Here is a 144,179-nt window from a genome sequence, read left to right as displayed (position 1 = left end):
ATTTTTTTAGACCCCCCCCCTTTACCTTCCAGTGAACAGGAGGTAAAAGTAAGGAGAGACTGCATTGAAAAATCAGTGGAGTCATAAATAATGAAAGTGATCTCAGAAGTTTCAACACATGCTGATCCTCTTTCCTGCTTGATGCAAGGAAGTTAATTTAAATCTTGCTTGGAAACTTTATACCCTTACTGTTCTTTACTTTTGTAATAAAATTATGGTTATTGAATTGTAAAATGCTGCACTGCAGATATGGGAACTATTAATCTAATTTTATTGTTAGAAACCTGCTATTTGGTTTTTCCATTACCCTATATCTTGTAGATTTCTATAGTTATGCAAACCTTTCAGACAGCCAAAAATTTTCTATTGATTTTGCAATAGCTTCTCTTTGGAGAAGAATCCATCAAGCAAACAAATAAGTAAAGTAGTTCAGTTGTGAAAGTACAGAAACACTGAAGCAAGTAGAAAAAGACTTTTGTTCTGAAGTATAAAATAAGCAGTCACTTCTCAAAATTTGGCCTTCTTTGCTCTTTTGTTCATGTTCTAATACTTCTCTTTTCCATTTTTTTTTTACAAAAAAATAACTAAAATGGGACAAGTGTTTGCATATAGGGCCAATCTTTTATTTCCATCCAGAGTGCCATTTTCTCTCTTTCTATGCTTGCTTGGATCTCAGCCACAGGAGGAAAATCCAGTGAGGGTATAGGAAGAGTTTTCAGGAAATATTTGATTTCAAGGATAGACCCTTGAGTTGGTTTTGGTTTCACTTTCATTGAAAGGTACCTGTTTTCAGTCATTCTCATGCACAGAACCCAAAAAGCACCACGAGGCTTTTTTGGAGAGTCCAAATCTTTGTCTGACTCTGTGGAGAGCATTTCCATCACCCATTCTCCTTATCGTAATCTGCTTATCAGGTTCAATGCCAGTTTTTCCTTCAGAATTTGGACTCGTGATTGCAAACACCCAAACATAGTTAGTGCCTCAGGTTATGGTCAGCAATCTCAATAATCAATAATGTGTAGCTCTCCCAGGGGATTCTGTGTGTTCTTCCCACTGTTTGAAGGCCAAGTTTCCAAAAACTGAGATTTACAGGGGGGTGAAAAAAAAAAAAAGAAGCAATAGATGAGGATAATGAAAAACATGGCATAAATGCATGGATAAAACTAAAATATAGACTGATTTTCTTGATTCAGTGATTCAATCAATATGGATTTTAATTATTAGGAGTATGTAAGGGAAGCTAAATTGGCATGGAAAGAGAGGTTGCAGTCACAAATTTGTTTGCACTGCTCTCAGCATGCTGGGCACATTTACCCAGCACTGGGACTAGTGACAAAATCCAGACAGTGATCCTTGCTCTTGAAAATCCTGGCACCTTTCCCTTAAATCTAAACGGGCTGGAAATAAACAATATTAGGGATTATAATGCCTAAGAAAAAACTGTTCCTAACGTTAGGGTTGTATGTCACTTTGAAGCAAGTTCTCACTCTTTAAATATGTGTTTTTATTTTTCACTCCCTGTGAGTGTGAATCTTCTTATTTGTATTTTGTAATTAAATGTCAGACTCTCAAGCTCTATTTGCCTGTTTACACAGGTGGAGCACTGCGTGTTAATAGGAAATCTCTTCAGGGATTTCTGCTCTTCTTCTGTAAATACAGGGCACAAAATTTATTAATCTCCCTGCTTATAAATGACCCCTTATTTACTCAGCAGATTAACTAATGACAGTTTGAAACAAAAGGGCATTTCTGATAATGTTCTGCTCTCCTATGCATTGTGTGCTGTGCTCTCACATCTTGCTGCTTTTTCCATAATTTTCTAATGTTGCCAAAAACTTCTATGCAACCCTTATCAGTTTGATCTCCAATATTTCTGTACAAGAAGAAACATTTGTTCATAATACATATACAAACCCTTGGTATTTTCAAAATCAGAGTGAATGAAGGAGATTAACATTTTTCATTCCAGTGGAACAAATTACAACTTAAATTCCTGAATGGCAAGGTAATATAAAGTCAAACAAATTGATTTTGAGGTCAGTTTCTGAATTACTAAAGACATTAACTCTCAATTAATCTCAGCATTTTTCCTATTAATAAGCAGAATTTATTCCATATTTCTTTTTACCAGATAACAGTTTATAAATAAGATATTTTATAAAAAATAAGCTTTTGAAATATCTTGATGCTCCAAGGTTCTTTACAAGGCATAATCATTGCAAATGTGCTTTCAAGTCAAAATACCTATAATAAGCTAATAAAAGCCTATTGGTGTTATATAAGTTTTGAATCAATTTTTTCATCCTATCGATGCTTCAGAAGAGTTCTCCAAGTAGCAGGACACTAAAATTCTGTAAGTCTGGATACGGAAAACTGTTCACAGGCTCTAATTTTTCTTACCTGTTAAATTACAGTGAAACCTATAACCAACTGCAATGTCAAAATTATGTGACATTTTAAGAAAAGCAAAACCAAGCCATAACCTATCAACATCTTTCTAAAATTTAGTAGCAATATCTAGAGCTCTACCTGTAATTCCGAGGAAAAGCTGCAGTATTGCTCAGGACTACAGACCAAATATTTGGGACATTTCCTTCTATGATGCGTCAAATTGTGTTGGGATTTTTTTCCTTAGTTTTGAGACTTTTTTGTGTTTCGCTGCTGAGTTTCCATTACACAGGCATATAGAACAGCTCTGGATATGCAGTTTAAGTTTTCTGGAATTTCAAAGTGAAATTGATATTTTTTTCTTTCATCTTCATATAAATTTAAATTCCTTCAATCTTTTGGAAAGACATGTGAAAATAGAAGTGATTTAAGACAGTTTAAGTTTTACACTAAACCAATGTCATGGGTTAGCAAGCACAGTCCCAGAAGGGCTGTCCTTGCTAAGGGGTGCTTACAGCTTCCTCTGGGACCTGACAGAACCTATCAGTGGCCAGTTTGAATGTGGACAATTCTTTGAGTCACTTAAAGTTGTGACCGCCTCTGTGATCCACACTTAAGAACAGACAAACTCCCCCCCAAGCTCTCTCTCGTTTCCGGTGCTGGCACAGGTGGCTGCAGGCCCCGTGCGGGGGCCAGTGGGCCTGGCCAGGCCCTGCTTGGGCCAGGCTGGGCCAGGCCACGGCCATCCTGGATCCGTGGGCCCTGTTCCACCATGGAACCCCCCCCCAGCCCTGCTGTGGGCAGCCAGAGCGGCTCGGCTCTCCCCCCTCTCCACTGCAGCCAAGATTCAGCTGAAGCTGCACCGCTGTCCAGCAAAGATCATGTGACCAACAGCAATAAGCGAAATTCCAGCTGCAAGGCCAGGGTGAGATTAACCCTTTTATTGCTGTGAAGAGCTGAAAACCTGAGGGAGAAGAAAGAGGAGAGGCTTAAAGCTGAAATTCTGTTGGAAAGCTATGATGTATCAGAGTACCCATTGTAATTTCATGAAGATCTGGGGGGTGGAGTGTTCAACTCGTAAGCAAAAGCACCTGCGCTGAGATAGGCAGAGTCTGACGCAGCTGTAATTTCATGAGAAGTTTGGACAGGGAGAGATGGAAGCAATGAGGACTTTTGCTCCAAATGGAAAAGGAGAAAACCTCAGCTCCTAGAGATGCTCCCAGAGACAGTCCTAGAGATGAAGATGATGAGGACCCTTTTTCTCCCAGGGAAGGAGAAGGGCCTCTGTTCTTAGAGATGAAAATGCTCCCAGAGATGGGTGAAGAGAACTTTTGTTTCTGAACAGCTCAACCTTAAAATTGTACCCCAGTAATGTTACAGCGGGGATACTGTAACACGCCTATATCAAACCAGGAGTCCCGTGTAAAGGAAATATATATGTGGACAGATTCTTGGTAGATGTTTCAGAGATGTTTATTTCCCCAGCCGCATGGCCGGGGCTCTGCCGAGCAAATCTCACAGTCTGGACTGCGAGTCCTTGCCCACACAGGGAAACACAAACCAACCAATGGGGAACAAGGCTGACCAGGGGCTCGGGAAACCCCGTGTGTCTGTGCCCTCAGGGCCCCTCTTCCAGGGCTAGATGGCGGGGGGAGGAGACCCCGACACAGTAATTCAAGGACCCTTGAAAGCAGTTGTGGGAAAAGCTGCAAGTTGGGGGAAGGGACTCACATGCGAGCAGAGAACCAACCCGGGCGGCTGTCTCGTTGTGATAATGTTTTCATAGCATGGGCAAGAGAGACTCCTCTTCCTAAATGGACTGAACAAGGTTCTTATGGAAGTGGTGAACAGACTGAACATCTTAAGGGTTGTCTTTTTACATTGTCAGTGGGAGAAGGGAGAAAGGTGGGGTTAGGGGAAGGAGAAGTGTTCTGAAAATGTGGTATGATTTTTTTTTCTTCTTTTAGGTCTGTTAATAAACTTCTTTATATTCTTTCAAGTTTGGTGCCTGCTTTGCGTTTCTCCTAACTCTTACCTCACAGAATAAGTAAGTAATGAGTATTTTGGACCAAACCATTACACTAAATTGTTGTTTCCGCCCAGTTACAAACCGAACCCGCTACAATCAGATATTCACTTTTTCTTTATTCAAACATCCTTCGCCAGAATTCTTGTTGTGGCCGATGGTAAATACACAAAATACCATTATCAACAGCAACTGTGATAATGGCAGCCTTGTGGATCCTCTGCCTGAGTTAGCAAATGACAGAATTTTTTATTAAAACTTTCTGTACTATAAGAACTTTAACATTACAGGTCACAGATGAAGAGAAACCAAAGTTATATGTAATTCCATTCACCTCAGCTTGGTTGCCCAAACTGAATCAAACTAAAAGGCCCTCAGTATTAAAAAAACCTTTGAAAAATCCCATTAACTATGGAATCCTGAGTGTTTTCATGCCTCTTAGGTGCCAGACAAAATAATTTTTGAGACACCACATAAAATGATCTATCACTCAAAGGATAAAACAGAAAACTGAAATTCTGGTCCCCTTGGACTCAATTTGAGCTTTACCATGGATTTCCAGTGTGTCCAAATTCAGTGCTGATTATCACAGACTTGTTTGGAAAAAGGTGACCCTGAAAGTTTGTGTCCAATCACCTTTTACCCTGTAACGAGTAGGTAAGAAACATCAGATTCTGGCCCTGAAAAAACTGTGAAGGGTTTTGCCCAATTTCTGCTGAAAAGCCCTCATCTGGTTTCAGGTGAAATGATGCATGGCAGAGATAAAATTAATGCGCTCCAAGTCCTGTCCAACCTGGCCTTGGACACTTCCAGGGATCCAGGGGCAGCCACAGCTTCTCTGGGCAACCTGGGAAGCCCCAACATGAAGGTGCCATCCCCAGGAAATGTCAAAATACTGATTTTGCACACAAAATTTGCCACTTTAACAGTTACAGCTTCAGATGAGCTGGAAGATGTTGTCAAACATCAAGCTTCGCGTAGCCTGTGAGGTAAGGCTTCTGAAATACCAATTAGCTCAGTTTGTCCATCTCATTTAAAGTCCTGATCTTGGCTTGGAATGGCTGATGTGAGTCAATACTTTGACAACGAGATGGCATTTGTTCAATTCGAATGACACCCATCACACTGACTTTTGTTCTAAAGCTCCGAGAGGTTAATTGAACGGATATGAAGGATAAGCCAGTCTAAAATTGCCTCTGCTCTGCTTCAGAAGTACTAAGCCTTTGGACTTAATTTAAGACTCCTCTCTTTTGTGCATCAGACTGAATCATGTAGGAAGTTTAAAGGAGAAAATGTTAATAAAAGACAACTTAATTTAAAAAATTTGCATATGGTGGGGAGTTTCAGCACAGCAGGGTTCAATGGTATTTGCAACTATAAATGAGACTCAGGTATTTCCCAACTAATATAACAATTCTTGCTACTCTGGAGAGTTGAGTGGAGAGAAACCCAGGGAGGTTCTTCCCACAAGGGCAGGAGCAGGTGCTGCCCCTGGGCACGAACAAGCCCAGGGCCAGCACAGGCTGGGGGGCCCTGCTGGGGCACTCTGCAGGAAGGACCTGGGGGTGCTGGTGGGGCACAAGGTGCCCCTGAGCTGACAGAGTGTCCTGGGGCCAGGAGGGCCAGGGGCACCCTGGGGGCAGCGGGTGGAGTGTGGGCAGCAGGTCAGCGAGGGGATCCTGCCCCTCTGCCCTGCCCAGCTGAGGCACCTCTGCAGTGCTGGGGCCAGTCCTGGGCTCCTCAGGACAGCAGAGACCAGCAGCTGCTGGACAGGGTCCAGGCGAGGCCACAGAGAGGATTTGGGCTCTGGAGCAGCTCTGGGATGAGCAGAGACTGCGGGAGCTGGGCCTGGCCAGGCCGGAGAAGGGAAGGCTGAGAGGGGATCCCATCAATCCATACAAACACCTCCAGGGCTGCCAGAGGATGGTGCCAGGCTCTGTTCCTGCTGCCAGGGACAGCATGGGGAGCAGTGGCCATAAAATAAACCCCACCCAGTTCCAGCCCGACAGGAGGAAGAGCTTGTGTCCATGGAGGGGCAGAGGCCTGGAACAGCTGCCCAGGGAGGGCCTGGAGTGTCCCTCTCTGGAGACATCCCCAGCCCAGCTGGACACGTTCCTGTGCCACTGCTCCAGGGGATCCTGTCTGGGCAGGGCATTGGGCTGGGTGAGCTCCAGAGGTCCCTTCCAGCCCCAGTTATTCTGTCATTCTGTCATACATATGGGAAAGTGTGATATGATCTCATTATTTCTTTTTTTTTTCTACTATGGACCTCAAAACCGAAATCACAGATAATTTAATATCAATTAGAGGGGATCCACAATGACCTTCATCTTTATTTCAATAACAGCAACATGCAGACTTTTGTTTTAGATGCAAATTAATTAAGGTATAGTGTGTCTATGCTTCATTCAGTAGGTAATTATGAGACATTTTGGAAGATGTTTGTAAAGCATTGTGCTCAGTTTTGTAAAATAGCAGCCTGTGTTGGAAAAAATGAGCAAAGTTAAATCTGTTATGATTTTTTTCCTCTCTGCATTACCAAATAAGGTTAGTTTTATCTCTAGATTGTAGCAGACTTGTGATTAAGACAATATAAGAAGACAGTGTAAAGCGCCTTGTCAAAGAAAAATAGGGTCTTAGTGGGAAAATATGCTAAGATGATTTTGCAGGGAGCATGGCTGCAATCCTACCCAAGATTGCTTCATGTTTACTGTGAGAACCTTTCTGATTGATTGCATTTCAGCACTTTTCAGCTTTTGGAAATTTCACGTTGCTCTTGCTTCTAAAATGACAGGAAATACACCTTTCTACAGCGTTTATTATAGGCTGCAAAAGTGTTTTTCTTTTTTTTTTTTTTTTCTTTCTATTTGACACCAAAAATATTGTGAAGAGCTCGTGGGTTTCACAACAATAAAAAAAATCAAAATCAAAAAAAAAAATCAAAAATTCTGTTTACAAGACTCTCTTTAGTTTGCTTTGTCTATGGAAGTTCTCTGATCTAAAGAAAATCATCATACAACCTTATTAATTAAATAAATCTTATTTTTCATAATCTTCAGTGAGCAGTCCTGAATATTTCTGTTACACTGGAAATAAAACTAAAGGTCTTTCTGGACATATGTAAATCTGAAGTCAGCATTCAAGTCACTAGTCAAATGTATTTATATGTGTTAATACTCATTGTGCTGAGATGAATTGCAATTTTATTTGCCTGCCTTTAAATGGTATCACTTCTTCCAAATTTTACATCTTCCAAATTGGCAAAATGAGAGCAAAATTAGAAAAATGCAGTGAAGAGCTTTTCTTTCTTTGGTTTGTTTATTTTTGGGTTTGTTTGTTTGTTTGTTTTTTATTTTGTTGTGAATGGTAGAACCACCATCCAACTGAGTTTTTCTGGCCTGGTTTGGCAAGAAGAATGAATCAACCAAACAGGTGAAAATTATTACTAATCCTAGTATTTGCTGAGGTATTCCATCAGTTTTGTCCCATTTCTAATAATGAGTCATTTACGCCCCGAAACCTCAACAAAACATCAACAACAAATGGAAATCCTCTTGCCATGTTCAGTGGCTTCCAGGAAATATTTCATATATATTTAAATATTTACATTTTTAGCTGCAAATGCCATAGTCTTAAAGGAGAACTAGTATCCTTTAAATCTACTTAGGAATAGCAGCATACAAAATACATGGGATATACAAATTAAAGTATCTAAACTAGGTATTCAGTTATTTTTGTCATGCAGTCTCTTTGGTTATATCCAGTTCCACTGGAAATCAAAATTTCTTAATCTCTCAACAACCTTTGGAAGTCTGCTCTGGAATTTTAGTTTCTGGGTATTTATTTTTTTTTAATTGATACTAACCCTGTTTTATATTGTGTTTTAAAATGTTTCTGAAGGATGTTTATTAAACAGTGCCGCCTGAATTTGTTTCAGTTGCTTTGATTTCTTGTCTATTGAGAACAACATCAATGGTGATGACCTGTAAAATAAAAGCAGTGAAGTTTTTAAACTTTTTTTATAACATTAAGCTTTTGGCATATGGCATTTCTACAGAACCTAATTACTATTTACACCTTAAAAAGATAAAAAGAAAGGACACAGAGATAAGGATAATGAAAATGCATATGTAATATTTTTGTATTTGTTACTAATATTATTTCTTAAAATAATGATTACAAGGAGACCAATAGTTAAATACAATTATGCTTCTTAGTAAGTGGGAAATGGGAATAGAGAAATTTTATTATGTTATTTGCAACCAAAAGAACAACAACAACCAAAAAAGGACTATATCAGTCTTTCAAGTCTCTGCAGTAACACAGAATATCCACAAAAACCTGTTTTTCACAGAGGAATTTTCAAGTTATTGCCTATGCCTGATGATTTTATGGTGGTGTCTTATGGTGTTAGAACACTGCATTGCTGAAAGCAAACCAAAAAAAGATAAAAACATTGATACCCTCTTTAAAAATATGTAAGAAATTAGCAACCTCAGGTGTTGAGGAATGAGCAGCAGATAGATAACTTTGCTGTCTTCACTGTAATTGGTCAAATTATCTTAATTTAGCATTTGGAAACACCTGTTTTTCCAGGCTCTACTGTATCCACATTTTTTCATGCTTTTAAAATAGTAGCTTGGATGTTAAAAATAAATTTTAAAAAGAAGAATCCTTTCTCTCATTACTTTCTAGGTTACCAAGGGATGTCCTTGTTTTATTATTTTTCTGCAACAGCATGTTTAAAATTTACTGTTCTTAGGCAACATGTTTATATCTTACAATTTTATCGTCCAGCAAGAGCAAAATTCCCAAATAAATAAATTTATTTCATTTTGGTGATAGCTTTTTCCACTGTGCCACTTTTATGCTGATAATAAAGTTCATTTCAATCAAACTTTTCTATCCTGTATTTGACCATTAGTTCTATTCATGGCTTAAAAAACCTGCCTTAAGCCTTTCTATATAAAATTTTTCAGGGTATGGGATGAGGAGAGTTTAATAGCTCCTTTTATTCCCCTTTTCCTTTTTTTTTTTTTTTTTTTTAATTCTATGAGGCCTTATAAAAGCCTAGTCAGGAGCAAGGAGAAAGAAAAACTCTTTGGATTAATGATGTCTCTGATCTTTCTTGATGCTCTAAGTTGTTGAACTAGTATTATGGGAAAAGGTGCTCAAGGCAGTGAAAGAAGCGAATATTCTGCCCAAATCCCAAAAGATGCTGAACAAATTTTGGAAAAGAAATACACCTGAAATGGCAATTTCTATCTGATTCTGTATAAGAGAACTGTGATGGGCAAGGCTGAACAATTATTTTTAACATAAGGGTTGTGAGATAGGCTGCTTTACTTTTTCCCAAAAGACAAATCCCACTTACTGCTGTTCATGATATTATCTTTCTATCTCACGTAAGTCTTCTGTTTAATGTAAATGTGGCAGATTCTGTTTCCCAGTTTTTGATAAAAACGTATTTCCACTGGGTAGATTAAAGAGTTCTGCTCTCATGTTTCAATATTACTTTCAGAGGCAAGGGACTGTGTTGGTCCTATCTGTAACCTGTTCTTTATTTAAAGAGAAATTCTGGCTGTCTGAAATCATGTTTCAGATCTGCTATAGCACTGCAGCAACATTGATTTGCACTTCTGGGTGAGAAATGAAAGACAACCTTATACAGCATAATTATGCTGATGCCTCAGCACATCTCCTGCGGGGGTTCGAGCATCAGAAATCTGAACAAAGCTGGGTTGAAAAATAGTGTGGCTGGTCCCTTTCATTATGAGCTCAATTCCTGATCCTTGCCTTCTGAATGCACCGAATCCAATTCAGTCTTCTGTTGACACGAGTGGTAATTGCTTACAGCGGCTGGGGATCGTGGAACCGCAGGAGTGCAACCGTGGCAGGAGAGGAAATGTTAATCCTTAAGTGCTTCCTGAGCATTCCTGTCAGTGGATGGAGGGGCTGTGGCGTAGAAAAGGGCATTCACCCTACTGAGCAACAAAGATCTGTTGGATCCTTCACTCAGGAAAATTAAAAAAAAAAAAAAAAAAAAAAATTGAGATCATTCCAGAAAAATGTGAAGACTGATTTTCTATGATATTATTTCTCTTCAGCTTTATAAATGTGGCTAAAAGTTAAGCAATGTTGCTTTTCATCCACTGCAGGAGTGAAACAGATTCTGCCCCTTAGGACTTTAAAAGATCATGAAATATCACAGTATGCCTGACTTCCCTCACCATAATCAAAAGACCACGCTGCATCAATATGTTCCTTCCAGTAGTGAGGTGCACAGAATTTATTTTCTCTCTGAGACCATTCATGAAACGCCAGTACCCCTCCATGCAATTCAGTGCATACATGGACAAGACCACGGTAAAAATATAGAGGAAAAATTGTGCATTTATTATTTAAACTAATTCCCGATGTATCAGTTAAAAGATACTCGAAAAAATTCAGTTTGCTTCTCTTCTACGAGAACTTGTCAGAACCTCAAGTGACAAATGCAGTCTTATTCTACGCTGAAGTAGATAAAAACTTACCCTTGACTCAAAAGATGATGAAAAATGCTTTCAATTTCTTTCTGTTTGGCAGTAGAGTTCAGTAAGTTACTGGGAACTCCCACTAGGCATGTCTTTTCTTGGTGTGAAAGTCGCTCAAACTTTCATCAAGTCCCAGTCTTGCTGTTTTTAAAAAGTAATGCATATTTTCACAGAAGAATGTGAGGAATATCCAGGGCTCCTGGCTTTGTTGATAGTTGGAGAATGACTGAACAGAATCCAAGTTGTAAATATTTTAATTTCCAATTTTTCATAGTGTTTTGTTAACAAATGACCAAAGAAACATTTCATGTTCAGCCCTCAGTATTGCTTGAACTCCCCCAAATCCTGAAAACATTTGTTTTAATTAACTGTTCAGTTGGCATACCTTTGTTTCTATTTTAATTCTGTCACTAAACTAAAAAAAAAGTCAGAGTAATTATAATCACAGTCTCATTTTGAGACAAGAAATGCTGGAAACAATTGAGAGTATGTGAAGACAATTCCTTTCTGCTGAAGGAAAAGTTTGAAATAATCAGAAAATTCAATGTGAAATTGTCAGATTCAGAGCTTCTGGATGTGCCAGAGAATATGGAGGTCACTAAAGCTTTCTGAGCAGGATTTGTGGACTTAACAGTTAAAGTTTTTAGTATTTCCACATTAGCAGGATTGTGGCAAAGGACAGGTAAATATTGAGAGTTTATTTGTTTCACCTGGTGCTATCAGAACTCTTCATCTTTATTTGAGAGGATACATGAAATAAAAGCCAAGATAAATGAACTAAGTGAGCGATTAAATGAAAATTCAAGTTATATATGTAAAAATGTCCGTGTTGGTGGACTGAATTTTCCTCTCAGCCTGTCCCAAATAAAGGCGCAATACAACTATCATAAATATACTTTGTCAAAATACATTAGAAAAATTGCTTTCACCACCTCTGAGATGCTGAGCTTTCTGTTTATCTACTCCAAAGATCAGACACTAATTGGAAATACTTTTTTTATACAATTACACTTATATTAAAGGCTCTATCTATAAAATATTGAAGAAAAATTCTTACACTTTTCTATTTCATACTGATGAATCAGGATTTAGGAAAGAGGCCAGAGTTTATCCACTTTACATTTCAGAAAGATCTATAAACATTTATTAATTTTAATGGGGTTTAAATGTTGCATTTGTTTTGAATACCTTATAAGGGAAAAAAAAAAAAAAAAGAATGCACATTTTATGATCTGCCAACAGCATAATGGAATATATTATTTATCAGGCCCAAAACAGAGTAGAAGAATGTTTAGTAAAGGAAAATATGTTAAAAATTGTGACTGTGCTTCATCAACTACTGTAAATACTTATTTGACAACAATAAGGACAGGAATATTGTCTGTGGACCCTGAATTCATGTGAGAAATAAGAAAATCAGGGAATTCTCAAAATAATTTGAAGGTCATTAGTCTGAATGAGAACACAGCTTTGAAATGATCAGAGTATACAGCAACAAAAATCACCAGGCTGTGTGTTAGCACCTGGTGAGAAATTGATGAAGTAATTCTGTGCAAAAAAGAAAAAAAAAAAAAAAGTGTCATTATTAGGAAGTGATTTTTATACATCTGGTTTCCAGTATGTGTTAGTGGATTTATTTACAAATCCAGTTGAAAATCTTGTTCCAGGCCAGGAATCTGTCGACAAAAGAGCTGGACATGGAGAGAAGGAGTAGAAAATGGTTTGAGATTGCCCTTATTAAGCACGTCTCTCTCAAGAAGGGCTCAAACTTTTAAGAAAGCCTTGTTGCAGTCCTGTTTCCACAAAGATCTTCGCCTCTGCCTGGAGAAGCTGACAAAACAAATTTGGCAGGACAATATATACATTTTGACATTTCTTTTCATCAGCTGGAGCTCCCACTTTGCTCTTGCCCTGAGGTTGTAAAACGCCCACTGATGCAAAACCGCGCTACATCTTCATCACCAGCATTAACACCCAGGGATCCTCTGCCCAAATCTGCTGCCCTTTTGCAAAGGTCACTGTATCAAAGCCCTTCCTGCCCTTGCTAGGAAGCAATCTGCTTTTCTGACAGTCTAATATCGAGAACTGAGGACCTGGTGGAGTGGGGGAAAAGAAAACGTGTGAGGGGAAGGGAAATGTGAACCCTCATCATGAAAACAGGATGCGGAGTTGGAATATGAAATGCCATTACAGGTAAAGTCATATTTTAGTGTCTCTGTCAGGGAAAAAGTGAGAGACCACTCTTGGAAAAACACAGTTCTTATTAAGAGAGGAACTGACAAACTGAAAACCAGTAAAACATCGCAGAGATCTCACGGTGACATGAGTGGGAAAGGGTGTAAATTTACGACACAGCACCTGCTTCCACCTTCCCTAGATCACACCAGAGATGCATTCACACTGTCACTCACACAGAGGGTGAATTCCTGAGTCTCCCAGAGCTGCCAAGAGAGCTTTTTTACCACCATTATGCCCACTGTACTTCAAAATAAAGCTATTTTCAGAAAACACCCATGACAGGCGACATGTGCAACTTGAAAGGAAAAGAATGCAACTCCCATTCCAACTCTGCTGGTTGTTGTGCTTATTGGCTGTGATACTGAAGGGATGAATGTATGTTTAATCACAGCTCTACAACATCTTAAATATGAGATATCATGTTTTTTGCCTTGCATTTTACCCATTAAGTTTTCTTGCACCAGCAATTAAACAAAAATTTCTGAATATGAGTGGTTTTGAACTCAGATTATCACCAAAAGGCATGGCAAAACCCTAGTTGCTTCATTTAACTATTTGCATGCATACATATGCTTTTTATTCATATAATAAATAACTCCTTGATAGTAATTTTGGGGCTTTTTTATTTCCATGTTATACTTTCAGTGATTTAATCATTCCTTATAGCTCTAAAACAGGATGGCCACATCTCAAGGCAAGGAGATCTAGGTTTATGGCATGCTAAAGGTCACTGAACAATTATTGGGGTTACTAATTGACTTTAATTTTTTATAGTTCTGTCAAAAAGTTGTATTGCACATGTGGCATGCATGCTGTATAAAAATGATTTAGCTATTGGATCACTTTCAAAGGCCTTAAAAGAAAACACTGTCTAGACAAAGAGAGGACTATAAAATGGTCCTGCAAGATTATGGTTAACTTTAAGGTTTAATGGCATGCTTTCTACACAGTAGAAAACCAAAAAAAAAAAAGCAGTAAATTAATGGCATTAAGGTTGCTGTCACCTGTAGTGGGAGAAGAGCTTTTACATTTCACACTTTGTTCGCTGTTTCATTTGAGTAATATCTCTTGAAGTAAATCAGAACTGAGCCAGGAACATTTGACATTGTAACTACAGTGTGCTAGCAATAATACTACATATATAAAATGCAAAATAAAAATGGAAAAACGTATTCTTTTAATCTTGGAACTGCTTTTGTAATTGCTTGTTTGTTTCCCATTCTTGATTTTGTTTAGGTTTCTACTACAGCAGATAATAAGATGAAATAAAAATAGTCCAGATTGCAATACTGTTACTCAAATAAAATAATACTTTACTTTAAAATTTGTTCAGGTTCCTTTAGCTGGATCATTCATACATTACAGTGCTTGTTAAATGGAATTGCTGCTTCTCAGCTCTCCTCAGGTCCATGTCCTCACTTACAGACACCTATAACTCCTAATTTTGGTGGGATTCATGGTTTTAGATATCATTAGATACCGAAAATGCCTAGATCTGTGCCTAAAATCGTGTTTTTTCACAGTCTCATTTCAAGATCTGAAATGTGGCTCTGCCTGGACTCTGCATCAGAAGGAGAAATGCATCAAATCTTGTTTTCTATGTCCTGCAAACCTGAAAACATGGTTTGGAAAGAAAACATGGCAGGGTTAGAGGGCAGGGGGTGCAGAAGGATTGTGTCCACCCAGACTGAACAAGCCCAACGCCGTCTGACATCAGCCCAACTTGAAACCAGCCAATTCATTAGTCTGTCTGGCTTTGCCTGTACAACCCAAGCTTTACAAAAAGTTTTAAAGGTCTTTTTCTTGCCCTCAGGTGGTAGGAAATGCCAAGAGCTCGACTTCTTGCGTCTACAGAACCACATAGCTGTTTTGTGTAAAGTTTTATGGTTTCGTAGATAATAACTTGAGAACAAGCTTGTCTGAGTTGCATGACTGAGCATTCCAGAAAAACAGAGGCAAGAAGGAACTGAGCATAAGAAGGATTGAAAATGGAAAACTTTAGACTAGTTTCAGCTTGATCTGCCAAAAAAACCCCAACAAAACCAAACCAAACCAAAAAAATCCAAACCAAACCAAACAACCAAACCAATCTAATAAAATCCCCCCAAAAAGGGCACACTACTAAATTCATATATACAGTTGCAAATAACACTATCCCCCAAAAATGTGTTTCACAGTGTATGACACATGAAATAAAACTTTTTACCACTGTGGATTTCAATTTTGCAGACACAATATTTTCAATCAATAAAACTTTGATCGAAAATCCAACCCTCCTCCAATCTGCAAGTGAAAGTTTAAGTCAGAGGACTCAGGATAGAATCAAAAACCAAAATGGGTTCTGAAAATGAGTCAAGCCAAGGTCCTTGATGCATGTATAGAAGGGATTAAACATTCTGCACTTTAAATTATACTGGCTAGTAAATTCAGCCTTTCTGATCTGACAAACACTTCTGGACTGTGGCTGTTACTGGAAGTTTTAGTCATGGAACACCACGAGGAGTGTTTGAAGAGCTGCCTGCATCAGGAGAGGTGAGGATGGATTGCCAGCAGCCAATGAGTGATGATGCCTTGGAGGAAGAAGTTTGAAGAAATGGAAAGGGAAAACCCATGGACGTCTACATTGTGAAGAATCGTGCCACTTGGCAGGCAAAACATGTGATTTTCAGGAAAGCAGATATAAATATATAGACTTGAGTAACTTTTGATGGAGCTGGAGTCATCAGCAATAAGACCTGCATTCCCAGCATAAATGTGAATGGCTTCTCATTAAGCCTAGTCCATTAGCAGTAGTACGACAATTTTTAAAATCAAATTCACATTAATCATATAGCATATCACATTGTGATATGTTTGATATGCTTTTCATTTTTTAATTTAGATTTTCAATCCATTTATCAAGGAAGACCTCATTTAGAAGTGAGCATTTCTTTCCTGAAGTAGAAGAAACTTTTTCTGAAGCAGAAGTAGGCCCTTAGAGTTTTTTTGGACCCTTGCTTTGAAATTTCTTCTAGAATATTTCTTCAATCATAAAAACAGAGTAATTGACAATTATCAAAATCAGACTGGAAATATAAAGCACAAATGAATCAAAAATACAGGCACCAAAGTAATTCATGAATAATTAATATTTAATGGTAGCTCTTTGGGTATTGGTTTCTTGATATAGGTCTGCTTTTAAGGATATGCTGCTATTTTCAGTTCTCAAAATCTGCTGGTTAATATTTCTTGCTTGATTGAGCAATGGTCAAAAATGTAAGCTAATAGGATCGCAAGCTCTTAGATTCATTTTAAATGATGATTAATAGAAGTTATATATATGCACAAGAGAATCAATTTGTGAACTCTTAATGGATCATATCCATTTAGTCCTAACTTTGTTTTTCTCCTTCAAGGAGAAAATATATTAAAGCCACTTAAGGCCAGTTCTGAATGTGTAAGTGTGTTTCCAAAGTAGATAAAATGTCACTTTCCTTTTGAAGGATTTGAGGTGAATTGCTGTGGAGTCAGATCAAGCACATAGGTAAGCTCTACTCAGAGAATTTTTGTCCTCAGAGCATCCAACACCCTGTCTGCTTTCCTATTCACCTGGAGAAAGGGGATTTGCTCTTCACCACTCAAGGACAGGTCCTCCCTGCTCAGTGAACCTTCCAGTGGGGTGAAGATCTAGACCTGTCATGGCTCAGTCTTCAGGTAGGACTGACTGTTGAAGCTCAGTCTAAAGGATTAAAAGGGTTGGCTCTTCCCCAAAGGCTGGGAAGAGAGGGTTTCTCTGTTCTTTTTTGGCCAGCAGGACCAGAGAAGGGATTGTCCCTCTGTAGTGGGCACTGCTGAGGGACCTCGAGTGCTGTGTCCGGTTCTGGGCCCTTCACAACAAGGAATTGAGGGGCTGGATTGTCCAGGGAAGGGAATGGAGCTGGGGAAGGGTCTGGAGCCCCAGGAGTGGCTGAGGGAGCTGGGAAAGGGGCTCAGCCTGGAGCAAAGGAGGCTCAGGGGGGACCTTGTGGCTCTGCACAAGTCCCTGAACAGGAGGGGGCAGCCGGGGGGGTCGGGCTCTGCTGCCAGGGAACAGGGACAGGAGGAGAGGGAACGGCCTCAGGCTGGGCCAGGGGAGGCTCAGGGTGCACAGCAGCAGGAATTTCCCCATGGAAAGGGTGCTCAGGCCTTGGCAGGGGCTGCCCAGGGAGGTTTGGAGTGCCCATCCCTGGAGGTGTCCCAGGAAGGGCTGGAGGTGGCACTCAGGGCTCTGGGCTGGGGACAAGGTGGGGATGGTGCACAGGCTGGGCTCAATGGCCTTGGGGGGCCTTTCCAGCCTTACTGATAACATGGTTCCGTGATTCTACTTTGTTCACAGAATCACAGAATCATTAAGATTGGAAAAGTGCTGTTCTCACCTTTTCTCTGTAAGAATCCTTTACTCAGTCCTGCCAAGGACACAGTGAAAGATAAATCTTTCACGGAATCACACAGAATCACAGAATCACAGAATCACAGAATGAACTAGGTTGGAAAAAACCTTTAAGATCATCTAGTCCAACCTATGCCCTAACATCTCCTCATCAATTAAACGGTGACTCCACCACCTTCCTGGGCAGATGATTCCAGCGCGCAATCACTCTTGCTGTGAAGAATTTTTTTCTAAAGTCTAACCTAAACTTCCCTTGGTGCAGGGAAGCCTGTGTCCTCTTGTTCTGTCAATTGTTGCCTGGGAGAAGAGACCGATCCCCACCTGACTGCAACTGCCTTTCCTGTAGTTGCAGAGAGTGATAAGGTCACCCCTGAGTCTCCTTTTTTCCAGGCTAAACAACCCCAGCTCCCTCAGCCACTCTTCACACGAGCCCTTCACCAGCCTTGTTGCCCTCCTCTGGACACATTCAAGCATCTCAGCATCCTTCCTAAACTGGGGGGCCCAGAACTGGACACAGCACTCGAGGTGTGGCCTCACCAGTGCCCAGTACAGGGGAACAATGACCTCCCTGCTCCTGCTGGCCACGCCATTCCTGATACAGGCCAGGATGCCACTGGCCTTCTTGGCCACCAAGGCACACTGCTGGCTCATGTTCAGTTGGTTGTTGACCAGTGCCCCCAGGTCCCTCTTTACTTTGACTCCCTACAGCAAATATTCCAGCTATGCTGTAGGTCTCTTCCCTACAGGTTTTCCATTACAGTTAAAATGTAATAAGCCAACAAATATCTAGTTTTGTTATGATGACAGCAAGAAAGAATAAACATATGATAAGCCATACCTCAGTCTCTTCAAGATTGTTATCTTTTGTTTGAATTCACAGTTTGTTCTTGCAATCTGACATCAGACATTTAAAAAGTCCAGAGCTGAGTCTGATAAATGAAAAAATCAATAACAGGTTTCCTGCTTTTACCCATACGAGACATTTAATTCATCTTTTTAATTCAGTTTAATTTATAGCATTAATGAGGCAGTTTCTAAATGACTACAGGAAAAGGGGATGATTTGCATTTTTATTTACTTGACAAGTTATAGTCTTTATCCTCTTCAAATACATTTCCCACTTGAGAATATCAGCCCTTAATTACACATCTAGCTAATAAAGAAGATAAAATCACGTGTAGAGGACTCACGTCTTATGGAAATGCATGGAGCTTACCACCACTGCCACTAGGTAGTAGTTATTTGGCAGTCTGTTTATTAAAACTTACTAAATCATTCTATAAAACTTCTTTTCAAAAAACAGAGGTCAGTTGAAGACGTTACTAGGGCAGCTCAAAATTATTTTGCTACTCCTTGATCCTCTTATCCAAATTTAATAACTTTGAGTAAATTAATCACTGTTACTATTGATGATCTAGGAACTTAGGCACACTTAAATACCTTTAGACACACCTTATCTTTAGAAGTAGTGCCATATTTCTTAATTTCTCTGATATTTTCTGCTAGTTGCTGCAAAATATTTAATATTTTGTCTTAAAAATTGAAAAGAAAATATTCTGGCCTCATTAGATTTTAAATCAGAAATTAATTTTAAAAATTTCTATAAAGAATCCATTATATAAATATTTTTATAGTGGGGTAAACTATGATTGCTAAGATAGCACTTTGAAGATAATTAGTTGCTTAAATTGAACTTTTTAAATGTGAATTGAAAAGTGAAAGTGGCAAAAATTCCATTCATGAGTACACTGCAGTTTCTCATGTTGATTCCTAAGACAAAAATATTTTTACAGTTCCAGAATAAAGAAATTGTATCTTTTACTACTCTTGTAAAGTTAAAGAGACTTTTGGTTTCAATCTTAAATTGATCTGGTCTTTTATTTGAAGTGTAAATGAATTAGATATTTACTTAAGGAACCTAAGCAAATACTAGCTGTGGTACGTGGCAATTTGTAGTCTGCTTTCATTAGGAATATCTCATCTGCAGTGAGTTATTATTATATTTGTGTCATTTTTTCCTTTATTTTAATAGAAAAATTTTCTTCAGACCCCAGAACATAAGGTTAAACTCTGGATTCAGTCACAGAGGCAGCAATAATGTAAACAGTGATAATTGTCTTGCCAAAAATGGTCATCAAAAGTAAATGAAGACATTTTGCCAAAAACTGGGTTTACAAATCTAACTTCCTGTCAGCTGAATATCGTGGTGTTTCAGTTCAATGTGAAATAGAGATACTTATCTTTAGCCCCTTATTTTTAATTAGATTAAGTCAAGCACAGTTACAATGCCAAGGATATATCACATGTTCAGGTACATAAATTATGCAGGTTGATTTTAAAAAGCACATAAAAAAAATCTCAGGATATGTCATGTTTAGGTTTAGGGGTTTTTCTCATTTTAATTTAACAAGTATTAATTTCTGAGATCAATATTTGCTTTTATTTTCATATTCTATTGTAATAGTTTTCCACTCAAATGAAGCAGGAAGAGATCATTGATTTTTTCCAATACAAATTTTTTCCAGTATTATAACTTTGAAGCATTGATTTATTTCCAATAATTTTTAAAGTTAAATTAGAGATTTTTCAAGGTTTTGATAAAGAGAGAAGCATGAAGTGTATCTGAAAATAAGCAAACAAACAATACAACCCAAATCCCAAGTGATATATCAGGTGTTATATTGTTATCAACTCTAAATAAGGCAATGGATTTTGAAATTTCACAGTCTAATGACTTCATTGGGAAAAAAAAGCCTCAGGATTTTGTGACTGGTTGGTTCACAAGGCTTTTGTTTTTGAGACTGAAATTTTCTGAAGAGCATTAAACTCTCTACTGCTCTTTACTTGGTCTTAAATTTGACATATGTGGTATGTATTACCGTGTGATTTCTCCCTATTTATAATTTGCTCACGTGACTGCCATTTGATTTCTGAACTGAGTCCAGATCCACTGTAAATGAGTCTATTTATAAAAAGATAAGTTTAGCCCTCAAAATCTGTGTAGCAGGATGTGACTGAAAAATTACTTCCTTGGAGTCATTAGCGGTAACATTTATGATAATCTGTTGCGACTTAATATTTTCTTGGCCAATGATATGCTAAATAAAGCAGTATAAACTCATTAATAGCAAAATAATATCTGGATTTCGTGTCATTTCTACAAGTTGAAAAAATACCCCACTGATATCTCATTCAAAAGCCAAATTTTAGCTCCTAAATTTGGGTGGAAGATAGAATAACTTAAATTTTTCCAAGAGAAACAATTTTTCCAAGACAAAGGCTTTTCACTTTTTTTTTTGTTTTCCTCCAGTAAAGAAGTCTTATAGGAAAAGGATATTGTTTTTTGAAGTTTTATTTAGTCCATTAATCTTGAATTTGGGTAAAAACAAAACCTACATGATTATCTTTCAAATTTTGAAGATTTAGTGATATTAAGAATGACTGCCAGAACATTTATTCTGTTTGTTTTATCACATAAAATTCAGACTTTATTTTTAATGAGTGACCAATAGATACATGTGTGATCACTTCCTGGGGTTTCGCTGATTTTTTCTTGCATACATGAAGAAGAATGATGAAACTGAGATTAACCTCAAAAAGGACATCTGAATACTTATCTGAAATGTGGGGATGAATTTTGATTGCCTTCTGAAGAGCATGGATTTGGATTATCATCTCGTGCTCAAAATACAGTATCTTGCTATTTGGATAAGAAAACTGTTCCTCTGGTTTTCATGATAAAAATGAGAAAGGCTAGGTGTGCAGGTGTCATAGGGAGCACGCCTTATTATCTCTCCTGACAGATGTAAAAGCATTTCACTGTTGTCTCTAGGAGATAAGTTCTAATTTGAAATTGCCTGGTTGCCACTTAATTCCTCTCTGGTCCCAAGGGTCACTTATTACTACAGGGAATACCAGTATGACCTCATGGCACACATTTCTTATTCTATTATACAATTATTCTATTTTTTTAAAATATGTTGAGCCACTACTGAACATCAGTTTTCTCTTGAGTCCCAAATACATCTTGTTTTGAAGAAGAAAGTATTGGGTTTTAAGGTTGTGAATGCACCCTTATGTCTAAACTGTCCTTGACCTTCTGGTACTTTCTCATAGGAGAGATTTTTTTTTTTTCTCTCTCTGAATTATTAAGCTGTTGATTGTATTTTTACCTTTGCTGAAAAGTGCCAAATGTGAGAATGATATCTCTTCATCGAATTTTTTTTGCTTGTCACTTTTTTTTTTTATGCTTATCACATAAAAATCTACCTCTTAAAAGTTTGTAAGGAAAAACAATTATTTAAGATATTTCAAACCAAACTGTCAAAAAGACCAATTCTCTAAGGCCTTAGCTGGCATCCTAGGAGTTGTAAGAAGGCAAAAATAGTAAAAATTGCATTCTAGACCTCTTAATGTTTTACATAACAAAAAAGTTATATATTTTCAAACATAGATAGACATATTTGTATGGATAGATAAATCTTGCAATGCCTTTGGAACAGGACCACTAAAGTAGGGCTTAGAGGCATATTGTTACACCACCTAACATTGCATTTTTAAGTCTGAATGTGACAATGGCACATAGTGACATAACTAGATATCATCTGTGAAATTGTTCACTCCTCTATCATGAAAAAAAAGATAATTTCAGAGCATAAAGTGAGAAAAGCTCTTCTTGGGGAAAAAAAAAAGAAAATTTCAGACTTCTTTAAGGATAATTCAAATAACTAACTGATAACTGAAATGAATGATGCTTTAAAATTATGGTTAATCATTCTGAAAATAAAATGATCTGGAGAAATTTAAGGCTGGATAAAAGATTAAAGCTCTTCCTCTTCCATGCTAGAAAGTCAATGTGCAGTATAATTTAGAGAATAGGTGTAAGACTGGAAATGGTTTTTTTTCAGAGAATATTGTTTTCCCATAGAAAACAGAATTTTCTTTTTTATTTGAAAACACAGCAGCACTGTCCTTTCCTGAAACAAAAAAGTAATGATGTCTGGGCACAGACATTGCTACACATTAGCAGGAGGTTGTGACACAGGAGGCATTACACAACTACCCTGAGTGAATAAGGAGAAGACACTTTTTTAGTTTCAAATCCCTTTCTCAAGATGTTTCTGCGAAAAATAGAACTCAGAGCAGGGTAAAAAGGCTGATTTAGCTGTTTGGATTTGGAGACAATAACTAGAAAAGTTGACTAGGGTTTGGTAAATTATCTAGCTCGTGTTCGTAATGCAAAATTTGGGTTGAGAATAATTCCTGGTAAAGAGTGGTTTTGCTTTTTTACATTTCCCCAGAGGAACAGTTCTTATAACTCTTAGTAATTGCATTAAAAATAAAAACAACAACCAAAAACCCTCACAAAACAAAACCAAAAACAACAAAAAACCCTCACAAAACAAAACCAAAATCAACAAAACCACCAATTCAAAACCAAAACAAACAAACATACAAAACCCCAACAACAAACAAATCATTTTCATTCAACTGAACTTCTTTTCCCTGGGGAAATATTGTTTTGAACTTGTATCCCACGTCTGTAGGCTTTCACACAAGACCCTCTGAAAATGATTATTGACTTTGGGTATGAACATAAGAGTTATGACCATTTCTCATCATTGATCACTTGAGATTTTATGCCTATTGCAAAAAAGGTCTTGAGATGGGCCATCCATGTAGAAGTATATTTTATAGCTTAAAAAAATAACTAGTTTCACTATATTGAGGGATAATATTAATACTTTTTATGACCTTTGAAAATGTGATGGTTTCCAAGCCTCAGTTAGATACATGACTAATGGTCCAAAGGACGTCATGATCTGGATCACTGTTTGCCATGGCTGAACAACGACAAAAATATCTGAAATACATGAGGAAAGCACTGTTGTGACACTAAAACCACTTTTTTTAACTGAAGAAATAAAACAATAATTATCTAAAAGAATAGGACAGGATATACTTATGTATGTGAGCACAGAGAAAATGTGTAAAGAACAGTGGAAAAAAAAAATTGATTCATCATCAGTGTGTATGTATGGAACAGTAAAAAGCTACTGAGTTGTAATAAAACATTTTTATCTTTATTTAACCATAAGATCTGTTACCACAAACAGCTGGGAAAAAGTTTCTTGACAGCAGTGTACAGATAGTTGTAAAGGAAATTCTGTTTAACTAATAATCTACACAGATTATCAAAGTGTGCTAGCATGGATTTTGTCTCCTAGATAGAAGATATGTTGCTTTTTCCAGATAGGAATACCTTGATTTATTTTAGCATTTTGCTTAAAATCCTAAAATACTGTTAAATTCATATTTCAAAATAAAATAATGCCACCTCTAACAGCAATTACACCGATTTTAATTTCAAAAATATTAAACCAAACAGTTTTGAAATTCCAAGTCCTTTCGCTGAAAAAATTCATAGGTTTGTTGTTTTTTTTTTTTTTTTCCTAACATAGATTTTAATTATGGTGCAGCAAAACAATTTGTCAAAAAAAAAAAAAAAAGAAAAAAAAGGCTTCAGGGCTTCAGATATTTCTTTCTGGCCAATTTTTACCAATAGAAAATCTACTTCCTGTCATTTCTGAGGTGCAAGGAGGACCTGGGTAGTGAAGTGTGTTATAATTAACAAGTGTGTTAAGTGTGTGAAAGGGTTGATGGCAGCAGCACAGATGTGGTGCCCGTGTTTCAGTGCTGCTGGTTTTCTCCATGACCATCACCTCTCTCTTCCTCATGCAGATGCCAAGGATTGTGCCCTGATGCCTACAGCTGGTACTGCAGTTTTAAGAGGATGGCAACTTCTCCTCTTTATTGAATCACAGAATCACAGAATGGTTTGGGTTGAAAAGGACCTTAAAGCCCATCCAGTATCACCCCTGCCATGCACAGGGACACCTCCCACTGTCCCAGGCTGCTCCCAGCCCCAATGTCCAGCCTGGCCTTGGGCACTGCCAGGGATCCAGGGGCAGCCCCAGCTGCTCTGGGCACCCTGTGCCAGGGCCTGCCCACCCTGCCAGGGAACAATTCCTGCCCAATCTCCCATCCAGCCCTGCCCTCTGGCACTGGGAAGCCATTCCCTGGCTCCTGGCCCTCCAGCCCTTGGCAATTGTCTCTCTCCAGGTTTCCTGCAGCTCCTTCAGGCCCTGCAAGGCCCCAGTGAGGTCACCCCAGAGCTTCTCCTCTGCAGGCTGAACAAGCCCAGCTCTGGCAGCCTTTCCTCCCAGCAGAGCTGCTCCATCCCTCTGCTCATCCTGGTGCCTCCCCTGGCCTGGCTGCAGCAGCTCCAGCTCCTTCCTGAGCTGGGCCCAGGGCTGGGACCCCTTAATCCTTTCTCCCAGAGTGAGTTTAGCAGAAGCATTGCCTCTTCTGCAGCCTTGGGTGAGTGTCACAGCAAGTATTTGCCACACTTTCTTCTAAATGACTAGATTTGTATGAAAAATTTCCTCAACCCAGTAACACCAGAGAATGGGGTAAAGAAGGAGTCAAAGAGGGCCAGGCCACTCAATCATCTAAACATATGCACAGTAAGACTTCTGTTTGCTGAAGGGAACAATTCAGCCTGGTTTCCAAGACACAGAAAGCTGCCTGACAACTTTAATTGTGCTGCCTGAGGTGAGAGCAATAAAGAATAAGTGCTAAAGCCAAAGTTTTCAACATTATTTCTTGAGTAAAAGTTTATAATATCAGGTTTTTTTCTTTTTTCTTTTTCTTTTTCTTTCTTTTTTTCTTTAATTTCTTTTCACCAAAAAGAAATAAATGCCTCAGTTTAAACAGAGAATATTATCTGGAGACTGCAGTGTTTTCCTGCTGTTAAAATACTGAGCTGCTTTTCAAATTCGTCATAGAAGCTTTCTGCAGTTACAATTGTGAAATAATAAACTAATGTTTTCTGTGCTGAATCCCTTTAACTAAATTGTTTTAAGCATCAAACCATGCTATTTTATATTTGCATGCCCACATTTTTCACTCACACCACCAAATTAAAATCTGAATTCAAACTCTGTACCTTAATAAAACAAAGTTGATAAAGACATTAATTTCAAGATAATACGTTAATTAACTAAGAATAGTAAATGTAATAAAGTAACCATTCCATCAAGGTTAATTAGACCAGGTTAATTGATTGTAAGGCCATTTACTCTTACTGCAGGGTGTCTGCTATGATTCACTTAAAAAAATCCAACAGCAGCTTGACTTTCAGTAGTAGAAAATGTCCTTTCAGTCTTTGGGTTCTGCTTTATCTATTTGTAAGCAAAAACTTTTCTAATTTTGCTTAATGCCTCACCTTCAATCCCAACAGATTCTGTGATATGATTAATTTCAAACTTCAGACAATTCACTTCTTTCTCTCCTTCTGTCTCCAAGGAACTGAATACTCATTTCTCTAAAAAGAAAAATTGACAAAATATAATATTAAGTCTTTTCCCATCAATATCCTCAGCCACCTCCTCATGTCTTGCTTTTCTTGAGCTGTTATTGCATTTCTCTTTCAACACCAATGCAGTACTTGTCATTTATACCTTTTTAAGTCTTTTCACTTACACAAATGTCTTTTTGGATATTTTTATCAGTGATTTGGCTGAATATCACAAAGTTACATCCTTTCTGCTTTTAGGTACAGAAGAAAAATATCAACCTCTTTACACTTTCTATACACCTGAAAACCTACAAAGTCTGACCCACAAGCAGAACAGAAATAAAATGTCTTTATGGTCCTCACGTCCAAGACAAGTCTGCTTTGATATAACAAAAGCTTCTCTGTAGTCCCCATTATTTCTTGCTGCTGGGTAATTAACAACATCATTTAATGGGTAATGGTTTTAAACTTAAAAAAGGGTAGGTTTAAGTTAGATATTGGTACGGAATTCTTTGGAAGTTGGACAGGCCTTGGAGCAGCCTGGTCTAGCGGGAGATGTCCCAGTCAATGGCAGGGGGTACAACAAGATCAGTTTTGAGGTCCTTTCCAACCCAAACTGCTCTGTGATTCTGTGATTTTACAGTTTAAAAGTACAAGTGCCTGTTCATGCACTTCTTTTGCTGACTGCCCTGCAGCTGAACACCTCTTTCATTTTCTGAAGCACTACAGAGTCTTGGAGTTACAAAAGCATCTACAAAAGTTAGATGGATCCCAGAGTAGTCCTTGTGTATTTTTCAACTGAGGAGCATCCTGAACATCCATCAGTATTTAGTGAGGCAGATTGATGATATTATTATTCAGTTACCTCAGATTCTTTTCCAGCTCTCTTGAGATTAATGTTGCTTCTACAGTTCATCTGCTCTTTCTCTGATTGCCATGTCTCTGCATGTTTAAGGGAGAAACATTCTACTCTATTTTACTCTATATTTCTCTATTTTGACCACTCTTCCTCAGCTTTTCACAGAATCATTATGATTGGAACGGACTTCTGGAGCTCATCCAGTCCAACCCCCTGCCTGGGCAGGGTCCCCTGGAGCAGTGGCACAGGAACGTGTCCAGCTGGGCTGGGGATGTCTCCAGAGAGGGACACTCCAGGCCCTCCCTGGGCAGCTGTTCCAGGCCTCTGCCCCTCCATGGACACAAGCTCTTCCTCCTGCCGGGCTGGAACTGGGTGGGGTTTATTTTATGGCCACTGCTCCCCATGCTGTCCCTGGCAGCAGGAACAGAGCCTGGCACCATCCTCTGGCAGCCCTGGAGGTGTTTGTATGGATTGATGGGATCCCCTCTCAGCCTTCCCTTCTCCGGCCTGGCCAGGCCCAGCTCCCGCAGTCTCTGCTCATCCCAGAGCTGCTCCAGAGCCCAAATCCTCGCTGTGGCCTCGCCTGGACCCTGTCCAGCAGCTCCTGGTCTTTGTTGAAGTGTGGAGCTCAGAAGTGAGCTCAAATACAACAGGAACATTAACAAGATATAGTCTAGGTTTATCTTAAGTTTCAGTTTGATTTTTCTACCCCCAAATCCTTCTAAACCCCTAGGAAACCTCTTTGCTGCCTGTTTTCACCAATAACCATGTATTGAATTTTCTAACCTTACAAAAAATAGATCTTCTGGTATAAGTAAAGAGCTTTCTACAATTACACTACCATTCTCTGAAAATATCCTTCCATCACATTTTAATTCCAAAAATCCATACTCATCAAACACTAGAAGATCCAGGGAGAAGAAAATATATCTAGTTCAAAGGAAAGAATCAAGGTGCTTTGACACATTTTTGTGCTTTTAATTTTAAACAAATATTTCCCTATGATTACTTAGTCTGAAATGTTTTACTTTTTGCTACCTTCACCTCATCACTCTTAAATTCTTTGTCTGGTGTCCAAAATACTGGTTAGATATTTTAGAGGAATATCTCGTCTGTACATGAGGACCTGCCCTTGAGAAAATCCATGGAAATAAACGGATTTTCAGTGGCAAGGGTTCAATCAATCCACATGCAGCTGGCATATCCTTTTTCCACAGATAGGTGTGTGCGTGTATAGATATGGATGTGTAACCTTGTGCATAAACACTACACTTACCACTAATTTGCTCCCAAAAATACTAAAATAATTTCTCGTAATACTCCAGAATAGAAACTTTAAAGTTTCAGTTTAAACATTTAGTACTTTACAAAGTCATAAACTCCTTCTGAAATTCTGCTGTAGCTCCAGTTACTCGTTAAATGTAGCGAGCATTCCACAAATCACAGATTATGCCTTTTTTATTTTTTTTTTTGTAGGGTAGATCCATTCCATTTTGCCACACCTGTGCTCCACAGGTGCTCCAGTTTTTGGCTCTCTCAGACAAGCAGGTGACAGGTCACAAAGTGACACAGTTTGGAGCTGTAGTCACCAGGGTATTCCTGAAGGATTAACAGAAGTTTACACTTTGCTTAATGGATTCTGTTCAGTTTTTAAAATTTTCCCAACCTCCCCTATCTATGGTACGATGGAAGCTACCCTAAGGTGGACTTGTAGCCTGCAAACTTTAGGTCTTCCTGCTCTAGAAGGAAAGAAAAATCCATTCTTAAGGTTGCAGTAAAGGCCACTTTACCTTTACAAAGCCATCTGTCTTTTCCACTGTGAATCCCAACCACAAAATTACACACTGATACGATAAAAGGAGCATTTCTTGAGCATTTTAAGACCTGACATGGCATCTTCTCAATGGTCAAAACAAAATGCTTATGCTTCTCTCATTGTGCCTCATTCACAGGCTCATACCTCACAGCTATAGGGATATATGTAAGGAACAAAAGACAGAAACAGTACAACCCAGGGGCATCCTGTAGCAGGATAACTCTGATCCCACCTAAAATCCAGCCTTATAAACAGAGAGATAATGTGCTTTTCCTACTGTTGTGAAGGGAAGTTCCTCTTGGTCTTGTACTTAACGTGATAATTAAGTGAAAATTTAAACTAGTTAAATTTGAGACCTTTTTTTTCTCGTGTAGTTTAATAAATATGAAGAAAGACTCTTAAACAAAAATATTCACTTGATGGGGCAGTTTGAAGTGAGGGGACTTAAAAATTAACTTTTCTTCTGCACCTTGATCTTGTCCTCTTTTGTCACTGTAATTTGGGTCACTAACCTTCAGCAGTTTCTGGAACTGCAATATGTTGTGACCACAGCTCATTCAGATATTTCTTAGTCTAGATTGTGAAGCTGTGTCTTGCTGCCAGCATTGTCTGCTTTTACTGTTATATGCATGAACATTAAACCCAAAGGAAAGAAAGATCTGCTCTAAGGGTCGTAATGTCTGTTCCTCTGTAAGCAAGAGTCATGCAACTTGTTTTTTGCAGATAAACAAAACTGGGTGTTTATTTGATGTACCTTGATGTGATTGGTTTGAACTCACTAGGTGCAATTGGAAAACAATCTCTGTCTTAGTAATGATTGTGCTTATCAGAACCATTGTCTCTGCCTAGCACAGACATCAAAAGGCAAGATTATACTCTTTTTCCTTTGCTTTCCTTTGTGAAATTTGTTTTGCTCTCATTCAGAAGATTCAGTGGCTCTGGTGAAGTGTAAAGGTTGTGTGTTTTATAATTTTAGGACTTCAGAAGCTCCCCAGGTGTTAATTTATCTCTGACTTCCAAGCCTCTGAGCATTCTTGTCTTGCTTATGAAATAACAGAGATACCGCTTCCCCTGATTAATATTTTTCCTGCATCATATTTTCCTGCATCATTTTCCTTTATCATATTTCTCATTTGTTTCATATTCACATAAGCAGGACCCTTATGAATCTACCTTAAATGTTATTTTCAAGAAGATTTATACTCCTCATTTGTATTTCCATATCACTGCTGAGAAGAGGTAATTTGCCAGAGGTAAACAAAAAGGGTATGTAATAGATTGTTCCTAATTATTACAGACAAACAAAGTGCATAAAAAGAACACAGAATAAATGAAAATGAAGAAAGAAAGCTGGCAGAATTTATTGAAACCTACTGATTTCTTTTGTCTCAACAATAACACTACTGTTCCATTATGAAAAGTGTAGGTGTGGGTAGATGTATACACAATAATTTTCCTATTACCTTTCTCATTATTTCAGCACAAAGTTGTCCCATTGCAATATGATGAACATTTTTATCTCTGTCTCTTCATCATCTTTTAAGGATAACCTATAGGCTAAAAAGAAAACTGTTTAGAATCTTTGTAATATTCTAGGGCTTCCTAGACTATTCAGGATTACTCTGAAATCAGGGACTACTGCAAAATCACATACCCCAGGCTCATGTCTGATTTTCTGGTTGTGTATGACATGCTCTGGAATATTTGATCTGGTTTACACAATTGTAGTGGTACAAAAGGCATTATTTTAATGTACTCTGAGTTGAGCCTGGGAAGACGAGAGGCATGGGAGGCAAGGTATTTTAGGATTTGTGTTGTTACTTCTCATTGCCCTACTTAGATGCGATTGATAATTAATTAATTTCCCCAAGTGGATTTATTTTCTTTTATTTTTGCTTGTGATGATAACTGCACAGAGAGTGACTTCTCCCTGCTGTTACCTCAACCCACCAGCCTTTTGTTCTATTTTCTGTTGAAAAACTGAAGAGGGGAGAGAGACAGCCAGGGTCAACACACCACAGCGTGGGATACTCTTGGAACAAACTTAGTGCCATGCTTATTCCTAATTATGAAGTTCACTAATGTTAGTAAAATAAATACGTGCTGTTCCATTCATGTCTAGCCCCAAAACAACTCTTTTTAGTAAGTTACATATGTGAAATAGAACAGCAAACTGGAAGAGTAGGGAAGTTGCATACTCCTATATTACTTCAAAATAAAGCTTGAATTTTTTGTGCTGACATGACATTTTGAAATATGCTATCTAAGGTATTATTTGATGTGTAGTGATATTTTCTCCTTTCAGAGGAAGAATTCCAGTACAACCCTGAAGAACTAGGTGTTATCAGCCTAGAATAGCACTACAGTTAGAGAAGAGTTGGTGCCCAAATCTGAAAATTAAAAATTCATTGTTTATGACACAAAGTTTTACCTTGCTTTCTTTGAAAGCTTCTGTTTTATTAGAGCAGAAGTGGAGGATTCCAAGAGCTAGTTACATCTTTCATGCACTAAAATGGGTCTGTCCCAATATTCAATATGTCAATTATTTAAAATACAATCAAAGTGAATCCAAATTATATAATTATTACAAGATACTCCCTATAATAATATGGCTAAATTTATTGTAAGCCGATTTCTCAGTTTCTACCTCAGGTTTCTTTGTGTGGTGCTTGATTTTCTGGCATTGCTTGGGGCTCTTGGGATAAAGAGTTTTGGCCTTCCTCAAAAAGAGTGAAAGTGGAGAAGTCATAGTGGGTTACTGAGGTCTTTTAACAGCAAGAGCATGCACAGTGCCCAAGTTAATACAAGTGTCAAAAAATTTCCTTGTAATTGAGTGAAACCACTGGATAAAGCAGCTCGGGTAAAGGCAGGTCTTGAGACCCCAAAGTATGTTTTCTGCAATGGTATAAAATCTTAATGTAGTCTGAATAACTTAGTTTGCTTATTTGACTGACAATCTCTCACACTTCCATTGATTAAATCATGGAAATGCGTTGATCCTTTAAAAGATACCAGTTCATCAGGTGCCCAGTAGTTTAAAACCTCTGTGCCATTTTATTTCCTCTCCCCAAATTCTTAAGGCCTGTGTTATCTCCTGAGTGTTCCAGTTTTCAGTGTCTTAAGGGCACAATTATTAAACAAGCAGAATTTCTACATTGGAAGAGGACACTGCAGTGTATTTCGCTCAGACTGACCTAGCAGACCCCTTGAAAGGGATTCCCACCTGCCTCTTATTACACTGCTCATGAAATGGGCAAAAATAATCAGGCATGACAATTGTAAAAGTTGCTGAAATTCATAAAATTCTTTATCATAATGTTTCTCAAACACTTACAACACTATTTCTGACTATAAACACAAGCCAAAAACTTGAAGGAAAAATAAAATTCCGCAGTGATGTACACTTGAAGCAGTGTCATGTAACTTGGGCTGCAGAAGTGCAGTTTTCCTAATAACCACTTGCAATATTTAACTAAAATTTATCTGGATGCAGTGGCATACATCTTGGCAGGAGGCATCTCACTGCTGTGTTAAGCCTTGGAGTGACACATTTAATAACATTCTTGCATAAATTGGGAACAAAGCTGCTCTGGAGATGGCTCCAAAGTAGCCCTGCCAGGCTGTAATGCTTCAGGATTAAGGACACTGATGCTTGGCACAAAGCAAACTGAATAAAAGAAATGTTAAGCTAGGGAAAGTTTATTATATTGATGTGTTGTGAGAGAAGCATAAAGGTAAATCTTAATTTATTCTTTATTGATCTCTTCAGAAACTTACAGAAAGCACTGTTTTTCCTGATGTATATTTACCTCACTAGTCACAAGTTTCTGAGGCAGTATACTGATTTTCTGTGGAGGTCTCTGGTAACTTGTCACTTGTCCTACACTTAAGGAGGCAAAAATGGAAGGAAGAATTCTGACCATCTGTAAAGGCAGCTGGGATTCATCAAACTCAGATCAGTGTGAAAGTTCAGGCATGAATATAGCACTAAATATAATTTTAAAAATCCCCAGCCAAAACCCCACAGATTTCCACCATGAATTTTCTCTTTCCTGAAACCTCAGCCTTCACCCACTTGCAAAGGGACTATGCAACCCCTGCATGTTTTGTGGCTGAAAGGAGTGCAGATTTGAAACAAGAGCTGAAGGGGTTGCAGTAGGTAATATATGTACCCACCGTATAGGGAGAGCCATTTTCACAGTGAGACATAAAACCTGCAGAATACTGCCAATTAGTTTTGCCTTTGCCCTTTATGGGAACAGATTTAAGTAGCTCATCTCTCTCCTTAAGGCCTCACTTAATTTGCTGCTGGAAGTTTGCCAGTAAGTTCTTTCCTCCTGCTTTAGTCTGGCTTTTCCCCACTGTCCTTGTGCTGTGGGATGGGTGGGAGGTTCCTTTTCCAGCCTTCACAGAAGCAAAAATTTCTGTCAAGTGTGTTTTGTCCCCACCCCAGGCATCAAAAGGTTTTTGAAGGGTGTCCTAAAAGCAGGGTCTGTAGGTGATAATCCCATCTGAGCTCATACTTCTCTGATTCATACAGAACACAACTCATTAGAGAGGGTGCTTACTATCCTATTTGCTGTTGAGTCTGAAATTTATTTTCCCACAGATGTCATCAATACGTGAGGTGGACAGATCCCCAGTGCCATGGGTCTTTAATCTATGCTTTCTAAACCCATTAATGAGGCAAACAGAATTGAATTTTGGGTTCTGAAAACATAATGGCCATAGAAGATGCTTCAAAACATTAGCTTTTCCCTTAACTGAGTACTTGTACACAAAAACAGACTTGAGGGTTTAGGCTATTAAACAAGGATAAACCCTATAAACATTTGAATGTTCTTAAAGGAAGAAAATTAAATAATGGTTCCAGACACTGTGTTCAGTGACTTGCTTCCACGCACCACAAAATTAAAAGTATTGATTCTCCAAGTTGTTGTACCATGATAAATGTCAGAAGCTGATCCCTTTCAGTCTGGTCCAGCCCATTTCTTTGTAACTGTTAAGTTCTGTCAGCAACTGTTTATGAAAATAGACTTTACTGAGTTGCAATACTCAAAAGAAGGATGTCATTAGTGTTTGTGGAGGTACGGTCAGTTTGCAGTTCAGACTTCCAACACTCTTTTTATTGGATTTTTATTTCTCTTTGCTGAGAAGGGGAACTTAATCCCGTTGCCTGTTGCCTCGGAATTTATATTTTGACTGTAACAATTGCCAGGATAGTTTATTAATTGTGCTTAGAGTTGAATCTGAGGCAAGGGGAAAGTGAAAACACTCATTTGTGTAGATGTATGCTTTCCAGCGGGTACTAATGGAGCTTTGGACAAATGTGTCACTAATCCTCCAACCTGGCACTTCCTCCTGCAGCCCTGACTCTGAAGTGGTGGCAGGAAAGGCTGTTCCTCCTGATGGTGTGTGTGCTTGCATCAGTGCAGACAGGGCCTGTTCTCTGCCCCTTTTTTGATTTGCAGCTGCTGTGCTCCCTTTGCCAAGGGGGCTTGGAACAGCCAAAGCGTGTTGAGAGAGTTAGGGGCTGAATTTAAAATTGTTAATCTCTGAATTCACAATTAGTTATCTATGCATCATTCCTAAATAGAAACAAGCTCTTTAACTGTTCTCCATTGTTCTTAATCAGGGCTTTTTTTGTGTGTTGTTGGGGTTTGTTCATTTGTTTGTTTTCTTGTTTTGCTTTTCTTTTGTTTCACTTTGCCCTGTTTCCAGGGAAATCTTCTAGAAACCGAATTCATATCTATGTTGAAGTCTTCTGACTGAAGGTGTCCAGACTCATGGGTATGTGGGATAAAGGTTTTCTGTTCCTATTTGTTTTAAGTGTGGTTTTTATTTCAATGCAGTTTTCAACTCTATTCTATGGTATTTTAAGGCATGAGCTCCACCAATAAGAAAATCATTGTTTTTGAAATTAAGCTACACAAAGAAAATCTAAGTCTCAAAAGCTAAGTATGACTGAGAAATATTAGAACAATGGCCCTAACACTCCATGAAAGACATGGTTCTTCATTTTTATGTTATTTTTGTGCTTGTCTTACTTATTTTAAGTTTCCTTTAGTCATATACCAGCAATTTTCTGGAATAAAAAAAAGAACCAACATGATTAAAAAGTGACAAATGTTACTGGATATAGTGTTATAAGTATTATGTTCCCATTGACTGATGGGAGATCAATACTTCCAGTTTTTTCTGCAGAGGATACCTATGAAACCCAGCAGACAAGAAACTTTTGCTAATCCTTCTTTTCAGTGGTATTTGTATAACAGCTACCTTTAGAACCCAATATTTTTCTAATTTTTTTTTTTTTTCTGGCACTTGTGGATTTTGCATTAATTGGAATGCTATTTGAATGTGAGATGTATTTCATTTGCTTGAATTCTGATGTTTATAAGATGCATATACATATTGCATGGTTGGGCTGGTAGTAACCTGTTGCTCTGAAGATTTTAACACCATTTTCTCTCATTTTTATGCTAATCATATCAACTCTTCCACCCAGTTTCAGTGACTGACACCTAAAATCAGAATTCCTGGATTTCTCTACCTTTTTTTTTTTTTTTTTTTTTTTTTTTTTTTTTTTTTTTTTTTTTTTTTTTTTTTTTTTTTTTTTCCCTTCACACTCCTTCTTCAAAGGTTAGTTTCCTTATTAATGAATAAAGGAAAAAAGGTTTAGATCCAATAGAGGTCTTAAGTTTATAGTGTAAGACATAGACAAATTTTAAATATTCTACTTGAATATCAAAATCACAACACCTTCTCTTATTCTGCCATACCCTTTTCAGTTCCCTAACTAGATCATGAGCAAAAAGTGGTTTTTAAGCTTGGATCCACAAGTCCTGACTCGGCTCCACAGCCTTTGGAGTGAAAGGTAGGGAAGGAAAAAGGAGGTTTTAATCCCACCTCTCCTATCCCAAGGCAAAAACCGAGCTGATGAAATAAATCTTCTCTCCTCCGATAAAACTGGACCACTGTGTATAAAGATGTAATTTTCTTTTTGTTTCATATACTGGGAATATTTTATGTGGCTACAGGCAAGTGCTTAAGGCCTAGAAGGTAAGAAAGGAGCTCAGAAGAATCTTTTATTCCTGTGACTGTGTGCAGCTCACTGAGAATCGTCCTCTGAAAGAGCAGCAGGAAGCTCAGAATGCCCACAAGTCAACACAGGATCTCTGTTGTTTAAAAAACAACAACAAAAAAAAGACAGCAACAAAATCACCAATTTTTTTCCATTTATAAAATTACCAGAATGCTGCTGAGATCCAGTGCCTGACCTGGGAGCTCCACTTGCTTCCAGACTGGTAGAGCTGAAGTTTACAGACAACTGAGAGCTTGTTTTTTGACTGGGGCATTCTGGTGTTGCACTGGACCTTAGTCTAGAACTGGAAAAGCAACATTTATGGAGAAATGTACCTCCTCCTTAAATTCTGTTATAGATGCGGTTTCAGTGCTATTTTTCTGTGCAGCCTGGACTGTTTTTATGAATGTATCAATTTTTTTAAAATATATTGATATCTACATATCCATAGCATATATAAAAATAAATTGTGAATGTATTATATTTATATTTTCTTACATATAAGTGATATTTCTTTTTACAGTTTGGATGGGGCTGGACTCTGCTACAGATCGTGGAATACACTTATTTTTCTCTCTTCAGTAGTAATTAAAGTCATTCAAACAATGGGTTTCCTATATTGTTAATAAATATTTTCAGAGTTCCACACCGGTTTTCCACAAGGTTTATCTTTCCTATGGAAGCCTTTCAAGACTAAGTTGGACTTTAGATAAAGACACATGCCTGCACCCATTAAAAGTTCAGCTATCTGAACATTTTCTTCATCTGCATACTGAAGGCCTGTTCTCTCTGAAACTTGGACTCTTCCAGTCTTCTACAAAGCTGGTTTCAGGACAGATGAAAAATTAAAAATGAGGCTTAAAAAATCTCCGTGGATCCCACTTGGGTTGGCCATAGAGCCACATTCACAACGCTGTCTTAACATTCCTACAGACACTTGTTACCATCAGTATAGATGATGCATCCCACATCATTAATCCCATCCTGAAACCCCATTAAAGTCCAGATGAGGTAGTTCCATACTGGCTCCACCAATTCCAAAAGTGGCAAATCATTAAACTTTTTACTATTTCCGGACAGATTGTGATTAAGATTTCTTTGGTGATAAAATTCATTGTAAGGGTTGGAAATTAAAGCCCTCCTCTCACAAGGGTAAAGCATTGAAATTAGAGAACTATAGTGCAAGGTTCCAAGAATTAAGCTAAGCATGGAAAGTTAAAAATGGAGAACAGCACTATCTGAATATCTTTTATAAGGAAAGAAAGCTCCAAATTTCGTTGCAACTTACAATGTACTTCACAGAAAGGATTTTGGGGGCTTTGGTCTCAAAGTTTTGGGGGTTGTTAATGGAAGGGTTTTATGGCAGCAAGGATACTGTGTCAAAGACAGAGTGGTACTTCTGCATTTTGAAAAGGAAATGTAAAATATTACTACACCTGTGGCAGAGAACCATTTTAGTATGTTAGATTTAATGGTGCCAGCTTTACTGCACTGGACTATTAAGGGAAACTATAGCCTGATGACTTATCATTCAACTTTTATTAGCTAATGGCTGACACTTCCAAACTGTATCCATGTGGAAAAGGGAATAACTTGCTGTTTTTAAAAGAGTTCATGAGCTTCTGAAATCACTTCAGCAAAATGTTCTCCATAGCTGATCGAATTAGTTACCAAGGCCAGAGTTTATTACCATTAATTATATCACCAGCACTCGTGAAGGACACCTGTGGGTAATTCCATCATGGTTTCAAGTAGCAGCAGAAGATCAATATTCTGTTTATATGTCTGATTTTCTGCTGCTGGGTATGCATGATTAATTAACCTTTGTATCCCATACTTTAATTTAATGGATCTAAAACAGGACAACTTCGGGTCACGGGGAATAGACAGCAGTTTCACAGTTCAGAGATTGTCATTAATGGAATTCAATTGATATATTAAAATTGGTAAGTAATAGCGAGGAGTCCGCCCTGGGTGAACAGCCTGCCCACTCTTAACAGTTGACAAATGAGTGTTCTAAAAATGCTAATCAATAACCCCCAAAAAACCCCGCCAAACTCGCTGTGTGCACGACAGAGGCTGTGCTGTGTCAGACACACCTGAGAAATCTTGCCATTCACCTCCAAAGGTGGAAACAATGCTGCATCTGCGGGTAACAACCACGCCAGATTTTATTTTAATTAATGCATTTGCATTAAAACAAATGCTAGTAAGTGTTGTGGTGGGTTTTTTTTGTTTCGTTTTCAAGTGGGAGTGCTAGAGAAACGAATTTGCTTCTGCAGCAGAGGTGTTGAGGCAGTTTGGGGCGACGAATACGAGTGGCTGTGGCTGACAGTAGGCACAGCCCCGCAAGTGTTCAGCTGCACAACACTTTCTGTGGGGTTAATTAATGCCTGGGGCTGCAGAAGCACCGCTGGAGTTTCACCTGAAAGTGCTTCAAGGAAATTCTGCCAGCCAGGAGTGGTAAACTGAGGAGACTCAAGTGCTTAAAACTCTGTTAAAAAAGGAGAGGAGGTAAGGGACTCCTGCTGCACAAGGGGAGGATCTGGCTGGAGGAAAAGAATAGTTTCATGTCTGGATATTGCATTTCACAAAGGCAGAAACTTGCACGAGGATGAAGGTATAAAAATATAAACATTTTTCTCCTCAGAAAGAATTCCCTGCTGCTGTTGCACTTTGAAACTTCCTCAGGCTCAGCTATGCTGGATATTTAGATATACCGTGTTTTCTCTGTACAAATTTTTAAAAGAGTGATTTCTCCAAATCCTAAATGTGGAAATAACTCAGTATTAACTTCTTCAACAGCTGCTGATCAATCAGAAGGTTGATATCACTGATATCACTTGCTCTTCTGTACAAAGTAGTCATCAAAAAACAAGGTGAAAATAACTTTCTTTTTATTTTTAACTCCTTGAGTTGAAGCATGCACAACAAATGGCATTTTGTTCAGCCACTTAATGCAAAGAACAAGCTCTTGGTGTGCTCACACCGGCTGAAAATATCTAAGTATACTCAAATTTTTTCTGATGTAGTCTATTACTATATTCAGGTTTAATCTGACAAGAATACTGCTGGGGATTACACAGATTAGAACACTTTAAAATTTATTTTTCAGTTTGAAATTAGTTGAGTTCTCTTTTTCCCCCCATGCCCTTAGCATTCTCCCCTTCTAGGGTTAAAAAAAATAATAATTCTTAAAGTTGTAGAGTAACACTTATGACTTGGAACTCTTTAGATGCCAATTGTGAACAGTTATCTTATTCTGCTTGTTGCATGTGATAATTTTAGTGGCTGAACTGTTACAAAAGCATTAAACCAAATTAAAATCTTTCTATAATCTCACAGTATTTCTGATTTATTTTTTAATTTTTTTTCCCCTAAATCTTGTGCGTTTGTACAGCTTTTTAATAATCTTTCCACTGTGAACCAATCCAATTGAACATTAACTTTCAGGGAAGCTGTGTGAAGCTTCCCTCTGTCTCTCTCTGTGGAAGAAATCTGCTCTCTGTACTCAAGTCGTGCAGAAACACCATTTACAGTATTAAAACAGCACTAAACCCATCTGAGATGTGGCCAGAATTAGTGCTGGTGTCAGTGAACTCTTTCCCTACCATCAAAAGTGAATCCAGTGCTGGATTGTGTAGCCCAGAGTAGCACCCACAAATGGCTGCAGACCAAGAAAGGATTTTTCTCTGTCAAACATCACTTTTAAAACCACAACTTTGCCATGGGCTTGTCCTAATAGTTTTTTTTAAAATAAAAAGTTCCCCAAAATTGCTCACTCAGGAGCAGTGTCTCATCTTCCCTAATGGGTTATGAGCACTTCAAATTCTTTAAAATATTTCAGAAATTGAGCTGGGGATACACAGTATTTCAGAGAGCACAGTTTGAACGAACTTCAGGAATGGGAAAATCCTTTTCTTACTGGCATAATGATGGTGGTAACCATGAGCTGGTTTCTTTTTTTAATGCACTAGCTGCCTTGTTACGACCTTCCTATGGTGGTAAATATTCTGTGTTTTGCTTTGCTTTATAATTTTTCAGTGAAATTTAATTTAGATATGATAATTTCCTAAGAAAGAATATTTAAAGAAGAAATGAGAAAAGTAAAAATCACTGCTCACAGAATTTCTAAACAGAAATAGAATAAATAACATTATTCAATGCCAATTAGAGGTATGTAATCCTTAGTTAGAAGGATGAGTTTGTAATTTTATCTATACTGGAAAATAGCTCATATTTCTCTACATTTGCAAAACTCAAATTATGAAAATATTTAATGTATATATTTGACAGCTTAATAGAGTATCTTCAAAAGACATTTGTATTGTGGGACTCACAAGCTGAAAGATTTGTGCCTGTTGACAGAAAATTGAAAAACCAAAAGGAAAAGCTGGTTAGATTATTGAAAGCTACAGAAGCTCACTTTGCTCAGCATAAATATCTCTTGAGCATTCTGAATCAACGTATTAAGGGCTGTTGCAAACCCACCAAATTAAAATGTTTAAAAATTATAAATGCTCTGATTCAGCTGATTCAACCACTCAATCATCATAACTCTTAAAACAAGGAAGGGAAGGAGATAGGAAGGGAGCAACAAAGCAGCTGCTTCAAAGCTCTGTCCTATCTCAGTAAAAACCCTGTAAGGACAAACTCAATTTCAAGTTGTCTAAGAGGATTTTGAGGGACGAAATCCCACACTCCAAAAAATTCTGGAGGCCGAGGCGGAGCAGATGGCAGGGCTCTGCCCACTGCCCACTGGGACCCCTTCAGCTGTGCCTTTTGGGGAGTTTGACTGCTGGAAGCTGCTGCTGAAGAACATCTGTGACAACAAACAGCCCCTTTTGGGCTCAGCTGAGAGAGTAGCAGTTAAAAGAAACCACTTTATCTTCTTTTTAAAGCGACTTTGCAGTGCTGCTGGTAAGGGGCGCGTTCGCAGCCAAACATGGCTCTGATTAAAAATGAAGCCCACTGACAACATCAGGGGAAAACTCCCTGTGTATTCTGCTTGACCCAAAGCCTCACATTTAAGCTCTGCTGTCAGCAGAAGGGGACATGAAAGAGGGTGGAAAAGGAAATAAATCAACAGCTCCTCTTGTCCTATGGACGTGCTGTGCAGGGTGATGATGGCAGCAGCCTGTTGGCAAACCTTGGGTTGTCCTGCTGTCCACAGAAGCCACTCTTTGTCTCAATTTAGTGAAAATTATTAAAAAAAAAAAAAAAAGTGGGGAAGAGATATGGCTGTGTGGTTACAGAAAGACCACACAAGCAAGAGATCTGTAGTCCTCCTGTGTCACTTCTATAGTTTTTTGTTCCTCCGTGGCATTTTAAGGAAGCCAAGGCATGAAGGCTAAAAGGAGAAAGATTAAATATTTCTTGTCTCGGGTTTGCCACAAAGTGAATTTAATCTGGGGACTGCAGTGGTACGCCTACAGATGTATTCAAATGTATGGATTTAATAAAGCTACTAAGGAGGCATCTTCCATTGTCTCCCTGTGCTTGCTCTACAATTTTGTAAAATAATTTAAGACAAATGCTTATGTCATAAAACTAAAAGCAGAGTTAGTTCAAATGTAGTTCTTCTGAAATTGCAATGTTAGAGCTTAAATTGCTGCTGATGACACGAGGCTCTCCTGTAACTGAAACTCAACACTCTGACTTCATGAAGCAAATATTCTCACTAATTTACAGGTGGAAAGTAGGAAATTGAGGCATGGGAGAGAGTTTAATTTAATCAGGTGACGTGATATTAAACTAATTTCAAATTTATCTGCCGAATTCTGCCAGAGGTCTGTGACTAGATTTAAATAAGTTATATCAATTACTTTAGCTGTTACTAGCTACACAACTAATTAGAGGAAAATACAGTACATTGCATGTAAAATAGTTCAACACCATTGCAGAATGGCTTTAAAATCATTTAGTTTTGTCCTGATGTTAGGTCTGTGGAACAGTATAATTACACACCTCTATTTAACCCTGAAGTAAGATGAGGCATCCACCATCCTCACAACAGTTTAATTAAAAAGAGTAGAGATTTTAATTCAATGTCATCTTCTGGTATGGGGGCTGACCCTCCAACAGCATAACATTCTGCTGCAGCAGAACATGGTGTCACTTGGAGCTGTCCAGAATTATTAATGATCACCAACCTAATAATTATTTTTTAAGCTTCAGTGGCACCTCTTTTTTTTCTTTTTTTTTTTTTTTTTGGCAACACTTGTCCAATCCCCCTTCAGTAAAAAGTGTTATGAAGGGGAAGGTGGATGAAAGGTGTTACAAAAGAACGCTGAACTACCCATAAACATAGAGGAAACTGCAGGATAAAATGAGCTCTACATGGGGCACAGAGTGCTGGAACACGTAAACATGCTTCCAGCAGTGATACAGATCAGTAGTTTCTCAAAGTATTACTTCTGTTCTTTGTTCTTTTAATAACTAAAGCTACACTTTATTTCCACTTCTAAAGAAAATAGCCCTTTATAATCTGTCTGGGGCTATAGAATTTAAATATAGGTGCATCCATTACACTGAGAGTTGCACGCAGGAATGCCCGTTTGTGTGAAGTTTTATAAAACAAGCTCATAATTTAAAAGAAAATCCACGTGTCAGTCGGAGTTCTATGCAAATGTGGACACTTTTATCTGTTTTCATAAATTAGTTTTGTGTAGGAGGTAGAATAATTCAGACCAGAAGGGCTGAGGGTTCAGGATTCCTTTCATGTGAGACATGAATGGGTTTCCAAGTACCTGATAGACCTTTTTCAGAGATATTATTCCATGCACCAAAATTCATGTGGATCAGCTAAGTTAATAAAACGCAGTGAATCAGTAATGTAATGCTGTGGCAATTAAGAAAAATTATATGGAACCTTGTGAGCAGGGAGACAGAGAATTAACTAATTACTTGTTCTGACGTTGCATTAATTTTGATTCATATGCATTTTTGTGCTGGAAATACACTAACATCTGGCAGAATAATAAAATAGAATAGCTGTTCTTAGTTCGTATTCTATAATTTTCCTTTTTCTCAAGCACTGGAAATTTCTTTCAGACCTATGACTACAGGTTGATGGTAGGGGATATAGCCTGTGGTACGACACTACTGCTGCTGCTGCTGTGAATGATAAATTAATTTATTTTATGAGTCCTGCCTGCAAGATCAAGGTCTAAATCATGCCTGTAATCTGAATTGTCTGTAAACAAAATCACTGGGACATTCTTGGTGAATGAGAGGGATACATGAGGAGGTCTCCAAGATTCTTCTCACTTGAAACAAAACACTGTTCAGTGTTTATTTAGTTTGCAGAAATGGAGGGACCAGGTGAGTGCCACATTTCCAGGAAAAGAATGAAGACATCTCTTTGAACCTGTATTAACCTCTTCATTTTTACCAGACTAACAAAATTATATTTTATATTTGAAATAGTAAGCAAGTCATGTTTTTGCTCGAAGGTGAATTTAAAGAGAAAATCTGTATCAGAATAATTAGGAAAATTATCATCTTATAACCATCTTTAAATACTTTCATGATAATAACTGAGATATCTTTAGGGTATTATTAAATCAGTAATGTTGCGAGGCACATGTAGGAAGCAAACATCCCTAAGAGGATCCTTTCCAAATGAACAGATTCATTTTCATGATTGCAACCCTGTAAAGCTTTCCTAGCTTTGTTGGTTTCCTAAAAAATTGCAACTTTATTAATTTTTGCTTCAGTTTATTAGCACTCAATAAAGTAATGAAGAAAGGTGGTGAACTGAAATATGTACCTAAATTTCAGGCTTCAGTTGAAAGCAAGTACATGAATATGGAACATTTTACCATTTGGGGAAAACAAAAACCCAACAAAATCTGGGTCTCTGTCAACTTAAATGGGAGGGTTTTGCCTACAGCTATTTTTCCTTTCTTTCCAAACATATGGTGTATATTTTCTGTGTTGCTACAGATGAAGGCTACATATAAAATAAATGTGATATTGTACCAACTTGTGCTTAGGAGGAAATGCTCTTAATAATGTATTTCAATGATAATTTCTTGTTAGATTTAATCATTTTGAAAGACCTCTCAGATATTAAATGCATTTTCTTTATAGTATAGAAATAATTAATTTCATTTAAAAAGACCCTTGTCAAGTACTCTCAGTGAGAAAGTCTTATGAAATCTGCACTAGTTAACGAAGTTGCTCCAATTCCCCTTCGAGTTACACCATATTTAACGGAATGGATTTGGAATCATAGGTGAATATTGCCTGGCATGACTTGGCAGTGCTACTGACATACTTTGTGAGCCCTTACAATTGTGTTTCACTGAATGCACTTCTGTCACATGGTGCCAGGAGAGGTTTATAGGGTTTACTTCATCCTTTGATTGCATCTAAGAGCGAAGTCCTCAAAGGACTGCTCGGAAAGCGTCTGTGTGCTCGTAACAAAGCGCTCTCCCTCTCCTTTCAGCCAAGCAGTCAATAGCAGCTACAGGACAGAGAACGTTTCACATCCTGCATCTGAGGTTGAACTCTCGTGGAGAGTTCAGCAGTGCCTGTCAGAGGCACTGGGAGAGCACTGCGATGTTCTGTGACCATCTCCTCTCCCCGCTAACCACAGATAAACATCTGCAAAGCTGTGCCCTAGCATTAAAAGAAAGGGGTAGCTTAGGTAAAGGTGCTGGCTTTGGAAGTAAAGCCAAATATGTGAGCTCAGAAGGCTGGGCAAGGAGCACTTTGGTGACCTTTGAATGCTTCATGACCTTTGAAAGCACTTGGGACATCACTGTCTGTAAATTAAAACCCCAGCGTGGTTAGAAACTTTGTTGCTTTTCATTCAATACAAGTTTGGGTATAAATATTTATTTTCTTAAGAAGGCTAATTTTTTTTTTTCTAAAATTGTCCTTAGAATAATGGAATAATGCTTTCTTAGTTTACTTTAGGGAAAATCTAGTCAAGTCTTTTCCTTAATTCTGGAGAAACCTCTTCTCACAAATGTTTTCTCCTGATGACATCACATGCTCACCACCACCAGCAGCTCTCTGGAAACTAACTTCTGACCTGTGCATGATGAGGTTTGCTAATGAAAAGGAGATAAAATGATAAAAATTGCTATTATGGTATTTTTTAAATGGCAACAAGTGTGTAACCAGTTAAAAAACCAACCAACCATCCAACCGACCGACCAACCAAACACAGATGTTTTTCAAAATTTGCATTAATATCAGATTGCAGATTTAAAGATGTGCAAATAATTGACTAAGTAGTTTGTCATGGGCATCTGTGTGTTCAACAGCTACTGAAATCACATTGCCCTTCATATCTGTGGATTTTTCTAGTGCTACACAAGTGTCTTGAGGTGACTTTATGATGTGTATCCCATATCGCTGCCCTATGCCCAGAAATTAATTTTGTGCCTTTCTATGCCTTTAAATGAGCCTGAGAGGGGGGAGAGGAAAAAAAAACCCGAGTGAACTCTTCAAAGGAGTTTGTTTTCAAGGACACAGAGATACAGAGACTCCTTGGCGTCCGACGATGGCGAGAGGAGCAGAGGAAGCACTGCTTGCTCTTCAGCAAGCTTTTGGCCCTTTTTTTATCTGCAGGGAGATGGAGAGTTGAACTTTGTTTGCCTGGGACTTTGGTCTTTTCTCTTCTTTTTTTTCTGGACTGTTTCAACACCAGAACACATCCGGAGAATTTTCCACCATTTCCACCAAGGCCCCGGAGGTGGGCCCACACTGACCCGGCTCCAAGGAGGAGGAGAGAGACTACACCCAAGGAATGACTCTGAAATCCTCCCAGGTTTCTCTCCACAGCAAGAGGTTTTAGTATTTAGCATTATTATCCTTTTCCTGTGTGTTTGTTAAATAAATAGTTTTTATCTCTTTCACTTTCCTTCGAGGAAAATTCATTTTTTTCCCGAAGCTGGTGGGGGAGGGCTGGTTGTAACCTGCCTTCTATCAGAGGATATTTTCCTCCAAATTTGCCCAAACCAGCACACCAGTTCAAAAGCATTTTAGCCCCTAAAAGGATGCTTGCATGGACTTTCTTAATTTTTTCTTTGGTGTGTTTCTATTCTCTACATCTATTTTCAGTCAAGAAATTTTCTTGTAGGAGTTTCTACTCCTCTGTCTCCCACATCGGACCAAGATTAATGCTTAACCATGTTCTTCATAAATTATATAATTTAATGTAAAAGAAGGAGCAAAATTCTTATTAGGCTGGTCTCAAAAAAGCTCTAAGTTAAATAAGCTTTTATTTGTGGAGAATATTTTTTTTTGCTAAAGTCACAGGGAAGTAGGAGGTTTTGAATACAGGATGAGAAAAATTAGTTGGACAAAGTTCCTGACAGCTTCTTGTAAAAGGTTATTCATAAATTTGTAAAGAATATGGAAATCCAGCCCATTTGAAAGGGAAACTGCATGTATCTGCTGATACTGAGGTATCAGTGGATTACCATAATTCTGGAAATAATTTTGGGTTTTGTTAACATTTTCTCTTTAAGTGTTCAGGATTAAATGATGCTAAAATGCATGTTGCATGCTCACACTTTGACTATTAGTCATTTAATAAGTTTATGGTTATTAGGAAAAAAAGAGATAATAGTTAATTACTTTTTTCCCCATCCTCTTAGCAGTCTTCATGAAAATAAATTAGGTCTTTAAAGACCATGTTATCAACAAGCTCTGTGGCTCTCTGATTATAAGTAGGCAAATAAAGTTCTAATTAAAAAAGCCAAACAGTGGAAGACGCAACAGGTTTAAAATCTGAAAGCTTTTCTGTAGTTTAAACTTTTTATCAAGTTTCTTTAGGGTTGGAGCTCTGCCTTGGTCTTTCTTTAAGAGTCCTGTTTTCTTTAAATCATATTTCTACACAGAGGTGCAGCAATACCTGCAACTTCAGGGGCAAATATTTTAAATACATTTTTATTTAACTGGGTTATTTTGCTGGCAGGTTTTACATGTTTATGTTGATCAGGCATTGTAATAAACATGTCTTTTCACCATAAGGAACTGGATGAGGTCATCCAGAGACCTGCATCCCCTCCACACTTGGAGGTTTCCAAGACTCAACTGCACAACACCATGAGCAAACTTCTCTGCCCTCAGACTGGGTCCTGGTCTGTGGGAAACTCTGTCACTGACAAATTTTGACATTATCTATATATTGTAACTAATATTTAAAAGGGCTCTGAGAAATTATTTATTATCTATTGTGACAAATAACCTTTACAGTCATTAGAAGCCCCTACCTGAATGAGATGAAAAAGACAATAAAATATATTTTAAAGCTAATTACTGAAACTAATTTATTTTATTTCTATTGATATTATATGATTCTATGATAACCAGGCTTTGGCAACTTGCAAGGTTTGCCAAAGCAACACATAGCACGTTTCTGCAGAAAAATTATTACATTAAAAGTAAAATCGACAGCAGATAAGGAGAGATAGGATGAAAAGAGAGGAAGGAGTAACTTTCTCCTTAAAAAGTATTTAATTATGCAACTACTGCCTGAAAAATTGCTGTACTTCAATTTTGTAAAGGTGTTAGCCATCATTATTTTAACATCTTGCATTAGAAATAAGTACAGAGATATTAACACACCCCAAAAGAAATATGTGGAGCCCATATAAAGCTTTATTAACAGAGCAGAGGGTACTGCCCTGCTGTGTGTTGCTAGAGCTCAGTTTATAATCAAAGAGAGTTTTAGATTAGATTTGGACACGATTTATATTTTTTAAATATCAATAAATTATTGAATAAGTAGTGATGAGCTTAATAAGGAGAAACACCGAATTTAATACACTTGAATTAATGTCAAATACAAAAACCCCATTCATAATAGATTTTTATTTAAATAATGCATCTTTACTGAAGTATTTTAAGGACTAGTACTTGAGATAATTCAGATAGTAAACATAAGTTTTTTAAAAGGTATGTACTCATGCATATAACTGGATGGTAGGGGGTATGTCACAAAACCACAAAAACTTTCATTTTCAGGTTTGAATTAAATAAGAATGTAAAGTATGATGTCAACTGTCCCTTGAATTTAGCTGTATGGGAAATGTTATTTTATTTCACCAGCTTTTGAAGCTGGTCAATTTTATATAGGAAAACTTGGAGCGGGGTTAAGCCTGAATGATGCTGAACTGAATCTGTTTCAGAAAAAAAGAGTTTCAAGCACATTTGGTGAGGAATTCTGTCCTACCAGTTGGATTCAAGGTGTTCCAAGCCTACCAGGTTTAGTTTACTATGATGTGAGGGAAGAGTAGTGTTTAAATTGTGAATCTTTTCTAGAAAAAATAAGCATGTCAAACTGAGCATGTCCTTTAGCAGATCCCTGGGGACCTTCAACAGAGATTAAAACACCTTCTGTGCCTACAACAGCGAAGGCTCCATGGATTCCACTTGTGGATTTGAAGGAAAGTGAGGTGGCTTGAGTTTGTCCCTTCTGTTTAAAATTTAAAAATCCAAAGCTATGTGGCATGGATGAGTCAGCATGTCAAACATTGGGCAACAGGAACAGCAAAACTGGTAAAGAGAAAGAAAGTCCTGAGAGTGACCACCCATTTAACTTCACATTTCTAACATTGTCATTTGCTCTTCATTATTCTACATATTCCTATGAGAATTTGTATTAATTGAATATTACATGTACAATTTTAAAGGCCTTATCCATTCAGTGAGTCATCTTAATCTTAGATTCAGTACTGAAATATTCATTTTATTGTTCTTTTAGTGTTAATAGAGAGAAGATATTAGATAGGGCTACAGAATAAAAGTTCAAGCGGTACAATTCTGTTAAACATTTTTAAAACAGCTGGAGAAATAAATTTATTTAGAACATACAAGTGATTAATCTTCCTATTTCCTGCTGATTGTAGAGCAGAGATCACCAAATTTGCAGACTGGGGGGGAGGGAGGGGGTAGTTGTACTGGTTAAATATCCAAGATTTTCCCCAAATCTTTTTCATGAGATCTGCAGCATAGCAGACTGCAATAACCCATTTCTTTGTATTTTGTAAAAATGGCACGTATGATTTCTTGTCACTAAGTTGGATCATTGCAAAGGCCATGCAATTCACTTATTCCTGAATGATATTTGTGTTGTTTTGTTGTTTGTTGTTTTTTTTTTTTTTATCAGCCTCTGAATAATAAAAGTTCTCTTTTTGAAAAACAATCATTATCTGCCATTGCTATTTTCTTCTGATTAAAGTGAACATGATCTAAATATTCATGACACTCTTTTGACAAAGTGCACCTAAAAACATATTGCTCTAAGTTATCATAGATTATCTTTATTAATTGCTCAGAAGTAATTAGAATGGGTATATGTAGAAATAGTCTCACATACTCCCTAGCTGCTATAACAAAAGAAGTGTATATATTTTATAAGCATGACTGAGCAGGGGTAACATAAATTAAAGTCTTAATCACTCTGATATTCAATCCAACTCTGCCTGTTTCATATCTGGAAAACTTTAAAAATATCAAAATTAATTTCTTGGGCATTTGACAGAAGTGTTTCTGGGAGTCAGAATTATTCCTCTGCATGTGGTATTGGACTGCTTTGATTATGGTGAACTGCAGCTGAATAGAACCATGTTTCCTTTATTGCTGATCATTTATTTTCTTGTAGTAATAATGTGAGTTCTACATGCCCCCTGTTCCTGTGTCTGGGGTACTCTGGCACCTGTTGCTGTCAGACTGACCTTAGTAAAAGTTAATTTTTTATCAAAAATTGGAAGTGGAATTTCTTCATTAGAAGGTAGACTACCGCAGTTGTATGTGGAATAAAGTCATCAGATGCCATCCTGTCAACAGCTGTAATGTGGACAGTGAAAAAAACCTAGGTGCTTGTAGATTTTTTTTCTATGATTTTATTGTAAAATGCTTATAATCTTATACAACATTGACATCTTTTGATTTAATTTATTTAATTTTAAATAGACTTAAATGTGTGTGCACAGCAAATATTGGGTTCCACTTTTCCAGCACCTTTGGCAGTGGCCTTGATCATGAAAACCCCAATAGTTGATCTGATAGCATGATCAGGGCTTTGGGAAAAGCTACTCACTAATCTGTCCCAAAAAAACTAGTTTAATAAAAGAAATGAACAAAATTAACCTAACAAAAACCCCAGGAAAGCAAGCAAATTAACACACCTAATACCAGAATGACAGCACCAAAAAACCCACAAAACCCCCCACATTTAAAAACAGCAAAATCTAAAACAGCTTTCAAGGGCTTGTACAGGCTTTCAATGACTCAACTAAGTTTTAGAATAACTTATTTTTTAAATTGAAGGATGGAATTAAAAGAAATAGAGAAATGGTAAAAATCGTTTTTTAGAAAAATGGAAAAGTTCTGTGGCTGGGAGGATGTTTGAGAAAGTTCTCACCTTTCTGCTCTGCCTTATTAGTTCAGCTTTCTCCTATGTCTTGTGTGCAACACATTATTTTTTATCTCAGAAACCTCCAGGTCTCTTCTAATCAACTCCAAAACTTGTGTTCAGAGCAGTTCTCTTTAGCAATCTCTTTACTGCACTCGGTCTCAAAGCTGCTGCTTTGAAATGAAGAGGGGAAAGATAAAAAAAAAAAAGGTATTAAATAACAAAGTTGCTACACTATAAACTACAAATAAACAGATGTCACCTGTGCAGTGCAGTTTTGATTCCTTTTGCCTCTGCTGAGTGTTGAAATCCAGTTTTCCCTTGTCCTTATGAGATCCTTGTTGACTGTTTCGTGTCCTGCTGCAAGATGCTCTCACTCACTCCTCTCAAAACTCTCCTACATTATCTACAGAAGCAAAGTTATCCCAAAGAGTTTTACCAGGGACAGGTCAGACTAGAGGGATCACTTCTCTAGTACTGCTGGCTGCCTTTTGTGTGCCATAGAACAGCTTCAACTTTAATGAATTAAGAGTACAGCCAAAACTTCTTTAGAGAGTTATAGAACTTGGTTCAATCCTCTTTTCTGAAATGGGCGGAGTAAATGGGTTTATTTTCTTTGTTTGTTTTTAAGGTCCTAAAAACTTATTACATGAGATGCATTTTTTACATAGAAAAAGCATCTTTATTTTGGCCAGGACAAGAAGAAATCATTGTTTCAATGCACAGTTTCTTCATGTATTTTCAATATACTTTTCCATACCATGCACTTGGCGTGTTCAATATGACGCAGTGTTTATCGCTTCCTTCCAACAGCTGATTCTGCAGTCTGGAAATTACAGGGTCTGACTAGGACAAAGAAATGATAATAGAATGTAACCAAAGCGGAGATTATGTTCTGAAATTAGTACATTCTTTTCAAAGCAACATTTATTTGGGAAAGGAAAACATTGAGCTGTAGGTAGATCGGTTTGCTGAAAGAATCCCGGACCCCTGGCCTCCTTCAGAAAGATGAGGTTGTGGTTGCTGCATCCCAGTCCTACATGGAGGGGAGCACCAAAGATTCATAGATGCCCATGGACAGAAAAAGGACAGCAAAGGCCCAAAAGGCTCCAATCCAACCTCCCAAAAGTCACAAAGTTTGTTAGAAAACTACACACTCGGCATGGAGATCAGTATATAATTTCCCCTATATAATAATAATAATGATAGATTAAAAATAAATATGAAAGACAGCGAAAAATGAAAGGGAGATGAAACAAGAGAGGAAAGGGGATCACCAGTCCCATGTCCATCATTGGTCTGGCTGATAGCATGTCCAGGGTCCGGGGGGGGCCACCCGGACTCTGTGGGAGCACCTTCCCACAGGTAAATTTTCCCCTCCCCTGGAATTATGATTCTTGCTCTTCATGTGACTCATAGAAAGGAGTTAACGTTGCAATCCAGTCTTCTGGACCTTTCTGAAAATGGGTCAGGGGAGCTTGAGGGTCTTTTACATATTCAATTTGGCATGGGAATGCCTAGAGGAGGCATTCCCAGGGAGGGAATTCTTCGTGTCTGATAGCACACTATGGCTCATGTGATCTATTCTCACGGAGAGTTCCCAAAAAGGATCTGGGTGTGCCTTGGAGTCACTGGGGGTCTCAATCCCCCTCTGTTGGTGTTTCCCCCTCACCATGGAGCTGCACAGGAAAACTGGCAGAATGGTGCTGCCCCATCTTTCCAGGCACGTCCAGTTTAACTTGACCACTTGCGTGGTCACCAGTGCTTGAGAAGCAGCAACAATTTAACTCCTCGCTGCCCAGGTGTCTACAGCCCTCAAGCTCTGAATTGTTTCTCCTGATCACACTCCTCCTCCTGGTCACACATACCAGCATCCCAGAGTGACATTGAATTTAACTGTTGTTAATTGGATAAAACCTTCTGATCATTTGGCTTTTGGCATTTCTCGAGGGATATAGTGCTGGTTATGATATTGAACACGGAGGGGTCTGGAGCAATATATATATTTTTATGTTTCTTTAGCTTTTTAGAACTACTTTTGCAAAAGGGTGGTGAAAATGTTCAGAAAAATACTATTCCCTCCTATAATTATATTTTTTTCCTAGAATTTTAGGTGTGTGTTCTGAACACATTGGGAAAAACTCTACCATACAAGGCAAAATTGGCCCAAATAATTTACAAAATTTAGTTCTTGGTTCTTCCATCTTATAAGAAAGCAGTGGTGGAGCAAAGGCAGTGGATATTTTGTCAGACCTTCAAATGGACAAGATGCAAGCCATGCAACCATTTGACCTTGGCCTGCTTTCAAACAAGGATCAATATCACCAGAAAAACATGCCCCAGCAAGCTTGAACAGCTCTGATATAGACCCAAGAATGGACTCCAGGTTTTTTCCACTCAAAAAAATGAAATTTCCAAATTCAAAACCCAGCCCCTCCACCCCACTTCTTGCAAATAACAGAATAGTTCATGGCAGATTCAATTACAAAATGCTTATTATTAATGGTGCAGCTTAGGCACCAACTGCAATTAAAATGTAAGGTAAAATTGCAAAATCAGATTATACTCAATTGAACAGGGATGTCACTTAGGGGAAAAAAAATGCCAACAAAACTTTTTTACGCAAAAAACCCACAATCTTTAAAAGCAGGTTCCTTCAGAAAGTTTTGTTTGGGGGTTTTATTTTTGGTTGGTGTTTTTTTGTGTGTTTGGGTTTATTTTATGTTTGTATATCTTTGGAGGGTTTGGGGTTTTTTTGTTTTGGTTTTGGGGTTTTTTTGTGGGAGGTTAATTCTTCTAAATGTTCTGAGTATGAATAACTAAGCTGTATTAAAGTGTCCACAGCTGCTGTATTTATTTAAATGACAGAATCACAGAATCACTAAGGTTCTTGGAAAAGACCTCATGAAACACATCATCCTTCTTCAGGTTCTGAAAGAACAGACTCGTGCTGTACTTTATAACTAAAAATGGATTGCTTGATTACGAGTTTTAGTATGTTACCATGCAGAAAACGAAACCTAAGTAACATCTTTACGATCTGGATACACATTTTTTCATTATTCACAGGAAGAATCTCTTCTGAGGCAGCACAGAATGCTCCACGTAATGAAAAAGCTTCCTCTAGAAGGGAACTAAATTAACTTAGAGTATAAGAAAAGCTGAACTTGATGAGAAAAATGGTCCATCTACTGCCATTAGCTAAGCTGGCAAAAGCAAAATTACAGTGCCTTGCTGATTGCCATGCTTGAAAGTTAGTTTTTCACTACTTACTTCCTAGCTCTTGGATTGCTTTTGCTTCCAGCTCAGAATATTCAGTGAATCTGTGAAGCTGTGATTTCCTCCTGAGGTGAGATGAGTTTGCAAGATGTATTTCTACTCTACCCTGAAACTGAGTTTCTCCCTGTAGAAATCAGACATCACTTTGCCCAGCAGACTTGTTCCTCAGAGAACTGTGACTGAGTGGCTGAGAGACCACAAGAAATCATCTCTAGCTGTTATTAATTGGTTCACCTTTGTTTTCCTTTCATTTGTTGCCTCCCCCTGCATTTGCAAATAATAGATAAGAAGCCTAAAAGGTATGTGCATAAAATAAGTGCTAATGTTATCCTCTTGAGACTATTCACTCTTCTGTCTAGGAGAAAACAGACTGTGTATTTGAATCACCTCTCTTTAGTGTTCTAGACAAAGCTGTTCATGCAAAAAAAAAGTCTCCAAACCCGTAACTAATTAAATATGTCGATATTTAACTTATTTTTTTTTAATTTAAAGTCTATAATTGAATCTACAGGTTTGTGCTTTCAGAAAACATATTTGACTTGGAGAATTTAAGGTGAAAATACTCTTTACAGCAGTATATTTGCACATTATGTGAATTGAAAACGTTTCATAAACCAACATAAATTAGATGTCTATCTAGCCTGACAAACTTTCAAAATGAAGATTTGGCTAAACTGTTTTACAGGTGTTATCTTTTGTTGCCTGCAACTGCTTGCTTTTTTTGGAGGGAAGGAAATGCATTAAAAGAAGTCAAGATTTTACTGTTAAGATTTTAATTAGATTAATAAGATAATTAAATTATTATTATTATTGTTACAATTATGTTGATGCTCCAGATTATGGGCAACTGGGATTATTATGCCCACATTTACTCTTTCCTACCCTTCCAGTTTTTTGATGCTTCATTTCCCCTCTAAGGTCCCCTCTAAGAGGATTTTTGGGAGTGTCCATTGCCACTGTTCTGAGGCTGTTGCCAAAATTGCTTGATGCTGATGGTCCTTCCCTCCTCACTGCTTTAGGTAATTTTTTATATATTAGATGCTGCAGACTGCACCTTGGTCTTTCCTCACTGGTTTTCTGTTCTGCTTTTCATCCAAATTTGCGCTTCTTGAGGTGTTTTCTGTTTGCTCAGTGCTTGCTTTCAATAAAAATGTCTATAAAAACCTCCAAAGCTGCTGCTGGGTGAGAGCTGGGACCCCAAACCCCCTGAGCTGAGATCCCAAACCCCCCTGAGCTGGGACCCCAAACCCCTCTGTGCTGAGATCCCAAACCCCCTGACCTGGGACCCCAAACCCTTGAGCTGGGCTGGAACCTCAAATCTCTCTGTGCTGGGACCCCAAACCCCCTGAGCTGGGACCCCAAACCCCTGAGCTGGGCTGGAACCTCAAATCTCTCTGTGCTGGGACCCCAAACCCCCTGAGCTGGGATCCCAAACCCCTCTGTGCTGGGACCCCAAACCCCCTGACCTGGGATCCCAAACCCCTCTGTTCTGGGACCCCAAACCCCCTGAGCTGAGACCCCAAACCCTCTGTGCTGGAACCCCAAATCCCCTGGGCTGGGACCCCAAACCCCCTGGGCTGGGACCCCAAACTCCTCAGTGCTGGGACCCCAAACCCCCTGGGCTGGGACCCCAAACCCCCTGGGCTGGGCTGGGACCCCAAACCCTCTGAGCTGGGACCCCAAACGCCCTGAGCTGGGACCCCAAACCCCTGGGCTGGGCTGGAACCTCAAATCTCTCTGTGCTGGGACCCCAAACCCCCTGATCTGAGACCTCAAACCCCCTGAGCTGGGACCCCAAACCCCCTGAGCTGGGACCCCAAACCCCCTGGGCTGGGCTGGGCCCCAGCGTGGGCAGCAGGGCAGGGGGGATTCTGCCCCTCTGCCCCTCAGCTGAGCCCCACCTGCAGAGCTGCCCCAGCCCTGGGCCCAGCTCAGGAAGGAGCTGGAGCTGCTGCAGCCAGGCCAGGGGAGGCACCAGGATGAGCAGAGGGATGGAGCAGCTCTGCTGGGAGGAAAGGCTGCCAGAGCTGGGCTTGTTCAGCCTGCAGAGGAGAAGCTCTGGGGTGACCTCACTGGGGCCTTGCAGGGCCTGAAGGAGCTGCAGGAAACCTGGAGAGAGACAATTGCCAAGGGCTGGAGGGCCAGGAGCCAGGGAATGGCTTCCCAGTGCCAGAGGGCAGGGCTGGATGGGAGATTGGGCAGGAATTGTTCCCTGGCAGGGTGGGCAGGCCCTGGCACAGGGTGCCCAGAGCAGCTGGGGCTGCCCCTGGATCCCTGGAGTGTCCAAGGCCAGGCTGGACATTGGGGCTGGGAGCAGCCTGGGACAGCGGGAGGTGTTCCTGCCCATGGCAGGGGGTTGGATCTTTAACATCCCTTACAACTCGAGCCGTTCTGTAATTCTATGATTCCCTGAGCAGTATGACCTTAAAAGAACTATTTATTACCTTGTCATCTGGCATCAGTCCATCCCTGCAATTTTTATGCACCTGCCATCACCTCATACATGTACTTCACTGCACTTCATTATTTTCAGAGGCACGTTGTGCCACAAGACTGTAGAGAGGTAAAGAAAAACTAAAACAATTTAAAGATAAAAAAGTGGATAAATGCTCTTTCTAACTAGAACAACTCTCTAGGCAGCTGAGATCTGTCCAGCTAAAGCCTAATACACCTGGAAGTGTATGTTAATGCCAACCTATGGTGCCAACCTATGGCTTCTTAAAAGAATTATCAGACCATCTTTACTGGACCATGGTCACGGAATCAATATAAATATCTACACATTCTTCTCATGGATTTTTCTGCCTTACATTATTGTTTATAGAAAGCTACATTTGAGCAACTGGGTCTTGGGGGTAAACAGAGGGGCTGCTCTGATCCCTGGGCTCTGGCAACCATGGCCAGTACCTGAGGGTATGGGCTGAAGTTGTGTCAGGGAGGTTTAGGTTGGATCTCAGGGAAAGGTTCTTCCCCCAGAGGCTGCTGGGCACTGCCCAGGCTCCCCAGGGAATGGGCACGGCCCCGAGGCTGCCAGAGCTCCAGGAGCGTTGGGACAGCGCTGCCAGGGATGCCCAGGGTGAAATTTTGGGGTGTCTGTGCAGGGCGTGGAGCTGGACTGGATGATCCTTGTGGATCCCATCCAGCTCAGGGATACTCCATGATTCAGTGTTCTTTGTGCATTTTTAAATGAATTTTCTCCTCTGGGAGTCAATTCTATTGTGCCACAAGAGGAACCGTGCAAATCTGTCTCTTTAAAAAGAAAGTAATTAATGAAACAACAAACGCTTCTCAAAGAGAGGGTGTTGAACAGTGTGTTCAGATAGTTTACAAATATTTTTAAACTGTGCTAATCTGAACAAAAGATGCATGTGGGTTTATAGGATTATCAAGCCAAAAATGAAGATTTTACGAAATAATAGAAGTTTTATACTCAAATAGTACCTTAACCTTCAGATTACAGAGACATAAATATATTTGCAAGTTTCATACATATAGTTTCTGTACAGAAATGATACAGAATGGGAAATTCATGTAGATTTCTCAAAGAAGTTAATCTTGGTGGTAACACACAGCATCTGGGCAGGTGTCATGGCCAATATTATTTTTCTCAGCAATAACCTGAAGGTTGTCAGAATCCTAAGGATTCTTGAGGTGAGGATCATCTACTGCAAAAACCAATTCACATGCATAATATTTCTTGCTTTATTTTTCACTACAAGACTAACAGATCAATTTATGTGGCAGTAATTAAAACTCTATATTCCTGATAAAAGATACCAGAGAATTTGTTTAAATCTTGATTCTTTCAGTAATTCTGCAGCTGCTTTACTCTGAAATGCCATGTACAATCAACAAAGCATATATTTATCTATGAACTCAAGTTTCATCTAATTATACACCAGCCCTTCTTGAATAGAAAAAGGACAGTTTCAATGCTTGAAAAGAATTGATTTATGCTTTCAATTAAAAATAATTATTTCAAACCAGCTATGATTCTGCAGGCTGTATATGTGTGTGTGTGCCCACTACAAATGAACAGATCTTTAAATGTTGCATCTTGGCTCTTTGAAACATTATGGTTCTTTCCCAACTACAAGAACAGTCTATTTCATAGCTAAAATAACACTGAAGTTTACAGTGTACAGAGTTTTCTTGCATAAATCTTAATAGCATGTAAAAACACCAGTTTGGGAAGAATTTTTTAAACTGCAGCAGAATTTAAAGTAAAATTAAGTAAATTGTCACTAAAAATGTTTGTGGTTCCAGTGTTTTGTAACATAAAATGTCTGTTAAATTATTGGAAATGCTAACACATTAAAAACAAATACCTTTTATATCTTTAGATCTCCTCTAATCCTTGATTTCTGGTATGCTTGTTTTTAATCATTTTTTAAAAATTTTTCGTCTGTTTTCTATTATACAGAAAGCCCCTCATAACACAAATGTAGATTTCCTTATCATAAGAACCTGTCAAAAGAAAGTGTCATGCTGTACTTCATTATATATCATATAAAAGTGATTGATTCACACACTATAGGTTTTATTTCTGACCTTGTAGAAGATTTCCAACGTTTTCTTGGAATCCAGCATCACCCACAAAGGGGATGGTGCTGATTGTAATGTTGGTGGGGTTTTAAGGACAAGGGGAGTTGCCTGTGGCTGACTAATTTTTTTAATCCTACTTTTCTTTTTTCCAATTTGTTTAGGGTTTTATTTGTTTTTGAAAAGATTAGGGTTGTCAGAAATAGTTAAAACCAGTTTGCAGCATATAAAGGCACTCAGCTAACAAAGCAAAGTTTCTTTAGTATTTTTTGAGACAGACCAAATGAAAGAGGCAGAAAATAGCATACTTCCCATTCCTCATTATAGTAAATGTATGTATGGGACTGCAATTACTTCTCAAGGAGATTTATTTTGAATTACACTAATGACTCTGTACTTGTAACTCATATTTAGAACAACTTCTGCACTGTGAAGTGCTCTTCTTTCTTGTTGTCCTGAACTTGCCACACATCTCTTTAGTTGATTTTGGTTCCTTAGTGGATGAAGTTGTCTATGTCATCTGTACTTCTATGCCTCAGCTACCAAAGAAAGGAAAAACTTGAGTGTCTTTTTCTTATGTTTGGCCTGTCAGAATTTCAATATAAGTAATCAGCTAAAGAGTAGTCGACTTCATCATAAAGTCTATTACATTCCACCATGCAAGCCATATGCTTGCCTGTTAACTGGTGTCCATATTCATAAAATTATAGAAGCCTGAAATGGTTTGGGACCTTAAAGCCCATCCAGTGCCACCCCCTGCCATGGCAGGGACACCTCCCACTGTCCCAGGCTGCTCCCAGCCCCAATGTCCAGCCTGGCCTTGGGCACTGCCAGGGATCCAGGGGCAGTCACAGATGCTCTGGGCACCCTGTGCCAGGGGCTGCCCATTCTCCCAGGGAACAATTCCTGCCCAATATCCCATCCAGCCCTGCCCTCTGGCAGTTTGAAATCATTCTCCCTTGTGCTGTCGCTCTATGCTCTTGTGCAAAGCAGTGTAGGCCTTCATACTTGAACATTAGGCAGCAGAAATAGCAGGAGTTTAATAACAATCTGACCTGGATGATGGCAAACAACTCCAGTCTATAAAGCTCTTCAGGTTTAAATTTTAATCCATGGCACCATTTAGTAAAAGAATTCACAGGGAACTCTACAACAATAGAACTATTCCTGTGACCCCCAAAATTGAGTGCAGTATAGAGTGTCTCTAAAGAATAACAACTACTGAAACATGTCAATGTACTGTTGTGGTACTGATGCTCCTCATCATCACATCAATTAAGGATGTAGAAGTTCACAACTATTTTAGTAACTTGGTTTGTGCATTAGTTTTGTTCTAAATAAAAATTTAAAAAGATATATTTTAATCACAGAATCTCAGAGCTCATCAGGCTGGAAGGGCCCCCAGTGGATTATCTGGTCCTACGTCCCTGCTCCAGCAGGGCCATGCCAGAGCAGGGATGAGGTCCCCTCTCAGCTGGGTCTCCTCTCAAGGCTGAACAGGCCCAAGTTTCTGGTTGTCTGTCTTCAGAATAAAGTGAATAAAGTGTTGGTTAGCTGAGCATTTTCCTTCAGGTGAGTGAATATTAAAATTTCTGGTGCCTCGACAAGGCAATGTGGTAATACTTTATGAACATACGTTTGTTGGCAATGGTTTGAACCCAAGGGTTTGAACCCAAGGTCTTGATTTTGTAATGCTAGCATGTCAGGTAGGTTTTTTGCCCTGATACATGTCAATGGGGCTTAAGACTTATAGAATTACATAGAAAAACAAATTTGTGTTTTTACACTGACACATTTCTGCAGGAGGAATATTAAATTTAATGCACTTTAATAGAACTGTGGGCCAAAGATGCTTCTTCCACATGGAAATAGTTTTTAGAGTAGATAAACTAGGACTATCCAGATTCTGTGCTGATTAATTTCAAAGTTTTTTATAAAATTATTTACCAATGCTTTAACAGAAACTCATTTTTCTCTAGACTTCTTGTAATGAATAAGAAATGTCTGAATTTTTTCTATCCATAGTGAATTCTGCTGAGGAATTCTCTTGGTTTTGCCAAATGCTTCTCTTCACAGCATCAAAAACAGGTTGGATATTGACAAAATCAGTCTCAATTCAGTTTTGTTTCTTTATTAACACCTTTGGATTTATTGAGTAGAAGATTATTTATAGATATTTGCAGGATTTACAGTGGAAGGTGTCTCTGCCCACAGCAAGGGATGGAACCAGACGATCTTTAAGGCCCCTTCCAATCGAAACCATTCTGTGATTGATTTTGGGTTGTGCCAAAATGAATTGGAATGTTTCTTTTTTTTTTTCCTGTCTGCCTTCCATATTTTTGTGAATTACTCTCATTGTCCCTTTATGAACAGTGAACATTTTTAGAGACATCACTGAGATTATAATATCTGATATTTATGTTTCTAACCTGAATTTCCTCTTTTTTTTTTTTTCCCCCAACCTCAAAAGAAAGGAATAGAGCTGTCTACTCATTACCAGAAAACCTGACAACGTGATTGCACAGGAGATGAGAATATGAACAAAATCAGTCTGTGAAAGACAGAGAGAGAAACATCCTTCACCTGTAGAAAAACGAAATATATGATGCATACCCGCTGCTGGTTTACAAAAGAGGCTTTATTTTTCTATGGGAAATACTGAAGTACGTAACATATCTCTATCAGCAAGCTGGCAGCGTCACAGAGGGAAATGGAACAGGATGTGCTCGTGTATCTGGGCTGATAGGGCCGTTTAGCAGACAGAGTACCTAATTCAGTCCCTGGGGGAAACGGTTTAAGCAGTGTTAAACCTCTTTCCCTGCTGCATTCTCTGAAAAGATATTGCTGCTTCTGTGAGGTCTCACGCTCTGAAGAGAAGGATCAGAAGGTGAACGAGAGAATCCTGTATCTGTATCTTTGATCCCTGTCTTGCTTCCTGTATTATTGGAGTGAAATGAACAGAAAGAAACTGTTCTACAGTCAGGGGTTTTTTTTTTTAACACTTGTTGGGCTGAGATGGTTAACCTTCTTTTTTTTTTTTTGCTAGTCATAACCTTTTATGTGTATCAGCTTAAGATACTTTTCTTCAATCAGCACAAGAAAGGTCAATTATGGTAGAAAATGGAAAAGCATCAATAAAGTGCAGTGGCTTGCAGAAACCAGTCAAAACTATCTTAGAAATGAAGAGTGAACTTCTTCTATTAAGTTTCAGAGTTTTGATTGAACTTCGAAGACACTTCAGTTAAAGAAACAAAACCAAAAATTGTGATACCTGTCATAAGCCAGAAAATTTTCTTAACAGATACTGTTTAAACTTTGCTTAAACAAAGTGACAGAAAGTCTACAGGCTCTTGATAAGATCTGGCACCATTAAAAGCTCACGGTTTTCCTCTAGTTAAACTAGGAGATCCTATTCACAAACAAAAGATTTAGAAAATAAATGAAAAAAGAAAATTTGTCAATGCCATTTCTAGATTGTGACTGTCAGAAGTCCAACCGGTGGAGTCCCTAAAATGGAAGAAGTTTCAGGGTGGACAAGGACGATGTTCCTGTGAAGCTCAGGGAATAACACAGGACGTGGCTGAGCAGAGCTCTTCCAGTGAACCTGGCTTTATCTCAACACAAAGAAGACCAGACCAGCATGGGAGGAGGGAACACATGGCTCATTCTAACACAGACCATTAAAGCAAGACAAGGAACCTCATGTGGCCTCAGCTACCTTTAGATAAGTACTTCTGACATTAAATGTTGCACCTGCCAAGCATGGAACATCCAAAAGAAGCTGGTAAGAGTACTGGACTTGGACAGGGATGGGGTTTTTTTCTGACGTGTTTTCTATTTCCCCTATAGATATCAGAAAATTAAATATTATATTATTTCTGCCATACTGTATCAAATACGTTGTGGCCAAGTGGAGCACCCTATTTTCCTCACTGAACAATTGTGGCACTGAGGTAATTTGTTCTTCACACTCACTCAAGGGATTATTCAGTGCTTCTTAATGGGGTGAAGGAATATGTTTGTTTTATTACCATGTCAGCAGCTGAATAGCAGGTGATAATGAACACATCCCTTTATTCATTTAAATATTGTAATTCCCGATAGTCTGGAAATAATCTTAAGTGAAAGAAAATAAATTTCTGACAAAACAAGCATCTGATTAGGGGAAAAAATGCTATTTATGAGATTTAACGTCTCTCACTTGAAGCTTTTTAATAGATTTTAGAACATATTTTGTTCGGGTGATATCTGAAAGTGCTTGTTTCCTTTGTGTTGTTAAACAGTAATATCACTGATAAGCATTCTCCCTTGTTTTTTAAATTTATCTATCTATATATATATACACCCTGCATGCCTTCTACCAGTTTTTAAGTTAAATTTCTCCTGCAGTAGTCATTTTTACAGCATATTCATGTGTCCAGTCTGATATTTTTCTGGGCATAAACATTTTTTTCACACTGAAAAAATGAACTGTTTGAATTTATTCCAGTTTCTAGACTAATCAGAAACCACTAGTACTTTCCACAAGTTAGATTATCCAGATCTCTTTATCATTCTAAGAGACCAGGACACATGAACATAATCCACTTCAAAATACTGGCTAAAATGAAGTGTTAATTAATTGCATGAGGCAATCAAAATATTTACAACCCCAGTGCAATCACATTTTCATAATTTTTCATTTTAATGACTCTGTCTCTGTAAATAGTAGTTCTTTCTATCATTTCATTACTTCAAGTAATGGGAATGTATGAAAGGAAAACAATTTACATTCTTCTCAAACACTGAACACCCCATTCCTTAGACAAATGTTTGCCTCTCTTTCCTCTTCAGAGTTTATAGGAAAGAGAGCTGTGGGACTTCTATTTTATGAATGAATGAAAGATTAGGGGAATCCCCTACAACAACAAACCGTGATCTGTTTTGAACTGAAAAGATGTTTCCCTGTGGTATAAATGTAATGGTGAACTACTGGTTCCCACACAAAAAATCATTATTCTGACTTATCAAAATCATCTTACTCCATTTATGAATTTTCTTTTCTTTCCTGGGCAGTTTCCAACATTTTTGGAATCTAGAAGTGTTGGGGTTTTTCTTAAAATCTGTTGCTGTGCTTGAAGATATCTTTGTGTTCTCCTCTCCTCACACCATTTTAATGTTTGCCAGCACAGTGTTAAAGGCTCATTACAGTTATAAGCCAGTAATTAATTGTGACCTTCAGAGACAGAATTGGTGTAGCTGACAGGTGTATTGTCTGTAAAGATGGAGATAAAGAATATCTCTGCCACCCCTAGGGAGAGAGAGAGACAATCAGGGAACAGAAGAGCTCAGTTCTGAGCCTGAAACGGGAGATCTGGGGATTCTTTTGTTTTCCTTAGCAAAACTCAAGAAAGAACTGGTTGGTGGGGGAGGAGGGGTTGCAGGACGTTCATCTTAAGGGTGTTTTTGGGAACTGGTGACAAGAGTCAAAAAGAAGAATTCTAGAACCCTGACCCAAAGAAACAGCCCAAAGAGCTTTAAAATAAATAGCCCTGTGATCGTTTCAATAAGCTGAAACAGCTAGAAGATACATAAATCTGATATTTCTATGAATTTTAATAACTTTTTGAAAATGCTACCACAGGGTGTTTGCGGGCACACAAGTAATCTCACATTCAAGATTACTTTCAAACAATGTAAATACCTGCCCAAGAAAATGTGTGTTGTTCCTGACAAGGACTAATATTTTTTTTTCCATTTTTGATGGGAGACTCTTAAAACTGTCTCAAAATTCAGATGTTGATTCAGTTTTGAGTCCTTATTTGTGTGAAAGATTAACGCTGCGCTGAAGAGTTCTGCGAGCTCTTGTTTTATAGAAATCCTTGGCTCAGCAGAAAACAAATTGGAACCTCAGTGCTCTGAATCTTCCAGTCAATGTGATAAATGTTTGAAATTTATTGACTGCAAATGCATAAGTGCTAAGGATTGAATTTGGGGGAAATGCTAAAAGGGCTCCAAAATGAGCGCAGGCTTAGGTAGCAGGGATTGTGTGTTACACAGGCATGCACTCATTGTTCACATGAACTTCTCCCCATAATATTTCTGATAACCTGAAAAAACCTGAACCATCTTGAAAGATCATCTGCAGAAACTGAGTGTTCAGTGGTAATGCAATCTACCAACACTGAATTCATTTTTAAATATAGTATTTTTTTCTTCTCTTTGTAGAGGACACCTAATTAGAAAAGCTTGGGGAAGAGCATGAGGAAGCAAGAGCAAATTACAGGGGTGGCAACTAATTAAATTTTATTTTCAAGGTGCAAATGTAATTTCATTAAATATGACTTATGCATACAAGGTGCTGATATTTTTTTCTAAAAATGCATGGAGAAATGTTATAAATATCTTCACAGAGAGACACAGAATCACACAATATTCTGAGTTGGAAGGGACTCACACAGATCATCCAGTCCAACTCCTGGCCCTGCCAGGTCTCTTAAGTTTAAACAAACCAGAAAGGAATTTCAACGGCAGCAATTTTTTTTCTCTAAAATTCTTGAAGAAAATTCAAAGCCCTCACCCCATCCAAAGGATGCCTAGCTTATATCTGACTTGAATTTGCTCTTCTTCTCTTTTCATAAGTGTGAACTATAAACTCAAATTCTTTTTGAAGGTACACGATTGGGTGTAACAATAAAATTCTTTTTACATAAATCTTTGGTTGAGCTACACTTATTCAATGGGTCAGTCATTAGGACATTGCACTACTTTTATATTTTCATTTTCTGTTAGGTGATTTGTGTCAGGGTTCACAACTGATAGGAACCTATCTTTTTTTTTAAGTCTTTTATAACAGAGGGAAGAAGGTACACCTATCACTGTATCCCGCAGCCGTAGGGAAGAGAGGAGAGAAGATCCAGCAGGGAGGAATTGTGCAGCAAGATTGATTTATTTAATTATTTTACAAACTCTTTTATAGACTTTTTTCTTCATAGTCTAATTGGACAAAGGATAGGCCACCCCCTGTGTTGATTGGCTAAAATCCTAAACATCCATTGTGAAAATATTTTTCTACTGTACCATAAACATAGTTCTACAAGGTCTCAGGTATTCATAGTTTATAGAACTTCTGCAAATATATTCGTGAGAGGGAAAAGCATCTCATGGGCTCAGAAAGATGCAAGAAAAATTCTTGCTAGCAGCAATATTGTATCCACATACACCTAATTCAATTTTAGCTGTGTTGGCTTTATACTGATTCTAGGAGAGGAAAGCTTTTTCAAAAATCACAATATATGGAACTAAATGTGAAGCTACAGCATTTCCCAGAAAAAAAGGGAATTTTGCTCCTACTTCTGCAAAATGTCACTTTCCACAAATGCTGCTTTTTGCAATTATTGCCTCTTTATGCACAGAAATAAAGAGTACCAAGAGGTTTATGAAATAATAGCGTAGAAAGATATAATCTGTGTATTCCCTGTGGGTCATAAATGGCAGTGCCTTGAGGTGCCCCTTTTTAAAATACGTTATTAAACGTATTTTAAAACCACATTTTTAACTGTATTTGAGATGAAGTCATACAATATATCTGTCAACAATCTCATTTACACTAGTTGTAAATAAATCACTCTCTGCAGAGGACATTGCTAAATAAGCAAATTGAGCTGTGTGCTTTGCAAATGAAATTGCTACGGGGGGATGATCAGTCAGAAAACCAGGAATTTTATACCTGGGGTGTTTTACACTCTAAATGATCTGCCTCTTCAGTGTTTTTAGTGTGAATTACACTCCACAAACTCTGACGCTGCCCAGCTCTGGCGGTGCTGAGTGTCCCTGAGTTTCCCTGGACCATCCCGGAATTCTGGAACCAGCCCTGTTTCTTGGTCTGAAACGGAAAAACAAATGTCTTCAACAGGTTGGGGGGACTTTCTGGAGTGTGTCTGGTGGAGTGCTTACTCTGTGTTTCCTGTAGAATTATAAAGAGGAGTTCTCTGGGAATTCTACACTGGCTTTTAATGTTTTTGAAAACTTTAGAGCTCCCGTACAATTTCTTCTCCTGCTAACTGTACAGGAAAATCAATATTGTTAATATTGTGTAATGGATACTTTTGGATGTGTTTGAAACATAGAGCAAGGGTGCAAAAAATCTGATCTTTTTAACCACCTCCCTTTGCTTAAGGAATGCTCTGAAATAGTGCATTGCTTCCCCTGCTGGGCATGCTGTCATGTTTTCAAAGCACATGGGATTATGCAGAAATCTTCATGTTCAAATCTCTGTTTTGATGTAGGCTGGACTAAAAATCTGAGGTACTTTTTTGTGAGTCTGATAGCTTCTAAATACTTATTCAAATACTGCATTTATATACATATATATATCTATTTTATAGTATTGAGAATGGCTGTTAAGAGATCAAGGAATCAACATCAAAATTTAAATATTAGGAAGTCATTCACTAGGAAAACAAAGTTGAGTAATCTCTAGAGGAACTTTGATTCTATGAGTACTAATGTTGGAATATCTAGTTGCAGAGGTAAAATAAACCTTGACTTCATTATATACTGCACTGGAAGATGATTTAGAATCTAATCCACGAAGTGAAATAAATGCAATTGTGTAACTTAGTAGGTGCTGAACATTCTAAGAAATATAAAGGCTGCAAGGGGACACTTACTTTAGAAAAGTACTAGGAGCATTTGAAGTTCTAGACAAAAGTGAACTTGATGAGGGTTTGTACTCTCAAGTGTAAAAATGCATTTTACCATGGTGATGTGGTGTTTTTTGTGTATTCATAATAATAATAATAATATAATAATAATAATAATTAGTTTGGTGAATAGACGTGTAAAACCAAATCTGCAAAAGGAAATCACAGATACATATCCTGTACTGCTTTCAGCTACACAGGCTCTTAAAAAAAAAAATAAATAAAAAAAGTAATTTAAAATATCAGAATCAGACCTGCAAGTTCTAGTCAGAAACCAAGACTCTTCCATTCACCTCAGTACAGACATCATTAATTAGGGGATTATTGGTAATTGTCGATGGCGAAGAGTGTGGCTGTGTGAATGCTGGCACGTGTCCCATATTTCAGGGAGTGCATGTTTTCCTTTAACACAGATTTCCTGGGCTTTTCATTCAGACAATCCTGTATTTGACAACTCTGAGGCATTGAAGAAGCTCTGCCAAGGAACCCCAGTGGTCCTCTGGGGAAACTGAGGCAGATGTGAGCAGGGACATGGCATAGACACCAGAACACAGGGTACAGAGGTGGTGGAGGGATGGTTTCTGACAGAAAAGGGCGCAGCCAGCCACAAGCACACAAGGTAAACAGTGCTGTTAATCCTCTTAGTTTTGGTAGTGAGAAGAGGAAATTAATTTCTTTGGTTAGGAAATGGATTAGGATCTGATTAAGTAAACAGTGAGATTCCTTTGCTCCCCACTTCTGCCTTCCTAAAATAAAAATCGTCTCACTGGGAGACACAGGGGAATGTGAGAATTATCCACACAGGTATCAAAGGCTTTCCTAAAATATGAGCTTTTCCTGTAATTCAATAGGGAAATCTTCTAAGATCCTATAATAAAACTAGACAGACAAAAAAATTACACATGAAGATTGTTTGTTTAAAGGGAATTTTTTTGTTAATGTTGTTGAACCTGCCCTAGAATGGAAATAGGATGATTAGTTCACAGGTTCTCAAGGGTGACAACCTGGCAACTGGAGTGAAACTGGGGAGGTTTTACATCTCAGGAAAGATGCAGATGATATATTAATTTCAGTCTCAGCTCTAAAAACAGATGACTTTCACTTTTTACCACTCCTGAGACATAACTTAAGCCTTAAATCTGTGGGGATATCTCCACTGCAGAACCCAGAAGCTGCATAAAAACTGAGGAACCAACATCTTCTGCACAGGTCAAAGTCCCATCATGTCCAGCTCTGCATCTGAGTGACATTAAAGGGATCAGCTGCTTCTTTTCCCCTAGTCATACCCAGAGCAAGGAAGAAGAGTGTCTGTGAGAATTTGGAGGAATGGGACCATGCATTTAGGGAAGAGAAAGATCAAGAGAAATACAGTGCTACTGGCATGGTTAGACATGAACATCAAGGATGTTTCTCCTCTCTAAGTAACCACATGGATCCACAATGGTCAATAATAGCATCACTTAAAAGGAAAAAACATAATTTTCAAGCTGACCCAAGAGCTGAATTTTTTGTCTTGCCAGTCAAAATTTACCTTCTTATCTCTGGATTTTTCTAGTGCTACACAAGTGTCTTGGAGTGACTTTATGATGTTGTATTCCATATGGCTGTTCTATGCCCAGAAATTAATTTTGTGCCTTTCTATGCCTTTAAACTGAGCCTGAGAGGGGAGAGAGGAAAAAAAAAAACGAGTAAACTCTTCAAAGCAGTTTGTTTTCAAGGACACAGAGATACAGAGACTCCTCTGCATTCAGCGGCGGCGAGAGAGAGGAGCGGGAGCAAGCACTGCTTGCTTTCCGCCAGCTTTCGGCTTTCTTTTTCTCCAGAGGGAGATGGAGAGTTGAACTTTTCGTTTTCCTGGGACTTTGGTTTTTTCCCTTCTTCTTTTTTTTGGCTGTTTCAGCATCAGAACATATCGGGACTTTTTCCACTGAGCTGGAGGCCCTGGAGGAGGGCCCACCCCATCCCAGCTCTGAGGAGGAGGAGAGAGACTACCTATGGAAGGACTCTGAAATTTTCCCAGGTTTTCTCTCCACAGCAAGAGGTTTTATTATTTAGCATTATTATCCTTTCTCTGTGTGTTTGTTAAATAAATAGTTTTTATCTCTTTTACTTTCCTTCGAGGAAAATTCATTTTTTCCCAAACCTGGTGGGGGAGGTCTGGTTGTAACCTGCCTTCTATCTGAGTATATATTTCCAAATTTGGCAAACAAGAGGACTTCCAAACCGGCACAAGAGGACTTTTTCCTTTTTTTATATAACCAAAGTCTTCACCAGTGCTGAATTCATCAAGACTGGTGGATATTTTTCTTCAGGGAATTCTTCCATGCGTATCAAACTGGCAGAAGTCCAAAGTGGGTAACTTCTCTAGCTGCCTTGTTTTGCAGCAAAAGGAGGTCTCTAAACTCTCCAGTCTTAGTTAACATCCAGAATATTTCAGTGTGTGAACTAATGCCCCCTTTAGAAATAAGGGTGTGTATTTTAGAAAACTTTCTGGATACCCTCAGACAAGAAGTTAAGCATGAGCTAACCTCAGTTGCTTTTGGTTGCAGATAGTTTCAGTTTGACTGCAGAGAGAAAACTCATCTAAAGTAAAAAGACACCCAGCACTCATAATTTCCATTAATCTCTGCTTATAAAGAGATCAGGGCAAATGCAACCTGTGGATGATGGTGCAGGAAATACTGATGATATATTCTTATGGGAAGGCGTGGGATTGCCATTGCTTGAACTGTTTTCAAACTTAGCCGGCAGACACTCATTTGATTCGTTGATCTACATATTGTTTTCTTTACCTGGCCGCCTGAGACAGTTTGCTGATAACACTTTGATTGCATAAAACAGTCAGGGTGTACAAGCTTTTAGAAGCATCGGTTTTTAAATTTCCCCTTAAGTTTAAAAAGTTTTCATGATAATGTATCAGAAAGCATCTGGTGAAACTACAAGTTATTTCAAAGCTTGTTTGGTCAGTTCTGCTTCTGGCCTATGTGCCCAAGAGTTTGGGCAACCTTTCCAAAAAATCTCTCAGCCAAGTCTTGCACGTTCAAACAATGAACTGGTGCTGTAGTTTGACATCTCTTGCCGTAGTGGAACATATAACACAATCTCTGTCAACACAGTACTTGAGAGCACAGTGCAATGTGACCACATGTGAATATGAATACCAATCGTACCCATATTGTGAACCAAATTTTGCCATCTGGTGCAGCTACACCTCTTTACTGAACTGAATAGGGGAGAGAGTGTGTATGTCAGGCAAAAGAAGGAACACTAATTAATATTCATTAACACTCGTTACTTCTTCTCCTGCATGTTGTTTGCAAATGGATTGTGAAATTCACCACTAAGAGTTATTCACAAATATTCATTAATTTCTATGTGAAATTTTCTCTTTCATGTCTAGTGCACAAAGACGTTGCTATAAATATTCATAATTCAGAATGCGTTGACTGGTTGCATAAGTCGTATGATGTTACTTCTGCTTTCTTCTGGTTAATTTATGCAAATAGCAAGTACAAGAAGAATGGCAAATTTCGAATGTCAGAACTCAATGTGGAGCTCGGGATTAGCATGTGGGAAATAGGCTTTTTTTTCTTGCAAACATGCCTTGAAAAAGAACAGAACAGAATTTTCAAGAGCATACATGTAATTTGGAGTATACTTCTAGGAATATCAATAGGCTGCTTCCTAAGCTTCCTATGGGATTTTGAAAACTAATTTGAATATTTATGGGAGGGGATATGTAATACCAGAATTTGAAAGCAAGTTTCTGATTTTTTTTTCCCGAAATGTACCTCTGGAAAAAAGACTGGGGTTAAAATTGAAGAAAACTAGAAAGTCGTAGACACAGTTATAACAGTAGGGAAATTATTGGGGTAAATGTGGGTGCTCTCTAGATGGAATATGGTTGGTTTTGTCAGCTGACAAGCCCCATATAAGCTGTTAACCAAAGGAGGTAAAAGGAGCCAGCAACCATGGCAAAATCACTCTGTTCAGAGGTAACACTGACTTGGACACCCTTCCCAAAGTTACTTCACATGTAACCCTGATGTGGATCTCCACCCCAAAATCACCTCAGATGTAATACTGACATGGACATCCATCCCAAAGTTACCTGACTCCAAGGTACAACCACCTCTCACTGATCATGATGTACAACTAAAGTCACTCAAGCTCCACCTAATTGTGAAGAAAGAGTATAAAAGCAACCCGAGAATGGAGAGAAGTCCCAGCACAGCTTCTGTGATCAATGGACGGGCTGAACCTCTCTCCTCATCCATGGGGATACACAACACATTATGTTGTGTGAGAAGCACAGTGTAATCCCGTTAAAGATTGTCTCAAAGTGGCTTTTGCTGGGGATTACAGCTTGTCTGTGGATTGCTCTGAATACATTTTTGCAGTAAGATTCTGTCACCAGCAATCCTCGAACCCTAACCTGTCACAATTTTATTAACAAAGAGTGTTATTCCATAAGCTCTCAGGAACTGGCAGCTGCTGGCAGTGGGGAACACACTCCAATAAAGGTGTGGAGACCTCAAAAAGATCTCTCTGTACTCCACTAAAATAAAGTAATTTGTTTAATAAATTCTAAAGATACCAGCAAAGACATTAAAATTCTTCATTTGAATCCTTCAAATTCACATTCAAATATGTTTTCTTTAAACGTTAGGGCTGGCAGCATTTTTCAGGAGAATAACAGAGGTGGATATGGGTGAAGAAGCACAGCCCAGGTCTTTCCTATCCTAGGTAAGAACACCAACCTGTAGGAGGCCATCAGGTAAAAGGAAGGTGAATAATTCCCCTCTTTACATTCTGTTTTATTTCTTTCCTCGTCTTGCTAGTCTTAGAATATTTTTAGCATTGCTGTTAATATTATTGGGTTTTTTTATTATTTTAAATGTTATTATTATTTTATTACTGTTATTTGTTATTACAAAATAACAATATATTTTGTTGCTGCTTGTTCTGGGCTTCCCCTCCCCAAGACACTTGCCTCTGCCATGTGCTCTGAACTCCTTTGTTCCAAAACCAAATGTAACTCAAACTCTTTAGCAGTGTCTGATTGGCCGGTCACCCTGGGTCTGCCCCCAGTCCTCCACTTCCCCCTTCTCCAAATAAAAGAAAGGACCAAGGGGGAACCCGCCCTCTTTGGCTTTGGAACTCTTTCTGCGAACATCTGTGTGCTTCTGTTTCTGCTTGAAAGCTTCTAATTGCGGGAAATTAGGCAAGCTGAGAGCTATATTTCTCCCTCGTTGCTTCTGCTGGTGGTATCAGCTTTGCAGCTACCATTTTGCCACTTTCAGAGCTACTGAAATCCTAGATTGCCCATGCTACCTCTCTCGGCTGCCCGAGGCTTTCTAAGGCATTGAACTATGAGCTTAGCCGGTAAAAAGCTGTAAGTATACTTCCTCAATATTTTATTATATTTATTATCTTCTTATTTTGAGCTGACAGGTATCTGTATATTTTTTTCCCCCTTGAGGGGCTGTGTAGAGCCCAATCCACAACCTCTAGAAAATTTATACAGAAGTATAAAGAGTGAGGGCAGACATTCATTACCGATTGCTGCAACAGATAGGAATATTTATATTTTTATACGCTTTGTATTTTTTATATTATTTCACAGTGAAAATAAAATCTCTGGCTTGTAAAACAGTAACTAAAAGGAAACAGAAGAAAAACAACAAACCCAAGGTGTTATGTGGTGTGATCACCAAATTATCTGCAGATATTTTTAAAGATAATATTAATATCACAGAGTGCATAAGGCAATATTTTGACAAGCCATTTTTTAATTGCATTTGCATTTCTTGTATGTTTTCCCAACACTTACTGATGCTGCCTATCCTGTATGGTCCAGTAACATATTTCCAGATAAATTTAGATACTTTAACTAAGCAAATGCACTATGATGCTGTTAGAAGGGTATAGGGACCTCTAAGTCACTCTGAACAGCCTATTCAATATTACATGAAGCTCCAAAAGTGTGTTGTTTTGTGCTCTGATAGAAATGATTGAAACTCTCAAAAAAGGATGTTAGGGTTGATATACTTATTTTTGCAAAATTCTGTAGTGGGAAGAAAATTTCACAGTGTATGTATTGTTGGCAGCTCTGTGACAGATGTGACATGTGACATGATGACAGAATGATATTTGTTAAAAAGAAAACAAAAACAATTAAAAACCAACCAACCAAACAACAAAAAAAGCCCCAAAACTAAACAAAACGAAATAAAAAACCAGAGGATGTGGCATAGAATATACAAAACATTTTGGAATGTGGAAAGTGGGAGTGGGAATACGCAGGTTTAAGTAGGTAGAATTTGAAGAAAAATTAATGCAGGACTGTAGTGGTTTGGTCCAAAATACTCATTACTGTTTATCTTCTGTGAGATAAGAATTAGGAGAAATGCAAAGCAGGCACCAAACTTAAAAGAATATAAAGAAGTTTATGAGCAGACCTAAAAGAAGGGAAAAAAAAATTATACCACCTTCAGAACACTTCTCCTCCCCCCACCTTCCTCCCTTCTCCCACTGACAATGGAAAAAGACAACCCTTGAGATGTTCAGTCTCTTTACCACGTCCATAAGAACCTTGTTCAGTCCATTTAGAAAGAGAAGTCTCTTCTTGCTCGTGCTATGAACACATTATCACAACGAGACAGCCACCCACTTCCAAATATTGCTCAGTCCATTTAGGAAGAGGAGTCTCTCTGCTCGTGATGTGAGTCCCTTCCCCTGACTTGCAGCTTTTCAAGGTCACACACAGATAGCAATTGTTTTTCCCGCAGCTGCTTTCAAGGGTCCACTCTTGAAGTTTTTTAATTTTAAGGTTGAGCCGTTCAGAAACAAAAAACTTCTCCTTCCCTGGAAGCAAAGGGTCTTCCTCATCTTCATCTCTAGGACTATCTCTGGGAGCATCTCTAGGAATTGAGGTTTTCTCCTTTCCCATTTGGAGTAAAAGTCCTCATCTGGTTCATCTCTCCCTATCCAAACTTCTCATGAAATTACAGCTGCGTCAGACTCTGCCTATTGCTTACGAGTTGAACACTCCACCCCCCAGATCTTCATGGAATTACAACGGGATACTCTGATATATCATAGCTTCACAACAGAATTTCAGCTTTAAGCATCTCCTCTTTCTCTTCCCTCAGGTTTTTAGCTCTTCACAGCACTAAAAGGGTTAATCTCACCTCGGCCTTGCAGCTTTGCAACGGGAATGTTGAATGTTTCTTATTGCAGTGGAGGGGGGGAGAGCCAAGCCGCTCTGGCTGCCCACGGCAAGACAGTGGGGGGGGTTCCTTGGGTGGAACAGGGCCCATCGGCTCCAGGATGGCCCAAGCAGGGCCTGGCCGGGCCCACTGGCCCCCGCACGGGGCCTGCAGCCACCTGTGCCAGCGCTGGAAACGAGAGAGAGCTTGGTGGGAGTTTGTCTATTCTTAAGCGTGGATCACAGAGGCGGTCACAACTTTAAGTGGCTCAAAGAATTGTCCATATTCAAACTGGCCACTGATAGGTTCTATCAGGTCCCAGAGGAAGCTGTAAGCACCCCTTAGCAAGGACACCCCTTCTGGGACTGTGCTTCCTAACCTATGACATTCTGACAAAATATGAGGGGTAATCAATGGCTGTGAAATGTCATTGATAACCAGATACTTGCTCAGCCACTAGTGCTCCGGATGAAGCTTGTGATAGTCAGCTAAAACAGATAAACAGCCAAATCTAATATTTGTTTAACATTTGCTTATTTTGGCTTGTGTGTTCATGTTTTGTCACTGAGACTCTGAGAAACACCCATCTGACCTAAGAAGTATCAAAGCCCTGTCATCCCACCTTGCAAAGACAAGAAACATTATTTCCCAGTCTCTAGTTTTGAGGAGGTCTACATGATTTTGGTTTTTTTATTTGGTTTGGTTTGGTTCTGTTCAGGCTTTTTAAGTTTTATGCTGACAAGGCTTTTCTACTAATTGCTCTTTTCTATCACAATGACTACATTTTTAATTTGATGGGGTGTTTTTTAAATATATTTCCATGCATGAATACATATTAATGATCATATTACTGGGCTGGTTACACTTTTACAAATAGCCCCAAATTATACTACAATGCTTGAGCAGTATTATGTTAAGATTAATTAATTGCAGAGTAGGCACAAGAAATGCTTGTTTGTATTTCTGCATATTTTTTTTTACTTTCATTTTATATCCTTTTTTTTCCTTGCTTCTTTTCCCAATGCAAATTATAAGTCGAGCAGCATGTAATGTCTGAATGCATGTTGAAAGAAAAAGGTATTGTTATTCCAGTGTAAATGTCTACCTTTGCCAACAAATCTAAGAGATGAAATAATGACTCTAAATCCTCAAACATTGTCTTGAAAAAACAGTAATAGGCTTAAATTATAGGAAGAACTAATTCTGAAACAAAATCAGAATCCCAGAAAACTTACATGCACAAAGACAAATAAAATAATAGAAATTGTAATTTTATCACAGAAATAAAAAAGAATTTTGGTGCAGACCTCAGGAGGTCATTGTGTTTATTCACTTGCTCCAAGACAGAACTGCATGCCCAGATGTCTTGGTAGATATATATCTAGACACAAGATTCTTTTTATTTCTTCTAAGGATGGCCACCATAAAATTCATAGTTTTAATTATGGAGAGTCATGGAAGAAATGTGGATGTACTTCTACTTATTTGTTTGAGGAAAATAGCAAATTCAGATGAAGTTCTTTCTTTTCAAGGAGAAATATTTCCCTCAGGGATGTTGAAGAAGAGCAAACACAGGAAAGGTGTTTTGTTTGCAATACTGAGTAAAGTTGTGCTCTGAAACAGAAAGGGAAAAGTGAAAGGAGAATAGTTTTGTTTATAAATTGCTAAAGTGCTAATCACCTTTATTCTGTCTTGATGTCTTGCTCCATAGAGGGAGCACAACTTTGAGGACAAATGAGATAATTAAGAGTCAGATGCTCCTATAGCTCATGAAATTCACTGGTTCAATGAGGATTTAAAGACCTGCAAATGAACACTAGGGTTATAAGGAGATAAAAACAAAACTTTTGCCTCTATAGCCAAATTATAAGTATGATTTAGATTTTTGTAGCAATCCACTGAATTCATTCAATTGTTCCCTTGGAGCAGGAACCCCCTTTGTCTATATGAGTTTTATTTCTGAAATCAGAAATTTGCTGGTGACACAGAAGTTTTCGCATGAGCCAAGCTGTAGGTTCTCATTTTGAAGCCGGAAAACTACTGGCAACTCTAAGTGAGAATTTTAACCAATTAGGGTTTTGTGTGTATGCTGTGTTTGTTTCTTTGTTTTGTTGGATCTTCTTTTGTTTGTTTTTCTTTCCAAATATCCCCAAATATGAAAATCTGTGGTGTACTGGTAATTTTCAGAGATTTCAGATTTTAATTAGTTTATCTTAACAGTTAAAATTTCCCTTGTTTTACATATGTAATGTAAGAATTATGAATTTGTGGCATGTGTGTTTCTCTTTTGTTTGCCTTAGATACTGCACCCTCTTTTTCAATACTTTTATCAATACAAGAGTTGGAGTAGGTACTATATATGTATTTGGTAACTTAGTTTACATCAAGTTCCTGAGAGTTTAAGTAACCTGATGTTGTTGCACAATTTATAGTATCTTTTTACCTGATGAGAAAGAGACAAGAAGATGGTAAGAGACGAATCATGGTAAATTTAAGGAAAGTTACTTGAGTAAGAATTGTCTTCAGGGCGGCTCTGCAGAGGGATTCGGACAGGATCAGCGGGATGAGACCAACAGTGTGAGGGCAACAACGTTCAGTCTTGGGCCCTGCCCTTGGGTGACACCAACCCCCTGCAGCTCCAGGCTGGGGCAGAGGGGCTGGGAAGCTGGGAAAGGCCCTGGGGGTGCTGGTGACAGCAGCTGGACACAGCCCAGGGGTGCCCAGGGGCCAAGAGGCCGATGGCCACTGGGCTGTCCCAGCCATGGCGTGGCAGCAGGAGCAGGGCAGGGACCGTCCCTGTGCTGGGCACTGCTGAGGGACCACCTCAGATCCTGGGGCAGCTCTGGGCCCCTCATGGCAAGAGAGACCTCGAGGGGCTGGAGTGTCCAGGGCAGGGAACGGAGCTGGAAAGGGGCTGGAGCCCAAGGAGAGGCTGAGGGAGCTGGAAAGGGGCTCAGCCTGGAGCAAAGGAGGCTCAGGGGGGACCTTGTGGCTCTGCACAAGTCCCTGACAGGAGGGGGCAGCCGGGGGGGTCGGGCTCTGCTGCCAGGGAACAGGGACAGGAGGAGAGGGAACGGCCTCAGGCTGGGCCAGGGGAGGCTCAGGGTGGACAGCAGCAGGAATTTCCCCATGGAAAGGGTGCTCAGGCCTTGGCAGGGGCTGCCCAGGGAGGTTTGGAGTGCCCATCCCTGAAGGTGTCCCAGGAAAGGCTGGAGGTGGCACTCAGGGCTCTGGGCTGGGGACAAGGTGGGCATCGGGCACAGTCTGGACTCAATGGCCTTGGAGATCTTTTCTAAATAAATGATTCTGTGATTCTGTGTGATATCTATATCATCACATATATATACTATCTGTATCTAGTGATATGTGTATCTATATATTTATCTGTATCTATATCTGTCTATAACAATATTTATCTATATATCCTCTGTATAGCCATATATCTCTCTCTGTATATCCATATCTATATCTATATTTATATATCTGTCTGCCTGTGTATCTTCTTTTTCTTTCTTTCTTTCTTTCTTTCTTTCTTTCTTTCTTTCTTTCTTTCTTTCTTTCTTTCTTTCTTTCTTTCTTTCTTTCTTTCTTTCTTTCTTTCTTTCTTTCTTTCTTTCTTTCTTTCTTTCTTTTTCTTTCTTTCTTTCTCTCTCTCTTTTCTTTCTTTCTCTCTTTTCTTTCTTTCTTTTCTTTCTTTCTTTTCTTTCTTTTCTTTCTTTCTTTTCTTTCTTTCTTTTCTTTCTTTTCTTTCTTTCTTTTCTTTCTTTTTTTTTCTTTCTTTTCTTTCTTTCTTTCTTTTCTTTCTTTCTTTTCTTTCTTTTCTTTCTTTTCTTTCTTTTCTTTCTTTCTTTCTCTCTCTCTGTATAATCTGTGTCTATATCTATAATAGCATTTCTTATTCCTCTGCCAGTCTTTTATTATATTACTGTATGACATGACATGGCACCTTGTAGAAAGAATTTTGATCCAAATTTGTCTCCAAATCTCTGGAAGGTTTATCTGTGTGTCACACAATTGACCCTTAACCACCTGCAAAACCCAGCAGTGGCTCGTATCTCTAGATTCTGTCTTTGCTAGATTTAGGTGGTTTTGATGTCTAGTTTAGTCAGTCAGACAAAGCTAACAGTGCATCATAATTCTGATGTTATGACTTGTCTCTTGTAGTAACTGCACATGTGCTATCTATTTCATACAATCTTTGCTCCTGCCACTATAATTTTGTATTAATAAACAAGGGACACTTAATATTACTTATTGAAAACATATTTGTCTGTTTTGCTTCTAAAACTGGATTGTCACCATGATCAGTGGGCATTTTCTATGCTCTATCCAAGGTGGAATAGGCACAGCCTTGCCAATGACATTCTTTATTGGGAATACCACTTATATTTAAGAACTGCCTCAAAAATTGGTGCCAAAGTGTGTCTTTTACCAGTACCATTTAGGCACAAGAGTTTTTTCACCATGTTAGGACTGTCAGCAGAAATTTGACAATCAGATTGTGAATCAAATGACTGATGGGGTTGTTCTTTTATAGCAGGGGGAATGAGTGAAGGCCCTTCTTGAGTAATCAGACTCTGGGGCATATTCTGGAAAGCATTCTTCATTTTTAAACTCATGGAAAACTTTCTACAAAAGAAAAAATGAAGTGAACAACAACAACCACCAAAAAAAATTTCCAACAAACAATAAGAAAAAGGATTTCCAGAAAACTGCTTTTAAACTGAGAACATTTCTGAACAATAAGGAAATTAAGTAAGGAAAATGTATATAGTATCCCTGGTTTTGATTAGAACTTTTAACAATACCTTAAGTAAAATAACCCTGTAAAACCGTCTGTTTTATTTACTTCTTGTGATTAACATGTAGCTCTTATCTGTAGCCAAGGAATCAAATGGTGAAATAAAACAAAAGATGGTCTTGGGAAAGCACTGTAGTTCACTGAATAGTGCTAAGGGAAATTGTAATGAGAAAACATTATATTTATAGCAGAATTTACATGACTACTCTGGTAAATGCATTTTTACTTGAAATAGTCCCTTGAAGCACTCCCTCCAGCAAGCTTTGAATCCCTCCTCTACCTCTGCAGGGGCAGTTTCTGTCAATACTCACATAATTTTCTGAACCACCTTAACAATATCAGTCTGTGAGACAGCTTGCACGAACTGTAGGGTTTTCATTTTTGGAACAAAAGCATTTGTCAGAAAATATACTAAAATAGTATATATGTACACCTTACCCTGGAAATAATTGCTGGCTTCCTAGATGGAGAAATGTGCCAGTTTGCAATCACTCCTGACTTTTTCTGGCTATATATTGACCTTCAGAGCTTTTAAACTAAGCTCCTTTCCTAATCAGACTGGGGCTGCTCCAGGGTTCCCCCCACTGTGGTGTCTCTCATTGAGGTGAAATGATTCAAACATGTGTTTCATCCCAAATGTTAAGAATTTTGAGTTTTCCATTACTGAAAGACTTCTTGGTTAATTTTGGGGGATTATTATCTGCCTGGTACAGCTTATTCCTGGATAGAAATAACGTTGCTTTTCTCCCGCATAAGTGGTAAAAAAAAAAAAAAAAAAAAAGAAAACTTGAAAAAAACACGTTATTTCTATTACTGTAAGAAATCTTCTTCCTCCTGTGCTGACACTTTGATTTTCTGAGCTCCCTCCAGCTTTATTCAGGCCATGTTTTAGAGAAAAGGCAGAACCTCAGATTTTTTATTTCACCTTTGGTGCCAGACCTTTATACATGTGCACCTCTGATAATCATATCAAGCACATCGTTCAGTTGTTAAACAACATTTTACCAACCAGTGTTTGACCAGAGAGAAACAGAGTAGCCTTTGTTCTCAACATCCTGGCTAATGTGTCTGGGCCTTGTAAAACATAACTTGGTATTTTTTGATTTATTTTTTCAGATGTTGTTATTTCACCAGATTTTTCTTGGATGCCAAAGCCTGGTTAGAAGGTAAAATTGTATCCTGATTTGCACATTAATTAACCCAAGCATCCACGAGGGTCAATTTCATGAGGAAATTGAACTAGCTTTTTTTTCCCCCACAACTTTGAATGTTCCTGTTATGAGTTAGTGATAGCTTAAAATTCTAGAGATATTCCAAAACTGAAAATAAAAGTATAATATTGGGTTTCTTGTTTACGTGGACTATGTTTACTAGTCCTGGAGTGTGGGGTCTCACCATCATTCATCACATTCCTTATGTGGAAAAAGATCTGAACCCATGTCACCAGCAAGTATTTGGTGTACCAGCATATTTTTTGACTTCTAAATTCTAGTTTTTAAAATAATTGTTTTAATGGCTTTCATGTGTTACGTTTTTTTGGTTGCAAATATTTCTCTTATTAAAAAAAAATCCATTCTACAAGATGAAGGGGTTTTTTGGGTTGGGTTTCTTTGGGGTTTTTTGTTGATTGGTTTGGTTTTGGTTTGGTTTGGTTTTGGTTTGGTTATTTCGTGATTTATCTTCATAGCATAAATACCCACATCCCAAATTTTAAATCTAGAAATGAAAGACTCTCTTTCAGGAAGGCAAAAAAGCAGAATAATGAAAACCTTTGACCAGTTCTGTGGGGACTGCATTCTCCATAGTTCGTTGCTCCCATACACTCCGTAGCAAATATTCACAAGACTTATTCTCAGCTACTTCTCATTACCAAGTAGGATGAATCTAAAACCAGAAACCTGTTCCCACCAATGGCTGAATTATCTCTCCATGACTAAATTTACAGCTCATGTTAAATCCTTCACCTGCAGAAAACAGAAAACCCTCCTTTTTTATTTCATAACAGAGCCTCTTTCCATTTTACCTCAAGGTATCCAGGAGGAAAACCACATAATGTTCTCTAAAAATTAATTATGATGTATCAAGACCCTCTAGAGCTACTGCTGTTCATGGCTTATTTCACCTAATATCTTCAGTTTATAGCACTTAATTTGTTCATCTTTAGGCTTATTTATTCAATTTAATATTCATAATTGAAACCTGTACCTAGTTAAAAATTTTTGACTCAAACTCTCAGTATTAAAAAAAATTGCTGAAACATTTTATTGTAGCTGTATCATAGATATTGAAGTTTATCCAGTCAAGGGCTCGATTCCTTGTAATATTTATGACTCTGGGGAACTCTTGTATCCACATTTCCTATAACTGTGCTTTGATGAAAGTAAAAAGTTATAAAGTTACATGTAAGGAGATGATTTTAGCTATGATATTGCCATGTAAATTATCACATAATGCTACAGTGAATGAGATTTTTTTTTAAATAGGACAGTTCTAGCAGTAGAAGAGGAAATGTGTGCTTTGCCAGAAAATGGTAAAAAAAAAAATTGTTCTTTCACTGACTGAGAAGGGAATAAAAAGAGGCTGTGAGAATGTTCTAGATAGCAGCAAGGCACTGATTCAGTGGAAGGTAATATCCTAAAAGTATTTTTTGTGTAAAGATTATTAGTATAATATCATTACTAGTGCACTTCGCTGAGTGCTAAATTATTTTACCTTTTTAGAAACTATTCTTTAAAATCTTCATGCAGGCCAAGACAGTACAATTTACCCAGTACTTTAGTATAATTTTTCTACCAGGCATTTTTCCACCAAGCATTTCACTCAGCTTCTTGTCAGCTTTGAAGTTCACAAGGGGAAAAAAAAAAAAAAAAAAGAATAACCAAAAACTCCTCAGCTCATTAGGAATAAGTAAAATTATTTGCAATTATCTTCATGATAGGATGCTAATGTGGTTAAATTTTCTGTTCACATCAGAGCTTTTACCAGGTGAAGAGACCAGGGGGATTTTGTTGTTTAACACATTCTCTGAAGCTTTGGAGTGCTTGTATTAACCAATTAAACTCAGAATTTTGAAGAGGTCAAAGTGATAAAAAACTCTGACATAGAATGTATGAGGTGCCTCACAAGTGGCTCTATCTGCAGCTAAGAAAAGGGAGAAGAAAAAAGATTAAATCACATTTGAGTTCAGCTCATAAAGGAATCATCTTTCTGGTCAAACTTTGTTAATTTGGTAGAGGAGGGGCAACCTCCTCCTGTGGCTGCTGGGCTTCGAAGACTGAAAGCGTTTTAGATGGAATCAAAATGTGCATTTATAATGAAATCTTGTAAAATTCACATTGATTCAAATGGCTTCAGGTTTTCTGGTCTTCACAGAGGCATTTTCTCTCAGCTAGATCATTTTAACTTTATGGACAAAAATTACAGAGTAGGAAGAGCCTCATTCAGCAGATAACAGGTTACAGATACCAGAATTTTTGGGCCCATGCAAGAGAAAGTTAATTCCTGCTTTAGCAACACCAGATCACCACTTTTTGTAAATATTCTTAACCAGTGTTTAGTGGAATTTCCCAAATAATCAATTAAAGCACAATTTTGCCTCTTCCCTTAAATTTTGCAGCCAGAGATGCTGGTTTACAGCATCTCAACTGGGACATTTTTCCTATGGGTGCAACAAAGGAAAAGTTTCTTCTTTGTTGTACTACTGTGAATCTTACAGAGCCAGCTTTAGTGCTGTGAATCCCTCCTTCACTTTGAGTAAGAAATCTGTCTTGAGGGTGGAAAAATAAATTTGTTTCTTGCTCTGGTTGCCTCAACATCTTGGCTGGCTGACAATTCTTTCTGTCGTGACACGTTAGTAGGTTGTTCCAAAAATTCACTAAGGAGATGCATGAGATAAGAATATAAATCCATCAAAACTTGTTGTTCTTCTTAACAATTCTTAACATCCTTAAATAATCCGGTATTCCAGATTAAACTATTATTTTTATCTTAGTTTATCATTCTTTTACAGCATTTATGTTTAGTACAGGCACAGGACTGCCCATGGGTTTCCAATTTGCAGGTGAATTAAGAATGTACATTTCTAGATATTTAAACATTGTCCATGCCCACTCTCCCTTAAATTTTAATTATGAATGTGTTTTATGAGTATAACCCATGTCAGTTTTTTACATTGCCAAGTTCACTCAGCTCTGCCACACCTGCAACCTCTGGGAGTCACCCAGTGCATGCCCTGGGCCTTTCATTTGTAGCAGGTTCTACCACAATTAAATGAAATATATCTGCCATCTTTTCATCCCAGATTTGGTGTTTTATTTTCACATCCTGCCTCTCAATCAAAAAAAAAAAAAAAAAACAAAAAAACAAAACCCAAAAATAGACCTCTGAAATGTACTGATGTTAATTATAGACAATATTGTAAAACTGTTTAAATCTTTGTAAATTTATAAAATGATTAAGACTGGTGCCTTATCTTGATATTGGTTTCAAGAGCATTATTCCCCTGCACTGAAAAGTAGAATTTAGGTATTTTAACATAATTTGGAGTATACCAAATTTTAAGGCAAGTTTAAAACCTGTGTTAAAAATTGAAGGCAACTTTGTGATGTTGTCAATCACACCTGACACTGGATAATCCATAATTCTTCATCTAATTCCAAATTGTACTCTGGATATGTCTCTCAAAGCAGTAATATGTCTGAAAAAAAGATTCAGGAAAAGCCTATTGTGGTACAGAAATTATTCTGACATCTACACAGTTGAGCATGCAGTATTGGCACAAATGCAATAATTGATATGGAAATTTTCAAATATTGTCTTGTTCAGAGAAGCCTTTTACTCCTCAAGTCCCTGGTCAAGATGTTTTACCTTTTCTAAGTTTTTGTGCTACTTTAAAAGTATGAGTAAAAAAGCTATTTATACGCCTGTGGTCTGAAATTTGCATGTTTAGCATTTTAGAAATTGAATTTTAATTTGTTTGCTAGACCAAATTATAACAGTCTGTGAACTCAAGCACACAAATCTCAGTTATTTTAAATAGAAAAGAAAGCCTAACAAGCACACTGTCATGAAACATTAGTAAAGTTGTTTTTTTCTCTCAAAATAAATGTGTTTATTTATTTTTATATATATTGAATTATTTATTTATTGGGCTGAGGGGAGTGCTAAGTCCATGTTGCAGAAATAAAGGGGGAAGGTTGTCTCTTTTTTGTTTGTTTGGGTTTCTTGGGGGTTTTTTTTGAACATAGTTAGGCAATGTGATTCCTTTTTTCAGAAGAGAAATATTGAAATGCGTTTATTTTTTTCAGAAAAGGTTAGATATGTCCCGTGGTTTGTCTTTAGCTCATCCCACTGGAATTGCTCTCTATTGCAGAAGGCTGGATTTATATCTGCTCAGATTTAAATCTCTCCCACATTTTTTTTTTTCTTGCTCTGTCCCCTGCACCTTGGTGGACCGAGTAATCGTGGTTTTGATGAATCTGCTTTGAGGGCGCTCATTCCAGCGCTCGACTGAGCACTAAATGCAGCAGTTGCTCACATAATCTGTACAAAGGGCTTTCCCAGCTGAGTTTCTGCCGTAGCCCATGGATCAAACGCATACTGTGAAGCACAAAAACAGCAAGAGAGAGCACCAGTGCTTTGTACTTGCTTAAAACAAACCGAATTAACCCATGGGCTGCACTGGAGTACTGCTGGCGTCCTTCAACTGCAATAATTTCTTTGCTAAAATGGTAAAATCTGATGGCTGAGGTATGTAAAACAGATTGCAACAAACATGTGATGTGGGAGTCTGCTGGTGTGACTTAGATGAGTCTGTCAGCTCATTTGGTCTTTAAATGCTGTTGCTCATCTGATTTTTTTTTTTTTTAATTTCGTGCAAAAGTGTTGAAGCTTGTGCTTCACGAATTCCACCACGCTAAAATCTGCAGGGTCAGAAAAATTTCAGAAACTTTTATAGCCAAAATGATGTCTCATCTGTTAATTTAAACTTTTATCAGCATGGAGCATCCAACGGTTGATGCCAATCATAAATGCAACTTTTTAAACCTGGGCTTAGCATCCCAAAGAGATTTTATTCTACTGAACAGAAGTTGTTGCACATTGCCTACATATCTGTATCTTTTCTAAGCTTACAAAATAAAAAAAAAAATTGTACTTTTCTGTAACAAAAAAATCTTCATCCCAGAAGTTTCCATATATTTGTGAAATATGTTTAACATTTCAGGGGAAAAAAATGTGAAGTATGATGTGTTTCTCTATTCTTTCCCCTTTTATCTGCTAGGTTCTCAAGCAAATATTCACAGCTGACTTTGTCTTCTCTTGCCAATAAAAGACAAAGTCAGTAGTTACCCAGTTTTCCCAAAACTTCGACCACAGTTTGAATTTTATCTGTATTTGGGAAGAATACTGGAGGGCCTCTCTTGATTCCTTTAATTTATTTGGGGTTTTAACAATTATACTGTTTGTGAAGAAAGTAGGTATTAAAAAATGAGAAATAATCAAGTTATTAGTGTTCCATATATTTCCTGTTTTAACTTATATATAAACATACTGTGAGTAAATGAATATTACTACTTTAGAGAAGTAATATTTGCCAAAAAAAATAGAAATTTGGGTGTAATAGCGAAGGAAAAGTGTGGAAAGATACAGGCCTCAGTGCTGCAGGCCACGAATCATCTCTGTGTCTTCTCACATGCAGAGTCATTCTGCAGGAGACCTGAATATTTTGAATAAATCTGAACAGATTTTTTTTTTTTCCCCCAAATACAACGCCTCATGGACCCAGAGCCAGACAGTCTGTCTCTCATCCTATGATTTCAGAATTATTGATTCCATTCTGCCTTCATAAAGCTCTCAAAGCACTAAAGTGGAAGCATAAAAGAGAGTAAATTTGAGGTGAAAGGTACTAAAGCACAAAGTAAGTGTTGAGGATTAATAATCTTTTTCTGTATTTTTTTTTCCCCACATTAGACAATGGTCCCATTACCTACTATTCACTATGCAAAGTCTTCATCTTCCCTGCTAATGTGCTTCTGCAGTTCATAAGGTATTCTAGATATTGCTTTTTGGGCATTATTTTTGGGCATAAAAGCAGAAACTTAAAAGGTATTTGTAACTCCTTTAGATGTAGTTCATTACCATTAGTCACCACAAGTAGTTTCAACACATATTTCAGTGACCTTCATGAAGTCTGTTTTAACCTTCTGTGTGTCCTCTTTATGATCCAAATTAGTATTCTGTAATCTAAATTGCATGAAAGCTCAGAAATACTCAGCAACTGCTTTTTGTCCTTTCCATGTTTACCATTACATCTATTGTTTACCCTCACGTGCAAAACTTTTGGTATGAAGAGTGCATGTACAGAGATGCCGTGGAAGTGTTTATGGAATGAAAAGAAACCGAGTATTTCTGAAAAAAATTTATTTCTATTCCTGAAAACTGGGTGGCAAAGGGAAGATGGAAGCCTAAATACGGTAAAAACATTAGGTAGTCTGAAAATTAATATCTTGCTAATTAAAAATATTTTAATTTTAAAAGGGATTAATAGGAATAAAAGCATGATGACACTTTCACAACTATTTATTCCTATTTATGTATTCTGAAGTTAATAATCACCCATCACTAAACAGTGTTTCCCTCAGCCACCAGATTTTAGCCCTGTGTCATTCCCTTGAATTATATTCCTTCTCAATACAAAAGATTTTAAAGGTTTTAAAAGTTTGGTGATGACACCAAACTATGAGAGCTGTCAGAGGATGAAGCACCTCTCCCATGAAAAAAAGCCTGAGTGTGTTGGGGTTTTTCAGCCTGGAGAAAAGAAGGTTCTGGGGAAACATTTTTTGTGGTCCTTCAATATATAAATATGGAGAGAGAATTTTCACCATGTGACAGGGAAGGGGGTAATGGTTTTAAACTGAAAGAGAGTAAATTTAGATTCGACAAATAGTGGAAAAGTTTTATTATGGGAGGGGTGAGACACTGGAGTGAAGAGCTGTGGCTGCCACATTATCAGAGTTTTTAAAGGTCAGGTTGGATGAGTCTTTGAGCAACCTGATCTAGAGAAAGTTGTCCATGCCTGTGACAGGAATGTTTGGACTAGAGGGTTTTGAAAGGCCTTCCCAACCCAAATCTTCTGTGGTTCTGTGGTCTGTCCAAGATAAGGGATTAGAGGCGCAGAATATTTTTCTGATAAAAAGAAACTTTGGGTGTGACTTTTTAAAAAGTTGTAAAGCAATTATTTTTCATGAAGGTTTTGAGCTAACCCCAGAGTCAATCATCTGTTAAGAGGATATGCATCTTGATGGAATTTGAGGTATTTCTGTAGGAAAAGAGAGAGCTTAATCCTAGAAGGTAATTAAAAAACTTTTTATGGTCTCTGAAACAGAAGAAAAAAAAAAAAAAGAAAGGGGAGTTTTGTCCTTTGGAAGTTCATCGACAAGACCTTTTTTCTGAGTCCATTTTAATTCCTCACAGATTCCACAGACACATACATTCATCCAGAGATACACACATGCACACAGAGACAATATTGCTCAGTTACTCTTCTCAACCTCAGCAACCCTCTTGACCAAACCCAAAACCCTTGAGCCTCAGTGAAGCAATTATTTTGATTTCAATAAATTACACATAAGATCTCAGGATGAGATATTATTGTAAGGATTATAGAAAAATATCTAGAACGTCCCTCTCTACCTCCTGTGTGTGTACTGATTTCCAGTCACTGATTATATCAACTCTAACTGCCCAGGTGTGTAGAACAGTCAATGTTTCTTTATATTGCTGACTCACTTTTTTCCTCATTAGCCACATCAGGACAATGTCTTTGGATGAGACTCCTTATTTCCTCCACTTTCTGTGTTATGGTTGTTAAATGTGACAAATGGAGCTGGAAAACTGTCCCTTACACCAGAACAGACAGAAGCTTAATGTGTTTAAAATTTCATATTTGGGCTGGGGATGTGACAAGTGCTGTGACTTGAAGATAGGATGCCTGTAAGTGGTTTTGACAATGTTGGAGAGAACCAAAAGCCCAAAACATTTGGAAAAAGCCAAACAACAGTGTGCTAAGATAAGTAATGCTGCTGTTCTCCTCAGAGATTTTATTTTTCCCTGTTGTTCTTGTTGTTGTTGCTGTGACTAATAGTTAAGCTTTTTTCCTCCACCCTCCCCATACCCCTTCAGAGTGTTTGATTAGGTTTCAGCTATAGCATAGAGAACATCTTTGTGGAGCACTTTCAAAAAACAAAGGCAGCTTTTCCTGAGAGATTTGATTCAGGTCACATGAGTTTAATACTGGAAGTTGGATCTTCTGGCTGCTCATACTTGGTGTTTCCTCTGTGGCAAGACCAGAACCTAATGGAAAGAGGACTGTGGAGCAGAGCAGGTGGTGCACGGAAGAAAATGTCCTGGATGTGCACTTCTAGGAGGTTTATTTTTTGTCTGCGAACGGCTTGTTCTCTTTGTCTTCAGTAATTATTACATCAAAGAATTTAACATTTATGACCTTCCTCACACAAGAGAAAAATCCCTGTTCAGAGTTTTAGACTCTCAGGTGTGCTACCTGAGAGCAGCAGCTAAATCTGCTTTATATTTGTCTTTTAGAAAATCAATAGCCATTACTGGACGTCAGCAAACATACAGGTGAGGAAATGACATCAGTTATCCTGCTCCAGAGCATAAACTGCTTGCCAGGGAGAGATTAAGTCGAAGTTTCCTTCCAAATTAGGTGTGACTGTGGGTGTTGCTGCAATGCTTTGTACCTTCCTTTGCACTGTTTGGTGTTTTTCATGGAGATAAAGACATCTTCTGGCATTTTCCTTTTAAACATGCCTGGGGTACTTTCCTTGAATCCTATGCACCATTGGATTGGAAGCTCTGACAGCTGAAGGAACCTTTCCAGTTTGAGCAGAATAGTTATAATAGATTTCAAAATAGATAGATTTCGTTTTCTTAGGCATCTTGTTCAGGTAACAACACAAAATTGTCAAGAGATCCAAGTCAGCACAAACACACAGACCTCCCACAAGAAAAAAAATATAGCTATGGAGCCTCCACTAATATAAAATCAGCTTTGGAAGTAATATTAACTAAAAAATCTAGGCGGCAGCAAAATGCATTCTGTCTTCTAGCAGAAATTTCTGGAAGGATGTACTGAAAGGTGGAGGCTGATTTACCAATTTGACTTTAATTCTGTTGGCCATCTTAGGTGATATATTTCTGACAGTTAAGCATGCTTTCCATCTTGCCTTATAAAAACAACAGCAGTAATAACAACACTTTCCAGCACATTATTCCTGATGCTTTCATTTCTGCACTTAGGAAAAAAAATCACCTTTTTTTTCTGTGACTTAAAAAATTATTTCGGTGCTCGTTCACATTCAAAAGGAGCTCTGGAAACATTGTTCAACTGTTAATGTGCCAGAGAACGATTCACTAGGCTTTCTGTAAGAAAAACAAGAATTTCCTAAACTGTGTGTTATCCAATTTTACAGTTTGGGGTTTTTCCTTCACTTCTATATAAACAAAGTCTATTTAGTCCCAGTGATATGGATAAGCCAGGAGTACTAAGCAATGTGTTTCCTTGGGCCTCTTCTAAACCCAGGCAATGGTTTAGGGCAGCCACTGATCTGGGCTCAAGAGTGTCAAAATCTTTCCTTTTGCAAAGTATGTGAAAAACGTCCATTTCAGTAAAAATTGGGCTTGGATTATCACCATTGCTTTAAAAAGAAAATTTGATTTCAGAATTATCACAATATTCTCCTCTGAAATTATGGCTTTGTTTATAACTTTCTGTTCACATTTGACAAGATTTAAGTAGACATAGCTTGAATAGGTAAAAAATTTATCTGTCTGTTTTAAAAAGCTTCAACCAAAACAGCAATAATAATAATAATAATAATAATAATAATAATAATAATAATAATAGTAGTAGTAGTCCTTAACCTGGAATGCCATGATAAATGATTTGCCACTATAAAGTTTAATGTAGATGCTATAAAGTAAACTATAAAGTTTAATGCTCTTCAAGAAGATGAAGCTTTCTAAAAACCATGTCAGAATTGCAAGAGATTTTATTAATATCTTTTTAATACATGCTGCTGCTACTGAAAAACATCTGACATTGAAGACATCTTCAACCAGCTAAGTGGTGATGTCCCAAGAGGATAGAGTAACTTAAAAAATAAAACACTGTCATACACTTTATGAAGGATCTTGTGAGAAGTAGACACTTCCTATTACAGGGTCCTGTATTCCAGATAATTAATTCCCTTTAACAGTTATCAATCCTATGTATAACTTCGGGTGTTCTTTAACTCAAATTGAATATGGTGTGGCTGCAAGATAAGTTATCAATTAATTAGCAGCATTTAATGCCAAAATAGTGGCTCTTTTCTGAGGTGTCCTTATGTTCTATGTCTGTGGATACAAAAATGGTGCTAGCAAGGATTTTCTTGCTGTTTTCTAAGTCTGTGAGAGACTTTTCTCTCTCACAGAAGAGGTAGCAGAGTTATGTGAACAGCCAAACCACCTTGAAAAGTCTTGTTTATGGTACAGTGGAAAAATATTTTGACAATGGATGTTTTAGGATTTTAGCCAATCAGCCCCAAGGGGTGGCTGGTCCATTGTCCGATTAGACTATCAGGAAAAAAGTCTATAAAAGAGTTTGTAAAATAATTAAATGGATCAATCTTGCTGCACAATTCCTGCCTGCTGGATCTTCTCTCCTCCTCCTCCCTATGGCTGCAGGACACGGTAATACACCTTGGGGTATTTTTTTTTTTTTTAATATATGTCTTGCATAAATTCATTTTAACTGTAATTTGCAATGTGATAATATCCTGAAGTTCCTGCGATTTTAGGGCTGCTGAAGACACATAATGGAAATTTTATACTTAATGGAGATCCAGTTGGCTGTTGCAATACATTCTACAGCATCAGGAAGTATTTCATAGAGCATCTATGGTTTTAAAGAACAGGAGAAGCAATATGTGTGCTGGTGAGTCACACAGGTGCTCACTTTTTACACGTTGTTTTTCTTTGGCAGCACTTAATGAAAATAGAACTAGCAAAATTCATGGCTATGTGATTTTTATAGAAATCTCAGGCCTGTTTTGCCTGTTGTCCGAGCTGAACATCCATAATTCAGCTCTGATGCAAAGGCCATCTTTCTGAAAAATTGTGGCAAGAAGCTTCAAGAATAAACCCAATTCTTAGATTACACATTTGGGCTCAGCCAGTGATTTACATGAATTTGCTGCTTCAGAAAAAAACTCACATATTTTGTAATCTGAGAGCACAAAGTTTATTGCTCTGTTTGGTGGGGATTGTCACACTTGCTTATTTTGATAAATTAAAAACGATCAGTGTTTCTGATGCATACGTTTCCCATCCTAGCATTAAAAATACCTTCAGAAATTTGGGTTGTAGTCCCAGCCTAAATCCATTCATTGTTATTATACATCCATATCAGCAAATTTTGGCTTCAAAAGTTCTTCTTCTGACCTAGAGTTGACCTCCAATGTATTTATAGGCTGCAGCTGTGGCATGTCTTAGGACTGACCCCTGCTCAAGGGTGTATTTTTCCCCTAATGACTCTGAAATTATTTTATGAAAAATCTTTTGGTTTCAAATTCTTCCTCGAACACGGGTGCCCAGAGTTATTTTCAGACAAATCTTTATGGATTTAGTTCAGTGTTATTAACATGGGCCTAGAAAAGCCTCTATTTCTTTTGGGCAACATCACATTTTGATGCGCTGCAGGTCACTGGTGTAACCAAAGCTCATTACTTGGTGAGGCTGCTGTTAAGAATGGCTTTTCTAATTTCCCCCTCCCCCCTAGGTCCTCCTCTATCTCTACCACTAGTTCCTCACTGTGTAATGATTCCTGCATTAAACTGCTGCTAACTTCATTAATGGTGTTTAGGGTGGTCCCACACCCACTTCTCCAAACCCAGAGTGCTTAAATCCACCCATCTCCTCTTGTCTAGAAAATCAGATCAATCACCTTGATGCAGAAGAGAGGGAGAAAGTTTTTTATGCTTAAATAAATTGATCTCTATTACCTTTTCTTACACCAGTGTTACCAACGTATTCAATTCTGTGGTAATTTGACACCTTCATTTCTATAAATATGTATTTTTAGTTTCATTATTCTTACTAACTTTCCTCCAGACTTCATGCCATCATCTTTTCCTAAACTGAAGCCAACTGCTTATCCATTTTTTATCTCTACTTAAACTATCTATTTCTTCTTACTGCATACAAGTTGCAATTTCATTTTTTTTTCCTTCTAGTCTATGTGAAGAACTTAATATAAATCTTAAAATACACCTTTTTGAAATTCCAATTTTACTACCTTTTTTGACCTCAAATGATGGGTTTAATTTCCAAAGAGTTTCTTATATTACAGCCAAGCCTTTGGTTAATTATGAAAATCTACTTGAAATACTTGTGAAATTAGGTCAAAGTGCCTTCTGACCTATTCTTTTACCCTTTGTTATAACAAGACTGAAGAGAGTGTCAGCATTTCTCACATGAAAAGTTCCCAAGGTTTTCAAAACACTCTCTCATTTTTCAAAATATTCAATATATAGGCTCTAATTATAAGCTATTTTCTGAGGCTTTACAAAAGTAGCATGCAGACTGGCAATGCAGGAAGCTAATAAAAATATAGAGCAAGTTTGGGTTTTTTTTGTTACAACTTTTTATTTTAAGTATTGTAATGGTTTGCTTTGGTTTTTTTGCTCAGTTTGGATTAAAAAAAAAAAAAAAAAATGATGTAGATTTTATAACACCAGGTCCTAAAAAGACCCTTTCAAAAGGATGATGTAACAGATGTAGAGTTTTTATGGGTAAACCTTTTTTATGTTTTTGTATGTTTTTTTCAGTTTCTTCTGAGCTGCACAGTAATAAAACTTCCAAAACATAAGCAAATGACAAGGTAATAACAACTCCACACATTCCTGAAATTCTCCCAGAAATAAAAATGAGAGGTGCAATTTTGGAATGTACCGAGGACAGAAGTCATGGTTTTAGGAACAAAATTTTCTAACAGAGCTCTGCCATATGGAGGAATTACGTTTTTTTTCCCTTGGTTCCAGATTGATTAGCAGAAACTTTGAATCTTTTGTCTTCCTGTATTATTTCTGAAAAATATTTTGTGTCTAAAACCAAACTCCACCTTTGGATGGACGGTTAAATCTTCTGTTTTCCTTTAATATTTCAATACCATACAAGTCTTGTAACAAATTGATACTTTATTTTTTTGTTTGAGGTTTGAATAACTGGCAACCCCACTACACCTCCTGTTCATTTTATTTCATTTTTACAGAGGAGAATAAAGTGTATTTCTCCCATTTTCTCTGTGTAAAATACATTATTTCCTTGAAGTCTGTTTCTTTTGTTACCATAATGTTACATTGTGTGCTATTTTTTCATTTAGTTCTTCAAAACAAAAAATATTACACTAAATATATATTCCTACTGCTTGGCATGGCAGGGAAAATAAATATTGCCTGTCCTCAAAATTATTCTGTTCAAATGTGTTTGTAGTTTTTGTTCCCCCTTTTAAATCTAATTTTAAATTCATACCGTTTCTACAAGGGTAAGTATCTAAAATGCATTTTCATTGAATTTGGTTTTTTTTTGGTGTGCCTAGCTAAACTCTTTCACAATGAAACTGAGGAAGAGGAATATTTGACATTTTTTTCATTATTTTATTTAGATTAATAATTTATAAAAGGCAGCATGTCTTTAGAGCTGCTGAGCAAAGAAACCCTCTTGCTGACAAGGATAAGATAATTGGTTTCAGAACCACTATTCTTGTTATTCCCATGCATTTAGCAGTGTTTCCTCTAAACTGTTGAGTGAAATAGGAGATAGGAATAGGACCTGTGCTCACAGGAAGGTTGCTGGATTGTAGACCAATATGGTTGGGTTTGCCCCTGGTGCATGGGCTGTGCAATCAAACAGTGACTTAAGCCCTTCCCCTCGATACCTTGAGTAATTTTTTCTCTGTTACATTGGAAATATTTAAACTTTCAAAATATATTTTATATGCATACGTTTCTAAATCTATTTATTAATTAATTTATTTATTTATTTATTTATTTGAAAATGTAAATCCAAGCAGCTTCTGTGGGAGGTTTGTTTAAAGGTCTGTCCTTCTCCTGGGTGCCCAGTTAATGTGCCTTTTTACATGCACCTCATCCTGCTACTCCTTAGCAAAACAACTGATAATTTTTAATTTTATGCTGTGATAAAGAACAGCAGCTAGGATAGGCTAATCAAAAAAATCTGTATCCAGACACCACGGACATCTGTGTGAGCTCCTCCATTTGAACAGGGACAAGTGCTGAACATAAAATGTGTTCAGACATCTGTGTTACAGATAAGTACATAACAAGATTTTTAAAAATGCTTAATTCATCAGGAATCATAAAATTAGCTTAAATTAAAGATTTTGACATGTTCCTAAATGGTTGAAATATTTTGTGCTTTTTCAAGCTTGTTCAAAACTTCTGTTTCAAAGCAGAGTTCTGGCCATCCCAAAGCTACATTAATGGCCTCATCATGATCTACTTTTCTGTAATTCATCATTTTTGAATAATTATGTAATTTATTGAACAACAAACACACATATATGGTGTTTTCATCAGGCAAGTTGTCTTCAAAAATATTTTTAGATGTTATAACTGGATGGGGTTTTTTTTCTGCTTAAAGTTTTGTGTTCCACTGCTTATTTTTCCACCACAGTTTTAGCCAATAATTTAATTTTTCACTTTAAAAATACATTCTGAAGCTCTTGGGGATGGATCTATCAGAGATCATGAAGGGTAATTGCTGTGGGTGCAGATTAAGGATATATAACTCTGCTGAAGTGCCAAATCTGAACTCCCAGGCATAGAATTAGGCTGAGTTTGCGTCCAGATGACGGAGCAGCGTGTTTATCCACACAGGTGTGAACTGGTGTGAAGGAAAAGACTTACTGAGATGCCAGCAGACAGGTGCTAGCCTTGGAGAGGGAACAGAGAGCCATATGGCTCCCAGGCAGGGTTTGGCTGGTGCCTTGTCAGATCTGAGTGTGGGCAGGAGATCTTCAGTAGCGCTGCAGCTCGCAGCCCTCTGCGTCCCCGCGATTCTGTTCTTCGGAACGTGACGAGTTTGTACCCTGTGCTGACTATATCCATCCAAACACAGCTTGTTTTGAGAACAGGTACTTCTACGGTGGTTTCTTTTTAATCTTCAAGTCTGCAATTTTTTTTTTTTTTTTTTTTTTTTGGTGCCTTAGTGGGGCTGCCAACCTCTGCAAGATCTGACGTTAAATAACGCGTGTCTCGGCGTTCTCTTTCCTATTTTCTCAGATGATAGGGCACAATGCTGCTACTCTTTCTATTTGGATTCAGAGGCTTCAAGGGCAATAGACATTAGTTAATTAACTGTGGCTGTCTTGCTGGCAGTGCTGATATTGAGGTAACATCCCAGCACAGCTTTAACATACACAAATAAGTCTTGGCAGCCTCCTCTAACAAGCTGGCAGAGGGTCAAAGAAACTAGCAGGGAAGAATACAAAAAAAAAAAACCCAGGCTACTATCCAAATACTGAAGGCAATAATCATTATTATAACCTTATAAACATTAGTATTTTACACACTACATCATTTCTTTATTAATGACAAGATTTCCATGCGTGTGTACATTGTCTGGCTTGCTCAGCTGTGGCTGCACTTTTCTCAGTGCTTGAAGGAAAAAAAATGGAAAGACAGTTCTTGGTGGCTAGTGATAACTTCCAATTCCTCTCAAAAAGACATATGGCTTAATAATGTCCTGATACCCTACCAGTAATGGACCAAAAGTAGTTATGGCTCTTCTTGCTGCACAATGCCTCTTTTCCAGTACAATAGCATCCACTAACATCATCCAGAATTGGGGTGGTGGGGAAATTGTCACCAGAATAGTTATGGAAAGTAGGTATAGTTGTAGGGTAATATGTCTCACAAAAAGCTTCAGAAATTCCACTTTGAAAGTAGAAGATAGACCAGGACTGAGATGATAAATTTATCATATCTAATTCTTAAAGGAGGAAAAAGAAAAATGAAAAAGAAAGGAACTGAAAATGAATGGTAATTTTTCAGTAGCAAGAGATTACATTTGCATTAAGTAAACTAATTCAAACTGTATCAATTCAAACATTTTACTCTACCCATATAAACCTGTAAAAATCCTGAACTCACTTGCTCTTCTTGTCATATAATAGGGACAAAAATACCTCATCAAGGAAGCCTTATCAGTTTAGAAAATGTTTAACAACTTAATTGAAAATATAAAGTTATGGTATAATCATTTTAAAAAAAAATATTAAGCAAAGGATTTAAATTCATAAAAAATTATCCATATAATGAGTGACATGCCCAGGGTAAAAGTGAAATCAAAAGCAGATTAAATTTTTACAAAGGCTTTATCAGGAGCTTAAATCAGACTTGTTAATAGGCAAACACAATCAATAACAGGTCTGAAAGTCAATACCAATTTAATACTCCATTACTCTGTGAATAGAGACAACGCTATATTAGAGATTTCAGGTATGAAGTCCTGGCAATTTTCTTTTTCCCCCAGTATGCACATGTGCACACACAGAGTACAATTATCCCACTCAACTGAAGTTTTCATAAGCACCTGATAAAAAGGAAGAAATCACATAAAGTAGAACATCCTTTTTTTTTTTTTTTTTTTTTTTTTTCCCACAGGAGTGATTGGAATCCTACTTGTGTCACAAGCCATTCTCCATTCTGAAACGGGGTCCCCAGCCAGGTTATGATAAGTGATTCAGTTTTGTTACCTGCGTGGATGCCCCACATGTTGTCTCAGGAATACAGGTTCAAAGAAAAATACCCAAGTTATACTGCACAGAAAAAGCAGAAACTGCCCTGAAAGAAGCAGCGAGTCCATTTAGCACTGCCTGAGCTATTCAGGATTGCAAGAAGGCATCTGATCATGAGTTTGCCTCTATCAATGTCTGTGACAGCAGATAAGCTAGATTCAAGTTCTTGGAGCATTGAATAAATGGAACATTTATATGAACCGATAGGGAGCATTGGATTAAGACTACCCCAGCTGTAAAAAGCTATTATACCACTCTAAGAATCACTAGTTTCACTTAAAGCCAATTCACTTATGAAAGAGAGCTGACAGAGTGATTAATTTGCCTCAGTATATGGAGATCAATAAATGTTCTATGACTACATCACCAATAACCACAAGAAATGCTGTTTGTTTTAATATTTAGTTAGTTTGTTTTTTTTTTTTTTTTCCCCTGCACAAAGTAAAAGGCACAAAGCAGATTGGAAAATATGGTGAATTGCAACACCTCTTTTATATGTCATGGTCCAAAAGGAAGACAGAAAAAGCATATCACTGTCACACAGTGTGGTGTGAACCTCTTTTCCAGAAGAAGAGCTTGATCAATCTAGAGAATACTTTTAAAGCTGCTGAGCATTTTTTCAAACCATGTTTCAGGACGTGCTCAGCATGACATGAAACTGTGAATCAGATACAGCTTTGTGTCTCTTTGTTTTAAAGGAAATCTTCTCTGAGCATCCTCATCAGGATGATGCCAAGTTTTATCTGCCAGAAGGATAAATGTGCATGTTCCTGCCTTCTGGATTTGCTTTATCCTTCTGTATTTTAGTGTTTCACCAAAGAAAAAAGTCCCTCCTTGCCCCTTCATCTGCTCAGTGTTTTGAGTGGTGTCTTCCACAACCTCATTTGGTTGAGCCTATTTGAAATTTTCCTCGGGGAAGAATGGAAGTGTAGAAAATAAAGTGTCTTTCAGCTGAAGACACAACTTAAATGTTGGGGACTATAGAGAAAAATAGCTGGTGACATTGGAAAAGAGCCAACATTTCAGAAGAGTAAAGATGTTATGGGATTATTTTATTACCTTTGAACCCTGAGATCTTTACAGCTCCACTACATTCCCCCTAGAGCAATTCCTGGCTACTTCCCTGTCCTATATTTCAGAGAATAACAGAAAACTACTTAGAGAGTATTTTTGTCAAGCTCCAGTTCTTCAAAGCTCTTTTGAAAATTTAACTTTCAAAAGAAAGGAAAACTCCTATGTGGAACTTATAAATTATCTTTGGTGGCATTTCTCAAATAACACGGATGCAAAACGTATCTCAGCTTCTTTTCACTCATTTTAATGACTGTAATGAAAAGATAATACGTACTGAAATGCACCACTCAATCTGAGCAAGGAGTGGTATAGAATAAAACAGCTCCTGTTGCCCCTTAGGACTGCAATACATTAAGCTTTTGTTACCATTATGTGCTTTATTGTTAAGTGTTATGTGCTGCATTTATAATTTAATTTCTAACTGAGCAGATTCAGTGGCTTTAAATCTTTCAGATTCTTAAAAGGAAAAGTTTTCTAAAGTAAGGAATAAGAAACAATCAGGTGACTCAATTACCTGAAGAGAGTTCTACTACATGAAAAGTAGTTTTCAGCTGGTATAAATCAACATAACATCAGATTCAATGGAGCACAGAATTTCATATGAGCAGAGTATTTGGCCCAATACTTGCATGTTAATTCTCCTAAATGTTTAGTGTGTGGGAGTTCTAGTTCATCATGAGGGATTCCAGATGCAAAGGTATCACAGGTTGCAGTGATTTGCTCTTAACTTATTCTCTTCTCTGCTCACATTTTCTATGAGTTCCACAGGATTCAGTGTCTCAGTTTTCTGTGACATTTCACCTTTAACTTTTTTTCACTCTTTTAAATTTTGGCCCTTGACAACAAATGAGGGCATTCCCCAGCGAGTCAAAAAAAAGTCAGAATTTTCTGTTATTTTCTCTGTTTTGACCTACATAAAAAAAGAAGGAAAAGTGTAATTTAGTCGACACGGGGGATAAGAACCCAATAGTTTGCACCCATAACTCTACTACTATTATTATTATTATTTATTATCATTATTATCATTATTATTTTCAATTAATAATGAGAGACAGAGGGTTTCAAACCTCTTACAGAGAAGAAAGACATGAACCACAGAGTCCAAATATTCTCTTTACTGAAGAGCAAAGTATATTTCTGGTATGACAAGGTCCTGATGAACTCTCTGCCAGCTTGATCATAACAACAGCCTGGGCCTTTGGAATGCTGATGGTAACTTCAGCAATTTCACTTTATGGACTCAGGTGCCCACATTTTGCCTCAAGCTGTTGCTACTAGATCTGAAAGCTGCACCTTGTCTTCTCTTTTGGATAGCACTCAAATAAAAAAAAAAATTGTTAATGCTGCCAAGAAGTACCTCTCCTGATATCAAATATCTGTTGGAGCCTAGAAGAATTTTGTGCCAAGCAGGGTAGCGTGCTCTTAGACTGCCACAGTCCAGAGTGACCCAAAACACTGTTTTACTGTGCCAGAAAAGTGCTCTCCCTCAGAGCCACGTGGGAGCTGAGGGGACAAAGGGCTCTGCAGCAGAATCAGAACGGTTGCCTTAATCTTACATTTCATGGGGCTGTCAATAAAGGTTAGTGACACCTTTCTGCTTTATTTAAAGGCATGACCACTGGTACCATTATATCCCATAGTAACACTTTAAATTAGGATCCTCAAATAAAGCCTTAATCCTTTGAAGCTGGCATTTTCCACACTGCCAGCCAAGCAGGAGGATGTGTATATAGCTCCTGGGCCGCTATTTTTCCCTTTGAAGTATGTTTTAAGGCTACTGTTGATTCCTGTAAAAGTTCAATAAATTAAGTGCCCATGTTATTGAAAGGGTAATTAAAATGTAGCAAGCTGTTCTACATAGCATGGCTGTTGCTCAATCTGTTCTGTTTACTTCTCGAGTAACAGAAATGATTCATCTGCACTACTGATTGTGTTTATTGATCCATATTCAATTTTTCTTTATATTAACTTCCAATATGTACTTTTGGAAGGAGACTAGCAAGTTTTGTACTCTTTGGGTTAATCTTCAAACTAAGTGAAATATTCTTGTTACTACAGCACAGTTTCTGAAAAAAAAAAAAAAAAAATTCTAATCTTTCAGTTTATGCTTCTGATTTTGATTTCATTTTGGTTTGTGGCTTCAGACTTTAAAACTCTTCAGTCCCATAAATATATTATTATAGTTCCCATAATGTTTGTCTCATGACATGTAATTACAGATGAGGTGTAGTTAGCATTTTTTTTTCATGCATGACATTGTCACTCCCTTTAACAAAACATTATCAAGAAGCATAGCTGTTCATAGGTGGTTAATGTTTGAAAGACATCCTACGGTTAAAGGAAGAGAATGAAATATTTGTGGTAAGGTTAAAGAATACTGAATTTATTGCACAAATGGGCACTGGCAAAACAAAACATGTGGCTGCTATGAAAACAGAACACAGCGAAGAAAAATACAAAGATAATGGAATTGTTAAAATATTGTTAGGAAGGAAACTGTGGAGGTCTGAGTCCAAGTTCAACACACCACTCTGCTTGTTGGCATCCAAGTGGCAGGAACCCATGCCACAAATGATATTCCAATTAAACTTGCACTAATGATTTCACAGAGGCCAGAGAATGAATATCAGCAGGTTTCTTTCTTTTTTCTTATCGGGAGATAACCATTAGATAAAAGATGCTGATAAGAAAAGCAATATTAAATCTTGAATTGCCATTTTCTCTACTAATTTAAATACCTCTAAGATCATCCTGAGAAGACATAATTTATACTACTCAGGTGTTACAATTTTTTTTCGTTTGGTTTTGATGTTATAACCAGAGGCTAAGTGACTGAAGGGAAAAATCTGTCTTTATTGAGGGATTAAAAGATCAAACTTCAGAAAAATCACATTTCTCTGTCACAGCAAATCCACAGGAAAATGCAGAAATCTCAGTAAATGTGACAAACAAACTGTGTGATATAATTTCATCTGGAAATTTGTGTTCTGTAGGTATTAGTTTCCAGCCTGCAGGGCTTTGGAGTCCTATACAGATAGAAACAAGCCAAAATATCACTCACAGACAGCCTGGTATGAAGACACCACCACCCAAAGGGAAGCTCTGTCTCAACAAGGCCTTGGTGAAAGGGTTTGTTCTTTGGAACTAAAGTGCTTGCTTTTCGCCTGAAAATGGTCCTAACTTTTCTCCAGTTCAGTTTTTCTTTTACATGATAAGAAGTAGTTGCTTCTTAATTTGGAAAGGTGTTTTTGCAAGCTACCTCTGAGTTAGGGTAACTCCTATTCTTGTTAATAAATCCCTTGGGGTGATTTAGAGTTAAAGGACACTGAATGGCCACTGTCTACGTGAGGCAGAATTATTTCAAAAAAATTTAGCTGCAACAGAAAGGAGGGAAGAGGCCAGTTTCGTTCTTTTCTACTACAGTATAAATACATCACACAGAAAATTTATGAAGAGGAAGGAAAGGAAAGGGAAAGGAAAGGGAAAGGAAAGGGGAAGGAAAGGGAAAGGAATGGGAAAGGGAAAGGGAAAAGGGAAAGGGAAAAGGGAAAAGGGAAAAGGGAAAAGGGAAAAGGGAAAAGGGAAAGGGGAAAGGGAAAAGGGAAAGGGGAAAGGGAAAGGGAAAATGGAAAGGGAAAGGGAAAAGGGAAAGGGAAAGGGAAAGGGAAAGGGAAAGGGAAAGGGAAAGGGAAAGGGAAAAAGGGAAAGGGAAAAGGGAAAAGGGAAAGGGAAAGGGAAAAGGGAAAGGGAAAGGGAAAAGGGAAAGGGAAAGGGAAAGGGAAAGGGAAAGGGAAAGGGAAAGGGAAAGGGAAAGGGGAAAGGGAAAGGGAAAGGGAAAAGGGAAAAGGGAAAGGGAAAAGGGAAAAGGGAAATGGAAAAGGGAAAAGGAAAAGGGAAAAGGGAAAAGGGAAAAGGGAAAGGGAAAAGGGAAAGGGAAAGGGGAAAGGGAAAGGGAAAAGGGAAAAGGGAAAGGGAAAGGGAAAGGGAAAGGGAAAGGGAAAGGGAAAAGGAAAAGGGAAAGGGAAAGAGGAAAGGGAAAGGGAAAGGGAAAAAGGGAAAGGGAAAAGGGAAAGGAAAAGCGAAAAAGGGAAAGGGAAAAGGGAAAAGGGAAAGGGAAAAGGGAAAGGGAAAGGGAAAGGGAAAAGGGAAAGGGAAAGGGGAAAGGGAAAGGGAAAGGGAAAGGGAAAGGGAAAGGGAAAGGGGAAAGGAAAAGGGAAAGGGAAAGAGGAAAGGGAAAGGGAAAGGGAAAAAGGGAAAGGGAAAAGGGAAAAGGGAAAGGGAAAAAGGAAAGGGGAAAGGGAAAGCGAAAAAGGGAAAGGGAAAAGGGAAAAGGGAAAGGGAAAAGGGAAAGGGAAAGGGAAAGGGAAAGGGAAAGGAAAAGGAAAAGGAAAAGGAAAAAGGGAAAGGAAAAAGGGAAAGGAAAAAGGGAAAGGAAAAAGGGATGTGAATAGCTGTACACTTTAGACAAAGTAATTGCTGGAAAGTATCAGTTGCTTCACTTTGAATCCTTGTGTTTCTGCAGCAGTAAACAAATCTAGACCTGACCTATACACATACTAGTTTTGAACCACAAATATCCCCTTGGAGATCTTATGATTATTTTAATAAAAACAAAAGAATGGCCTCTAACACATTCTTTCTTCAAATAACAACCAACCAAACTAGTTCACTTCTGGAGGCTGGAGGCAAGTTGATAAAATCACTAAAACCCTTAAAGAAACTGTGCCAAATAAAAACATGACTGATTCCCATTCGTGTTAATGTTACAGAGATGAGATGTCTTTTTTGTTGTGATAGCCATGTAGCAGAGGGAAACCTTAGGAAAACAATTGTCAAATATGTAAAAATATGTTAAAAAATCTTGAAATAACAATCTCTCAGTAATCCAAGTTTAGTCTAGGAAAATACAACCCATAAAAAAATGGAGAAAACTAAAATAAATATGAAAAACTCTGTTAAATTTCACAAAATAATACAGCAGGGAACGTATCCTTAATTTTAATTTTGCCTAATGTTGGTATCAACCAGTTCAGTGATTTACATGTGGTTTTTTATTCATTATGTGCATTTTATGAACACATATGTCTTGCAGGTACAGGTCTAAAGGTGTATTGAGATAGGCCAAATTTTCCATAAGTATTCTAGCCAAAGAGGTTGCTCTGTGGATATTTCTTTTTGCTTTTAGTTGTATTTTGGGGACTCCTTAAGTTTTACAAATACTTAACAACTGAAGAATAGCCTTTCTCTTGTTTCTCAACAAGTTTCACAGATGAGAAAAACCTTACCAGTCCAGTGTTGAAGATGTGTGTTGATATCACACAAGAGGGCATTTATGTGGAGAGAGGGCTCAGGGTTGAATTTAGGGGCTGGGAGGGGGCAGAACAGGGTCCCTTACAATGAAATTTGTTCAAGACCCATGGAAAAATGGCAAGGATAGAAAATGTTTTATTTTCTTCCATATTACATGGTTGTACTCACCATTTCTGTTCAGTAACTGTTACACTTGGTAAAGCAGAGGACAGGAAGAGGAGATTACATGGTTTTGTCTGGATTTCCTGGATGTGTCCAAGGGACAAGCCCACTTGATGAACTGCTGGGAGTCATTCCTAGGAAAACTGCCATTCATCTGTGTGGGCTTGCCAATCAGGGGAGGCAATCAAGGAAAAAGATAGAAGGTGATGTTTGGTGTCCCCATGTCAAACCCACAGTCAGAAGAAAAGTGGCAGAACATGCTAGGAAAATAAGGGGAAATTATCCACCTAGACAGAGGGTGGATGTGAACTGCTTTTTAAAATAAAGGGAAACAAAGGGAAAATTAAAACAGAGAAGACAGATTTCTGTCACAGATTTCACTTACAGTTCTGCCACATGGCAGGACTTGGGAAAAAAGAATCTAGGAGGAATTAAACAGTGTGAAATGAACAAAAATACAGGGATTGGTGAGGTAGGGGGATGTCCAGACTGCAGAGTGGTGGTGGCTGGCTGGGGGCAGTGGAGGCTGCAGCACATCTGCAGGTAACATCTGCAGGTGACATCTCCAGGATGGCAGCCAAATGCAAGATGTGTCATTGCTCATGGGAAGCTGGAACTGCTCCGTGTCCCTCATCCTTAGCCTTCCACATCATTTGGTCTGGCTTCAGGATATCAGGGGGTGTTTTCTTTCACAAAATGAGATGGAACAGCTCTACTGTGATGAAAAACTGAGAGAGAATTGGGATTATTCAGCCTGGAGAAGAGAAGCTTTGGGGTGACCTCATCCTGGCTTTCCAGGACCTGAAGGGAGCCTACTGAAACATGGAGAGAGACTAATTGACAAGGGGGAATGGCTTCCCAGTGCCAGAGGGCAGGGCTGGATGGGAGATTGGGCAGGAATTGTTCCCTGGCAGGGTGGGCAGGCCCTGGCACAGGGTGCCCAGAGCAGCTGGGGCTGCCCCTGGATCCCTGGCAGTGCCCAAGGCCAGGCTGGACATTGGGGCTTGGAGCAGCCTGGGACAGTGGGAGGTGTCCCTGCCATGGCAGGGGGTGGGACAAGATGGTCCTTAAGGTCCCTTCCAGAACAAACCCTTCTGTGATTATATGAAATCATTTTGCTCTGTTAGTCTTTGCTGAGGCCACCAGAACAATTTCAAGACACGTTAAGAGTTGAAACACTGCTGCTGGACACTGGAGTCATCTCTAACACTGGGAACCAGAACTGTTCTCAGGTAGCTCACAAAGCTTCCTAACATGGATTTAGTTAGATCCAGAACTTTAAAATTTCCTGGGTGCCTTTTGCAAGAATGAAATTGTAAAGTTTTGCAGCCCTTTAAAGTTGATAAGCAGCTTCAAAACAAATGCAGTTCCTGAGAGGGGAACCTTTGTACAAATAGAGTTGTCGACTACAAAATGTACTACATAATGTACAGGGACCAATTCATAATATTACAATACATCATAAGTCACCTTTTTTATTCTTAGTTCTTCTATGCCATATTTTATGCAGCCCCAAAACACTTTTAACCCTCTTCATCTTTAAATAGCCCAAATTTTCTGTGATTAGTAATGTTTAATATAACAGATAAGCAACTTATGACTCATCCCTACTTGACTGCTTCATGCTAAAACTGCAGAGCCTGATCATTCAGCTTGTTAATAAAGATGCAAATCAAGGCAAGATCTGTGTCAAGGCCCAGAAAATGGTGATCTATACATTATACAGAGAAAAACAAAGGCTTTAAAGAGAGTAAACAAGATTTTATATGAAGAAATACAAAATAGTCACCTCCTTTGTGCTGATATAATGTGAGGTGAAAATAAAGTGCAAAACCATGGAATTTGTATGTACCTGAGGATTTGTACACTCATCACACAATGCAAAATATATTATGCAGAAAAAAATTGCAGGAAATTCAGAGAATTTTCACTTTTGTGGATGCATGGTAACTACTTACTAGAATCATGTTTAAATGAATTTTTCAGCTACTCAAAGGCAATTGCAAATAAATTATGGTCTTTTTTTGTGCAACTTAAGGGGCCTTTAATTTAGAGAACACATAGTGTGGGTAAATTAAAGAACAAGGTTTTTTTGATCTGGTAATTTGAATGAGAAAACTGTGTGAAAACAAAAGTGTACAAGGAAAAATAAACTCTACATATATATGAAATATGAAGCTAATTGTTACATTTGAAGCAAAGTTTTACAAAACTGCTATTGTGTTATTCTTTTTAAAAATTATGTAGTTGAAATGCCAATTAAAACCTACATATGTGACAAAAAGAAGAGTTAAATTAAAAATAGTTTTATGAAACTTCCAAGAAAAGCAGAGAAACAATGGCAAAGGCACTATTTGATGAATAGTGTCAATGAAATTTGATTGATTTGATAAAACTATGTATATGGTTTCTTGAACTCTGAATGTGCTATCTGATAACATGGAAATATTACGCTTTATTTCATTAATCTTTTTGTTTATCGTTTCCTGTTGTAAGCAATTTTGTAAATTTATCAAAGAAAAGACACTCTATTCACCCCACCAGGATGTTAAATATTGGCTTGGATGGTCAGTTTCTGTTTTATAAACAATTCTTCTTTTCTGTAGTACAGCTAAATAAAAATGCACTGATTAAAGGACCCAATTCATCATTGACAGAGATAGACTGATGCATCACTATGTGATGCCACAATAATATATCATTTATAAATCTTCATAAACCATAGACCTTTTTCCTATTCCTTGTGTCTTTAATATGTCAATGGTTTTGCAGCTTCTGATATTGGAAGGTAATATTTTCAGGAAGTATACTTAAAGTGAGTTCATTTTACTGGAACTAAACCATTAAGAAATCATATTGGCTTTCTCATGTACTTTGCTAGATGGTGATAAATTTTCTTATCTTTAAGGCTTTTTCAGTTGCTGGGTTTTCCATCATACATGATGACTAACTTTATATTAAAATTTAAATTGTTTTCCATTTGTTTTCTTCTTTGCATGGCAGCAACAGACTTGTTTGTCTTGGAATGTCCAAACATAGATCAGAACAAATGTTCCACAGCTATGATTTGTTTAGGACAAATATTCCTGAATTTGCAAGTTCATAGAGTCACAGAATCCCAGGTTGGAAGGGACCTCAAGGATCATCTGGGTCAAACTTTCTTGGCAAAATCATGGTCCAGGCAAGATGGGCCAGAGCCCTGCCCAGCTGAATCTTAAAAATGTCCAGAGCTGGGGAGTCCATCACTTCCCTGGACAGATTATTCCAATGGGTGATTGTTATGGTTGAAAGGATTGAAAATGGTTCCTCTTGTGTCCAGTCAGAGCCTCCCCAGGAGTCCCTGGCACCCCTTACCCCTTGTCTTTTCCGTGTGGCTCCGTGTACAAAGGGACTCTCCACCTCTTCTGTGGCCACCCTTTAAACAGTGGAACGTGTGGTGAGGGCTCCCCTCAGCTTCCTCTCCTCAAGGCTGAACAAACCCAGGTCTCTCAGCCTTTCCTCACCTGTGAGACTTCCCAGCCCTTGGATCCTCTTTGTGGCCCTTTTCTGGACCCTCTCCAGCACAACAGGGACCAAACCTGGACACAGTGCTCCAGGTGTGACCCAACAAACGCTGAGCAAAGCGGGACCATGGATTTACCTCTGATGGATATGGCCTTGTTGATGCCACCCAGCATCCTGTTGGCTTTCCCTGCTGCAGCAGAACCCTGGTCACCCACTCGAGCTGGGTTCTCCCTGGGACTCCCAGGTACCTTTCCACAGAGGTCCCTTTTCACAGAGCTGCTCCACAGTTGGGTGGATCCCAGCCTGTGCTTCACAGGTTTTCCCAAATGCAGGGCCTTACACTTGTCCTTATGGAACTTCGTAAAGTTCTTTTTTCCCCTCTCTATTCCAGCCTGTCCAGATCTTCCTGCAGGGTGGGCCCTTCCTTCCAAAGTGTCTGCTTCCCCACACAGTATGGTATCATTGGGAAAATTCATGAGGGTATGCTTCATCTCATCATCCAGATCACTTAAGAAGATAATAAACAATATTGGGTCCAATATTGATGCTTGGGGGACCCTATTTGGGACAATCTGCCAGTTTGGAAAGGATCTATGTATCATGAGCCCCCCATGTGTCACCTGTCAGCCAGTCCCCCAGCCATCCCACAGACCCCTTCCCTAGAACATAGTGAAGAAGTTTTTTTAGCAGAAGGCTCTAAAAAACTGTATTGAAAACCTTGGAGAAATCCATTTAGACTGTAGCCTGGAAAATATAATAGATCTCCCCAACAACACTAGAGTGAATATAAAAGCAAACTTACTTGAAAGCTTTCAGGTACACAATACGGCAAAAATCACACATGGTACAGTAACTCTAAAATTTTATAAGGTTAGTCAAGTAGAATATCTATCATCTATTGTCCAATTAAAAGGTTATTGTATTAGGTAATAGTTCCTGGGGTCCTGCCCCACTAGAAGCAGTCCAGAGGTTTATTTTGCCCCACTTTTTTTATGTCTGGTCCAGATTCTGGTTGGAAAACAGAACGCCCTTGTAGTTGGTTTTCTTCTTGGAATAAGACTGAACAATATTTTTGGAATGTGTTTATAAGGTCAGCTTAGTGTTCCTAAATGTAGGGAAGAAAGACAGGAAAAGTGCTAGAAGCTACAGCTATCTTTTAGCAATCTACAAAGTTAGAAATATATGAAAAATATAAGAAGCTAAAAATCTTAGGCTTCAAGACAATGGTCACTGTTCACTCCACATCAGCCAAGCAGGGGACTTTGTCATAGAGAGTGATCAGGTTTGTCAAGTACAATTTGTTCTTGCTGGATCCATGCTGGTTTTTCCCAGTCCTGTGCTTCCTCTGACTCGTGATAGCCCCCAGGAGGATTCATTCCAGAACTTCCCCAGGGGCTGAAGAAAGAGTGACGGGCTTAAAATTCACTGGATCCTTCTTTGGGACTTTGTAGACTGCATGAGTCTTCTTCCAGTCTTCTGGGAAGTGCCCCAACCTCCATGGCACCACAAAGAAGCAAAGAGAGGGGACCTTCCCAATCATGTCAGCCAGCATCCTTAACACCATTGGTGGATGACCATACAATCACAGAATGGTTTGGGTTGGAAGGGACCTTAAAGATCATCTTGCTTCACCCCCTGTCCTGAGCACCTTCCACAAGAACAAGTTTCTCCCACCTGGCCTTGAACACCTCCAGGGATGGGCCATCGGGGTCCATCAATGTTAAGGGGTCAAGCTTCAATTGACCTCCATGGCTCTTCATCAGTGGTGATATTTTTTCCCTTTCTCCTTTAAAAATCCAGGCCAGCAGAGTCTGGAGGGTTTTCCATTGGCTAAAAGAGTTGAATTTAGATCATTCATCTCACAAGGAGCGGAAGTAATTGGACTTGTCAGTGTATTCTGTTTCAAGAAAAAACAGACACCATCAAACAGAAACAGAAAAAAAAGAGAGTTCAAAGAGAGAGTGTTTGAGTGGTGAAAACTGGTAGAGCAGGAGCAAATTCATCAACTCAGTAAAGTAAATGCTGGAAAAAGGAGTTTTGACACAGAATATTCTGAGATCTCGATGCACAGGAAAAAGATGTGTATTTTCAGAAAACATATACCTACACTTTGGGAAAGGAAATGAGTGATGAGTTCAGGGACGATTTTCAGTGAGAAAATTTGGGTTTAAACGCATTTGAAATCCTTACATTAATTCTTCTCCTGCTTGTACATTTGCATAAACATGATTAGGAGAATTGAGAACTCTGTTGGGTGTAAATTAGACATATTGGAATTATGTTGATTTTCAGATATACCCCATCACCCAGAAAAATTATAATGAGTGTTTGTGATTAAAGGAAATGTGAAGAACTCTTGCTCATTTAGAATATTAGGATGGGCTGGGGGTGCTAATGAAGTGCAAAATTAAATTCTAGCAATTATGTAAATATGGGCACAAATAAAACTGAAGATATTGTTGGACTTCCAGGGACAAGATAAAATATTTTGAAACTATCAAAAGATAGTAACATGAAATAATTTTTTAGGTTTGTGTCGTGCTGAGGGTGTATCTTGGATGGCTGTGGTTTCAGAAAATCACTCATAGAACCCCAAACAACTTACTGAGCTTACCATACATGACAATCTAACAGAAAAGTGAAATTATGAATGTGGCAGGAATTTGGTGGACCATTAATATAGTCTGATATCTTCATCATCAAAGGCAGGAAAAATTGTCATTTGATGATGAGTAGCTAGAAATTTATCCTAAATGAGAGAGAACTGATGATTTTAGTAAGACAGAGTCACTACATTTTGCTCCAGTAATCATGATGAAGAATGGTCAAGTATTCTTGATAATACATGACATTTTGCACAAAACAAGAAATGTTTACTATTTCTTCTTTTCCTGAAATGAGCAGAGATGCACTTCCAGAAATACAAAATCTTAAAAAGACAGCTTAAAATATGTACATATTTTTGGTAACATCGTTTGCATGACACTTTAATGTTTATCTCCATTTGCATTTCAATAGGTTGCAAACCCTTTTATCAAAGGGAAAGATTTTAAGGGCCTAGAGAAAATGGGCTATACTTTAGATATATACAGCTTAAACTGTATCAGGCAGTGATGTTAGATTGAAAAAATACTACTGAGGGAAACTATGGGGTTACAACCACCAAAGCAAAGAAATTTAAAATTTATAGTTAGGATTGATTTCTTTTGTTACTTTAAATCCACAATGCCCTTTTTTTTATTGCTTTCATAGTTAGGTTTTATACCAACAAAGTGAAAAGAATAGAAGTAGTCACTTCAGCTAAATATGTTTAGTTTTGCTGCAAATTTTTGGAGGGAGAGAACAATCAAATAAAATCTTTGCACTCTTTATTCAATGAGTCCCCTATGCTTTTTGCTATTCATTGAACTGTAGCAATGTTCAATTGCTACATAATTTTAGCCTATTGTTCCAAACCCCTAAATTTTCAGATGTGAGTCTGACTGGCGTGTTCAAACGTCAGAAATGCTATGGAAATACTTTTTTGCGTGTGCTGATAGTATTAAAAAAAGAGAATTTTCATATTAGTTTTGGAGCCCTCTAAGAGTTGCATGTTGGCTCCTTTTTGCCTTTGTATTGCTTGCTTCTTTGTGTTGCTTTAAATAGTAATAGAGATGGATTTAAATGACTTTAAGTATTTATAAGAAGTTCTTGTGAAAAACTAAATCTCTTGCAAAATCTCTGCTACCACCCTCTTTTACTGTGTGTACAAACTCTTCATTATTCCTCTTAAAACTGCAGTTGCACACAAATATTTGTGTTCTCCCTGCAAAGCCCTTTAGAAGTTGTGACTGTGTTTTACTTTAAAAACTTCTGATATCTCCACATCTTGGAGATTAGTAAGCATGACTCCCTGCCTAGAATCTCATATGTGCACTGCTTTAATGCTAAACAGACCTTGATGCCCAGTTGCAGATATTCTGTGCATTTGCTGATTCATTTCAATATTTACCTTGTATTTCCCTGAAGTTCCTAATCTTTGGTTTTGTTTTCTTTTCATAAATACTTCTGCTCCTAGTGATGGTGCAAACATTCCAGACTACTGCAGTAGTGATAAATGGTGTTGATGCCTTAGGGTGATACCTAAGTAAATTAGCTGGTAAAGCTAAACTGTTCAGTTTCAATTTTTGATACTGTTTTGCAGCACTGGCTTTTCATTCACCACTGAGCTGGCTTCACCTGCTTTGTGATTTAATTATTCTTCACAGGGCAATGAAAATTTAGAAATGAATAAGGAAGACAAATGTAGTTTTGCAACTGAAGCTACACAGGAACACAATGGCTACAGAATAATACAGGGATTTCTGAACTGCAGAAAGCTGTTTAAAAGCTTTTAGAATGTGCACTCTGTAGAAACAACTTTTTGCCTGAAGGATTCAAGCACTTCTATATTTTAAGAGGCAGAGATCTTTAAGCAATGAAATCCTTCTTATCCTGTCCCATCTGTTTAGAAGGGTCAATATCAGATATCCAGGGGAGAATGGAAGAAGAAATTATTTTTACCAAATAGAGAACTGCTGGAACAGAAGACCTGTTTTCACATTAACACACCTTTCCCTGTGAATTTTTTTTTTTTTTTAAATCCATGGCTTCCAAGTCTACAGGAACATGACTCTTCCTGGCGCTAAGGCCAGCACAAATTTGTGCACACTTGCTCTCTTGCAGACAGGGAGAAAAAAATGCCACAAGTAAAGTGGTTCTAAGCTTGTTTATCTGTTTATTCCCCCACAAGTTTTAAAGGTGAATTTATGACTGTGCTGGCAACTTGTGCTTGCTTGGTTTCAAGGCAGAATAGAGAAGGATTTTTCAAAGATGCACAATTTTTTTTTTTTTTTAACCTGCATGCTATGCCACATAGTAAATCAAATGTTCAGTCACTTCCTTTCCACTTTTTGTGCCTGAATTTGTTCATTCATTTTTAGATCCTCTGTGTGTCTGAGACAATCTTTCCTTTCCAACCCACCCATTTCCTCAACCCTCCTAAAGCCCCTACCCTCCTGCAATAAAAAAAATATATATTTTACTCTTTAGTTATTTGTCCTTATCCTTCAGTTAAATGTCCAGGAAATACATAGAGCTCCATCATTCACAGGCATAATCTCATGCCTGCCACTGTTAACATATTAAATACTGAAATAAATATTTTGAAATAAAAAAGGTTAGAAATGTTCACAATCCAGTTTATTTTGACATATTTACTTCTCCCTATGCGGTTTATTTTTTTAAATGGTCAGCTGTTTGATTTCTGCTTTTGAAGTTTGGGACCCTGTAAAATATATTTGGATAGATTAAGGCAGAAAATAAGAATGCAATTTAAGTCCAATTGCCCTGAGAGATAAGGACTTCTTTTCATTTAAATGCCTTGGAGAAATATTCTTAGCTAAGATATTTTTTAAAACTCCAATCTTTTTTATCACCAAATTTCACCAGAAAAGATTAGAACTTTCCATGGGGAAGGGAAATGTTTTCATTTGAAACACTCATGTTCAAGTAGATTGTTTTTGTTTTGAACTCACTGTTTAAACTGAGATAATTAAACGCTTCAATTTCATTGTTTCAGGAACTTTTTACTCTTAATTGTTCATTGTCAAGTAATATTTACTCTAAATCAAGATTATATAATGATAAAAATACTGGCTTTTTACTAGACAGAAATTCAAACTTTTAGTCAACGGTATTTGTCCCTTTATTAAAACAAATCTCATCCCTTGTGGGAAATACATATTTCAGGTAAGTAGGGCAGACAAAAGTCTTTGGCTGGCAAAAAAAAAAAAACCACCACTGAGAAGGAGAACACTGCTAATTACAGGTGCAGGTTAAATAAATACACAATTATTTTTCTATCAAATAAAAATTACAGCATTATGAAAGATTCACAGCTCATTAGCCAACAGCTCTTAAACTCAAGTGACTCCGGTCTCAGAAGTATCTTGTGTTTAATTGTCTTAGAACCCTTAGACAGAAGCCGAGCCCTGTGAGCAGACAGTTGTGGATATGCTTTTCCAGCAAATATTTCAGAAAGTATTTTTTTTCTTCTTTTTTCTTATTCACTCCCTCTGGTTGCATAAATATCTGAACAAAAAAAAAAAAAAACCCAACCAAACAACAACAAAGACAACAAAACAAACAAAATTTTAAAAAACCCCATGAAATATCAGTGAACCTGTTTGTACCTTTGTAGCGGGTTGGGTTTTGTAACTGGGCAGAAAAACCAATTTAGTGTAGTGGTTTGGCCCAAAATACTCATTACTGTTTATCTTCTGTGAGATAAGAATTAGGAGAAATGCAAAGCAGGCACCAAACTTGAAAGAATATAAAGAAGTTTATTAACAGACCTAAAGGAGGAAAAAAAAATTATACCACCTTCAGAACTCTCCTCCTCCCCCCACCTTCCTCCCTTCTCCCACTGACAATGGAAAAAGACAACCCTTGAGATGTTCAGTCTGTTACCACTTCCATAATAACCTTGTTCAGTCCATTTAGAAAGAGAAGTCTCTTTTTGCTCGTGCTATGAACACATTATCACAATGAGACAGCCACCCACTTCCAAATATTGTTCCGTCCATTTAGGGAGAGGAGTCTCTCTGCTTACGATGTGAGTCCCTTCCCCCGACTTGCAGCTTTTCCCGCAACTGCTTTTGAGGGTCCACTCTTGAAGTTTTCTGGGGTACAATTTTAAGGTTGAGCCGTTCAGAAACAAAAAAAAACAGAGGCCCTTCTCCTTCCCTGGGAGCAAAGGGTCTTCCTCATCTTCATCTCTAGGACTATCTCTGGGAGCATCTCTAGGAACTGAGGTTTTCTCCTTTCCCATTTGGAGCAAAAGCCCTCATCTGGTTCATCTGATTCATCTCTCCCTGTCCAAACTTCTCATGAAATTACAGCTGTGTCAGCATCTGCCTATTGCTTACGAGTTGAACACTCCACCCCCCCAGATCTTCATGAAATTACAACGGGATACTCTGATACATCATAGCTTTCCAACAGAATTTCAGCTTTAAGCCTCTCCTCTCTCTCTTCCCTCAGGTGTTCAGCTCTTCACAGCACTAAAAGGGTTAATCTCACCCCGGCCTTGCAGCTGTGTCCCTTATCGCTGTTGCTCACCTGATCTCTGCCGGACAGAGGCGCCGCTTTGCTGAAATCTTGGCCGCAATGGGGGGGATGGGGTTCCGAGCCGCTCTGGCTGCCCACAGCCCTTCTGGAGGGGTCATCCTTGAGCCGTGGCCGGGCCCGCTGGCCCCCACACGGGGCCTGCAGCCACCTGTCCCAGGGCCGGAAACGAGAGAGAGCTTGGGGGGGAGTTTGTCTATTCTTAAGTGTGGATCACAGAGGCGGTCACAACTTTAAGTGGCTCAAAGAATTGTCCACATTCAAACTGGCCACTGATAGGTTCTGTCAGGTCCCAGAGGAAGCTGTAAGCACCCCTTAGCAAGGACATCCCTTCCGGGACTATGCCTGCTAACCTATGACAACATTTGTGAAATAAATGTACCTTGTACAGCAGGCATAGCCATAAAGAAAATTCCACTTGGGCTATCCTGAATTACAAGAAATGTATGGCTGGCGTAAGTGTAAAGAAATCAGTGAAAGAGATAATAGACTTTTAAGGACTAGCAGGAAAGAATTTTAAAATCTAATTAGCCAGCTTTTTACAATGGCGTTAGGAAAAGGAAATATGAGATAGACACCATGAAAAGAAACACTTATTATAGGAATGTAATAATAAGCATGCCAAGCTAATGCATGGAGAGTAAAACAAGCTGTCAAAAGTTTGACCAACAGGGCCGAGAAAGCCAGACCCAAATAATTTCTAAAAATGCTTTTCCATTCCACTGCCTTGTCAGGGAAAGTTCACCTGTTTTGCAGTCCCTCATTACCACAGAATCATGGAATGGCCTGGGTTTGGAGGGATCTTAAAGCCCACCCAGTGCCACTCCTTCCACTGTCCCAGGCTGCTCCAAGCCCCAATGTCCAGCCTGGCCTTGGGCACTGCCAGGGATCCAGGGGCAGCCCCAGCTGCTCTGAGCACCCTGTGCCAGGGCCTGCCCACCCTGCCAGGGAACAATTCCTGCCCAATCTCCCATCCAGCCCTGCCCTCTGGCACTGGGAAGCCATCCCTCCTTGTCACTATATGGTCTTGTAATTAGTCTCTCTCCATCTTGTTTGCCCCTTTCAGGATACAATTATGTGGAGCATTTCCATTACGAGACTTTAACACTCAGACATTCAACACGTTAGGGATTAATTAAGAATGAATACAGCAAAGCACTTCTGGGAATGGTAAAATGATACTGCTCTATCTAAAGCAAAAACCCTGAGCCCTCCTTCAGGAGTTTGCTAAAAGTGTGATTGCTTTAGATGTGACTTTTAGAAGCAGAAGATGCAGGTGTGTATCAGACGTTCTGGGTCTGATTGCATTTGGCCTTCTTTTTGTCCTGTCTTTGAGATTATGATGTCACTTCTTGCAGGCATATACCATATACCATGCCTGGCAGATGCAGGAAGGGCTGTGGATGTTGTCTATTTAGACTTCAGCAAGGCCTTTGACACTGTCTCCCACAGCATACTCCTGGAAAAGCTGGCAGCACACGGCTTGGACAGGAGCACTCTTTGCTGAGTCAGGAACTGGCCGGATGGCCGGGCCCAGAGAGTGCTGGCGAACGGAGCTGCATCCAGCTGGTGACCAGTGACCAGTGGTGTCCCTCAGGGGTCTGTGCTGGGGCCAGTTCTGTTCAGTATTTTTATTGACGACACGGATGAGGGAATCGAGTCCTTCATTAGTAAATTTGCAGATGGCACTAAGCTGGGAGCATGTGTTGATCTGTTGGAAGGAAGGAGGGCTCGGCAGAGAGACTTGGATCTGTTGGATGGATGGGCAGAGTCCAATAGGATGAAGTTTAGTAAGTCCGAGTGCTGGGTACTGCATTTTGGCCACAATAAACAATAATGCAACGTTACAGGCTGGAAATGGTGTGGCTGAACAGTGCCTGGGCAGAAAGGGACCTGGGGGTACTGGCTGATAGCTGGCTGAACATGAGCCAACAGTGTGCCAAGGTGGCCAAGAAGGCCAATGGCATCCTGGCCTGTATCAGGAATAGTGTGGCCAGCAGGAGCAGGAAGGTCATTGTTCCCCTGTACTGGGCACTGGTGAGGCCGCACCTCGAGTGCTGTGTCCAGTTCTGGGCCCCTCAGTTTAGGAAGGTGCTTGAAGGTGTTCAGAGAGGGGCAACGAGGCTGGTGAAGGGCTTGGAACACAAGCCCTGTGAGGAATGGCTGAGGGAGCTGGGGTTGTTTAGCCTGGAGAAAAGGAGAGTCAGAGGTGACCTTATCGCTCTCTACAACTCCCTGAAGGGTAGTTGTAGTCAGGTGGGGGTTGACCTTTTTCACCAGATAGCAACTGACAGAATGACAGGGCACAGTTCTCAAGCTGCGTCTAGGGAAATACAGGTTGGATATTAGGAAAAAGGTTTTTACAGAAAGGGTGATAAAAGTGCTGGAATGGACTGCCTGGGGAGGTGGTTGAATCACCATCCCTGGATGTGTTTAAAAAAAGACTGGAGATGGCACTCGATGCCATGATCTAGTTGAGGTGCTAGGGCACGGGTTGGACTAGATGATCTTGAAGGTCTTTTCCAACCCAGACGTTCTGTGAATTCTGTAAACTACGACCCTGCAAAAAATCAGGAGGCTTCTTAGGACAACAATGTAGGGCATAAACAAGCAAGTAAGACAGGAATACTGAACCTTTTTTTCTTAAAAAATCAGGGACATTGCTTCTGCTATGTTTCTTGCCAGATGCAATTTCCATGTCATAACATGATCTTCTGCTTAGTTTGGAAAGCTGACAGGTAGAAACAACAACAACAACCACAAGAGAAATTAAGTTTGCCTAAAAAAATGAAATAAAATTCAAGATGCATGTCCTTTTATGTCTTATCTTGATTTTTTAATTTCTTACACAGCTATTTAACATTTGAAAAATAATAGTAGTGAGAAAGACTAGATATTGACAGTAACGTAGTTAGTTAGCTGGTTATATAGTTATTTGGTTACCATTTCTTTTCTCACAGAAACAATAGTGATCAATGCTGATATACAAATCCTTTTAAAGGTAGTGTTTTAGAAAATAACATAATGTGTGGTGCATACTTAAAATATCCTACATTTCCTTATAAAAGGATCCCATTGAAATGGATGTTACGGTTGACCCTGTTATTCTCTTTCAAATTACATAGTTTCATTATATAATTTGGAATAGCTCAAGTTGATATCAAACTCATTGTATGTTGTTTGTATTGTATTATTTGAGTTTCATGTGTCTGATCTTTCTCTGTCCTTTAGATTCTGTTAATTCCTCTTACATACAGATTTTTCAACACCATTTGCAACTCACTTTTCTGATTTCAATGCCATTATTCTCTACTAAAAGTATCTGAGGTTTCATTTTCATTTCCGAATATAGGGAAACTTTCAGGAAAAAATGTCAGATGTCAAATTAGTTTCTCCTATAGAAGCTGTAGAAGGCAAGTGTGCGTTTTTATTTCCATTGGAAAAGATCTTGAGGTAGTGGCTTTCCAAATGATTGATCTAAGCCATTACTGAAACTCCAGCTTTTATTAGTTTTTGACCATAATTTTCTTTTACGATGCCATTGACTTCACTAAGAAATTTTACTGGAGATTGAAGTCCTTAATAGCAAGATCTGAGTAAATCTGTTATTAGGAAATAATGAGTTCAAATGGGTTATAAAAATTTCAGGAAATTTGTGAGATTTTATATCAAAGAGGTCAGAGGCAGAAAAAATGTTGCCCAGTAAAAAAAATCCAAATTGTAAGCCTGGAAGGACAGATCAGCTTTGTCATACATGAAATCCCTATTTGTGCTTGGTCTTTGCATATTAAGTGCTTTAATTAATTAATTTTGAGTTAAATATTTTTTAATTGAATGTTAAAATTAACCCATCAGCCCAGGTACCAAAAATTAAGTTTCCATTAATCACTTGTACACCATAAGAGTTATCTTTCCTGCGTTTACTGTATACTTTTACAAGTGTTTTAAGATGTGTTGGATGTATTTTTTTTTTTATGTTTTTACTTGTACTTTGGTTCCAAGGCAGATTTCAAAACCCCAGTTCCAACAAACAGCCCAGCCCCCATAGCCATTACCCTGTAAGCACCATGGCAACCTGAATTTTAATGACCCTTATCTCAACTAATACCACCCCTCTGACAAGGATGAGCCATTGGTGGACAGAGATAATCTGTCAAAGGGAAAACACCAATCACCTTAAACCGAAGGGGTGGGCTGTGGGTGGGCTGGGGCGGAGCAAAGGCACTATAAAACAAGGAGTCAGAGAAAGGCACGCCCCTTCCCTCCAGCCTTGAGGTGGAGTTCAGTGCTGGGAAGGCCTACTCCTATCAAGGAACTTTTAGTAATTTTTTTGGCTTTTGGACCAGCCAAAGGCCAGCCTAGCACTGCAAGCCCTTTTTCTCTACCTGAGGTCCAGTGCTGTTGCAGCTGGAAGATCTAAAATCCCTGCACTCCTGGGGCATACCATCTATTGAGCCATAGGATCCCAAATTTTTATATTTTGCTAATTTTTGCAATTTTTCAATTTTTCCGTTTTTAATAAATGGTTTTAATTTTTAACTAAGAGTTGTCTCATTTCTCACAAGCTTGGATGGAAAGAGACTGGAGATCCTGCAGTTTAACTTTGACAATGCCTTATCGAAGCAAAGACCAGGGATCCTCAGCACAAACCATTCCAAAGCTGACACCCCTCTTATTGAAGGATTTTTTCCCAACTGCTTTCAGTATTTATTTCCCTACAAGTGCTGTGATGAAAGGGAATGATCTACAAGATTAAAAATACGTTTGATATGACGCAGAAGGGGCATGGCTATCTTTCTCTTTTTAATTTTTTAGACTGCGACAGAGAAAGTGATTGAAAAGATGAAGCATGGGTTTTACCTGTGGACTAATGCAATTAATTTCCAGAATCAGGAGACCCCAGAGACCTCAGCTTCAGGGAACAATAATTTTATTTCTGTGATATTGAGGAGCAATTTCATTCATGTGAAGTATATTGTAAAAGCATGTGTCTCAGTCTGAGCAATCAAGACAGTGATTGATTATGTCAGGTCTATTGCAATTTTTAGAGAAATTTGTTTAGATTGTTTTTAAGAAACAGAGCAGAGTAACATAGTACAGTATCTAATATTCAATCCATGCAATATATTTCAGGGCCAGAATCTTCTTCTTTTTTGCACATATAGAGCTTTTTAGCACTTTAGTTAATCATAAACATCTGTGGTATTAATCAGCAGTGACAATGTATCCACTCAACTTGTACTGTTCCGTGGTTAAATAAATTTTGTGGCTTTCATGAAATAGGAGAAAATAGTCAAACTTCAAATATTTTTACAGTGAGTGTACACAGAATCATGACCTACTTATGATCAGGTCACCACGGCTGCTGTAGCAGGGAATAATTCTGATTTTTAGTAAAGATCTTTCACATTAATAGACATTAAAAGATTCAGAAGTCCTTTTCCCTGACTTTAATACTGAAAATGGTGTTTTTCAATATTAGCACAATGAGGAGGGTAGGAAGACAAACAATTTTTTTCTGATAAGTCTATGAAAACTACAAAAAGGAATAATTATTTATATATTCTTTATGTGTCTAATACAACATCCAATGACAGAACCACTTCCTTTTCCTATGCAAATACCAAAGTCTGTGCAAATACCAGTTTGCTTGGTGTCCTCTGGCTTTCTTTGCTGGCTAATAATATTGATTCCTTATAAAAGGTGTATTGTCAATATCAGTCATTAGGAATTTCCTTCAGGAAGGTGCATTTGTTCCTATAAGAATATTATAGAAATAAACTGGTGTCAAAATAAAGGTTTCTTTGGATTTTTTGATTCAAAATATAAAAGCCATTAAAATGTAATTTTTTATTATTTTTTTTAACTGTAAAACTATTTAGCAGAAACAAAATATTTCAGAATGAGTTAATTACTTGAAGCTCAGATATATTCACAGTTTGTGAAGGAAATGCCTCTTTACCTCATCTCAGTTTGTCCCTTGTGGTTTTGCCACAGCCTCCCTGATGGGATTGCTTCCTTCTATTCCAGTACCAGGCTGCAAAAGCCCTGGAGATGTATGGACAGAGAACGACGGTGTGCTAAGTGAAACCCTTTATTTTTGCTGTGGGATGTAGTTACTAAATCAGGACTTCATTCCCTGAGAGAACAAACTCTTCCTCTGGGCATTTGTTTTGTGACTTTGCTGGGTGATGTTTTGTGATTCAGCAGGAAAGGTGAGAGACAATTTGGAGCATCCACAAATGTTACAACTTGGCTGTGAAATCAGCCAGGGACAGACCGAGCAGCCACGTGAGAATGGTTTGGGATTTTTAAGTGGGAAGCTGCGTACAGAAAATAAAATAAGCAGCATTCCTGCTCACTACACTGGAAAACTTAAGGAGGGTAGTGAAAGAACTGACTCTATTTTATCAGAGAAGGGCTTATTTTAAAGTTGTGGTTTTGATGCTACCCCCAAACTACACTTTTGTGTTCAAGTTCTATGGATGCAATAAAAGGGAACTCATAAAAGGAAAAGATTCAGTTTAAGGAGTTGCTAAAAAAATATAAGAGATGAAGTATCCTAATTCCAACATGTACCTCTTGTATGATTTCAGAAATACAGCTTACATTTTACTTTATATAGTCGAATACATATTTGCTTGAAATTTTTACTCTCAGGTTTGTTGCAGTCTGATTTCACTCTGCTTTATTTTTTTCTCATCTCAGAGCAAGAATTAGACCCATTTAAAAACACTAAAGCTAGAGACAAACATATAAACATCAAAACTTACATCTAGAAATGCATTGCACACCTGTTTTTCTCTTCCATCTTGACCCGTTGAGATTCTTGATACAGAAAAGAGGCTTTTCTGTGCTAAAAATGAAGAATTTTTTTTTTTAATTGGCTGATTTGTATTTTGTGCTCACAGAGAATAGGATATGCTTTTGGACAGTAATTAATTTATCCATATGAAAATTAGACCTTGACATTAAAAAAAAAAATCAAAAATATCCTTTCTTCTTCAACAAATTTGTGTATCAGCAGAATTTCCTTCTTTACTCTTCCCTTTCTTTATTTTGTCATTCTTCCAACTTACTCCTGACCACCATTTACTCTGTCTCATATGTTTTATACACCACATATTTTCACTAAGCATTAGTTCAGTCTGGAGGGATGTAGCAATGTGTTTTGTCTGCATAACTGTAGTAGCAAATTCAGCCTGCAAAAACATCTTTCCATTTCCTGTCTGTCCCCTTTATCCAGCATCCTCATCTTCAACTGATGCTGAAAAAGAATCCAATTGACACAGCTGAGCATTATTGGGTTCTGATTGACTTTAATTTCTTGTGGCTCATTTAATATGAAGCCTTCCATGACTTCAGCATATTAAGAACATAGAACTACAGTTTTTTTCTCTTTTTGATGTACATAAAGCTAAATTGCTCTAAAACCTCACAAGTCTGCATAGTTACAAAGAGATTATATCTTGCTTAGATTATCTTAATTCTTTAATTGGGAAGGGAGGCACTCTGTATATACATCTATAAATCTATAACATTACTGAGGAGTGATACATTGTCAGAAAATCTTTTGGGCTTTCCCATGTGGAAATTGTACTCTACATAATGTCTCTGTCAAAACTTGTAAGTTTATCTTGTATGAAATGAGAGAGATGTGTTTCATTTACTGACTTTGATTTCACTTCATATTTATAGGAGAAAAAAAAAATCATATTTTCTGTAATTTTTATCGTCAGTATTGTCACCCCCACATTTTCTTTCTAAACCTGTGTTTCCCTGAACACTGATTTCAGTGCAGCAGAAAGTTTCTTGCCAAACCTCTTATTGTCATTGGGTAAAAAGATGACATGTTGTTTTCTTGCACAGCTTAATAGTAGCACATGAGACCTTTGACATAAGTGGAAACTCCAATTTGTAGGAACCCAGAGTGCAGAGAATATTTCTCTCCCTCTTTTGAAGGGTTCTACCCCCCTGGACAACATTGTTTTGGACCTTCATCCTTGGAAAAAACTGCCTACTCTTAGAGAAGAATTAGAAACCACACTGGTGTGAACTAGGTGATAGAATACTGTGTAAGATTGTCACAGGGTGAAAAATTTAGAGGTTTTGGGCAAAAAAACATCAAAATGAAAGATTGTTGTTCTCCAAACCTTCTTCTTCTCCTGCTCCATATTCTGCAGTAAAAGTAGTTTGGGATGATTGGACAAAGAATTCTGCAGTTCCTGGTTGTGTTACCAGATACTTGGTAGAAAAGTAAAAATAATCTACATTTTCAGTGACCATTGGTTAATTTACCTTTAAAAAGGCCGTGTAATCTTGATAATTCAGCTTTCTCCTGCATTCCCTGCTTTGTGCTATGTCTGGGTCACGCTGGTAGCTCTATTTCTCTGATAAGACTAAATAAACAACTATCTGGAAGCACCAAAGACTGAGAGTCTCGTTTGTCTCTTGAACTCCTGGCAAGGACTTTAAAAACTCTCTCCCAACCAGGAGAGGCTTAATTATGGCACGATCAGTGTCACCAATTAAATAATTAGTAAGCCTTAAAAAAAAAAAAAAGAGTGAAAGGTTATGAAAAGGTTGATTTACATTTTTTATCTGTTCAATTTTCAGAATAACCTTTTGAGGATCTCACGCTATTTCAGTCAAAGGATTCTGGGCAAAACTCAAAAGACTTTGTGGCTATTAAGGTACCTCTTACACTTTAAATGGTCTTTCTAGATGTGCTGTATGAATCTTTATGAAGACATTTCCATTTGCTGTATGTAGTTTGGGAGTAGTTGATATCTGGCAGAAAGCACTTGGTATTTCCCAAGTTAAAGTGAATGAGATCCTGGTATTTCATTGTAGCTGGAAATGAGCTGGAAATAAACATTGAGCAACTCCAAGCCATCAAGTTGCCCTGCTCTGAGCTGCTGGTGAGGGACCATTACAGGCTATAAATATACATTCAGCATCTTCAGCAAACACAGACTGTGAAGGAAATGCTCTTCAGCTTCAGTTTTACCGTCCAGAAAAGGGTGAAGCTGTTGTCTAAAATTTCCGTGTGTGAATTGAATGCTGGGGTTTGGGTTATGGGAAAAGATTCTTTAGATTGTCCTCTTTCAGAAAGTCAGCAAATACTCTTGCCTTTCCAGCTCGTGGCTTTAAAAGGCACAAGTTAATGTTCCAGCAACCATCCCTGCGAGGCTGATACAGCCCATTAAAATTGGGGGCACTTGGTCACTTTGTAGAATTACTTCAGAAATAAGCTGTAACTTTTGAGAAGCCTCTCTGAGGAATTAAATTCAAAGTGTAGATCTTTAAATGCTCTTAGGTACAGAGTGTGTGTGTGTGTGTGAGGGGCAGGGAATGATATCTTTTCATTTGTTTTTATTTTCACCTGAAAGATGCCAGGAACATTATTATACTTCTTAAAGTTTCGGGTGATGAGTTCAATGTTTATTGTGCTTGAAATGTGTTCTCCACATAAAAGAGGTTATCTTCCCTTTTCTTTGTGATTCTGTGCTTGTGAATCTTTGCTTTTTATTAACAGAAAAAGCTGCAGTGGTACGACCTGCCAGAGATGCTGATTTATTTCAAAGGCTCTAGCTCTTTCAATAGGAGCAAAAAGAAATAATGAAAAAAGATATCCTTATTCTCTTATATTAGAATTCCAGGTCTTATTTTAGTTTCATGCACTTACTTTACATAATTTCAAGAAAAGCAATTGAAATTATTCACATTGTCTCCCTATGGCCCATAGCCAGCTTTGTTGCTTTGAAGAAGATGGTGACCTGGCCTTCAGTATGCCAAAAAATCTCTAATAAAAAATATGTGATTAATCAAGTTCTCCTGTAAATTGTTTATGTAGGGATTTACTGTGATTTTCTTTTTCTTCATTGAGGAAATTCTGAAGTATACCTATTTGTCCTAATATGGTAGAAATTACTGGGCTGTTGGACAAAACTGTGAAACAGACTAAAACCATGAGGGAACCTAAAAATAATGGCATAATCCAAAACAAAGCCTAAGATTAAAAAGCAATAAAAGGCACATGATATATATGTGTAATGCATGGCTCATAACGAATACCACTCAGCACATCAAAACATTTTTGTACTTGTGTTTTTTTTCCTGCAGTTACTTATTTAAACATGTATAATATATATATATATATATATACACACATACACATATTTATCTCAGATATGAAGGTAAATAATTGCAAAGTGCCAGAACAATGGCAGCAGATGAGAAAATCCTGTGTTTTTCAGCACAACCAGCACATCAGGACTGCAGTCTTCATCCACCTTCTTAATTTCTTGCCACAGCTGGGCTTCAAGCTTTATTTTTCTGAAGCTGACATTCATCCAGTGGGAATATCCAGAAGTCAACAAATTAACCTACAATACCTTGGAACTACTGGAAACGAACTGTTGAAGATTATACAAGAAAAAGATTGAAAAATCAAGGTTTTTTCAACCCTCAGATATTAAAAATGCCCATGGATCCCCCAGAAGCTTGTTTGCCTCTAGAGTTGAGACAAAAACTTTACCTTTGGTGAACATTCTTAGATAATCTGTGTGCTTCTCAGACTGGTGATAGTGGTAGGTTCTTTCCTGTCAGTGTGCCCATTACTAGATGCATCTGAACCTACAAAACCTTGCTGCCTGACAGAGTGCAGTAATCAAATAGGACTCCTGAGCAGATGCTGAGCTTTATTTAACATATTGACAAGTTTATTACTTTGCTTCAAACTTCATGGCTTCATCCCGTGCAGAACAGGCAGCTGGATTTTCCTCCAGAAAAAAAGAACACCTCCCTCTGGAGTAACACAGAGTATTTGGCAAATAATAGACAAACATCAAGGTATTCCCTATTCTTAGGAATGTAACCTCTGAAATTTTAAGTGACCTTCTGCGTGTTCCTATAAATGTTAATATTTTTGTGTTTATAAGGTGCAAGTTAAGAAAGCTGATAATAAAATTTTCGGAATGGCATTTCTTTCCAAAAGTGTTCAGCAACTTTCTGGGATATGTGAGGTCAGGTAAATACCTGAAGTTTCTGGCCAGGGAAATTGAGGTAGAAACACAGAGGGAGGTTACTGAGGCCACAGTGTGAGATGAGATCTGGGGCAAAGCAGCTTTTTTTGACAGTCACGAGCCTTTTCAGCACTTATTATTAACAGGACAGAAGTTCCTGGCCTTCAGGGTAGAGTAGGGGCTACTCCCCTTATCTGAGTGCTAGCCATATGCCACCTCATTTTCTGCCTCTAGGGACTATTCACAATGTTTCTCAGAGAATTTATAGATTTATAAATACATTAATTAAAAGATTATAAATATGACTAAAATATAGATCTTTATGAAAGTTGTTCAGGTGCATGGAAATTCTACCAGCTGTCTGTGCTTCAGTAGATGTAGGCCATGCCTGCAATATCCAGGTTTGGAATGTGACTTGTTCAAAGAGATGAGATTTTTTTGGTGATACCACCATTTCAGCTCACTAAAATGAAGGACTTTCCAGTCATAAGTAGAATGGAAGTATTTTCCACAAAAAATTATAAAATAAAACAAGTGAATCCTTTAGAAAATAATAAACTAATAAATTTAGACTCCGTTTTTCAGCATGTTTGTAAAGCATTTGGTACCTTTTCAAGAAAAACTCAGGAACAAGTTTTCTACTTGACGCTGGATGACTGGAGAAGAGAATTTTCTTACTGGAATTTTGTATTCTCTATGGAAGCATGTGCTCATAATTTATTTTCCCCAAATACCTGTTGGTTCTAAGATCTAAGTCCTTGTGGTTTCCAAAATGCTCTGTTAATTAATGAACTGCTCTTCTGCAGTACCCTGGATGTGGTTCTCTGTCCATCTGGCCAAACATAACACAGAATTAATAAAAATAAATTGGGAGTGAGCAATTCTCTTTCCAGCCCTTTCCCTCATCCAACCAGTTTGTAAGTGACAGTTCCAGAGGGAGAGTTTGTAATCTGACCAAAGCTTAAAAATTTACGCTGGTCAACATGTTCTGATGTTTTTTACAAAAGCAACTTTAAGAACACGTGAATCTAAATGTAAGGAAGACCAGGATTTTTTCTTGCCTGTTAAGACAAGAAGCCTCAACCTAGAAGAATCAGGAGAGAAGCAGAAAAGGTTGGAGACAAGTGGCTTGAGTAAGCAGAGAGGCATTTAGAAAATGTTCTTTATCCTACTTTAGCTCATAGACTTTGAAATTCCTCTCTGATCACAACATTAAACCAGATGGATGAAGAAGCAGTGGTATAAACAGAGCTCCTTCTGCAGTAATATTTGAAATGTTATTCACTATATATATCTCCATCCTTGAAAGTAACTCCCAATTTATGGGAAATCAAAACACTTCCTAAGGAATCACGGAGAAGTTGTAAAAGAAATTGCATCCCCGTGACAGGGGGTTGACACATAGTGATAAACACATCAAGACAATTGACAATAAACATGTCAAAACAAACTTGTGTTTTGAAATTCACTGAAAAAAAAAATATACATAAAGAAGCCATTATGGTTTTAAAAATTAGGGAGGTGTAGAGTAGCTTTCCAAAGCTGAAGTGTTACCTTTAAATGTCAAAATGCACTTCCAGGTGTTTATATGAGGGGTGCTTTACTTCAGGTGAACGTAAATACATACAGAATCACAGAACTGGAAAACAGAAAGCCCTCAGTTTTACTTCTAGTTATGACTTTAACTTCATCCCTTACAGGTTTTATCACTATTTCCTCAAAGCAGTTTTACCACTCAGTAAAGAAGGAAACAGCTGCCAAATTACCTTTTTCAAAAAAAAAAAAAGGGGTGTCAAAGAGGTTTAGGTTCTAATGAGCTCACTGAAAGTCAACAGATTAAAGCCCTTAGAGGATAAAGTGAAAAAGAAATTGTCCCTTCAGGAACACTGGAATTACTCCTAGGCTTACTCTCCATCTAGTTTCTTTCCTAAGTTTGGAGAAATGCTTCTGTTTTCTTTCCTTTTACCTGTTCTGTTTTTTGGCTTGGTTTGTTTTTTTTCCTGTGTTTCAGCTGACATAAAGCTGCAGGCTAGTTGTTTGTTTAATCCCCTCTCTTTTTTTTTTTTTTTTTCCACAGGAGAAATGATAAAACCATAGAAAGCTCCATTGCTGCCTTGCAGTCCTACTGCCATTAACGGGAGCCTTACACTCAATTACCACCACCTCCACAGAAAGTTTAATTAACCAACATAATGAGGAAAAAAAAAAATGTATTTAACAGCTAGATTGAGTGGAATCATAGTATTAAGCACAGTGAGATATCTCCATATTGCCCTAGAATGAACTACATCCCAAATAATGAGAGGGGGGGGAAAATGATGCTTGAAACAACCTTGTACCAGAAATAAATACTGCATTATTATTCCTGTCATTGGAAATAACTATGATAATGCATTCACTATTGATCCTTCTCAGCAGGACTCCAGCTCTGACTCATTGCTCATCCTAAATGGCTCAGTGAGTTGCAAGAGCTGCCAGTGCCTGCCCATTTAGTCTTACAGCATTTTGTGTACTCCACCTGCTTCGGAGCACTGCCTGTCTGTGCTCTGCCTTCACGTGGGCTAGCAGCAAAGCAACCCTAAAAAACAATATTTTGAAGTACACACCAGTAAGCTTTGAATTCCGGGGGGGGGGCGGGAATAGAAGGAAGAATTTGGTTTTTCACATGGATAAAATAAAAAATAAAAAATGGAGTATATATTTGGAAAATAATTTTGAAAGATGAGCAAAAGCATTAAAATTTTTATGATTTCTGAATTATTTTTCTTTTGCCTGGTTTTAGTTAGGTGACCATGCTGGTCTTCCAGCTTCTTGGTTGTTTATATAGAAGTTTCACTGGAAGTTTCACTGGAAATATGATAGATTTTCTTTCTTTTTTTTGGGGGGGGATGGTTGTCAAAATTTAGTTTTCACAACATAACTATCTGATTTTTTTTTTGTTTTTTTGTTCTTTTATTTTCCATTCTTTTCCACAGATAATTCACCAATTCTTTTGCTATTCCTAATAGATACATCTTTTAGTTTACATACTTTAAAAGTGTTATGCATTTAAAAACTAATATGTGTCTCTAGTAAGTATATGCATAATACTTGTAACCACTACTATGATATGCAGTGCCTCAGTATATTAAGAATAGAGAACATAAGTCTGAACATACACAAAAGAAATCTTATAACTTCTTTTACTTTTAAAATGCATATATAGAATTAAAATATGAGCTTGTGGAAACAGTCTTTAAGGTTTTGGGGTTTTTTTACTGGCTTATAAATTAGCAGTGGTTTTGAGCGTATAAAAATTATGTGCTGTCAGAGCTGAAGTGATTGATTGACTAAAATTTCTATTAAGAAAATGAGGGTTCACCACAGTGCTCCACATTCCACAGCTGCCTTAATGGTGTCTGGAAAGAGTGACTGGAACAGCTCCCATAAGTCCAAATGAACAAAAATCCAAATACCTCCCTGCCACGCTCGGGTCTCGAGGCAGGCATGGAACTGTGACTGTCAGGGGAGCACCAGGGGCACTCAGGCGATGGAGAGCAGAGTGAAAACCTGATACCAGATACAAAACCAGAGACAAGATGAGGTTACAGACCGGAGGCTACCACCACACCAGCCCCCATACAGTGATTTTAGCCACCCAAGCGCTCTAAGGCTCTTTTCGGTGAAATGAGAACAATATTGGACACGGTTTTGAGAGTTTGTACAGGTGAGGAGCCCCTCAGGTGGGTCACACCTGCCTGTCCTATTTTTGTGAGTAAGAGGAAGGAACAGTGTTGGTAAAGCTGGTTGACACTGAGGCCACAGGTCAGGACCGGGCCAAGGAGTTGGGCCAGCAGCAAAGTCCGTGGGGATGGTTGGGATGTCCCAGGAATCCCCATCTGGATGTCAGACAGCAGCAGCAGTGGATGTCATAAAAACCCAGAACTGACGTAGACAAGAAACAAACATTGATCAAAAAAAAAAAAAAAAAAGTCTGTTTCAAAAACTTTTTAATATTTGTTAAGTCTAGCACTTAACTTGGCCTTTTCATGGCTGCTAGGACCTGTGGTACAGCTTCAGGACCCAGAAAGGGCTGGACAGTAACTCACCAGTATCACTAAACACGGGAAATTTAAAAAAAGGGTGGGAAATAGTACATTTCTGATAAGATATCCTGTAGGAAAAATAATACACCCCAGTTTTATAAACATTTAAAATAATTTTTAATTAAAAGGTTTCCCAGGCAGTGGAATTACTTAGGCAATTCATGAATTTCTTCTCTCTACAAGATTCAAGAGCTAATTCTCAAAGAAGTCACTTTTACATGTTATGTACCAAAATGCCTGTGTTGTAAAATTCAAAAAAACAGATAAAATCTGGTTAATTATATATATATATGAAAAACCCAAACAGTTAAGAGTTGATAAGTTTCTCTGGATAGGGAATTTGTTCACATCTTTTAAGACTAATTTCAATTTGACATAATAGAAATATAGACACAGTAGTCTTGGGTAATTTGCATTCTATCTTCTAACAAAGAAAAGTTAAGTATAAGCCTTAAAATGGGGTAATTTCTCTGCTGAACTGCAGATAAGGCTGAAAAAATGAAGAAAGAGCAGCACAGGTGAAAGCACACTACACACAGAAATAAATTAACCAACATATCTAATTAATGTAGTGTACTAATTGAAAATTGAACTCCTGATATTGCAAATTTTAATCTGCCTTGTTTCTCAGTACATTATTAATAATCCAAGATAACATTAAATTTCCTCTGCAAAGACTTTTTATATAAAGCTAACAAAGTTAAACCCAAAATTCTGCATTGTGTAATAGTAACAATAAAAGTTAAGATGCAGTAATAATCTCAGCAAAGTTGTGGGTGATTACATTTCATGCCTTTAATGTTAAACTCAAATAATCCTACCCACATAATACACCAGCCTTTGACATAACAAAGGAATATGACATTACTGAATTAATAATCACATTAATTGGTATGTACAGCTGTGGGAGCACTGATATTGAATTAATTTAGCACAGATTAATGTAGACATGGCAATGTGAATATTTACATATCATTAAAGCTTGGTGCCTTAAAGACTCAAGGGCATTTTGTCCCCAAAACCCCTTTGGTTTACTGTAGCATGTTTTCAGTAGAATTTATCATCAAAGTTGGACAAGTGTTGGCACTTCAGTAACAATTTCAGGTGTTCAAATCTCAAGGAAAAACAAAACAAAACTTAAGGAATCTTAGTAGTAATCCCAAACCTCTGAATCTGAAATGCAATGAAATGGCAAATTAAGTCTTTTACACGTGTACCTTTCATGAGGGGTCTTTAAATGCAGAAATTATACCATTGTTTTCTTAAATGATCATGCAAGCTGTATAGAAACAGGAATGTCTAATGGAAATAGAAATTGAATGTAATATCTTTCTGTGTTTTTTAGAGGTGAGTGCAATAACACCAATAAACACAAGTATTTAAAATCTGTGCTTTTATATAAAGTTTTAATCATTTTATTACGGTGATTAAGGTTTGTTCTGCCTTGTAGAGATTTAAAAGTTGCTATAATTTCTTTTCTATATTTAAAAAAAAAAAAACCCAAAACCTGATCTACTTTAAAAAAACCAAAAAACTTGGTAATACAACAAATCTAATCAAAGAACACTGCAATAAATCACTAAAAACTTTTGTCCAATACAATCCACTAATCGATTAACATTCAAACTGCCTTATGCCATTAGCCTGACATTACTTGGTCCTCGTTTGTAATTTAAATTAGATACGACATTTATGTTTAACTGTTCTCACACCGGTATCACTGCTGGCTGTAAACTTAAAATCTGTTGATTTTGGTAGAACTGTCGTGGATTATACGAGTGATTTATGACTGGTGATAGTGTAACCTCTTCAAAAAATCAGCCTTTAATGTTAGACCCATTTATCCATTTCTTTTATTAATTCCTAGCAGTTGCAATGCAACAACTCAGAATGGGAACAAACTTTCTTTTAACCATTTAAATTAAGTCATTTAATCTTACCTGGTCCAGATCTTTCTGTGCCACTAAAGAGCAAAAAGGGCATTGCTGGGGGCAATGGAATTCACAGGCATCCGAAGCTCGTTGTAGAATAATTAACTTGTTTACAAAAGGCATCTTACTTGTAGATAGCTAAAGCTGAGTGGAATTAATCCCTACCTTCGCCATGCCTTTGATCTAGAAATCACTCACCTGCTTCTAAGAAATTCTGTAAGAACAGTAAACCACCTGGGATTTCAAAGAATTTCCCTTGAGCATGAAAGTCGGAAACTATTGAATTATTATAGTAATTTCAGCTATTAATTGACAATTTACCCTCTTTCTAAAATAAAGCAGTAACAACTCTTTTAGATTTCTTCACTCTAAATAAAAGAGCTTGACAGGTTTCCATCAAACTGCCCTGGTTGTTTCCCTTTAAATAGCACTGCCTCCATCTCCTGAGTCATCTCTAGGTGGATTCTCTGCAGTTTCATAACCCTGTTTTAGTTTCAAAGGAAATCTGTCAATTTTGGCTATGGGTTTCTGTCAAAGCATGAATAGGAACAGAACAGCAAATGGATTTTGAGTGTTAGAGAACTGCAGAAATTTTTTTTTTTCCATCTTTTCAGGTGTTTTACCCAAGCACAGACAAAATGACACTGGAATCCAGTGGAGCACAACCTAGCTGTATTAATGACTGCAAACTCTATCCTAAAAATTCCTGCTTGAATAAAGCTTTTTACATTTTTTTTTTTTTTTAATAAAAGAGAAAGATAAAATAAGAATCCATTATTTAACACCAGAAGACCAACAATCTTCCCCCTCCACACAACAGCAGAGGGATTTCATTATGTTGCTACCTGCTGAGGGATTTCTGATGTCAGTCTATGGACAGTAAGATCTCCATGTTTCTTGAGACATATTTAAACTGAATAAACAATTTAGATTTTGGAAAAAAAAAAAAAAAAGGCTGGGAATTTCAAGAGTACTGGTATCTTAAGTAAAAACCTATGTCTGATTTGGTTAAATACTGGAGATTTTCTGTGCTCCTCTGGATTACTCAGAACTTCTCATTCTTGACCTCCTGATCTTTCCCTCCCATGCAGCAGCCAACATCCCCCTCCTAAATTCTGTCACCAGCCCTTTCCTCCTACACAAATCTATTCAATGTAATGGGTCAAAATTCTTTTAATGAGTCTCTTATCAGATTTTTCCCTTCTTTCTGTGGGCTCAGAACCTCCAACACAGTACATTCCTCTTATATTTTTTTTTTTTTTTTTTCCCTCTAAGGATTCAGTTAATGTCTTATTATACTTCTGGGCATCATTTGGCTCTATCTAATCTGTAGCAGCTGCACTGCAGATAGCCCGAGGCTCAATTCATTGCCCAGCCATGTTTCTGATTTGCAGGTACATAACTGGCCTGAACACAGGATAATACCACTCTGAGAAAAAAAAAATCCACATTTTTTTGATACACCGAGGCAGCTACATTCAATATGAATTCACCTCCATCATCTTTTTTCACCAGTTTGGGGTTTTTTTTCACCATTTTGTGTTTTCCTGCCCAGTGCTATCTGCACCAGGAATATACATTTTGCATATCTTTCTATGTGATACCAAACACCTGGGAAAATACTGACAGGGTGACCAGCTGTAAAAGAAAAGGAGCTTGGTTTACATTATGTCTACAAGGAAGGCATTGAAGGTTGCTTCACGCAGAATTCCATGCATAAATGTTAATGCTTTATTCAGATTTAAATAATAAGCATGGTATTATTCTACCCAAATATGCAATGAAGCGGAGAAAGAAATGTATGCTGAAAAATATTGCCAGGAAAATCATTGAAAGAGATGGACTCAGTCTGAGTTCATGGTTTGGTTTAGAAGCATTTTGTGCTACACATGCATAAGCTCAGTGAGAGCTGAGCAGACTTTTCCTTGAGACAGCAGAAAAATAAGGGAAAAACAATATCTGGAAAAGTATGATGATAGAATATGGGGGTTTTCTCCAAGGACAGGGTATTCCTGTTCTATTCTTGATAACGCTGTAGAACTTTTCACAACTCCCTTCCTGCCCTCACAAGGACAAACCAGAAGAAAACACAGCCTTTTGCTTAAGCATATAAATTTAAAAATCCACACGTAAGGAATCCGTGTCCACGTTGCTTCTCCAGTTCAATTTAAGCAGCTGTTTTACTAAACCTTGTGAATTTCCTTTACTCATGGAATTAGAAGCTATTGGCACACACAGACTATTATACACAAAAAGTAGATTTGTCAAGCTGTGTTGAAGGACAGTATCTGAAACATCGTGTGGATTATTATTAATGACAGCAATTCTGCACTCAGGTATAAAAGTGTAAGCAAAACAGGTGATTGGTATTGGCAATAGATATCAGAAATAAGTTTTCTTACAGGGAGGGTGGCACGGGTTGCCAGAAGAAGTTGTGGTTGCCTCATCCCTGGAAGTGCCCAAGGCCAGGTTGGATGGGGCTTGGAGCAACCTGGGATAGTGGAAGGTCTCAGGAAGTTTGGACTAGATGACCTTTAAACTATGCTATGATTCTATGACATTTATCTGAATTGTGATTATATTCCACATAACTAACCATTTAGTGAGATCTCCAAATAAGTAAAGGACCTGAAAACTGCTCAAAATGAGGGAGGAAAAAATCTTCCTCCCGTGAGATTTAATTTTTTCCATTGGGGAGAAAAAAATCAGTTCCGACTGAAGACAAATTTCATCTGTTTCCCTTTCTATCCTCTTTAAAATTCCTTTTAAGCATTTTGGATCTTGTCCTAGTATTTATTGTTTCACAGAGAAATTGATTCTCAGCCACCAAGCTGAGCAAGGTACATAAAAAATGCAATTTCTCTTGCATAAGCTATGGATTACTCTTAACAATTTAGCACTCTAAAAGCTAATAAAATAATAAATTGCAGTCCCTCATATCACCTCACAGTTGGCAGAGTGACAACCACCTAAGGAAGGCTGTCTGTGTAAATGTTCCAACGCAAAAAAAAACTTTATCTGTGCTACTCTGCCTTATTTCTTTCCATTTACTTCCGCATAGGATCTGTGGTTATTACCTTGACGCATTTTTATTGATCTGCTGAAGTTTCTGTCCCAGTCAGTTACAAGACATTGACTTTTTGACTTCCCTTTTTTTCCTCCCACTCCCCCCCCAAAATGGAATTAAGGGAATGTACGTCCTGGATCGCTGCAGCTCATTGCAGTTTGTTTGTATCCTCATGGCTCCTCAGTTCAGCCCAACTGCTTTCATGTAGAATATGGTATTTCAGGGTATAATATTTCCAAGCAGAAGCCTTGGAGGCTTTTGTATAGACAATTTAGTGCAAATCTATGTGGAACTGGTCTGTATTCCCAATATTTTTTACAGATACTTTTTTTTTTTTTTAAATTGAATTTGTTGTCATTGTTACATAAAAAAGGAAAAAAAAGCCGCCAACAAATACTTAGATTTTCTTCAAACATACAATCTTACTTGACATTGTATCGAAATATTTTCTACTTTGCTTCAAAGGAAGATGTGGAGAGGTATTTAGTAGATTTTTCATCTTAACTCTCTGGTATTCACTGGAGTGGAACAAGATAGTTCTGCCATGAAAGAGGACTACGATGGCAGTTTTACATTTTAAATGCAAAAGTCAGAAGTCTGTGACAATCATCACATAAATAAAAGGCCAGAACAGAAAATAAAATCTCTCTTTAAATGTTGCTTAAGTGGTACTCTTAGTATTTGGTGAATTGTAGATCCTGTTTGGGGGGATTTTAGTTTAGTTTTTTAGGTTTGTTTTTTTTTTTTTTTTTAAATAAAAGGGGTTCCCATCTGGTGAGCAAAAGAAGTACATTTGCAGTGGGCCAACAGTGTGAGAGGAAGGTATAATAAAGTTTAAACATTTTTTCCCCTTAAATGTCATGGTGGAGCACACAGCAGTGATGTTCCACAAGCAGAATGGGAAAATGTGCAAATAGCAAAGGTTATTAGCTTGACCTTCAGGCTTAAAATTATGAGTTTAAAAACAGAAAGAAAAATTCAGAGGAAATGAAAATGCTGGGGAAAAAAAGCGTGATTTACCACGTCACACTTAAAAACAACAACAACAAAAAACCCCAAAAACAACAACCAAAAAAACCAACAAAAACCAAAACAAAAACAAACAAACCCCCCCCCCCCCCAAAAAGGCAACAAGATATTATATTTCATTACTACACACAGTTATTTAAATTCTTTTTTGCTAAATTTAAATATCCCTTTTAACTTGTAGTCCTATTTTTCATACCAAAATTAACTCTCTTTGAAGTCCATTTTGGAAATAGAGATAAAATCCATGAATGCATATTTAACCTACTAAATCAAATTTTTGCCTCTGTTATGTAATTCTATTCCTGTCTTTTCAGCTAATTAAAGAGTAATTTAGAGCAATCCTTCATTGTATTTGTACCAGAGAAGTTTAGAGAAATCAAAGTTGTCCTAGTTGTCCTATTATTTTTCTTTAAATAACAAAGAAGGAAAACGTTGCATTTTATTAAAAACTTCACAGATCAACTCAGTTGTCCACTTTTCTGCACAATAAAGCAAGTCTGTGAAGACAAAACAAAAAAGGATTGAGGGTGATATTTATGAACCCCATTCCTTACTTACAAAGTGAAGTCTAAATTAAAAATTTGATAGATGTCTAATTTTCCGTAAAAGAGTTCACACAAAACTGAATTGCTTCATTCTTTTTTTTTAAATTATTATTATTAATTGTGGTTAAATCATATTTCCAGAAAAAAAAGTCTGTAAGTGTTCCTCTAAGCTGTCCACTGCACTAGATGAATATTATATTCTAACTACAAATTAAAATTGTTTACATTATCACCTTGGATTGACTTGCAGCACTATCTCCCCAGAAATTCATCCTTATTTAGTGTGACATCTAACCTCTCATAAAGAAATAGAAAAAAAAAAAATAAAAAAAAGGAAGTTCCTATCTCTGGAAATTCTTGCCATTACTTTCTGTGGAGAATTCATCTCAAGACAGCTTGACCAGAAAAAAAAAAATCACATGGATCAACACAAGATTAAATATATGCAATTTTTTAAAATTTTATTTTACCAAACACTGTCCTGAAAGGAGAGATGCATGAAATCTTTCAAATTAATCTTTTTTTCCCCCCTGTATCATAGTGAAAATAATCCCTTGGACTTTGGAACACACCTTGCAATTATGGGTTTCTGAAATAATTATGTCATTTACTGCTATTGCAAAACATTTGCCTTGAAAGCTGATTATGCCACAGAAATAGATATCCAGGGAAGGCTGTGGAGGGGGAGAAGGAACTCAGCTCACATCCTTTCTGGTATTAGTCTGTTCAGTGAGTTAATGGAAAAGCTGATACTAATGGTACACTATAAATTAGTACATCTGCAATAAAAGAACTTATTTTCCATTTTAATCGCTTGGGAGCTGTTCTGCAAATGTGTTTCCATCTTAGGTTCTGGCGAGTTCAATGATGTGCACTACAGGGCTCATGCTCCAGTAAACTGGTGAAAGATGTTAAATGCAAGAACAGCATTAAAGTTATGTCTGGTGGCAGTATAAATGAAAGTCTCTCAGTATTCCCCTGTAACCTGCTCAGGAGTTTGTAACTCAGCTGTGAAATGGGCACTCAATTAAAAAGACTACTGCACGAGTCTGCAGGAAAAAAAAAAAAATTTTCTCGAGTTCATTGGAACTACCTTAAATAGACTTTGATTTTTAGGCCTGTCAGGGGACACGAGTTTTAATTCTGGAAGATAAAACAGTTGGTCTGGTGTATCTGTAGGAAATACAACATCTTCAGACCTCAGTCCTTGCCTTTTTGCCAAATTATGTGTTATCATGTTTATATCTCTGTACCAGAAATATCTTTAATATGCATCACCACTAATCCCTAACTATTGCAAACTGCCCAGCTTTCACCCCAAAAGAAAAGAAATCTGGCACAATTTACACTATGTTGCAACTTTTGCTGAGGAAATGAAATTAAATATAAAAGTCTTAATATGACTTAATTTAGAGTCTTTTGAAGTCTTGATAATTATTTATAGTGGCATCTATGCATTAGCTTTTTGAGAGCATGAATGTGTGGTTGCCAATATGTGTGTGCCTGATTCCCTTCATATTGCCTAGAAAATAGAGAAATTCAGCTGATGGCAACAGAGTTTGACATTTTTATCAAAAACATTTGAACTGAGAGAAAACATCTTAGGGCGACGTCATTAAGAGCTGTCTTAGCATCCATTCTCCCACTGTGGCTGTGGATAGAAACTTGGTGTGTGCAAATTACAGGCCAGGATTTCAGAATACTGCATATATAGAACAACAACAAAAAAAAAAAAAAACAACAAAATGGAACAAAACAAAACAAAAAAAAAAACCAACAAAACAAATGTAAACAAAACCAAACTAAACCAACCAAAAAAAAAACAACCCCATGCATGTAAATACAAGAATCCTTTAGGCAAAGCAAGCTGATGAAAATTTTTCTCATTTCCAGCCCAGGTGGGAACCTGGAAAACATGCATTATCCATGGCCAAAGGTATTTTGACTGTCTCATGAGAATGGGTATTAGTTGTTAGAACAGGTTGTGCTGGAAAACAACTGTCCCCATTCCCTACATGACAAATACCCTGTGGGTGTCAGACCGTGCCATTCTGCTCTTGAATACAACTCTTGGCACGCTGAAATTGGATGGCAAAAGGGATGTTTTGAGATACAAAGTTTATTTATGTTTGCCACGTGCCTCATCTGCCAGTATAATGCCCCTTGGTTGCATCACATCCCTTGGTTTCAAAACAACATTGATATCAAAATTCTGTAAAGTTTAATTATTGGCCATTCCTGCTAGGAGGTTCAATTTTAACTTGGTTCTGTGACTGCAGGTACCAGTAAAGGAATTACTTAGCTGCTTTTAAATGGCAGTTGTATTCTTGTATAAATACATATTCTATTTTCTCGTCCTTAATAAGGAGAAAATGTATTTGTTTTGCATAATTAGAGAAAATAACAGTCATATTTTCATGAAACTAGGGGTTGGGGTTTTTTTTCCCTACTAATTGCTTAACACCACAAGAAAATATGAAATTAAATTGCCATTTCATGCCATGTAATAGCCACTGAGAGTCTTCAGGAGCTGGTAAAGAATATAAGTTAACCTGTTGTGGGTTTCCTATCCCTGCCCTGATCTTCCATTATCAGGCAGACATCTGCTCAAACTAAAGAGTTCCTTGTGCAGAACAGTGCAATTAGCCAAGCAATTAGCTGCTGTTTGCAAAAATTATACATGCACCTAAGACAAATTGGCAGGATGGGACAATCCACATAAAACTCATCCATGGGAACATGTTAGAAATCATCTTCTGCAGCTAAATTTGAGAGGAATCTCTTTTTTTTCTCTCTAAAAAAACCACACATGAGAATTTTGGGTTCTTCTACTAATTTCAGTGAGTTTTGACCTGAAGTCTCAATTTTTTCCTATATTAATGGTCAGAGCTGTTGGTGCAGAGGTTTGCAACACGTGGCAACATTCCAGGTGCTGTTTATTAAATTGTTGTGTCACACAAAGTAATTTTTAAAATCAATTATTTGCACACTCTACTAATTCTCATAGGTTGCCCTGGGAATTTTAAATTTAAAATGAATCCCCAAACCCCACCTGATTTAAAGATTTCATCCACATGATGGTTTTCTTTCAGAAGATTCTACTTAGCAATGGAGTAGGTGAATATTTAATACTCCTATTATTATTTAAAGAGGGAAATGTGATCTTTATGTGAAGTCAGAGAGTTCTTTACTCACTTTCTTTTTCTGCTTCATCTATAATTATAGATATATTCTATAACAGTACATTAAACACTGTTTAATTTGGTTTGCTTTTTCCCATTGCCTATATTTTAGTTTGTCATCAATAGGGGTAAAGACTGCTTAAAATTAATTAATTAATTATGTTTTACCTGAAAGATAGGCCCTCAAAGATCTGAAAACTCAAAACCAGTTGGTGTAGATTTCTTCATATTTTCAGTCTTATGTACTCCACATATAACAATTTTATTGAATTTTGAAATGCTTGACATTTCTATCTACATGAATACATTCTTTTACAAAGATAAGTATGTCCTCTTTTAAACGCAATCCTGGAATAAGTCAAGCTGAGGGGGCAAAGCCTTATTTCTTACTCGTATTATAGGTGTTTTTTGTCTCCTATGTTTACTAGAAATGCTTTCAGGAGTGATGTGTCAATTAGAGTTCAGCAACAGCACAATTTCAAGTATATTCAGTAGTGCTAAAAGAACATTGTTATGGTGAAAAAATAAAACCCAGCTTATTTTTAAGTCTAAATCTGGGTGGAAATGGCACATGATAATGACATACACAGGAGGCTGCCAAATGAAAGAGCCACAAAGACCCTTTCAGCAATGCAATTGTAGCAGAGGAACTCAAAAAATGCAACAACAAAAACCTGCCGTGAGGTTTTTGAAAAAACCCAGAGCATCAATTCTTATTGTAATTTCTTAAATCAAGTTATGCTACTTTTCTAGAGGCAAAGATGAAAGAGGGATTTTACGTGAGGAAGCATTGTTCTTAAAAATGAATGATTGAAAAAACGACATGAGGAGACCCCAAAGCAATTCCCCCTGTGAAACTCATCCATGCTTTACCTCTCCTTTGGAAGCCCATGAGGCCTGTTAAGGGCTCTCCTCAGAGCACAGCCCATCACACCTGCTCTGGTCTTTTTTTGGTTTTATTACTCTTCACCTGAAATATTTGGCTTTGACATCCTCATTTTGAGGAGACTGGGGGGAGACTTTAATCTCCAGGTTCTTGGCCTGGGTTGGATGCCTTCACTTGGACATCTTGTGTTATAGGGGGAAAAAATTTCAGCTCATTTTAGTTGCTGTCAAAGCCTCACAGATCCAGACCTGAACTCATTACACCAGGAGAAATTAACGAATCAGTGAGCCAGACTCACATTTCAGATCCTCTGATGGGCATTTATGGCAATCTCACCGACACAGTGATGCCTCTGCTTTGTAAACAACTCCAATGACAGAACCATTTGTTGAAGGGTTGAACAAAACACCTATTTTATTTTTGGGTTTTTTTTATTTCAAGCCACCATCTGATTATTTCCAACTGCCCCAACCACATGTTCCGAGATAATTAGGCAAGTGAAATATTGTGTAAATCACAAAATGAAGTAAAAATCTCCCTTTATGTGTGATTTTCTTAACCATGCAAACAAAAATCTTGTATCACCACAGAGAGAGCTGCCTAGCCCTAGCAACCCCCTTTCCTTACACAGAATTCTTACTGATTCTCTATCTACCCTTGGGGTTGTTAAACCATCCTGACTGATCTGACAAACACACACACACACAAAAAAGCCCCAAACCAACCAAATAACTAATTTTGTGCATCTGTAAGAGAAAGTTTTCTCAAAATCATCAATAAAAATGACTAGACATTGTTAATGCATTTGTGCTTTAAAGTGAAAAGTCAAAATGACAGTTAAACTGAAAACCACCCTATGCAATTTTTACTCAAAGTGTAAATTTTCATCCTAAAAGTGTCACTAAATGTCAGATTCTCAAACATGCTGTGAGTCTTCACATGTTTTTCTGCTAATATGGGGCGATTCAGAGGATTTTAGAACAGGAGCCATGAAGCTTTTTAAACTGAGTTCTCTGAAGGAAGCTCGGTCCTTACCATGTTTCATTTTAAAGCAAAAAAGCCATTTCATCAGCTCAGTAATGTTACTCTGCTTTGGCTCAACTGTTTGTGCCTTGGTGTTTCATTTTGATTAACACTGAGCATGAGCAGACTACGTTTCAACCAGAAGTTCAGCAAGAAAATATAATGAATGGCCAAGCTGGTTTATTTATTTTTTATTCAGTCATTTACTTACTATTATTTAAAAGCTTAGGTACTGACTGTTGTGGAATTATTCTGGATAACTGTTCTCCAGTTTCTGCAGCATTCCCAAATAGTATCACCAGCTTCCAGTCAGCTGGGACCTCTCAGAATTGCCAAGACAAAAAATGTCAATCCTGACAACAAAGATTTTTAAGTATAACTGTGGTTTTCTACACTCCACTGAAATAATAATCCTGACACCCTCAATACTGAAAAGAGAATATAAATTTCAATACATATATATATATAAAATTAATTTTCAGATGGTATAGGGAACATCCCTCATTGTTTTAACAGGAATATCCTGTTCACAAATCTCTTAAATATATATAACAAAAAAAGAAGATGGAAGCAGGCTGCAGTCACGAATTTTTACACACAAAAGGTAACAGATGTGTAACCATTTATAATTGATCACATTAGGAAACTCCTTTGACACTTCTATTATGTTCATATTGCAGCACTGGAATTTTGGATATGATAGGATGCATGCAGAATGTCTTCAAATCTCTACCAGGAAATTTCCCTCCTCACTATTAATTTAATAAAGGCGCTAAATTTTTCTTAATTTAGCCTGTATCCCCTTGTGGTCCTCATCAATGAGGTGATGGGGAGTGCAGATTTGCATGGAATCAACTTTGCCACCTGAAAGAGCTACAGTGAAGGAGGTGCATAAATCAGCAGACACCCAAGCTGATTTATTTACAGAGCCCACTCCAGCATTCTTGGTCCAACATAGAAGCATTTAAAAAAAAACCAAAAAAACTAACCCAACAACCAAAACAAATTTGAAAAAACCAAACCTTAAAGAACATTTTAAAAATCCCAATTTGTTGAACTGTCTCTATTATTTCTATTGCTGGATTGAGCACAGTAAAGTTTGGGTACTTTTTGATATATTCACCTGTCAGCTTTACCTGCTCTTTTCATCCCCAAACCTAGGGGGAGAAAGTAGTTTCTTACTAATACAAGCATTCAAAACATGTTAAGTAACAGTATTGTTTTAGAAGACAGGGAATATATTTTAATTTTAAGAGAAATGTGGAATAAAATTAAACATCCAAATAAAGTACAAACCCCTCAGACTTTGGCCCTTAGAATAAGATGTATCCGTGGTATCTTTTCAATCTGCCAGGAAGAATATACTTAAATTGTTAATTAAATAAAAATGTTAGGGGTACAGTGCTTTCTTAAGCATTGTTTCTATTGTCTTTCCTGTTATTCTTGTGTCTGAACACAGCTTTTTAGGCAGGGTTTTAAGCAGAAGTTCCAATCGTGTGATTGTGTCATTAAGTTAATGTAAACCAGGGAAAATTACCATCTTTTGGAGAAAAAAAGATCAAAACAACCAAAACAACCAAACCCAGAAAAAAGCCAGCCTTTAAAACATAGAAGACTCTTTATTACATAGTACAGCACACAACACAATAATAGAAACACTCTGCTTTTTTATTGCTTTGAGATGAGACAGTGGCTTCCTAGAGCTCTTAAAGTTTATATTGTAAGATTCAAGACAAATAATAAGAAAACCACCCAAACATACTCTTCTTCACAGCTTTATTTATAAATGCCATTTGCAGGGTTTTCTGTGTAAAACCTCTTCTGGAGTTCACTCCTAGAGCTGTTAGGGCTTTGGTAAAAATAAGCACTTCTGACAGCACCATTTCACTTCTCTCTGTGGCCCTTTTGCCAAGTACTTCTATTTTTGACATCCACCTTTGGCTGGTAGAGCCTATTGTGAAAGGTTTAAGAGTCTTCTGTTTTCAAAATTCCCTGTGTGAAATGGTAACACCCAATTAAGTAAATACCTATGTGCATTTATTCGTGCTAGTATGAGTAAATTGATCTATTTTTTTCCCCTTTTTGATCTCAGTTTTCATCAGGTCTCTATATGTCATGGTTTAACCAGAGAGTAACTGAGCACCACACAGCCTCTGGCTCACTCTGCCCCCTCCAGCAGGATCAGAGGAAGAGAACTGGAAGAGTAAAAGTTAAAAAAACCCCTCATGGGTTGAGGTATGAGCAGTGTAACCCTTGCTACAAAATTTAAAAAAAAAGGAAAACACGACCTCAAAGCAACCACAAAACAAGTAAAATTAAAAATAAGCAATGAAAACAACAACAATGGTAACAACAACAACAACAACGACTGTGACGCTGATGCTGAAAAGGAATAACAAAAGTGAGAGACATAAAACTCAAGAAAAACAACTGATACAAGTGAAAGCCACTGCTCACCACCAACTGGTGATTCCCAGGCAGGCCCCAAGCAGTGTCCTCCCTTCCAGCCTTCCCCCAGCTTTACACACTGGGCATGGCACTGTGTGGTCTGGGGTATCCCTGGGGTCAGCTGGGGTCAGCTGTTCTGGCTCTGTCCCTTCCCAGCTCCTTGTGCCCCTCCAGCCTGCTTGCTGGTAGAGCGAGAAGTCCAGGAGTCTGTCCCTGTTGAGAGATACTGAATTAGGAAACAAGCTTAATCTGATTTATCTTTTTTTTTTTCTCTCTCCTTTTTTTGGTAACTTTTTATCGAGTTTTATGGACTTTTTATTTTTTTTTAAATTTTGGCAGAAATCAGTCACCCAAAAATGACAGATGGCAGAAACACTTTTATTAGAGGTGAGGGTTTGATCTTTCCAGGGTTGAGGGAAGGAGGAGAGGTGGGAGAGGACATGCACACATTATCTCTCCAGAGGCATTTTGTCCATTACTAGCAGGCAGTGTGGGAGTTCCTTTGTGCTGATACACACAAGCTGGTTCAGCTGCCTGTGGAGGAGAAAAGTGTTGCAGGCACAGGGGTGACAAAGATTTTTCTGTCTGGATCAGCAACAAGCACTGTCATCCTCCCACTCGACTGCAGATAGCTGTCTCCTGCACAAATCCAGCAAATCTGCAGTCCATCAAACATTTATATTATAGCCATGCATTTTAAGCCTGAAAAACAGCTTTATGTTCTCTGGACTGGCCCCCTACGTAAATGCAGGCCATGAAGTTAGACAGATACAGCGACTGGAGTGTTTACTCTTCCATTTCAGTTCACCACATTTCCCTTACCACTGATGTATCCATCAATAAATCAAATGTGCAGATTAGACAAATCACACTTGCTAGTAACAGTTCCTGTAGCAAACATCTTAATCCCATTTCATGCTTTTTATGGAGTGCTATTAATTTCTTTGCCTGACTCTTGTTGCTTCTCGGGAATGTGAGGCACACATTAAGAAAATATTTATTGGAGTTAAGTAGTCATTTCATTAAAAGTGGACATGGAAATATAGACACTGAAGCCAGCATTTTGCTCTGCAAGCTCACGTTACCTCTGGGGAAAAATTGTAAACACTGTTAATAGCTTATTTAAATTCAGAGATAGCTATCATAGAGATGAAAAATGTGAAGCTCTGCAGTCAAAAAAAAAAAAAAAAGCTATAGCTTCACAAAGGAAATATTTTTGAGCTCCAGGGCTCAGAACGAACAGGAATTTAATGACTTTTGTTGAGGCAAAGATT

General features: G+C 37.9%; 1 long non-coding RNA gene across 2 annotated transcripts; it reads left to right on the top strand.

The window, feature by feature from the left end:
* The first annotated feature begins 99,063 nt into the window (after positions 1-99,063).
* LOC138103798 (uncharacterized) lies at positions 99,064-142,672 on the top strand. 2 transcript variants are annotated; one of them, XR_011147861.1, is made up of 3 exons: positions 99,064-99,139; positions 122,299-122,375; positions 142,550-142,672. It is a non-coding gene; the product is annotated as an uncharacterized lncRNA (long non-coding RNA). The 2 variants fall into 2 exon arrangements; XR_011147860.1 differs by lacking the exon at positions 142,550-142,672 and adding an exon at positions 126,787-127,340.
* The last annotated feature ends 1,507 nt before the right edge of the window (positions 142,673-144,179 follow it).

Source organism: Aphelocoma coerulescens (assembly GCF_041296385.1).
Source record: "Aphelocoma coerulescens isolate FSJ_1873_10779 chromosome Z unlocalized genomic scaffold, UR_Acoe_1.0 ChrZ, whole genome shotgun sequence".
NCBI classification, from domain to species: domain Eukaryota; kingdom Metazoa; phylum Chordata; class Aves; order Passeriformes; family Corvidae; genus Aphelocoma; species Aphelocoma coerulescens.
The sequence above is the reverse complement of the archived record's forward strand: the minus strand, read 5'-3'. Positions and strand labels throughout refer to the sequence as shown.